At 33.6% G+C, this 136,742-nt stretch overlaps 20 protein-coding genes, 2 long non-coding RNA genes and 6 other non-coding genes across 46 annotated transcripts in view; 15 read left to right on the top strand and 13 right to left on the bottom strand.

Annotated features, from left to right (window-relative positions):
• Positions 1-274, top strand: part of LOC107008162 — a 6,969-nt gene extending 6,695 nt beyond the window's left edge. The window contains exon 6 of the long non-coding RNA XR_003579251.1: positions 1-274. This exon is cut by the window's left edge and continues 75 nt beyond it. This is a non-coding gene — a long non-coding RNA (uncharacterized LOC107008162).
• Positions 275-2,788: 2,514 nt separating this feature from the next.
• LOC107008161 (GATA transcription factor 26-like) lies at positions 2,789-5,332 on the bottom strand. Its single transcript, XM_027913944.1, has 4 exons — positions 5,299-5,332; positions 4,678-4,977; positions 3,320-3,698; positions 2,789-2,906 (listed from the first exon to the last, which is right to left on the bottom strand). Exons 1-4 carry the CDS (start codon positions 5,330-5,332, stop codon positions 2,789-2,791), a joined length of 831 nt encoding a protein of 276 aa, XP_027769745.1.
• A 9,802-nt stretch (positions 5,333-15,134) lies between these two features.
• LOC107008488 (sterol 3-beta-glucosyltransferase UGT80B1) lies at positions 15,135-22,989 on the top strand. Of its 4 annotated transcripts, none has more exons than XM_027918223.1 (15): positions 15,135-15,665; positions 16,019-16,077; positions 16,311-16,395; positions 16,449-16,610; positions 16,862-16,932; positions 17,315-17,396; positions 17,725-17,826; positions 18,193-18,248; positions 18,665-18,699; positions 19,242-19,458; positions 20,475-20,690; positions 21,176-21,235; positions 21,402-21,441; positions 22,228-22,449; positions 22,737-22,989. In XM_027918223.1, exons 4-15 carry the CDS (start codon positions 16,476-16,478, stop codon positions 22,794-22,796), a joined length of 1,296 nt encoding a protein of 431 aa, XP_027774024.1. In that variant the 5' UTR covers positions 15,135-15,665; positions 16,019-16,077; positions 16,311-16,395; positions 16,449-16,475; the 3' UTR covers positions 22,797-22,989. The 4 variants fall into 4 exon arrangements, with proteins under 4 accessions (XP_027774024.1, XP_015063034.1, XP_015063033.1 ...); XM_015207547.2 differs by having other exon boundaries at positions 15,137-15,665; positions 16,006-16,077; positions 16,471-16,610; XM_015207549.2 differs by having other exon boundaries at positions 15,498-15,665; positions 16,471-16,610.
• Positions 22,990-24,848: 1,859 nt separating this feature from the next.
• On the top strand, positions 24,849-27,472 carry LOC107012377 (basic blue protein-like). Its single transcript, XM_015212218.2, has 2 exons — positions 24,849-25,105; positions 27,150-27,472. The coding sequence occupies exons 1-2, from the start codon at positions 24,943-24,945 to the stop codon at positions 27,347-27,349; spliced, it is 363 nt and encodes a 120-aa protein (XP_015067704.1). The 5' UTR covers positions 24,849-24,942; the 3' UTR covers positions 27,350-27,472.
• A 1,234-nt stretch (positions 27,473-28,706) lies between these two features.
• Positions 28,707-29,283, bottom strand: LOC107032125 (basic blue protein-like). The gene is made up of 2 exons (XM_015233706.2): positions 29,047-29,283; positions 28,707-28,954 (listed from the first exon to the last, which is right to left on the bottom strand). Exons 1-2 carry the CDS (start codon positions 29,216-29,218, stop codon positions 28,758-28,760), a joined length of 369 nt encoding a protein of 122 aa, XP_015089192.1. The 5' UTR covers positions 29,219-29,283; the 3' UTR covers positions 28,707-28,757.
• A 1,999-nt stretch (positions 29,284-31,282) lies between these two features.
• LOC107031002 (basic blue protein-like) lies at positions 31,283-31,950 on the bottom strand. The gene is made up of 2 exons (XM_015232201.2): positions 31,715-31,950; positions 31,283-31,603 (listed from the first exon to the last, which is right to left on the bottom strand). Exons 1-2 carry the CDS (start codon positions 31,884-31,886, stop codon positions 31,407-31,409), a joined length of 369 nt encoding a protein of 122 aa, XP_015087687.1. The 5' UTR covers positions 31,887-31,950; the 3' UTR covers positions 31,283-31,406.
• A 4,668-nt stretch (positions 31,951-36,618) lies between these two features.
• On the top strand, positions 36,619-37,575 carry LOC107032221 (60S acidic ribosomal protein P1-like). Of its 2 annotated transcripts, none has more exons than XM_015233838.2 (4): positions 36,619-36,729; positions 36,837-36,925; positions 37,017-37,232; positions 37,335-37,575. In XM_015233838.2, the coding sequence occupies exons 2-4, from the start codon at positions 36,857-36,859 to the stop codon at positions 37,386-37,388; spliced, it is 339 nt and encodes a 112-aa protein (XP_015089324.1). In that variant the 5' UTR covers positions 36,619-36,729; positions 36,837-36,856; the 3' UTR covers positions 37,389-37,575. The 2 variants fall into 2 exon arrangements, with proteins under 2 accessions (XP_015089324.1, XP_027774016.1); XM_027918215.1 differs by having other exon boundaries at positions 36,624-36,729; positions 36,831-36,925.
• A 1,436-nt stretch (positions 37,576-39,011) lies between these two features.
• LOC107029300 lies at positions 39,012-40,277 on the bottom strand. Its single transcript, XR_003579159.1, has 2 exons — positions 39,979-40,277; positions 39,012-39,346 (listed from the first exon to the last, which is right to left on the bottom strand). It is a non-coding gene; the product is annotated as an uncharacterized LOC107029300 (long non-coding RNA).
• Positions 40,278-41,636: 1,359 nt separating this feature from the next.
• Positions 41,637-41,708, top strand: TRNAE-UUC. The gene has a single exon. It is a non-coding gene; the product is annotated as a tRNA-Glu (tRNA).
• A 454-nt stretch (positions 41,709-42,162) lies between these two features.
• On the top strand, positions 42,163-42,234 carry TRNAE-UUC. The gene has a single exon. It is a non-coding gene; the product is annotated as a tRNA-Glu (tRNA).
• A 1,252-nt stretch (positions 42,235-43,486) lies between these two features.
• On the top strand, positions 43,487-43,558 carry TRNAE-UUC. Its single transcript has one exon. It is a non-coding gene; the product is annotated as a tRNA-Glu (tRNA).
• Positions 43,559-43,833: 275 nt separating this feature from the next.
• On the top strand, positions 43,834-43,905 carry TRNAK-UUU. Its single transcript has one exon. It is a non-coding gene; the product is annotated as a tRNA-Lys (tRNA).
• Positions 43,906-44,137: 232 nt separating this feature from the next.
• LOC107009340 lies at positions 44,138-51,578 on the bottom strand. 3 transcript variants are annotated; one of them, XM_027918209.1, is made up of 7 exons: positions 51,435-51,575; positions 50,883-51,023; positions 48,896-49,355; positions 46,510-46,820; positions 46,373-46,429; positions 44,897-45,312; positions 44,138-44,563 (listed from the first exon to the last, which is right to left on the bottom strand). In XM_027918209.1, exons 3-7 carry the CDS (start codon positions 49,291-49,293, stop codon positions 44,321-44,323), a joined length of 1,425 nt encoding a protein of 474 aa, XP_027774010.1. In that variant the 5' UTR covers positions 49,294-49,355; positions 50,883-51,023; positions 51,435-51,575; the 3' UTR covers positions 44,138-44,320. The 3 variants fall into 3 exon arrangements, with proteins under 3 accessions (XP_027774010.1, XP_027774013.1, XP_015064179.1); XM_027918212.1 differs by having other exon boundaries at positions 50,910-51,023; XM_015208693.2 differs by lacking the exon at positions 50,883-51,023 and having other exon boundaries at positions 51,435-51,578.
• A 1,511-nt stretch (positions 51,579-53,089) lies between these two features.
• On the bottom strand, positions 53,090-63,680 carry LOC107008728 (protein REVERSION-TO-ETHYLENE SENSITIVITY1-like). Of its 4 annotated transcripts, XM_015207891.2 has the most exons (6): positions 63,368-63,680; positions 63,215-63,266; positions 61,509-61,562; positions 60,705-60,763; positions 54,016-54,367; positions 53,090-53,842 (listed from the first exon to the last, which is right to left on the bottom strand). In XM_015207891.2, the coding sequence occupies exons 5-6, from the start codon at positions 54,322-54,324 to the stop codon at positions 53,420-53,422; spliced, it is 732 nt and encodes a 243-aa protein (XP_015063377.1). In that variant the 5' UTR covers positions 54,325-54,367; positions 60,705-60,763; positions 61,509-61,562; positions 63,215-63,266; positions 63,368-63,680; the 3' UTR covers positions 53,090-53,419. The 4 variants fall into 4 exon arrangements, with proteins under 4 accessions (XP_015063377.1, XP_015063371.1, XP_015063393.1 ...); XM_015207885.2 differs by lacking the exon at positions 60,705-60,763; XM_015207907.2 differs by lacking the exon at positions 61,509-61,562.
• A 1,830-nt stretch (positions 63,681-65,510) lies between these two features.
• TRNAE-UUC lies at positions 65,511-65,582 on the top strand. Its single transcript has one exon. It is a non-coding gene; the product is annotated as a tRNA-Glu (tRNA).
• Positions 65,583-66,028: 446 nt separating this feature from the next.
• Positions 66,029-69,819, top strand: LOC107023427 (probable plastid-lipid-associated protein 4, chloroplastic). Of its 5 annotated transcripts, none has more exons than XM_015224231.2 (6): positions 66,029-66,435; positions 66,964-67,077; positions 68,029-68,127; positions 68,882-68,956; positions 69,207-69,274; positions 69,353-69,819. In XM_015224231.2, the coding sequence occupies exons 1-6, from the start codon at positions 66,124-66,126 to the stop codon at positions 69,414-69,416; spliced, it is 732 nt and encodes a 243-aa protein (XP_015079717.1). In that variant the 5' UTR covers positions 66,029-66,123; the 3' UTR covers positions 69,417-69,819. The 5 variants fall into 5 exon arrangements, 4 of the variants coding, with proteins under 4 accessions (XP_015079717.1, XP_015079643.1, XP_027773997.1 ...); XM_015224157.2 differs by having other exon boundaries at positions 69,344-69,819; XM_027918196.1 differs by lacking the exon at positions 69,353-69,819 and adding an exon at positions 68,241-68,366 and having other exon boundaries at positions 68,013-68,127; positions 69,207-69,272.
• A 1,327-nt stretch (positions 69,820-71,146) lies between these two features.
• On the top strand, positions 71,147-75,187 carry LOC107008394 (patatin-like phospholipase domain-containing protein 2). 2 transcript variants are annotated; one of them, XM_015207412.2, is made up of 7 exons: positions 71,149-71,985; positions 72,385-72,528; positions 73,036-73,108; positions 73,220-73,325; positions 73,406-73,502; positions 74,498-74,593; positions 74,687-75,187. In XM_015207412.2, exons 1-7 carry the CDS (start codon positions 71,362-71,364, stop codon positions 74,843-74,845), a joined length of 1,299 nt encoding a protein of 432 aa, XP_015062898.1. In that variant the 5' UTR covers positions 71,149-71,361; the 3' UTR covers positions 74,846-75,187. The 2 variants fall into 2 exon arrangements, with proteins under 2 accessions (XP_027773988.1, XP_015062898.1); XM_027918187.1 differs by lacking the exons at positions 74,498-74,593; positions 74,687-75,187 and adding an exon at positions 74,206-74,488 and having other exon boundaries at positions 71,147-71,985.
• Positions 75,188-75,261: 74 nt separating this feature from the next.
• Positions 75,262-75,334, bottom strand: TRNAA-AGC. The gene has a single exon. It is a non-coding gene; the product is annotated as a tRNA-Ala (tRNA).
• A 2,392-nt stretch (positions 75,335-77,726) lies between these two features.
• On the top strand, positions 77,727-92,179 carry LOC107007555. 2 transcript variants are annotated; one of them, XM_027918178.1, is made up of 11 exons: positions 77,727-78,069; positions 79,147-79,369; positions 81,423-81,570; positions 82,302-82,409; positions 84,208-84,365; positions 85,217-85,382; positions 85,636-85,772; positions 87,057-87,744; positions 89,266-89,378; positions 90,145-90,400; positions 91,647-92,179. In XM_027918178.1, exons 1-11 carry the CDS (start codon positions 77,865-77,867, stop codon positions 91,932-91,934), a joined length of 2,490 nt encoding a protein of 829 aa, XP_027773979.1. In that variant the 5' UTR covers positions 77,727-77,864; the 3' UTR covers positions 91,935-92,179. The 2 variants fall into 2 exon arrangements, with proteins under 2 accessions (XP_027773979.1, XP_015061715.1); XM_015206229.2 differs by having other exon boundaries at positions 77,865-78,069; positions 84,202-84,365.
• Positions 92,180-92,554: 375 nt separating this feature from the next.
• Positions 92,555-94,010, bottom strand: LOC107007565 (pathogenesis-related protein 5-like). Its single transcript, XM_015206242.2, has 3 exons — positions 93,755-94,010; positions 92,960-93,620; positions 92,555-92,780 (listed from the first exon to the last, which is right to left on the bottom strand). Exons 1-3 carry the CDS (start codon positions 93,813-93,815, stop codon positions 92,636-92,638), a joined length of 867 nt encoding a protein of 288 aa, XP_015061728.1. The 5' UTR covers positions 93,816-94,010; the 3' UTR covers positions 92,555-92,635.
• A 169-nt stretch (positions 94,011-94,179) lies between these two features.
• On the bottom strand, positions 94,180-95,473 carry LOC107007572 (elongation of fatty acids protein 3-like). The gene has a single exon (XM_015206250.2). It carries the CDS (start codon positions 95,254-95,256, stop codon positions 94,450-94,452), a length of 807 nt encoding a protein of 268 aa, XP_015061736.1. The 5' UTR covers positions 95,257-95,473; the 3' UTR covers positions 94,180-94,449.
• Positions 95,474-95,959: 486 nt separating this feature from the next.
• Positions 95,960-101,727, bottom strand: LOC107006268 (protein RETICULATA-RELATED 1, chloroplastic-like). Of its 2 annotated transcripts, XR_003579136.1 has the most exons (9): positions 101,241-101,727; positions 100,197-100,361; positions 100,010-100,102; positions 99,806-99,921; positions 98,013-98,111; positions 97,536-97,841; positions 97,246-97,410; positions 96,282-96,832; positions 95,973-96,157 (listed from the first exon to the last, which is right to left on the bottom strand). XR_003579136.1 is itself a non-coding variant. In XM_015204870.2 (8 exons), exons 1-8 carry the CDS (start codon positions 101,586-101,588, stop codon positions 96,550-96,552), a joined length of 1,575 nt encoding a protein of 524 aa, XP_015060356.1. In that variant the 5' UTR covers positions 101,589-101,727; the 3' UTR covers positions 95,960-96,549. The 2 variants fall into 2 exon arrangements, 1 of the variants encoding a protein (XP_015060356.1); XM_015204870.2 differs by having other exon boundaries at positions 95,960-96,832.
• A 717-nt stretch (positions 101,728-102,444) lies between these two features.
• LOC107029258 (probable E3 ubiquitin-protein ligase RHC1A) lies at positions 102,445-104,269 on the top strand. Of its 3 annotated transcripts, none has more exons than XR_001457965.2 (3): positions 102,445-103,488; positions 103,609-103,801; positions 103,991-104,268. XR_001457965.2 is itself a non-coding variant. In XM_015230642.2 (2 exons), the coding sequence occupies exons 1-2, from the start codon at positions 102,627-102,629 to the stop codon at positions 103,641-103,643; spliced, it is 897 nt and encodes a 298-aa protein (XP_015086128.1). In that variant the 5' UTR covers positions 102,445-102,626; the 3' UTR covers positions 103,644-104,269. The 3 variants fall into 3 exon arrangements, 1 of the variants encoding a protein (XP_015086128.1); XR_001457961.2 differs by having other exon boundaries at positions 103,952-104,268; XM_015230642.2 differs by having other exon boundaries at positions 103,609-104,269.
• A 149-nt stretch (positions 104,270-104,418) lies between these two features.
• On the top strand, positions 104,419-108,864 carry LOC107009202 (RHOMBOID-like protein 10, chloroplastic). The gene is made up of 9 exons (XM_015208495.2): positions 104,419-104,709; positions 105,475-105,728; positions 106,122-106,176; positions 106,265-106,345; positions 106,426-106,522; positions 106,612-106,679; positions 107,100-107,198; positions 107,519-107,560; positions 108,321-108,864. Exons 1-9 carry the CDS (start codon positions 104,557-104,559, stop codon positions 108,465-108,467), a joined length of 996 nt encoding a protein of 331 aa, XP_015063981.1. The 5' UTR covers positions 104,419-104,556; the 3' UTR covers positions 108,468-108,864.
• A 187-nt stretch (positions 108,865-109,051) lies between these two features.
• Positions 109,052-114,791, bottom strand: LOC107026202. Its single transcript, XM_015227196.2, has 5 exons — positions 114,216-114,791; positions 112,804-112,913; positions 112,345-112,713; positions 110,098-110,701; positions 109,052-109,616 (listed from the first exon to the last, which is right to left on the bottom strand). The coding sequence occupies exons 1-5, from the start codon at positions 114,454-114,456 to the stop codon at positions 109,528-109,530; spliced, it is 1,413 nt and encodes a 470-aa protein (XP_015082682.1). The 5' UTR covers positions 114,457-114,791; the 3' UTR covers positions 109,052-109,527.
• Positions 114,792-121,539: 6,748 nt separating this feature from the next.
• LOC107012137 (F-box protein At1g10780) lies at positions 121,540-124,605 on the top strand. The gene is made up of 4 exons (XM_015211884.2): positions 121,540-121,632; positions 122,903-123,639; positions 123,720-124,000; positions 124,097-124,605. Exons 2-4 carry the CDS (start codon positions 122,907-122,909, stop codon positions 124,331-124,333), a joined length of 1,251 nt encoding a protein of 416 aa, XP_015067370.1. The 5' UTR covers positions 121,540-121,632; positions 122,903-122,906; the 3' UTR covers positions 124,334-124,605.
• A 1,110-nt stretch (positions 124,606-125,715) lies between these two features.
• Positions 125,716-129,970, bottom strand: LOC107027537 (transmembrane emp24 domain-containing protein p24delta4-like). Its single transcript, XM_015228696.2, has 4 exons — positions 129,685-129,970; positions 127,591-127,806; positions 126,150-126,226; positions 125,716-126,066 (listed from the first exon to the last, which is right to left on the bottom strand). The coding sequence occupies exons 1-4, from the start codon at positions 129,886-129,888 to the stop codon at positions 125,922-125,924; spliced, it is 642 nt and encodes a 213-aa protein (XP_015084182.1). The 5' UTR covers positions 129,889-129,970; the 3' UTR covers positions 125,716-125,921.
• A 2,642-nt stretch (positions 129,971-132,612) lies between these two features.
• LOC107028942 (putative elongation of fatty acids protein DDB_G0272012) lies at positions 132,613-133,776 on the bottom strand. The gene has a single exon (XM_015230193.2). It carries the CDS (start codon positions 133,700-133,702, stop codon positions 132,866-132,868), a length of 837 nt encoding a protein of 278 aa, XP_015085679.1. The 5' UTR covers positions 133,703-133,776; the 3' UTR covers positions 132,613-132,865.
• Positions 133,777-136,742: the final 2,966 nt, after the last annotated feature.

Below are 136,742 nucleotides of genomic sequence, written 5' to 3'. Positions count from 1 at the left end.
GAAATATAACCTCTTAATTACAATTTTTGTTTGATGGAGGGATAAGTTACCCAAGAGATTAAGAGGAAAAGGGACAGAAGTAAATGTGTTATTTGCAACAGATGCAAAGAAAGGAAACATAGATTCAGTTACTTGACGAAAAAGAAAAGAGCAATGAAGTGGAACAAACAAAAACATGGAGGAGTTACGGATAAACTGTTGGATCTTTCCTTATGATTGTAGTCTTTGTTGACATAATGGTAAGGTTACTAAAATAGATTAGCAGGTACCGGTGCATTGATTTGTCCTCATATTCTCTTAACTTTGAAATTCTTTTAACAGTTCCTTTCTAGCACTAATTTTAAGTCTCTATGTTAGCATTATTTTTGGCTGTGAGGGTTATCTGATTACTATTTTCTTTTATCAGGTTGAACAAGCATGGTTTCCATTACTCATCGTGATACTTGCAATCATACTAAAACTTGTCATGTCATTAAGTTGTACATACTTTGGATAATATTGCACTTTGAATGTATATGTTAAGACAATACAACTAAAATATTGGAATCAAAGGTGTAGAAAATATATTAAGCTAAAGAGAACATCTTTTGACATTTCAAGAAATAATTAATTCGTAGATACGAGTAGTGATGAAAAGACAATGGTAGATTTCTTATGATGATAATTTATAATTGTAACATGCATTTTTTGATGATAAGTTGGTTTAAGCTAGTCTTTATTGCATTGAGTTGTAGCACTTAAATGATGACTGAATGTGATGAAATGGGACAAAGTGAATTTGATATCACATGGAGGAATGTTGTCTCAATTGAGAGAAATATTGAAAAGAACATTATTGAATTATTGTTGTGTCTACATCATTATACGTAGACCCTATTATAGACACTAGAATACATTTTTTTATCAAGTAGGATACTATTTTACTATTCTTATTTCTATTTGTATTCCTATTCCTATTCTAAATTGGATTGTATAAATCTATTCATATTCTATTGGGATTGTATAAATTCATGTTCTAACACTCCCCCTCAAGCTAATGCGTACAATTCATGTACCAAGCTTCTTACAAATGTAGTTAATACGGGGATCAATGAAGGGCTTGGTGAGATTATTGCAAGTTGATCAATCAACTTCACAAAATTGACATTCAATCTCAATGTCGCATCTTCTCATTAAATATTGGATTTGATGTGATGCCAGTATTGGCAGACAATTTCAATGTGCTTAATCTTCTCATGAAATACTGAATATGATGTATAATGTCGATAAAACACGGTGTGATAAAATTACAATGTTGTACTTTTCAAACCAAACTTACAAAGATTGTTTCAGACCGTAGAGTGACATAATCGACATATAAGGTTACTAAACTCCCCTCAGCTACAAAGTGCTCAAAGTCTAGTATAAAGTTTATAAATTATGCTCGAATCAATAGATACGTCGATATTAAATGAGAAAGTCACTGAAAAATTGGTCGGAACATGCTCCTAAGCCGGTATATTAGATTTGATGGCTAGAAGTGGTCACAATATAACAAATAATATTATATGGGTAGGATTGGAATGGTAGCACGACCCAACTAGAAAATAGAAGGTCAGATTGATAGCACATCCCTATTGAAGAAGAGAAATATAATATGAGTAGGGTCGGAATGATGGCACAACCCTACACAAATCAGATTTGAGGAGTCATCGAAAAGACAAATAGAACTACTCATATCAAATTTGAGGAGTCACCAAAAAAACATGGTGCTATGCAACTTAAATATAAAAAGTAGTTCGGAAAAATCTACGGTTCTACATAAAGTACATATGAAAAGTATTCTGGAGAGATGCATAGTGCTACACAAATCAAATATGCAAAAAAAGGTAGTCACCAGCAGAATGGCACGGTGCTACACAAATTAAATATGAAAAAGTTGTCACCGGAAAGATGACATGGTGTACACAAAATAGATATGGAAAGTAGTCACCGAAATGATGATGCGGTGTTAAACAAAATGAATATGAAAAAGTAGTCAACGAAAAGATAGCACGGTGCTACACACTACACAAATACAAATGGATATGGGGTTGACACAAAACAATCATTGGAAATTGACGCAGGATGACTTGTCTGACTGAGTTTTCTTTCTTTGAATATGGGATTATGCATATATCATTGATTTCACTTTTGTTAACATAAACTTATTCCTATTCTAATTGGATTGTATAAACCTATCATGTTCTAAAAGATCTGCAGTCTTTTATTCTTGTGCTCCTAATATTTTGTCGGGTGAGGATTTTAGAAAAATTCTAGCTATTATGTTGCTTTAAATAAATAAAAGTGCACTTGCTTTGTCAATTTAAGTTTTAGATGAGTTCTTTAATATGGTATTAGAGCGGACAAAGATTCAATATTTGAGTATTACTGTCACCCGTAATTAAAATTATTCCATGTGCTTGGGAGCCCACATATAGGGGGTTGAACCCCTTTGACATTTCTTCATCTGAAAATAATTCTTGTTTTGAGAACACAGAGCCATTGCTCTAGGATTGTTTAATAATGGCTCTCTAGCTTCTCTTTAGTGTAGCTATTATTGGAAAGTGTAATGTCTTATCGACTTGTCCTAGTAACTTAAAAGGAGATCGAAAAGACTTTTTAGTAGACTTTTCAACTTTTTGTGGCTGAGCATACCTTATGCAGAGGCTGATATGCCTATTTCTTCAATAATAAGATGTTCATCTCCATATACAGAAGAAAATTCAATAGCAGCAGCATTTTTTAGAACAATTTATTGACATACCCTTTATGTAGTATCCATATGCTGTGGAGCGAGTCCATTATCACATGCATCTGATTTTCCATCCTTATTTCCAGTAGCTTCATTTTGCATAGCCACAAGATCTAGTACATTGTTGTTTCTCCTGAAACACAATGCAGACATTACAGTTGCAATGCCAAGCATATGTATGTCAAATGGCCTTTGTGATGTTACAATTTTAGTCTACCGTGTAGTCCACACCAACTGATAAACTTGTAGGCAAGAATGCATTATAAACTTCGGATTTGACATATTAAATGCATCCAAAAAGCAGAATAGACATGTCTAAAAATTCCATCCATAAAGCGGAAGAAACTATGAATATCCAGAACAAGATAGACTAGATAGTCTCGAACTCCCAGACTGTTGCGCGTGTCTGTTGGGGAAATCCGTAAAGTTGGTAAGCCCAAATTTTTTTTAGCCAACATTGCACTAGCTTGACAATAGGAGCTGGCTTCACATACCAGCTTAAATGTTATGCATGCATCTAAAAATTCACTTATAGATGGATTTTACTTAGAAACATCCATTGAGCAAGAGACAGTATCTTCTGCCATTGCTGATTGAGGCGTCGAGTGTTCTATAGTAGTAGTTGGTGATACTAGCAGCGTAGGTTCATGACCAATCTCATTAGGAGGAACTGCCATTGCTGATAGAGGCGTCGAGCGTTCTGTAGTAGTAGTTGGTGATACTAGTAGCATAGCTCCAAGACCAATCTCATTAGGAGGAATATATTTGTTCCTTGCATAAATTAGAGTAACAGGTTCATCTTCGTCAGATATTATTTCAAAGTCTGGTCCCTGGAGATAGTTATCAAGTGTTCTCTGGATTTGAGCAGGTGACAAAATGCCATGTCTAAGCTTTGATATCTTTCTTCTTGGGAGAGGATCTTTGTCTGCTTCTCCAAAAAGATGGTGAACATTAGTTCACATAAAACAATAAGGTACTAATACAATTGATATTATCTTCTTCTTTTTTGTGTGTAGGAGTGGGGGGTAAGCTGTTGCAAAAATTTGTATGGTTAAATATATTAGTTTTCCACTTTTTTATAACCCTTACACTTAAGAAAGGATGTGATTCATGACACGACCTAGATACTATCTTACAAATCCTTGTTGCTCCTAGATATGAACTCCAAGATAAACCTTTAGAGGTCCCTTCAGGGCTTCTAAACTCCTCTCCGGTGGTAAACTGGAATACGATACTCCTTAGCAAAGACAGGAAGGGGAGGCTGGGAAATTGAAATTTGAGATTGCAAAATGGAAGTCTTCTGAAGAAGTCATTGTGGAGGTACATTGAGGAGGGAAATGCTTTCAGGAAAGAGGTGATTAAAGCCTAGTATGGTGAGCTAACCCCATGGTGTACACAGAGCACAGTTGAACCTTACGGGGTGTGGGAGTATGGAGAACAATCACAAGTTTGTGGTCACAAATGAAGGCAGACTTTTAATCAAAGTGGGAAATGACAGAAACAAGATCCTGGAAGGATTTCTGGATAGAACAATTTCCTCTTAGGAATCTCTTTCAAATTTATGAGATGCTAATGTAGTTGCCTGTTGGGCCAGAAGTCAGAACAGGGATGGGATATAGCCTTCGGAAGGCTTGTAAATGATTGGGAGGTGGAATGGGTTGTAGAGTTACTAGGGAAGATAGGTGGAATAAGTATGAATTCAGTAAGCAGTGTCTACAGAATAGGTCTCCAGCTGATGGCTGGGACCCAAAACATCTCTGAAACTATTTCTGGAATGGGGACATTCCTAGAATAGTGATATGCCTCACTTGGCTTGTGATAAAGAGGGCATGTTCAACACAGGTAGTACTACAGAAGAAGGGCATACAATGTTATTCATGTATATATAAGTGAAATTTTCTTACCATTTGTTTCTTCCATTTGTATGGATTTGTCTGGGGATGATCCTGCTGAACCTAAGCTTGATATTTTAATCATTTCCTCTTCGAGACAAGCTGAAGAGCCATCCTGTCCAGAAACCTCTTCACCAACTTCCAGCTTTTGGTCATCACGAGATAACAGATGCGGCTTCATCTCAGAAGGTAAGTCTGTGCTTCCATGTTTGGGAACATAGTCATCTAGTGTCTCTTTAGTTCGCCATCTTAATCCACATGCATTGCAGAGCACTGGTTTTTCAGTTGGCCCAGGTCTCCATAGGGGGGTTTCTGTTTGAGTTCACAATTAATTAGCGTTCAAATGGGACAAAATATTAATAAAAACTTACAGGTAATTATCTCAGAAACTAAAGCACAATGAAGAATGTACTGCGCGAGAACATAAGCATCACGAAACTAGAGTACGTGTAGTGGGGAATATCTTTGGCAAAACATGAGGAAATATCTTTCATTGAAACATGTATAGACTTTTAGGATGTGTCAACTGCTTTTACACACATTTTCATCACCATTTCATGGCACCATACAACATAGTTGAACGAGCTTGATGGTGGAAAGTTTGAAAAGGATTTACTTGTTGTGTTAAGGAACCATGCAAAATAGTTAACCTCTTGGCAGACTGCATTTATTTGTATGATGTTTAAGGAGGAACACTATCAACTAAATATCAACGAAATCTTCATGCCCTCTTGTTTTCTCCCTTTCTCTGTTTTTTTGTTGCACTGCCACCACCGGTCAGCAAGAATCAGTGACCCTATACTGATGACCGATGACCGGCAGACCAGAGGAGTATATCGGAGCTCGCTGGATTTAGGAAAATCAGTGTATTGTACTTTTTATCCCCATCAACTCCTAGGTATGATCCACCGCACCTTTTATGTATTACCCTGTCTTATCTAGACCTGATTTTTCCTTGAGAGATTGTTCAGACCCTTGTTGTTGCTTTATTGTTAAATTGATTTCCTTAAATCTGATATTGTGTTCGTGACTTATTATTGTGCCCTTGTGAATATTACTACATTTTCTTGGTTCCTACTTTGCACTGTATCTTTGCTGTTGCCTTTTTTTATTTTTTTCTTCATTGTGTTGTGTGACTGCCACTTTTGGATTCATGGTTTTTGACGTTACAGGTTGCCCCATTTGATTATTCTATAACTGGCATTAGTGGCTTCAAAAGGTTTCATGGTAGTTTAAAGGCATGTCAATGATTTGGGGTGAGGGCAGGTGTGGTAAGGGTACCAAGGGAACTCCTAGGTTGTGATTTAGGGATATTGTCGAGGAAGTCAATAGAGTTGGTGATTATAAGCAAGAGAAGGAGGATCAAAATACCTTGTGTTTAGGAAACCTAATGGGTAGGCACTAAGACTAGGGATATAGGAGGGTTCAACTTAAGGTACTCAGGAAGTTTGAGGAGTAGAAATGGAATAGGTATTATAGTCTATGTTGTTCAAATTTTTCAAAAATTTCAGTAGGTGCATGTCGGATACTCCAAAAGTAGTGCATTTTGGAGAATTCGACATGGTTACGGCAACAATTTCAGAGAGTCCAAGCAACATAGATTTCAGGGGAAGATCCTAATGTATCCTATAAATGAAGTCACTGACATGACTGGTTAGCTGTTATGCATGATGGAGAATTTGGCAGTCTGCCAACAATTTACTTGGGATTACCTCTGGGGGCTAAATCTAAATCTATAGAAATATGGGATAGAGTGATAAAGAAGTGTGAAAAGAAGCTAGCCAGGTGGAAAACTCAATACCTTTCCTTAGAGGAAGACCAACTCTCATTAATTCAGTCCTTGATGCTTTACCAACTTATATGATGCCTTTATTTCCCATCCCACCAGGGGTTATCAAAAGGTTGGACAACATTAGGAGAGAGTTTTTGTTGCTGGTAAACAAAGAAAAGAAAGGGTACCACCTGGTAAAATAGAAATCTGTGACTAAGAAGAATGGGGGCTTGGGATAACGAATTTTGAATTTCAACACAAAGCTCTAATAATGGAGTGGTTATGGAGATATGCCAATGACAGACAGTTGTAGTGGAGCAGGGTCATTGATGCCAAATATGAAGCGGAAGATAGCAGGGTCTAAGATGTGCATCTATGCCAGGGATTGGGGACCAAATCTACAATCTATCCAAGATAACCTTAGTTCCTGTTAGACTAAGGGGCGCTGTTTTGAAAATCAATTAGCATTTGGCTCGAGAGGTGAGAAAATTCAAGTTTCCTATGTTTTATGTTTAACAGATTGGCTATTTAGGGAAATTTGGTTATTTACTGTTTCAGACATGTGAGTCTTCAATGTTTATTTTCTTAACATAGGCACATAAATTCTAAGCATCAATGAATCAATTATCCTGTAAAGCACGAGATTATTGATAAACATAAAAGGTGGGATGCGTGTGGTTAATAGAACTTACGCTCGATGCCACAATGGCAACATGGCCCTTGTTTACCCATAGAATCTGGTTCTGACTGATTCCAGTTCAGATCAGGTTGAATGTAAATGCTGCTAACGTTAGAGTTGGATCTGCTCTCAAAACCTAAAAATGTCTGACTGAGGCGACGGATAAAATATATAGACAAATAAGAAATTAGTAGACTACAGCTAGTCATTTATTTATGGAAATAAGATTAATCATGATAGAGGGTCATTAACTTGGATCTATTCTGTTTTCCCTTTTGTAACAGCTCAACAATATTTATTACCGTAATTTTCAATTATTGACAATAGAACTCCAATGAGAGAAGTCTTATTTAAAAAAATGGGGGTGGGGATTTGGGGGTGACTGCTGGATTTGGTGAACCATCATATTTTGGCCTTTAGTCTAGTGGTCAAGGGTTGTTAAGCAACGAATCTTAAGGCAAGGGAGCGTTAAATATTTTCAATATGATAATTGAAATATCTACGAGTGAGCAAATAAGATGGTAACCAAATAACCAAGTGAAAAGAAAATTAGTCGCCAAAAACTTCCCAAGTGACTGTTTGAACACACCTTAGTGAGCTTCCAAATCGTGAATTTTCTCAAGCTTTTTCTTGGCACTTTTATCGTCAATTTTAGAGGTCCTTATCTCAACTGTTAGTCGTGAAGACTCGACTGGCAATATTTTGTAAGATGATATTGACTCATCTAAACAATAATTTATTGTACTTGAAATGCAGATAATCTATTACGGTCTTTGCAACCATTTTATTGTTTAATGGACTGAATTAAGGATGTTCCATTTTTCAGGCCAGTCCCTGCTACTGAGATGCAGCAGCGGCACTTATTTTTTCTCGCTCACTATGCTTGCGTATTCATTCGTCGCCATTTACAGAATTTTGTGTATCTAACCAGATGGATTTTTTTTTATTTTATTCTTACTGACTTCCACTTCACAAGCACTATCATGCCTCACTTCAAGCTAGTTGGGGGAACTCTATGAATCTCTATTATCTTGCTTCACTTAAGCTCATAATGCTTCATTTATCTTTATGATAATTGCTCTCGGATTATTTAATAATGGCTCTCTAGAATCTCTTTTAGTGTAGCTATAATCCTGAGGCTGATATACCTATTTCTTCAATAATAAGATGTTCATCTCCATATACAGATGAAAATTCAATAGCAAAAGCATTTTTAGAACAGTTTATTGACATACACCTGATGTAGTATTCATATGATGTGGAGTGAGTCTATTTTCACATGCATTTGCTTTTCCATCCTCATTTCCAGTGTTTTCATTTTGCATAGCCACATGATCCAGTACTTTGTTGTTTCTCCTGAAACAAGTACAATGCAAGACATTACAGTTGTAATGTCAAGCATATGTAAGTCAAATTGCCTTTGTGATGTTACAATTTTAGTCTACCGTTGAGTCCACACAGAAGGACAAACTTGTAGGTAAGCAAGCATGATAGACTTCGGAATTGACATACTAAATGCATCCAAAAAGCAGAATTGACGTGTCTAAAAATTCAATCCATTAAAATGGAAGAAATTATAAATATCCAGAACAAGACAAACTAGATGGTCTCAAAACACCTAGACTGTTGGGGAAATCTGTAAAGTTGGAACAGCCCAATTGTTTTTAGCCCACGTTGCACTAGCTAGACAATAAGAGCTGGCTTCACATACCAGCTTGAATGTTATGCATGCATCTAAAAATTCACTTGTAGATGAATTTTTTTAGAAATATCCATTGAGCAAGAGACAGTATCTTCTGCCACCACTGATTAAGGTGTCAAGCGTTCTGTAGTAGTAGTTGGTGATACTAGCAGCATAGCTCCAAGACCAATCTCATTAGGAGGAATGTATTTGTTCCTTGCATAAATTCGAGTAACAGGTTCATCTCCATCAGATATTATTTCAAAATCTGGTGCCTGGAGATTGTTATCAAGTATCCTCTGGAGTCTTTGAGCAGGTGACAAAATGCGTTGTCTAAGCTTTGATCTCTTTCTTCTTGGGACACTGTCAGGATCCAAGTGAGGATCTTTGTCTGCTTCTCCAAAAAGATGATGAACGTTAGTGCACATAAAACAATAAGGTACTAATAAAATAGATCTTTTTTTTTGTGTGGGAGACTTTGTATGGTTAAATATATTAGTTTTCCACTCTATTATAACCCTTAAGCTTAAGAAAGGATTTGATTCAGGACACGACCTAGATACTATCTTACAAATCCTTATCACTCCGAGACATGGACTTCAAGATAAACCTTTAGAGGTCCCTTCAGGCTACTAAACTCCTCTCCGGTGGTAAACTGGAAGACTACTCCTTGACAAAGACCGGGGGGCTGGGAATTTGAAATTTGAGATTGCAAAATGAAAGTCTGAAGAAGTCGTTGTGGAGGTACATTGAGGAGAGAAATGGTTTCTGTAAAGAGGTGATTAAACCCGAGTATGGTGAGCTAACCCCATGGTGTACAGAGAACACAGTTGAACACCTTAAGGGGTGTGGGAGTATGAAGAACAATCAGAAGTTTGTGGTCTTAAATGAAGGCAGACTTTTATATCAAAGTGGGGAAATGACAGTAAAACAAGATTTTGGAAGGATTTCTAGATAGAACAATTCCCTCTAAAGAATCTCTTCCAAATTTGTGTGAATCCTGATGCTAACTAGGTTAGGTGCATGTTGGGCCAGAACAGGGATGGGATTTAGCCTTCAGAAGACTTGTAAATGGTTGGGAGGTGGAAAGGGCTTCAGAGTTACTAGGGAAAATAGGTGGAATGTGTATGGATACAATTTCCAGACAAGATGCTGTGAAAGCATTAATAAAAGTGGTCTTTATTCAGTTAGCAGTGTCTACAGAAGAGGTCTCCAGCTGATGGCTGGGGATCCAAAACGTCTCTTGGAACTATTTCTGGAATGGGGACATTCCTACAGAAGTGAAATGTCTCACTTGGCTAGTGATAAAGAGGCATCTTTAACACAGGAATTACTACAAAAGGAGGACAGAAAGCTTGTCCCTAGGTGCTTTTTATGCAATTTGACAAGAGAAACTGACAGCTACCTATTCTTGCATTGTAATTTACTAAGCAAACCTGGAATTTGTTTCTCAGCATCTCTAGTCTGAAATGCACAATGCCAGAACATACTTCAGAGTTGTTAAAAATCTGGGTTAAGAGAAGAGGCAGCAAGAGTCAAAAGAGATGGTGGAGTTAAGTCCATCATGTATATATATAAGTGAAATTTTTTTACCATTTGTTTCTTCCATTTGCATGCATTTGTCTGGGGATGATCCTGCTGAACCTTAGCTTGATATGTGAATCATTTCCTCTTCAAGACAAGCTGAAGAGCCATCCTGTCCAGAAACCTCTTCGCCAACTTCCTGCTTTTGGTCATCACGAGCTAAGAGATGCGGCTTCATCTCAGAAGGTAACTGATGGCTCTGTCTTTTTTGCTTGCATGTTTGGGAAGATAGTCATCTCGTGTTCCCCTAGTTCGCCATCTTATTCCACATGCATTGCAGAGCACTGGTTTTGCAGTTGGCCCAGGTTTCCATAGAGGCGGGTTTCTGGTTAAGTTCACAATTAATTAGCATTTAAATGGGACAAAATATGAATAAAATCTTACAGGCAACTTATCTCAGAAACTAAAGCACAATGATCATTGACAATTAAGATTTTCTGTAAAAGGTTTAGAATGTACTGCATGAGAACAACAGCTTCACGGAACTGAGTACTTGTAGCGGGGAATATCTTTGGCAAAACAAGAGAAAATATCTTTCTGTGAAACATATATAGACTTTTAGGTTGTGTCAACTGTTTTTTTACACTCGTTTTCATCACCATTTTATGGCACTATACAACATAGTTGAACGAGCTTGATGTTGGAAAGATTGAAAAGGATTTGCTTGTTGTGTTAAGGAACCATGCAAAATAGTTAACCTCTTGTCAGACTGCATTTATTTGCATGATATTTTAAGGAGGAACGCTATAATCTAATCTGGCAGTGGTTAACTGTATAATATTCGACAAGGACTATCTTTTTCTCTAGCGCTCAATAGTAAAATAATTCCCCCACCCCACCCACCAAGCAGTTCTCCCACTACACTCCTCCACTGCAAGCTACTGGCCTCTCACCACCAGTGGCGAGCAGGTACAAAATCCCCCTGCCCTCTTTCTTTCTCCCTTTCTCTGTTTTTTTTTACTGCACTGCCACCACGGTCAGCAAGAATCTAGCAACCCCATCCTGACCGACGACCGACAGACCAAAGGAGCATATCGGAGCTCGCTGGGTTTCGGAAAATCAGTCCATAGTTTTTTTTATCCCCATCAACTCCTAGGTATGATATATTTTCCTGTCTTATATAGACCTGATATTTCCCTGAGAAATTGTTCAGACCCTTATTGTTGCTTGATTGTTAACTGATTTCCTTAAATCGGATATTGTGTTTGTGAATTTATTATTGTGCCCTTGTGAATATTACTACATCTTTTTTGTTCCTACTTTGAACTGGTATCTTTGCTATAGTTCATTGCTTTCATTTTCTTCATTGTATTGTGTAACTGCCACTTTTGGATCTAGGGTTTTTGACGTTACGGGGTGCCCCACTTGATTATTCTATAACTGGCATTAGTGGCTTCAAAAGGTTTGATGGTAGTTAAAAGTCACGTCAGTGATATGGGGTGAGGGAAGGGTGGTAAGGGTACCAAGGGAACTCCTAGGTTGAAGTTCTGTCTTGGAACATAGGGACATTGACGAGGAAGTCGATAAAGTTGGTGATTATTCTTTAGAGAAGGAGGATCAATATACCTTGTGTTTAGAACACCTAATGTGTAGGAACTAAAACTAGGGATATAGGACGGTTCAAGTTAAGGTAATCAGGAAGTTTGAGGAGTAGGAATGGAGTAGGTATCATAGTCTATGTTGCTCAGATTTTTCAAAAATGTCAAGAGGTGCATGTCAGATACTCCAAAATTAGAACATTTTGGAGAATTCGACACTGATGCGGCAACAATTTCAGAGAGTTCAGAGAGTCCAAGAAACATAGATTTCAGAGGAAGATCCTAATGTATCCTATAAATGAAGTCACCAACATGAACTGGTTAGCTGTTATACATGATGGAGAATTTGGCAGTCTGCCAACAATTTACTTGGGACTACCTCTGGGGGCTAAATCTAAATCTATAGAAATATGGGATAGAGTGGAAAACTCAATACCGTTCCTTAGAAGAAGACCGACTCTCATTAATTCAGTCCTTGATGCTTTTTTACCAACTTATATGATGCCTTTATTTCGCATCCCACCAGGGGTTATCAAAAGGTCGGACAACATTAGGAGAGAGTTTTTGTTGCTGGGAAACAAAGAAAAGAAAGGGTACCACCTAGTAAAATAGAAACCTGTGATGACTGCTAAGAAGAATGGGAGATTGGGACAAAGAATCTGGAATTTCAAAGCAAAGGTCTAAGAATGGAGTGGTTATGGAGATATGCCAATGACAGACAGATGTTGTGGAGCAGGGTCATTGGTGCCAAATATGAAGCGGAAGACAGCAGGGTCTAAAATGTGCATCTATGCCAGGGATTGGCAATCTTTTTATTGTTTAATGGACTCCGTTATGGATGTTTCCTTTTCCAGATCAGTCCCTGCTACTGAGATGCAGCAGCAGCGCTTATTTTTTCTATCTTACTATGCTTTCGCATTTATCTGTCCCCATTGATAGAAATTTGTGTATCTAAGCAGATGGATTTTTCTTTGTCATTCTTGCTGACTTCCAATTAACAACCACTATCACGCCTCACTTCAAAATATATGAAATATCACTGGCTCTGTGTACTCTGTTATCTACTTCTGTGTGATGCCAAAAATGTGTTTTGAGCTGTGAAGAGGAGAGGAATGCTGATTTTAGTTGTGTGCATATTCTTTTTGTATCCATCTAGTTGCATGAGGCATTAGTGTTTTTTTTCGTTTCAATACTCTTGCATAATTGAATATTGAATTTAGTTATAAATTTCACTGCTCTAAGCGGAAATGTGTGTAACACATGGTGCCTAAGAGACTTTATTTTTGTAGTTCTAAATGATTTAGCAATGCTAAGCCTTTAATCTAAAAACTATGAAGCATTATATCAAAGAATCTCAGTGGGTGTTTCTTATCAGCAGCAATGAGTTTGCTCTTGTTTCCCTAGTATGTTATTGGGTAAATCCTATCTAAAGATGATCATTTTATATGCTTGGCTCATCTTAATTTTTCTTAGTCTTCCAGCTCTGTGACTGATGAGGTGTCTCCTTGCCAGATCTCTCATTATAACTTCCTATCCAACATGACTTGGAAATGTTTGAACATACTAAGATAAGATTGTGTTTGATAAATTGATACTAGTAATTATGGCATTTCCCTTTTTTGCTGGTTTACTCGAATGTGAAGTAGGTACAGTATAGTCCTTTGCCCCGAGTACATGGATGTATAAGTTCTAACAGTCAATGATGTCTCAGTATGTTGCTTTTCACTGTTCCCATCTCTTGTAAAAATCAATCTTGATTCAATCAGCTTAATCTAGTGGAAACATTATTTATTGCACTTGTGAGTTGTGATGTTCAGGTCATATGTCAAACTTGTTCAAAGTAGTGCATTATTGATGTGCTGTTTTTAAGGTTTTCACACACTCACACATCATGTTTTCAAGGCTACTGGAGTATGTTTGATGCTTATTAATGACTAAATGGTGAGCTTCTTTGTCTGTCGGCAGCTGCAGGTTCAACACAGATGTTCTGGCTATGCCTCTGCCTCTGCCTCTGCCTCTTTGTGATGATATAACTTGCTAGGTTCTCAGAAATCTAATGGTCAACCTGAAAAACAAAGTGATCATATGAGCTAGTTGGGTTATGTTACGGTTTGTTTGACCCATTTTCAACTCATTTGCCGTCACTACTATTATGTTACGGGGAAGATCTTACATATTCTTTGTTTAATCTTTATATAGAGATGTATTTAGTTTTTATGTCCGTGATAAAATCATCTTACATAAGCAAATTAATGATCAATACATGATGGTATATTGATTCTTGAAAGAAACATAAAGTACATTGAGTATTGGTCACTAAAACAAGACAAGCAGGGCATTCTTGTTGTCAGCACAAATATCAAGTAACTTTGTTCACCAAAATTAAGCATATGTGATTATATCGTGTGATCTTATCAAGACAATTTAGTATGTACTTGCTTTGTTTCAACAATGGTAAATTGACCAAATAGTAGCTTATAATCTTCAATTGGTTGATTTTAACAAATAAGGTAATAGTTTTTTAATGGTCTACTGTCCAACTCTAAAATAAAAGTCTTGCTTCTGAATATCTTATATATCTTTATATTGTTGGTGATGTGATTCTTTTTAATTATTCACCATCAAAAAGTTAATGCTTTATTAAATCAAAATTGCACGGTAGTAATGTAAAATAGAAAGTTGTCTAAATATTGTTGTTGAAAATTCCATAAATTTATTAATATACTTTTTCCCCAAAATTATCCTTGTCTAATAAAATATTAAACAATGTTTTATAAAATAACTCATTTCATTAATATTAATAGTTGACTTTTTTTAATGAGCAAATCTTTTTAAAAATTCACTTAAAATGGACCCGGGGGGATATTTTCTGAATATTAGATTAAATAGATTTTGAGTACCATTTTATCATTTTTAGGATAGAATAAAAGGAATTTAGTCAAAATCTTTAAATATCACCTAAAATGGACTACTGAGAAGCAATATGTAAATGCTAAATTAAATAGTTTCTAAGTATATGAGGGGTTGATTTCGTTTTTAGGATAGAATAAAAGAAATTAATATTAAATAGAAGGAATTTGGAAGAATGACTTCTCTGTGTCGATCAATATCAAGAATATTTTTAATTGTTTTCATTAAATATTGAGATATTTTAAACTAAATGCACATTTAAATATTATGATATTATACCAAATAATTTGTACTAAATAAGATTATTTATTTTTCAGCATGTAAATATACAAAATATTATTTTATTTAGAATTAATAAATATAAAAATTATATGACAGTTAAAGATGATGATAGCTAGCAATTGATTGTAGCCTTATAGGTGTCGATTGGGATTATGTTAGGAGTACGGTGATGATGGATGGTCTAGTATAATGGTGATTTGTTGTAATAGGTTTCTAAAAAAATACTCAAACGCTAATTATTACTTTAAAATGCTGTTGGAATTTATTGGTAAAACATAATAAATTTTTTCCTGGATTTAAAAAATTTAACCAAATGGAAAAAAATAATTAATATTATTTTAATTTGAGGGGTAACTATTTTAGAATTTTGTAGCAAAAAAATGCACATTCTGGAAAAAAAAAAATCTGATGTATCCTTGACTTTCAGAAAAATGACAAAATAGGTGAAAATTGTTAAGAAGAAGTGGTAAAGTGAAGGAAGTGAGGAAGATGAGGAGCAAACCAGCCGCTATTTTCATGGCTTTCGGTACTAAAGGCGATATCTACCCTCTTGCCGTAACCCTCTTCCTCCTCCTCTTCTTTTTTTTTTTTTTTGTGTGTAAATGTAATGCCATCACATTGACATTGAATTGTTATTGCAACTAATTGAAAATTTATCTATTACATTTATCTGTGTGTCAATATTGAAGTAGTTTCTATTTGTGGATTTTGTGCTGTACTGGTTTCTGAGGCTCAAAGCTTTTGGGTTATCTTTCTTGTGCTGAATTTCATTACAGGCCTTGTATATTCCCTTCACAATATACAAGGGAAATGTTGTATGAATCATTAATTACCTATATAGAAGGGTTTTTTTTTCACTTGTGCCATATATTTTAATGAGTGACTTGATGAATAGGCCATTGCTGCAGCGTTTGCTTGTGATCAAGAGCAGTATCAAGTGTTTTTTATCACTCATTCAGCTCATGAGGTTAGCAAAAGCAGAACAAGTTGACATGTTATTGTGTTGTTTGTGTTTATATGAAGTGATCTAGTTTGATTTCAGCAAACCCTGGAAAGAAACCCAGATAATTTAGCCTTTAGGCTGGATTACGCAGCCAAATTTTTTTCTCTTTGAGCATAAATATGTGACATTTCAGAAAGTTGACACTGAATGCTTCAGAGTTTTTTTTTCTTTCTTTTATTTACTTCTGTTCCTGACAGAACTTGATGGTGCACTTGAGAGCAAATAAAGTTATGTATATACCAGTTTCATCGCCACCTGTTGTTTCCCCTCTTGAACATTATGGTATGTCACTTAATACAACTTCGTTATATTTGTTCTTATCTCAATATCATCAGTCAAGTACTGCATGTTGATCAGGTAAGATGGAGTTATCTTTTTCTGCCCACAAAAGGGAAATTATCCAGAAACATAGGTATGAGTGTACTTCGATTATTGAGGATATCCTTGGAGATAGCTCAGTGGAAGGCGATGTTATTGCTATTAATTTCTTCGCTCTGGTAAATTCTCTGGCATTTCATTGTTCTAGATCCCTTTTAATTTTTGTTTTTGTAAAGGAAATTTCCTTTCATCAAGATGAGCTTGGCGAGTCTATCTCCTTCGAAGGGTAGAGAGTTTGGGGGAGGAGGATGTGGAGAGAAGGAATGAGGGGGTGAATTGCTTTCAATTATATGTATGGGAAGTAAAGTCATTGTCAATTATAGTAAAGTCACAACGCTTTATTTTTTTCACCCTATAACTTGAGTTCCAGGAAGGTTGGAGTCTTGCTGAGCTTTTTCAGGTCCGTTGCATTGTGGTTGCTCCTTATGTTGTTCCCTATAGGTAGCAAGAGAAACTTTCTTATTTTCCTTCTTTTGATAACAATCTTATTGTCTTTACCTCTGTCTTTACAAGTTACAGCAATTTATGGCTCCTTTTTTTTAATTGGTACGCCATTGATTTGATTCATATGGCAATGAACTTGATGAACATTTCTCCATGAACTTCTTGTTCTGGACACACGCTTGCTTGCTTCCTGTTTAAGTGTATGGAGGCCAAGCATTTAAACTCATGAATCCCTTATGTGTAAAATATGCTCATCTGTTCATTCTGAAGCATCTTGGGCATTTGAAATTACTCTAGTATCTGGATACTTAGGTTGGATAATAATGCAGAACCTTCACTGCTTGTTTGTCTGACTTTTAGCTCTCCTCATGCAATGTAGTGCTCCATCATCATTTGAGCGGCAATTTAGGAAAGAGCATCCAGGTTTATATAACCATCTCCAGGAAGCTCCCACGGACAAGGTACTTGACGAATTCTGTAGCCACTTGGTATATTATTCACTGACTTTCATGTGGAAATTCAGTTCCATTTTTCATTTAAAATGTACAGTGAGTTAATGGATGGACTTATGGCTGTGATTCTAGTAAAATCTTCATCCACATTTCATATTTTGTGCCTGTGGTATAAGCTTCTTCAGTACAAATACGAGCTGATTGATCGTCAATTTTGTTTCAACCCTGTTAGGTTGTTAATGTTATATGAGTCCTTCCTCTGCATTTTAGTCTTATTTGATTTGACTAAAAACAGCATCACAGCAATTGCATGAGTTGAGGCTTTTGCTGATGGTAGGTTGGCTGGAAAGATGTCATCCATTGGATGTGGCCACTTTTCACTGAGGAGTGGGGATCGTGGAGAAGTCTCGACCTGAATCTGAGTGCCCTTCCTTTTACGGTGTGTTCTTTACTCCAGCCAATGACAATTTTTCCTAAATTTTCCTTTCTAATCAGAGCGTTGAAATTTGAGGCTGGAATTCACTCAGTTTAGATATTCGTCTTTAAGGGGCAAGCCAATCACTGAACCACACGGATCTATTTTTTAGCTTTATGATGCAACGACCAGGCTTTTTGATAACAAAAAACTTTGTAGAACTTATATATTGCTAAATCAAAACCAGTAACCAATTCAGAACCGAACCCGTTAACTGAATTGTTTGGGTCACTAGTGTTTTGGTTAAAGGTGAGTAGTGCTCCCTCTCCTATTGAGTCTCTGTTAATTTTGCTGCTTCCTTGTATTTACTGGTCTCTCATTTGGACGCAGGACCCTGTAACTGGACTTCCAACATTTCATGAGAGGCTTCCGTCTCCTCTACTATTGTAAGATAATTGTACCTGCTAAAAAGTATCTATAGAACTATGGAACACTATAAAGTTCTAGAAGATAATAGTAGGATAAATCTTAAAGGTGTAGAAAAGAATAAATTTGGCCCTTACTAGCTTTTCAATATCTCTATAAAAAGTGCTTTCAGATTGTGTCTTCCCGGTCATCTTGAGTATTCTATAGAAAGCTTACCTGAGATTTGGTGTTCCATTAGCCATGTTGCCTTCTAAACGAAGGAGCAAGGAAAAATTGTTAAAGATGTATTTTCACAGTATTTCCAAATGGAATAATTCAATATTTTATCTTTGGCCTATAGGTTATTGGCATCTTAATATATATGTTTCCATGTGTCTATTTATTGTAACAGGATAATTGTTTTTGCACTCTCTGACATATTGTGACTTGCTCACAGGTATGGATTTAGCAAAGAAGTTGTTGAATACCCTGGTATGGATTATGATGAAATGTCTATAGACATTTGTTCTTAGTTTCATGTGAAAATTTTCCTGACACGAGAATAAAATGCAAAAAAAATTAATATAGTATATATCTCTCCATTTTGGTGATCTTTGACCTTTTGTAACATGACACTTTGATTCTGTATAACTGCATGATTACAATGGAGAATTGCAACAATGGTGTTATAAGGAATCAAGTTGATGCTTCTGAGAATATATGTCTGCCTTTTTTGTTCTTTGGAGTTGTAAAGTACATATCAGTTGAAAGCCACTTTGCTTTTCGACTTTAGGGTAAATTCAGCTATATTACACATTCAGCTACTCTATTCACTTTAAGGCTACAAGCTTTCCGGACTTTGGCTATGTAAGATAACCTAACTATGGTCTTTGTAAAATCGTGAGAAGAAAAAAAAGTTGAGCCGCCTGCTTTAGATGGTTTTGTCAATGCCAAAAGTTATTATTGACGAAGTTGTATTAATAAAGCTATTATACCGTTGTTATTAAACTGATCACTGGAACCCTATATATTAGGTTATTGGCCATCAAAAGTGCATGTTTGTGGCTTTTGGTTTCCTCCCAAGGAATGGCAGTTTTCTTGCATTGACTGTGCAGAAATCTCTGCATCGGTTTCTCCAGGGAGTTCAAATAAGCAAAACAAATTGTGTTCTATCCACCTCAGCTTGCAGTTTTTCATTGAATTTCCTGCTGCAGAGCTGCCTGTTTTCATAGGTCTGAGTTCAATTGGAAGGTAAAATCCCATTTTGACTTTTATTTTCATGCAAAGCTCTGTTCTTCTCTCAGTATATAAGTTTTGAGGGACTAATGAGAACTCTTTTCCTGTCTTGAAGTTAGTTTGGTGCTAACTGCTTATGTTCATTTCAAATGTCCTTTCTGTTTCCTCTTAAATAGTACAAAATAATTCTAGCATTATATCCAATTTGGATATAAGAGGTTTATTTTGGTTCTCATTGTTAGTTTTGAGTTTGATTTTTTTAATTGTCCCATCATCTTCTATGTCTTTTTGAAGATTAATAATCACAGGCTGATTTTTTTTTTCCTGATAAGGTAAATCAATTTTATTAAAAGAGGTGTAGGCCTAAAAATTAGAAAACCGACAATATATGATGGTTTTCTACAAAAGATACCCAATAATCTTTACGAAAGGAGAACTCGTGGATGCATCAAAAGAAAATATGGGACAAGTGACTACTCCTTAACTTTACAAGATTCATCCCTACACCCTCAAAAACTCTTCTTTCTCTCCACAGGACCCACATCAATGCTAGTGGGGCAACAATCCAAGCCCTGCTTCTTCTCCTGCAGTTTCAGCTAAACATAAGATCTTTTACACTGCCTGGACAAAACCATGACACAATTTCCCACCATACCTCGAAGCAACCCGGCAGTGAGGAAGGAGGTGATCTGCATTTTCCCATAGCCATAGATGTTTGAATGTTTTGCTTAAAAAACCATAATTTTGTTTAGGCTTTCTACTTTTTGGTATACCTCTTGTAAATTATGTTTTTCCCCATAACATTAATAAAAATAATTACTTCCATAAACAAAATTGCAAAATCAATATAATGTTGTCTCTAATTTTTTGCAACTTGATTCGTAATATTTTAATTTCATTCCTTAATTTTATGTTTTTAACATGTATGCTTTCTGCAGGACGAATTTAGTTGAATTTTGCTTAATTACTCTCTGTGCTATCATTAAATATATACCTTCTTATCATGAACTTGTCTCTGATTGGCTCTGCAGCATGGGTTTCTTGAGGAACCCACATGCATTCCTTCGGGTGCTTAGAACTGCATTAGACATATCAGATAGCAGATTTATTTTATTCTCAGCTGGCTATGAACCTTTAGAAGCAGTAATTGAGTCTTATGCCAAGGAAGCATCCTCTTGTCCGGAACAAACACAACGGAGTAATGGAGGAGTTTCTTTTTTTGGAGGCCGGCTCTTTTGTTTCTCTGGGTATGTTCATATACTGGACCCACTTGGATCCTTAACAATTATAATAGAGGGAGTATTAGGCCTACTGTTATGCTTTGGACTATGTTTTTGCACTAAAAGATGCACAAAGGACCATAATGTTTCATTTTTTAATAACAAACGGTTGTAGGTTATTGCAATACTGGAGCCTGTTTGGATTGGCTTATTTCAAGTGTTTTTAAGCCAAAATAGCTTTAAAGCATTTTTTCAGTGTTTGGGTAAATTTTTTAAAAAAAGTGCCTATAAGCACTTGATTTTAAGCGAAAATGATAAAAATAAGCCAAAAGTCGTAATTTAGGATTTCTAACTTATATATGACGATAGGCTAACAAGCCAAAAAGCCAATCCGAACAGGCTCTTAATGTTTAATCTCCATGCTAAGGATTCAAACTAACAGTGTGGTAGCTATAACTAGAAACATCCTAACAATTATTCTGGTGACTGAGATTTGGTTATTTTTCTCCAAGTTCCGTCCCATACAATTGGTTGTTTCCAAGGTGTGCTGCTGCAATTCATCATGGTGGAAGGTTGGATGTGTTCCACTTTCCTTTTTCCATTTTCTCTTTACTGTTTCCTACCTCCACTTGTTCTCTGTCTCTCTATCCTCACTCTGAGTGAGGAGTTATGCTAACCATTATGCACTTTTTCTTGTTATTAATGTGTTTGCTTTCCTTTGGCTCTCAATATCCCCAGTGGATCCACCGCTGCTGCTTTACTGGCTGGTGTTCCTCAGGTTTGTTTCATCGTTGGGTTTCTGCAACTTATGGCAATCTCTGCAGCCTGTCTGAAATTACAGAAATTGCAAATGTGAAAGCAATTTATTGTCTATAAAACTTGGTATATCTAGGAAGAATCTTGATTCCTTTTTTCTTTTATAAGGTTTCAGATCTGTGGAATCTTCATTTGACTATCATCTTATTCATAATTCAGTAGTAAGTCATTCTTGCTGGAGTGGAAATATGAGAAAGGTCAATTCAGAGAAGTTAATGTAGCGCTTCTGATCTGCGGTTGACTGTCTTTAGGAATAAGATTTTCACCTAGCACATGAGATTGCATATTGTTTTTTAGCAAAACTATCATATGTTGTTTAAATAGATTCATTTGTCAGTTTAAAGTTTAAAGAACTTATGGTATAGAGAAGTTAAATTATTGAATATTGGAATGAGACGGATCATAATGAAGTGAAATGAATAGTGAAAATTCATATAGCAACCTGAATTAGTTGGGGATGAAGGCGTAGTTGTTGTTTGTTGTAATATATTGATTAAACTGCGAAAGGAAGCTTAGAAAGATTGTCTAAGGTAAAATTCGGTACCATCATGTATATGGGCTCACTTAACCTATAATTGCAGTAAAAATTGGATGGATATTTTGATAGACTGTCAAAAGGTCATGGAATGTTTCGATTGATGTGGTGAAATACAGTTGATGTTTGACGTTAAGATTTTAGTTAGTAAAGGTAAAAGATCAGAAATTGGTGCGACTTCTCCTACATGATGTCTGCTTTACATAATGACAGGTGATATGTCCGTTTATGCTGGATCAATTTTACTGGGCGGAGAGGATGTATTGGCTCGGTGTTGCCCCTGAGCCATTGAAAAGAGAACACTTGGTGCCCGATAAAGATGAGGATTTCTACATCAAGAAAGCTGCAAACATGCTTGTGAGGGCCCTGGACTATTCGCAGTCTTCTGAAGTCAAAACCCGTGCTTTGCAGATCTCTAATAAATTATCTACTGAGGTAAGATCAAATTCCTGATGACGAATAAACACAAGGTCCTTCTATATTCCTACATCGTAATGGCTTGCAATGCTGCTGATGCCTGTCAACACTTGCAAATAGATGTGATCTATTATAACTTCATTTTGCATATGTATAAGTGATGTGAGTTGAAAGTAATGAATTCAGCCAAACTCGCTCTATATCTACCTGTGGCTACTGCTATTACTAATACTGTTATAAAGCACATTTTATAGGCAGTGTCAGTTTAATAGTGAGATTGCTGATATCTTTTGGAAAATGTTCAGGATGGAGTGTCGGAAGCAGTTCATCTCATTAAGGAAGAGCTTAGAAGAAGTTGTCGATGATACATATACTTGTTCTCATCTTTTCTTGTCCTTATGGGTAGAGGATAATATTAGTACTGGATTATTTTTGTTCCTTTGAAACAAATTTAACGGCATTTCATCTGGGTTTTCTCTTTTCTTTCAATTATTTGCAAACGCCCTTTTGCTTGGATAATTGAACTTCAGTATCATATTGATCTGCAATTTTTTGCTTGATTGGGTTAAATGTTTTTCTAATTAACACATCCTATGTTTCAAGTAAAGTTTCTCAATGACAGATTCCTTATAAAAGAAAAAAAGAAGGTTAAGAGCCTTGCGCTCTACCAACTGAGCTAGACGGGCTATGTTGTGGGACCTATTGTAAGCAATGATTAAGACAGTAAAACATAAAAATGAGTATCATACTAGAGCTTTTAACAAATGAAAGCTCCTAGTTTAAGAACACTGTGTTTTGTTTTCTAGACATGGTAAAAAAAAAATTGGATCCTTCATTGTTAATTAAAGGTGTTAGGTTCAAATCTTTGATGATGAAAAAATTTGTTGGGAGTATCGCCCCTAGAAATGAGCACGAATATGAATTTAGTCGAACTTCAATATAAATATCGAATATTATTAAGTGAAAACGAGAAAAAGATGATAGAAATGATCTCCTTCTAGTTCTAAATTTATGTATTGAGGGTTTTCGCCAAACTAATTAGAGTCAAATTAATGTGGAGGAAAAATGGAGTAGAAAAAACAAGTTTATCTAAAAATCAAATGTTGGGTTGGTTGGCTCAAATAAAGTGTGAAAAAAGCAGTTCAACTTTCTGAAAAGGTCAAAGAGTGTAGATTTAACTGACACAATAATGATCCATAGGTTACTTGAATTCAATTCATCTCTTGAACCAGTAATTTTTTGTTTTGTTTTTTCGGTTTGGTATTCAGTATTCACATTAAAGTCACTTTTTAATAAAGAAAACTTTGTATCTAGAGGGACTTGAATTCGAAAACTTTTGATTAAAAATGAAGAAATATTTATCACTACATCACAATCCTTATTGGCGAATCAAATAGTTTACGTATCTCCTCTCTTTTATTCTCTTTATCATATATTGTTCGATATTTAGATTGAGATTCAATTAAACCATTAAGTTTCACTTTGAAGCAAAACATTCTTCACTAAAAATAATTTTATTTTCGTAGCTCAAATCAAGAATATCTTACTAAAGTCAAAAGAGATAATATACTTATCCTCACAATATCTAGTTAAGCATTTAAAAATATGATAAAAAAATCATTCACAAGTGATCTATCAAATAAAGTAGGAGCAAAATAATGGTAACTTGACATTTCTTTTTCTAAATTTTCCCTCCTACTCCCACTTTCTCTAGTAGCTAAATCCACTGAGACATAAAAAGTACATAAAATTAAAATACTCCTGCAAATCTGCAAAAAAATTTGACTTTTTTTACTAATTTTAACTATTTAATTGCCCCTCTTTCTGGACAAATAATGTTAAACATACAATCTTTAAAATAGTGGGTTGGTAATCAGCATTGAAAATTGAATGCCCTACTTTCAATGATATACGTAGATTGTCTCTCCACTAATTCATCTCTTGCTTTCTTATTTTTTTTAACTTATTGTGTATATAAAATATTTATAATAAAATTTACATATTTAAAAATTAAACGAAACGGAGTACAAGTCAAATGGAAATCAAAGGAGTTATCAATTAATGTTTTATTACGAGAAAGATAATGTAAATATCTGTTAACGTCAATGGTATATCAAAAAATCCCAGATAATTACTGAGTATGCGAGTTCCATCGAACTTAATAAATGTGTAATTATTAAGATTAGAACTCAATTATTAAGACTATAAAATTCGAAACTCATAAAAAATTAGAATTCAAACTTGGTCTTTATATCACAATCCGCTTTTAATCTTATTTTCTGGAGAGTGGAATATTGTGGACCTACACTACATACTGCGTGACCCAAAAACAGTAAATTAAAGAATCGAAGGACCTACACTACATACACCATCATAATTTTCTCTATAAAATGTAAGCTGTAACTAATATATATATATGTATCCACACTACTCATAATTAGTTATTTATTTTTACTATATAGAGTTGTCAATTTTAATTAAAATAATTTGGTCAGGGAAGAAGCAGTGCAAATGGAAATGAACATGAAAATGGTGTTTGTGTTATGTATTGTGGTGCTCATTCAAGCTGAGATAGCTCATGCTGCTGTGTACAACGTTGGAGGTTCTGGTGGCTGGACTTTTAACACTGTTGGTTGGCCTAAGGGAAAACGCTTTAGGGCTGGTGATATCCTTAGTAAGTATCATCGTCTTTACTTCGTGAGTTAACTTTTGTATGGATTCCTTACTCGTATTTATTATAACAAAAATAATTTTTAGCGATAATAAGTAGACACATTAATGAAGAGAGCTAAAGTCTTTGTCAGCACTAGTTAAGTGTTATTAGATCGTGTGTCGCTAAAATTTTTTAGGGAATATATATAAAGAGTGTTAATTGTCACTAAAAATACATATTTAGCGGCAATTGCTAATTATTGTCGCTTAATCTCATTTTTTTATGTAGTGATTGAAAAAAATTACTAAATATATCAATTGGGTCATGTAAAATACTCCCCTTTTTACTTGTCCACTTTTCATTTTATAGTTGTCTCTAATTACTTGTCTATTTTGACAAATCAAGAAAGGATAAATTTTTTTTATCTATTATACCCTCAATTAAATGACTAATTACTTTGAAAAAATGTAAAACTTTTCATCCACTTCATATTAATAGGGATAAAATAGTAAACTCACTACGTTATTAATTATTTTCTTAATAAATATGTTAATTCAAAAGTGAATAAGTAAAAAAGGACAAAAAAAGTAATAGACTAGTAAATTCAAATTTATTTTAGTCGTTAATGTTACTAATTATTTTGTTCGCGCTCCAAATATTCATTAAAATGTTAAATGTTCCACAAAATGTAATACTCCTCCCCCCACCAAAATAAATGCTTTGTTTTCTTCTTTTAATGTCCCATAATGTTGACTGGTTATTAATTTTGTCATCCTAAAACATTTCAAAAGAACAACTCTCTCCGTTCGGAATTATTTGTCATATTACATTTATTAAAAGTTAGTTTAATTAATTTTTAAAGGTACATTGTATCATATTAATTCAATATTTTAAACAAAAAAATTAAATATTCTAAAATTATATGAAAAATATTATAAGTTACAAATTTTTTGCATATTAATATGATGAAAATATACATCTTAAAATATTAGTCAAAATTTTATAATTTTAACTCTAAAAATAGAAACCATGACAAATAATACCGGACAAAGAGAGTACTGCCAAAATTTATGTTTCATGGAACCAGTTTTACTATTTTGTGTGATTTTGACCCTCTTGACTCTTGAGGGTAACTCAAACAGAAGTATTCCATTTGTCCATTTTTTAAAATAGTTATCTAATAATATTTGCCTAATTTAAAAAATTAAGAGATTTTCATATTTCATCTTTAATATTAAATATTATTTAACATTTATTAAAATATTAAATTTAATAATTTACCTAATTTAAAAAATTAAGAGATTTTCATATTTCATCTTTAATATCAAATATTATTTAACATTTATTAAAATATTAAATCTAATATATTTAAAGAATAATATAATAACATTTGACTGTTGCTCTTGTTATTTATTGTTTCCAACTTTCGTTGGATAGAGGAATCATATTTTTTTTTTCTTTTGCACCAACAAATTAAAATGAGTTACCGACAATATATAAATTTAATTCAAAGGTACTCCGTCCCTAATTACTTGTCTATTTTTAAAGTGATACACCTATTAGGAAAATAATTACTGACATAGTGAGTTTATCATTTTAATTCAATTAATTATTAAGTAGATGAATTAAAAATTTAAGATTTTCAAGAATTTATATTTTTTTTCAAAATAATAATTGAGGGTATAATTGATAAAAGAAATTGTCCTTTCTAAATTCGTCGAATAGACATATAAAATTCGAAATAACTAAAAAAAAATAACAAAGTAATTAGAGACAAATGTTCAACTACCACTTTTAAACCTAAAAATTTAACTTTCCCACTTGTGGTTATAATGACAATGATTTTAAATGTTATATTGCGGTTAATGATAATTACACCTACCAATATGTGGTCCATTTGAGAGAAATGTTTTATGATTACATGTAAAGCATTTATGTTCCAACCAATTTTGATTTTGTTTGTCACCCACAATCATGACACTGCAAAAAAACAGTACTACTATAGTATAAATATATTATCTCCTTTTAAAAATATCGTTAAAAAATTCTGAATACGCTACGGCAGCATTCAACTACCCTAGTGGTGCGCACAATGTGGTGGCGGTGAATAAAGCTGGTTATAAAAGTTGCAGCACACCAAGAGGTGCAAAAGTGTACAACAGAGGGGGTGACAAAGTAAAGCTAGTAAAGGGACAGAACTATTTCATCTGCAATTTTCCTGGTCATTGTGGGTCTGGAATGAAGATTTCTGTCTTTGCTATGTGAAAAATTACCAAATCAATTATCCTACAAACTTTCTATCATGTGTCACCTATGTTGGTGTACTAGTACTACTACCATATAATATATGACAAATAATGGATTAATATGAACTTTTTGCTACTTCTACATTGGATTGTTTATGTCTTTGTACGCATACACAAAGTTATTTGATATTTGTACTGACAGACAGAAGGTAATAGGTACTTCAATATTTACCTGACTAGGGACGCTGTTATTAAGAAAATATTTGAAAAAACCTATCGGAAACTTTAAGTTAAGCGGATGATTTACAGTACTTTTGGCCAAATGCCTCAAATTGTTCAACATTAATTCCACATTATATATACATATATCTAATTAATAATTTCATATCAGAGTTCAAGTTAAATAAAGTTAATATTCATGCGAATTTATATCTAATTTTGATTTCATATATCCATGATACATGTATATGAATGCGTGCCGTCAAATTGTGATCTTCAAGCCCATTGAGGAATATAGAACTGGGCCTAAAGAATAACTAGAAAATGGCCCATTGGTCCTAGAAGAAGGAAAGTCAAGAATATGGTAGTAATTGGGCTAGAGCAATTAACCGGAAATATACCTAACATGAGTTGTGGACCACAACTTAGTGGTGTAGCGGTAGGTCCTTAATCAGATGTCTCGGATCTGTGCACTCGAATGGAGAAAATTCTATCAGGGGCGCCACCACCAAATGGGTCTTGCAGAGAGAGTGATTCAAATTTAATCGGAGCTCCAATGTGGACTCCAGACACTACTTTTTCTTTTTTAGTCCTTCGAAAAAATTATGATATTATTTATATTTGGTAAATAATTTATTTCTAAACTTTTCATCTATTCTTAATGAGATGATTTATAAGTCCATAAAATCATTAAATTCTATTTGACCATAAATTTCAAAGGTCTTTTTTTTTTTCTTAATAAAATTTGTGTTTATAAGAGTTAAATTTTATGAAGTTCTAGCTAATACTACTATAAAAGGTGGTAACTTAGAAGCATTCATCTAAGTTCTAAGTCTGTACAATTAACACCTTTAAAAATTCCAAAAACCTTTGAATTAGACAAATTCCCATTTAGAGAAGTATAAATAAATAGCATGGAAATTAGAAGGATGTGCTATTTTCCTAGTAATATTCATGATGTTGTTTGCCATCAAAATAAGTAATGCATCAACAACTTATTATGTTGGAGATAGTAATGGTGTTAGCAATTGGCCTAATGGCAAGAATTTCAAAGTTGCTTGGTATGAAATTATTAGTATATCACTAGTAGACAAGTAAACACATCTATGTGGACGAAAGAAATAAAACATTATATTATATAGTTTTTAGTACTCCAAAGTTATAATTATCGACTTGAATGAAAATAAAGACTATAGAATTGGAGTAAGTTAATTGGCGGTAACAGCAGCCTTAACACCATTAGCACAATGTTGTCCGATAGTACAAATGAAATATGATGTTCCTTTTGTAAGAGTTATCTTATCATCTCCGGAAGAAAAAACTTGTCCACCAGCACCATTACAAGAGTTAAACCCTGCTTGGTCCACCTTCACCACATTGTGCGCTCCGGCTGGATACTTAAACTCTGTATTTTTATTAACATAAAAAAAATACATACACGTCAAGCACGGTTTTTCATCATTATTTGAATAGTAAATTTTACCAATAAAATCTTACCGATAACATCGCCAGTCTTGAAAGTCTTGCCATTAGGCCAACCATTCAATTGGAAACCCCATCCATTAGCATCACCAGCAAGAAATGTATCTGCTTTTGAAATGTTGGTTTGAAGGAAGATGCAAAGCATCATAGCAAAGGCAACAATTGTGACTTTGTTTACTCCATACATCTTTAATTTGAGAATTAATATATTTTATGAAACTATAGATAGATGCAATAAGGGGTTAGAATGAAGGCTCTTAGTGTTGTTGTGAGTGACAATTGAGTAAGAATGTAGGACTTTATATAGGGGACTTTACACATACAAAATCATAATATTGAAACCTTTTATAGTAACAAAGTTAAAAAAAATGTCCATTTTTTAGTGTCTTACTAACATTTAACAAAATGGTAAAATAAAAGGAAAAAAGAATTGAGTGAGTTTCCAAATATGCAAAAATGATGAGATGAGATGATAAGAAAAAAGATAAATGCAATTATTTTGAGTATTGAAGGGAGGAAGAATTCACATTATATATAGTTAAAATTCCTAATATGTATAGTCCATTTTGGTTCGATACATTTACAACTTCAATTTCTATCAATAACCAATTAATCCCCTTTTTTGTCCCAAAAAGTTGTTGACGTTTATTTAATTACTATATTTTGAGATTCATATCACGTGGACAATTTCTTATTTGTTTAATCGATTATTATGTTCCGAAAGTTGAATATCATGATTCAATCACTTATTAGAATCAATCACTTGTACGTTTTAGTGAATATTAGTCTAGAAACTCACAAATAGACTCGAGGAGGATATAATTTACACCTCAACTTTGAGACGATTTGGTGAGATTTTGAATTGAATTTCATATTGAACTTCGAGATCGAAGATATAACCTCATAAACGCCATTTGATAAACATAAGTAGTACTCATTTGTATGTCACTTATTTATCATATGTCAAATACAATATTGATGCACATGATATACATAGAATATATACTAAATATATGGATGATATACATATTTGTAGTCTTAGCAAAATATGACTTCAATTTTTTATTTTTATTTTATATCAAAACTAGTTTGAAAAAGTTGTAAATGCACCCAAACTTTATCGAGTAAAACTCAATTATGATACCATTGTGTCTTGGCTGCATCGAGTGCATTTAAAAATGAAAAAGAAAATTATTATTAATTAAGTTACGGAATTGTTTGAAAGTATCTACCAAAAAATAATAATAATGGTTGTGGTAGAATGATAAGTACTTCTTCATTTTTTCTAATTTTAAGTTTAAGAGTATCAATTTAAAATTTGAGTTCACATTAATTAAATAATTTTAATTATGGTTAAATGATTAAAAGAAATTGACAATACATTAAACATTTACTGATTTAACATAAGTACCGAATAAAATTAACTTCATTAAATTGATTTTTGAAAAAAAAATGATTTAGAAATTAGCACCTAATTTTATGAATTTGAATGTGAATATGCTGGACAAATTCTTTATAAAATGACAAAAAACATTATGTGTCATGTATATTGATCACATCTTATTCTCTTTTTTTCTGTCAAAATACTCATGAGCTATTAAATTATGAATTCTTTGGAACATTATCAATATTTTTCTCTATTTCTTTATGTAATTTTTCCTTTAGTAATATAATCTTATTCTTTTCTTCTTTTTTGAAAATTATATCAATCTTTTTTCTTTTATTCTTTACCGTTCTATATACCAAAAAGTTAATATTAAGATCCACAAAATGTATGAAGTGGAAGAGAATAAGATTTCTCATATACATAATTTTTATTAGTTATTGTTTGTTTATAAATGTCTTTTATCTGTGAAGCACTTGTCAATTTATTTTACTAAGCCATTATAAGAGAAAAAGAAAGACACCTTGATACATAAAATATTTATGTTAGAAAAATTTAAAAAGAATCGCATAGAGATATAAAGTTTATATAACTCTTAACCTAGAAGAAATTTAATTTGGTCATACTTTTCAAAAAAAATTGTAAATCTTGAAGTCTAATTTTTAATTAGTTATATATCTTCAAGTTATATACACAAGTGAATTGTATACTCCAAAGATATACAATATACAAGTGTCTGTGTAATTTTTCTAGTGAATAACTTAAATGATCATACATTAAACACATCATATCCGTTCATTAATGTTATGACGAAAGAAAGACAAAGTGCCAAAATAATTAGCTAATTTTATTTTTCACTAAAAGTACTCCACAAGCAAAACCCATGCATACATTTCATGAAATAAAATATTTTATATCATTGATATTCGAAATCATAATTATAAATGTGAAATAAAATCATTACATTTCGATACATATAGTTTGAAACAAATTAATTAGCTGTAATAGCAGCCTTGACACCTTCAGAACAATGTGGTCCGATAGTACAAATAAAATACGATGTCCCCTTTTCAAGTGGTATTTTGTCATCTCCTGAATTGTAAACTTGTCCCCCACTAGTCTTGCAAGAGTCATATTCTTCCTGGCTCACTTTTACCACATTGTGCTCATCAACTTTATATTTAAATTCTGAAAAGAAAAAAAAAAGTATAAATATAGTCAAAAAAATAAAATTAAATAGTGAAAATGACATGAATAGATAATTTTTTTTTAACCAAGATTTTATTAATATATTATTACCAATAACATCACCAACGTTGAAAGTTTTGCCGTTAGGCCAACCATTCATATTAAAACCCCAACCTTTACCATCACCAGCAGGATATGTAGCTGCATTTGAGATGTTGAATTGAAGTAAAATGCACAACATCATAACAATGACAATAATTGTGGCTTTGCTTACTCCAAACATGTTGAAAAATGGATGTATTAATTAGATATATGCAAAAAGGATTAGAATGAAAGATGTTCTTGATATTGGTGTGCTAATTGAGTAAGAATATAGGTCATTATATAGGTATTTTTTTCAACTCAATATTTATTGGATTTGAAATATTTTACTTGTTATTGATGTTACTTTTATCTGTAATTAAATATAATTTCCTCATAAGAGATTTTAGTGTAACAAATTTAAAAGGTTTTTATTTCTATGTTGACTCAATAAAATTTTACAAAAGCAAAAAAAGGGGAAATTTTATAGAGCTTCTAGAAATGCAAAGTGAATAATATTGTTGTTGGTTAAAAAAAAGATTGTTGTGCAATATATTATAAGAAGAAAAATTGATATGTTTCTCACAGATGCAAAGTGAGAAGAATAATTTGCTATTATTCTAAAGTAAATGTAAATTCTTAACTAATATATTAAAATTTTATACATTTTCAACTGACTTTAATTTAGAGTTATTCATTGTTGGGTGGATGATTAAATTTTAGTGTTAAGTACAAAAATTTATTATATTTGGGGCTACTTACATTTATTTTATTTCGAAATTTTTTTAATGATTAAGTCTTGAACTTGTTATTGCTCTCAGAAACATACCATGATTATTCGGTACGTTGCAAATGCTACACTACATGATGAGAGAATGTACGTAAAATTGCTTACCCGAGGCGACAACCGACACCAATGGAAAATAATTATCTAAATCAATTCATCAAGTCTATTACTTAATTGTTCGAGAGAATTGTTTGAAACTTTTTTTTCATACTTACCCTTCGTTTGAAAAGGTTGTTAACTACTTTACATTTTCTAATTGAATAGTTCTAGAATAATCAAAAGAGTAATAATAAAAATAGTTTTTAATTTATGTCCTTAAATAATTTTTTTAAGGGTGTGCCAAATCTCAGTACTTCATGATAGACTAGAGAAAATCACACTAGACATATGTATATGTATATATCTGGAGCGATTCACATATATCTGGGATATTAAATATATGGACAGTGGCGCGAGATGGAGAGGAGTGAGGAAGTCGAACGAGATTTGCTATGTATGATGTATCCCAACTACATATATATCAATCTATTTAGATACAATGTATCTATAACAAATTTACACATAAATTTGACCCATGTATCTGAAAACATGTTTTTAACAAAAAAAAAAGTATTTTTAAACATGTATCTAGACGTATCTTGAGACACTAAAATCTAATAAGATACATAATATTGCAAATCATAGTGTATCTAAATAGTTAGTTCCTAAACTAATGAGATTTATCTAAATTTCCTTTGCAAATTTGGTCCCCAAAATTATGCTAATGCGGTGTTTCTCCACTTTATAATTTTAATTTATAAGAGTATCAATTTAAAATTTGAGTTCACAAAAAATTATAATTATGATTAAATGATTAAAAAAATTGATAAATATCAGATATTTACTAATTTAACACAAGCACCGTTAAAATCAACTTCATTAAATTAATTTTTGAAAAAAAAAAGATTTAGAACTTAATTTCATGAATTTGAATATGATATATGGTGGACACATTCTTTATCAAAAATGACAAAAAATATTATGTGTCACGTATATTAATCACATCTTCTTCTCTTTTTTTTTTCCCGATAAAATACTTATGAGTTATTAAATTATAAATTCTTTAGAGTGCCATCAATATTTCTCTCATTTCTTTATGAAATTTTCCCTTCAGTAATATAATCTCAATCCTTTCTTTTTTTTTCGAAAAAATAAAAATAAAGATAAATTATAACAATAATAATAGTCATAAGTACCGAATAAAATAAACTTCATTGATTTGATTTTTGAAAAAAAAGGATTTAGAACTTAATTTTATGAATTTGAATGTGATATATACTGGACAGATTCTTTATCAAAAATGACAAAAAATATTATGTGTCACGTATATTAATCATATTGTTTTGACAAAATACTTATGAGTTATTAAATTATAAATTCTTTGGAACACTATCAATATTTCTCTCATTTTTTATAAAATTTTCCCTTTGGTAATATAATCTCAATCTTTTCTTCTTCTTTTTTTTGAAAAAATAAAATTAAATATAATATATATATATATATATATATATAAATATTATGCTAATGGTGTCAATATTGTTGGTCATACTAATTAAAAAAATGTAAATTTTAGAGTCTTGTTTTCTGCCAGTTGTATATCTTCAAGTCAAGTTATACACATCTTAATCATCAACACCAAAGATATGCCATATACAAGTGTTGTGTAATTTTTTCGAGTGAATAACTAAACGATCATATATTAAAGAATCACATTCATTCATCAGTATTAAATAAAGTGCCAAAATAATTACTCTAATTTTATCTTAATTCAAAGTACTCCACAAGCAAAACTCATGTATGCTTATCATGAAATAAAATATATTATATCATCAATATTCGAAATCATAACAGTAAATGTGAAATAAAATCATTATGTTTCGATACATATAATTTGAAATAAATTAATTAGCTGTAACAACAGCTTTGACACCATAAGAACAATGTTCTCTGAAAGTACAAATAAAATACGATATCCCCGTTTTTGTCATCTCCTGATTTAAAAACTTGTCCTCCACTAGTTTGGCAAGAGTCATATTGTTGCAGGCTCACTTTTACCACATTGTGCACACTAGCTGAATATTTAAATTCTGTAAAAAAAAAAAAAGAGTAAAACTTGATGTGCTAATTGAGTAAGAATATAGGCCATTATATAATTATTTTTTCAAACATTTACACTCACTATTTATTGAATTTGGAAAATCTTATTTATTATTGTTATTGTTATTTTTATTTGTAATTAATTATAATTTCCACATATTATAATATGTATTTTAGTGTAACAAACTTAAAAGCTCTTTATTAATATGTTGACTCAAATTTTTTTTAATAGTAAAAATGGGGGAATTTAATAGAGCTTCTACAAATGCAAAGTGTATAATATTGTTGTTGGTGAAAAAAATAATAGTAATAATATTGTTGTGGAATATACTATAAAAGAAAAGAATTGTTTTTCTCAGATGCAAAGTGAGAAGAATAATTTGCTATTATTATAAAGTAAATGTAAATTCTTAACGAATATATTGAAATTTAATACATTTGAAACTTCTTCTTTTTTAATTTAGAGTTAATCATTACTGTGTTGAATATTAAATTTTAGTGTAAAGTAAAAAAATCGCATATATTTTGGGGCTAGGTTATATTCTATTTCTGACTTTTTTCCAATTATAAAAATCTCAGACTTGTCATTGCTCTTGATACATTCCTTGGTTGTTCGATACATTATAAATGATACACTACTTAATAGGAGGGATGTATTTTTAGAGGGGATAAGAATGTATTTGAGAGGAGATTTTTGTAATTTTTAAAATGATAGAAAATTTTAGAGATTATGATATCTTAAGTTGTGTGTTTATTAAACTTTTCCTAAATTCGATAACTTACGAAAATCCCACCAGTTTGAGCAAATTACTAAGATACATGCTAGTTACATATCTTCTAAGATTTTGATACATCTAGATACATCGAGTTACACGTATTTGAGATACATGTGAATCACACTTAATACACTATATACATGTATATGGTGTAGTTTGCATGCATCTGAGGTACATAAGCAAATCTCGATCATTTTTCTAATATATCGCTCGGATATATGATATCCCATGGGAATAACACTATATGCATGTATATATTGTGTATTTTATGTGATTCACATGTATATCACATACATAGATAATCTTACTCACCGCACTGTCATCTCGATCGCCCACCATTTTTTATATATGGCTCGTGTATTTGATGTTCTATATACATGTGAATCAAGTATCTACCTTGAAATATGATATGAGATTATTAAATAGTGAAATAATATGTAAGTATTTCAAACTATAAGGAGAATTAGTTAATATGGTAGGAATATATGTATAATTAGGTAGTTTCTTCTATAATTTTAATAAAAATTGATTTGAGTCGAGTCTTGACCCGTTTTATAAACCATTATCCAATTTGTTTCTATCTAACCCATATTGATCAAAACAAATTTGAATTGAATTGGATATTAACACATTTGTTGTCTTGAATATTTGTGCAATTAAGTAGTTTATTTTATAAAAGTTAATAAAATTTGAGTCGGATTGAGTCTTGACCCTTTTTATAAACCATTATTCACCTGTTTCCACCCATGTTGATCCAAATAAATTTGAATTGAATTAGATATTGACACATTTGTTGTCTTGAATATTTGTGTAATTAATAATTTTTTTTATAGAACTTAATAAATTTGAGTCGGGTTGAATCTTGATCCGTTTTATAACCCATCATCCACCCAACCCGTGATCCAAACAAATTTGAATTGAATTGAATTTCGGTCCATTTATTGTCTTAATCAATTATGACTCACCAAAATTTAACCCAACTCGTCCAATTATCACCCCTAGATCACTCCTTCGTGTGTTCCAAATTTTCTTTTACACGAACTTTTCTATTTAATAAATAATATAATAACTCTATATTCATAATTTATTTTTTTTTACAAGTGAAAAAATAAATAAATTCTGTTTCAATAATCTCATTTATTAGGAAATATATGAAGTAATCTGACAGGGCTAATAGGCCCAATGTTTATTGGGCTTCATTTTTCAATATTGGGCCCCCAAAACCCTGCTAACGATGTGTTTCTCCACTTTATAAACCTCTCATCATCTCAAATCTCAAAACCCTAGCAGCAACAGCTCTGTAACAGCAGCCGAAGAAGCAGACCGCCATTTTCTTATCCTCTAAGGTACAAACCCTAATCAATTCATCTGCAGTATGACAATTTCATCTATATATGAAATAGGCATTTTCTAAGTCTTAGTTTCAATTTTGGTGAAAAAATTGTGGGAACAGGTAATTCGATTGAGTAGAAAATGTCGCTCGGAGAAATTGCTAGTACCTACGCTTGTTTGATCCTTCACGACGATGACATCGCCATCACCGTTAGTTTCTCTGCCTGATAAGTTTTTATACGGATCTGTTTTTTTATCGTTTTGTGAAGTATTCATTATGGTTTGTTTTGATTGTTAATAGGCAGAGAAGATTTCTGCTATTGTAAAAGCAGCAAATGTCTCAGTGGAGCCTTACTGGCCTCTCTTGTTCGCCAAGCTTGCCGAGAAGAAAAACATCTCAGATCTCATCATGAATGTTGGTGCCGGCGGTGGTGGTGTCGCTGCCGTTGCTGCCCCCGTCGGTGGTGCCGCCGCTGGTGGTGGTGCAGCAGCTGCCCCTGCTGCTGAAGAGAAGAAGGTAATGAACTGTTTCATCTTTTTTTTTTTCAAATTCGTTTAACCACAAGTTGCGCATATTAATAACTAACTGAGTGTTATTGTTTGTTGTATGTATGTACAGGAGGAGCCAAAGGAAGAAAGTGATGATGATATGGGATTCAGTTTGTTCGATTAGAAAGCTACCGTTAGTATGATCTGTTCTTTCGTTTCCAGAAAATATTGGTTAAAATTTTAGTTTTGATGTTTGAGATATTTGGAAAGTGTAAGAGTTAACATTTAATCATGATTTTGTTCTAGTTTTTTGCCGTAGTTTGAGCCATTTTTGTCAGTTCAATCAAATGTTTGTCCCTCTATTGTTACAATTTAATCGTCTGTTTCGTTATATCGTTGGTGATCTTTTACTTGTTAGGTTTTGCTTTAACAAGCATAAGAATACTCTTATTTGATATTAAAGATAGTAGAAAGTTGCTGTTGATAGTTAATTAAACATACCTATCTATTTTGGAGACTCTGTCTTGACAGTTTGGGATGTAAGGCTATGCCACTGTAGTTTTGACTTTGAGATGCAGTTTAACTGCCTTAGCCTACTGCCTGAATGGAAGTTGATTTGGAATTGTCTTCCATATTTACATGATATGCATTTGAACTGAGGTTTTCTCTATGCTTGAAAATATGTTCAGTAGATATCAGTAACAAGTGAGTAGGATCAGTTGTTTTAGGGAGTAGTCATTTGCGGCTATGGAGTTCTTTGGTGGCAATCTACGGGCAGTTTGAATATAATTGATCTGTCCTTAGATTTATGTAAGTTAGATGCTAGCCTTTTGATATCTATTTGTCCTTGAGCCTTGCCACTCCATTGTCCTTCCTTTGTTCATTTTAGTATTTATCAAATTGGTGAAACTTGGTTTTATCTATTTCCAAGCAAATGACCTATTTTAGCCAAGAACCCGCTTCAGCATGATATGATGTAATCATAGTGTTCACTATTTGATTTTAAATTCTTTATGAAATGGTTTTTGTTGGTTATTTTTTGTGAAATGTCTTTTGAAGAGATTGTCCTATTGAAACAGATATGAAATTTGTTTAGCGGAATTATATTTTTGCAGTCAAGTCTTCATCTTAAATACAAATGATGTATTAGTACAAAGCCACCAACTGTGAATTTGAGTCTGTTGAAGGTGTTCGTCTTTCATTTGGTGAAAAATCCTTCAAGCCACTGTTCCATGCTTGTGATTTAAGTGGTATTTGTGAGTAGTTGATGACTGTGGTATGTCCATTCAATAATACCTCTTTAACTATACATGCTAACCTCATTTCTCCCCCTACTACCTAGAAATCTTTGCCAGAATTTAGGACTTGTAATATTTAAGTTGTGGTAATGGCTATCTATCTCAATCCAAAAAATGCTCTAAACATTTTTTATGTGATGAAGAATCCACAAGTCACTGTCCCATGCTTGTGATTGAAACGATGTTTGTGAGTAGATTATATAGACCATGGTATGTCCATTCGCTATCTCTTTTAACTATATTTACTACCACCTCATTTCTCCCTCTATTACCTAAAAATCTATGCTTCAATGTAGAAGTACTATTATTATCAATGGTAAGGTTGGTAATGGCTTCGAGCAACTATCTGAGTTGTCACTTGAGTTAAACGAATACACCTTCCAGAGAAGGTCATTTGAATACTTATTAGCCTTGAAGCCATGATCGGCTCTTCCCATTTTCTACCTAATGCAAGACAAGTTCAAAATCATTAAACCTTCTGAAGACGTTTGTTAACAAAAGAAACATCATAAGCAGCGAAGGCGACACCTTTGATAAATAACATGTCTGATGTATGTAACATCAACTTAATAACGTATTATCCCCATGGACTTTAAACTTAAAGTGGATCTCCTCCTAGTTGACATTTGATGGTGATTATAGATTACATACAACAAAAAATCCAGTATAATACCACGGTAAGGTAGACCCTATCACTACCTTGTGACGAGAGGAAAATTGTTTCGGATAGGCCGGACTCAAAGAAAACTTGACTTGCCACTAGTCCACTATCGCCAGGCAACAGTTTCTCAATTTCAGGAAAATAATAATTTGCTTCATCCAACATCCAGTCCCCAGCCAGTTGCTAATTTCAAATCAAATAATGTAATCATTAAAACTAATCCAACAAGATGTATTAAACATCCAATAACAAAAGGTACCTCTAATTGTTTGAAAAATACTCATTACTGTGTAGAATAACATAAAGACTATCATCTTCTATATTATATTTTAAAAACTAAAAAACTGTTCAGTGCAACAGAATTTCGAAGGGATTGAATTGACAATTCCGTGGTCATCCAAAAGCTGTGTCTTCTCAATGATCTCATCACCAATAAAATGGATCTTGGCTTTGGTTGATCATTGTTTTATTAGTCGTCCTTGGGTTCGTCCATTACAAAACAAAATCATCGATTCAATATCATTCCATATTTATAAAAAAATTGAGATAATCAAACTATAGGCCTCTTTATCCATATAAGAAATACAAGTGGTATTATTTCCGTGCTTTTAATGAATTAGTAATGGAAATTTCATCCTAAGAACAACCAGTAGAGACAACCACAGAATGAGATTCATGACCATTGCACATGAATTTCATTCACAATAATAGCGATAACACCCAATAGATACACATAAACAACAATAACAACAATATAGTCAAGTGTAATTCACAAGTGAGGTCCGGAGAAGAACTAGAGTGTAAATAGATCTTACCCCTACATATTTCATCTGTTGGAGGTAGAGATGGAGGTTGTTTCCATACGCGCACAAAGTACGTAATCTTAGAGGTTTTGTGAAAGAGAGAGAGCTGCAGAGCTAGTTTGGCACTTTGGCCCCCTCCTCAGTCCTCAGCAAGCTGGGAGGTGGACAGAATGCCAAAATGGCTCTACACTGATACTCCTAAGAAACTCTTTTACTACACCATTCATCTTCCAGAAGATGCAAATATATATATAAGAGAGGGCTTTTTGATTTCTATATATAAATAAATGTAGTCTTTTTTTTTAGTCTTTAGGGGCGGATGTAGTGTACTAGTATATATTGTGGTTCATTTTAACCTAGCTTACACACAACTTTTTACTGGACATATTATTGTTGTTTTACGTTGAATTTACGCATGTAAAATTCGAATCTCGAATCCGCGTCTATATAATCTGACTTTGACTTTTTGAAAGTCTTTTTTGTTGAAAAAAAATGTAAAGAAATGGGGAAAGTGGGTGCATGAGCGTGCATGGTGGTTGTACGACTTAGTGGAAGGTAAAAGGGAAAGTTCACAAGTAAAAACAATGTTGCTTTTTTCCTTCTTCTTTACCTCATTCCCACGTTAAATCTTCTAATTTTGCTTCACTACTCTTGTACTTTATGTACAAAATATTACCCTTAATCTTCTTTTTGTAAAGTGAAGCATGCAGAGTTATAAATTTATAATGTAAGATGATATTCTTTCGTCTAACATTTCTATACTTAGTAATAATTTAACTTTTAAAATATTCATTTTTATATTTAATGAGATAATTTTTAAACTATACAAATGTCTATAACTTATTTTAGATCAAATCAAATTGATAGTCCATGGACCTGCATGATGATGATGATTCTGATAGCTGTAAGTATATGATTTGGTTTTTTGACTTTTGCAACAACAAAAAGGTGAGTGCAAATGGGGCTAGCTGCCACTGTCTCCCATTTACTAGGTATTCACCATTGTCAACTCACATCAATTCAACCCTTTTTCACATTTCAATCTCTCGTTTCGAATATTTTTTGTCGAAAAATTAACATAATTATATATACATACTGAATTAATTAATTTGTATATTTTAACTTTTTTAATAAAATTTTTTATTATATATTGTTAGCAAGAGAGAACTTTTTAAATGATAATTGGAGACAAAAGGAGGGATGAAAATAATGGTTTTATATGTTATCACATGATACCATTTTGGGTATTACTTTCACATTTAAATTAATTAATTCTACTTTCACATGATTGTTGTGTCACATATTTTCATCTGTCAATTTATATAATATATATAATACTTCTTATGCCAAAATATATATGGATAATTAAGAAAAAAAAGGTCATCTCGATCTAGTTTATATTTATATTCATGATAAATCTTGATAAAATGTAAATTATAATATGTATATATATGTATGATAAAAGTTGGAAAATTTTTGTAGAGTGAATTTTGACTAACATGAATATGAGTGATCCATTCTATTCTTGAATTCACATTCAATTTTTTAAAGCATTTACACTCACTGCATTCTAAAGTTATTGTCTTAAAATTTTTTGCTACATTACTTGTATGTCTTTTTGCAATCGATTTATGTCTAATTAAATTTAAGAGAAGAAATGAACACAAGCATCCGTTATCGTCCAGCGGTTAGGATATCTGGCTTTCACCCAGGAGACCCGGGTTCGATTCCCGGTAACGGAAATTTTTTTAATTGTTTTATAACGTATCATTTTTTTTTTTTGGAAAATTACATATAATGGCAAACTAATATATCAAATTAATGTTATAACCAAACTTTGATTTCACTGTGTCATGTAGCAAACTGTTTGTCAGCTCTCTCTCTCAAACTCTCGCTCGCTTCCTTTCGCTTTTATACAAATACAAATGTATGAAATGCGTTTGTATTTGTATAAAACGAGAAAAAATTGTATATACATATTTTCGTTTCCCTCTCCCAGATCTCGCTCGCCACCCTCGCTTCTATCGCTAATACAAACAGAAACGAAATGTATAAATTATGTATAATATTGGGAAAAGGATATTATATATTTAACCATTAGAATACATTGTGTTAGTTTGAAATGGACATATATTTTGCCATAATTAAATATCTGTTTTTGATTATAAATTTTAAGAGAAAAATTAATAACAAGCATCCGTTATCGTCCAGCGGTTAGGATATCTGGCTTTCACCCAGGAGACCCGGGTTCGATTCCCGGTAACGGAAATTTTCTTTTATTTACTCAGCTCTGTTGTTCAATAAATACATATTTAATTTTTTTTTTCTTTTTGGATAAATTAGCAAATAGAACCATCAAAGATGTCCTTGCAATATTTGTGTGATTTTTTATCATAGCTAAAGTAAATGCACTTTATTTATAATCAGGGCGGCTCAAGCGTATTAGTGACCTAAAGCAAAAATTCACTGCCCGAGGCCTCTGAAAGAAGGCGTTCTTTTGCATTGCACTTCTTCATGACGAACGGGACCTTAAACTTAAACTATTAATAACACTTACATAATTGGTTTCTTCTAGTTTTCATCTGATAATATATCTATTCTTATTTTAAATTATTTCTCATGAGATATAATACTCTAAATATGTCGAATTTCTTCTAATAATCCCTTCATTTTTCATGAATTGTTTATTTTTTTTTACAAATGGTATTCAAGACACGTGTCTTTTTTTTAAACACTGTCAAGCCACCTCTGTTTATCACTTTTCAGGAAAAACTATATAAATGAGCGAAAAACTCAGTATAATTACATCTTCATATTTCAATTTAATGTAATTTATTCTCTCAAAAAATAATAATTTACAACCCCATATACCCTCAAGGTTAATAATTTTCGTTTAACTGATATAAAATCAATATCATATATACAACTAATGAACAAAGTTGATATCTATACAGTAGCCTGTGCTAACACGATCCAATATATATTACATTATCTCAAACTGAAACCTCATATATAAGTTGAATTCTAACCAACAAGCCATCAAGCTGTTTGCACAAACAAATAAAAGATGTATCATGAACCAGCAAAACTACTGCTTATATTTAAGAGGAAAATAAATTGACATCTTCCTATATGGATCGGATCCTCCTCATGCCAAAATAAAATTAATAAGAATGAAAGTTTATCTCAAATGTTAATAAATCTTTAATAAATAAAAAGTGCTTGTCAAATATATGTTATTGAAATAAAAATATAACATTTTGATAAAAATAAATTTTGAATAAAATAAGATCGAAATTCCATTGAATATTCACATACAATCTTTTGAAGCTAAAAAAAAAAGGATAACCTGATGTACTAAATCTTCGCTAAGTATAAGATCGGACCACCATAACAAAATAAAACTTGTACGGTCCAACTTTCTAGAATACATTATATCAGTTGAAAATGGAGATATATTTTACCATAAAGTATTCATATTTCATTATTTTAAATTTGAGAGAAGAACTGAATACAAGCATCCGTTATCGTCCAGCGGTTAGGATATCTGGCTTTCACCCAGGAGACCCGGGTTCGATTCCCGGTAACGGAAATTTTCTTAATCGTTTTATAATGAATCAGTTTTTTTTTTAAAAAAAAAATTTACATATAATGGCAAACTAATAAATCAAAATTAAATGTTATAACCAAACTTTGATTTCACAGTGTCATGTTGCAAACTGTTTATCAATATCTCTCTCAAACTCTCGCTCGCTTTCTTTCGCTTTTATACAAATACATTATATTAGTTTGAAATGGACATGTATCTTGCCATAATTAAATATGTGTATTTATCATGATGTTTAAGAGAAAAATTGATAACGGGCATCCGTTATCGTCCAGCGGTTAGGATATCTGGCTTTTACCCAGGAGACCCGGGTTCGATTCCCGGTAACGGAATTTTTTAATGATATTTTTCTGATTATTAGGGCTGCGATAACCGAAAATTTGAGACAATCTATTGTAAATATAATTTTTTAATTTATTATTGGATTATCGACTAATCCATTTAAAATATTTTAAACTGTCAAAAATTAATAACCCGATAATTAAAAAAATCAAAACCATTACTAATAAATCAATAACATTTTTTAATCATCAGTTTCGATTCGATTTTGATTCTGACCGCAAATAATCCGAAGAAATAAGCAAATGAAGATGTTACTGTATGAAAGTAAACTAACTGCACTCAATCATGCTATTTGTCGACTAGAATATATACTCAATAAAATAAACGTACCATATTGACATGATTGAAATTGAGTAAATACAAGTTGTTTTGAGTTCCAAAAGAGAAGGAGAGTTGAGATGAAGATCAGTAATTCCGACCACCTCTCCGTCGAGCCTTCTTCTTCTTGTTCTTAGGAGCAGAAAGCTGGGAAATAGAGCGTATTTTCGGAGCTGGTTGATCATCGACTGGATCAGGATCTGGAACACTAGCTGGGATGGTCTCGTTTTTTAAAACCCGATGATTTTCTGCAGACTGGATCTTGAATTCCTCAAAGTTACTCATCTCTTCCTTCATTTTTTCATTGTAGATTAGAACGCCATCTTCAGACTACACATGGTTGAATCATCAGCAGTTCAATAGAAATGATCATCATAGTATCCATATGAAGAATATTCATGATCTAAAATACAAGCTTTCTTATTCATCCCTCACTTTATGAGCGAACAAAAGATTTAACCAGAAATCGATGGGTCAACTAACTTAAAGCCAGAAATAACAATGACACACAGAAAGAGTAAAATGCAAGCTTAATGAAAACAAATAAAAGCACATCCCCCATTTACCTACCTATTTTGAAAATCACGATTTTCTTTTTTGAAGGGTTAATGATAAATGATGAGTCATAGGTGCCTACATAGTGAGTTATATTGAAGTACTCACATTGGTGTTTGTACCCATAAGTAAGGAACAATCTGTGCTTTCAATCACATCAGGGACGTTCACTGCCTGTCCATGTCTTGCAGCTGCATTGTCAGGAGGCATAACCATATTATACTCAGATATCAACTGTGATACAACATCATGTGATCCCGCTGGCATTTTGCCCCGATTGTCTTGAAGAAGGGCAGAACTTCGAGCAGAGCTGCCCAAAACATTACATGGTAGAAGCGAATTCAAGTCACCTGTGCTGGAGAACATCCCATTCTCACTTGTTACCTTGTCAAGTCTAGTTTTAAGCTGGATAACTTGTGACTGAAGAACCCCAATTTTGTGGAGTATTTTTTCCAGGGAAGCATCACCATCAGCAGGATGTTGGTGCAAGTCATCATCAGCATTGATCTTGTCAGAGCAGATGGCTACAGAATTAAGAAGTGAAATGATTTGATTCTTCGAACAATTAGAAGAAAGAACAGAAGAACTAAGCACACGCAAAAGGTGTGCTTAAATATAATATTCAATGATCATACTATTTAAATTTTATTTTGTGGAAAGATATTAGTTATGTTGTTATTGTATTTTTTAAAGTTAATACTTTATAATTTTCAATTCAATGTGATCAAATGTTGAAGAAATAACTAGTCTTCCTTCAAAAGTAGTGCTTTTTTGGAGGAACCGACACGGGTGCAGCAACATTTTTGGAGAGTCCAGAAACTTAGGTCTTAATCATTTAGTGTTTAAATTATCATTGTTCCCACCAATTACTAACAGTCGCTATCACCTGGCCTATCACCTTCATGTTATAATTACATCCACTACCACCTCAACGTCAAAATCAGCCACTACTACCTCACCGTCACAATCAGCCACTACCACCATTAAGGTCAATTTCTACTACAAACCATCTTCACCATCACAACTAGCACTGTTTCCAACTATCACCACCAGTCTTAACCAACCAGTCTGATGAAACCTAACTGACAGTGCAGTCTCGAGCCACCACCTAACCGCTCACACCAAGCAATCTTCTACCTTTCAATGAAAGTACTAATTATTCTAACTGATCAATGGAAGTAGAATAGGACTTGTGGCATATTGACAGAATGAGAGGTCACCAGCAATAGGCAATTAGGGATCAACTTCACTAACAAATCTCAGGTACACAGAAAAGGAAAAGTTCTAACTGAACTGGAAAACTTCAATCTTTAACATCTCCCTGCAACATTAAAGAAACTTGTACTCAAGAAATAATTGTAAATTCTTAACCAAACAGCAGCTGTGTTGCACAAGAAGTCGTAATTCCATATAGCTTCCAAACATAGCCTATGTTGTGTGTGCAAATAGCCATTAATAGAAGACTTGAATAGGAACAACATATGCATTGCTACCATTTTAATGTTATCAAATTATTTTTCCACCAAGAAGCAACAAAGAACCACAACAACTGCAACTGAAATTAAGAAAAGGATGCATTCGAACCTATAATGTCCAACTCGTTATCCAGAAAAGAACCATCAGCACTTGAATTTCTTTTTTCTGCATGTCATAAATACAAATTCATGATTTGGAAATGAAAATGTGAAACTAGGCTAAAGGACAATGAGGGGAAATATTACCAAAGAAAGAGAACAAGGGATGATGAGACATATAAGCTGCTATATCCAATGTATCTTCAGTTCTTCTTCTCTTCTTTCTCTTCACAACATTATCTCTTAAACTATTACAAGAGAATGGAAGTGACTTTGAACCTAAATCTTCCAATGGAACACTTCCAATTTGAAGCTTCATCTGGTGGTTCTCATCCCGCATTTGTTTCTCATACTTCCGACTTTGAGACTGAAGCAGATGAAGTTTCAATTCAATCAACTTGCATCGCTGCCTAATAGGTTGAATAAAGTCTCTCCAATGAGGTGTCACCTTTTTCCTCCTAAAGGAAAGAAAAAAAGAAACATGTTAAGATTTTTCATATATATTTTTTACTCTAGAAAGGGCACAAAACACCACAAGGGACTACACTATCCCCCTAAGCCCATGTTGAACCTGACACTAAGTCACATAAGTCAAGGATGATATCATTAGCCTGTTATGTCTGTGAACAAGAAATTCAAGTTACTTAACAGCAAGTTCATGGTCAGACTAGGTTGAACAACTACCCTAGGGGGTAGCCTGACGGTTGAAGATCAGAATAACGACCTTAGGAACCTGGTTCAAACCCAGAAGCAGCGACACAGTATGAATTCTTTCTATATGCTCAAACCTTGGTGGCTCAGTTAGCCAACACCTATACTGAACGGCAAAATACCAAGTGAATTAGTCAAGGCGCGCACAAGCTTGCCCGACCACCACCATTATCCAAAAAAAAAAACACCTTAGTTGAACCTAAATCATGCATAGATATTTCTACCTATACTGAATGGTAAAATACCAAGAGAATTAGTTGAGGCGAGCACGATTGTCCAATAAAGGAAAACACCTTAGTTGAACAACTAAACCATGCAATAGATATTTCTTCATAGCAAACCAATCCTTCAATGTAACATGAAAATTGACTTCAATAGATTAAATCAATCCCTGCAAATTCACTTTCAGAAGGCAGTTGAATGACTGGGAGGTCATGAGAGTTGCTGATTTTTTCAACACCGTGGACACCTTCACTTGACTGTAGATGGGAGGATGAACTATGATGGACAGGAGATGATCGAGGAGTGTTCAAAGTCAGCAAAGCTAATAAGTTGATAGATCAAGCAAATCATCAGGGTACAAGATGGCCTTGGAAGCAAATATGGAATTGTAGAATACCTCACAAAGTATCACGCTTTGTCTGGTTAAAAGCTAAGGAAGCGGGCGGTCGTTACATAGGACAATGTCATGAAGAGGGGGATAACCTTGTGCTCTAGGTGCTTCCTATGTGGTGAAACATCAGAGACTGTCAACCATCTATTTTTACTTGCAATTATACCCAACATTTATGGGGAATATCTCTGATCCTCAAAGGACTTTCCTGGACCAAGCCAAGGAAGGTGGCTGAGGCCTTAATGAGTTGGGAGGAAGAAGGGGTACATGCTAAGGACAAAGGTAAATGGAGAATTATCCCTAGTGCTATATGGTGGGTTATCTGAAAAGAGAGTAATTCAAGATGTTATACTGAACAATGTGCAGAAAGTTAAACTTAACTGCATTCTAAGTTTTTTTGGTGTATTTCGTTATACTCAAATGAAACTATCTCTATCATTGAAGTTCTAGACTCTATTTAGTTATAGAGAAGTGAGATTAGTAAACTTGTATATAAGATTTCAATATAACCAGTGTATTGTTTTGAGATATACTACAAGGTTACCTAGTTCGAAAGAAGAAATGTCCAGAAAGACAGCTCGAGTTCTGCAATCAGTTTCATTTTCTGATGAATAAGCGAGGAACTATAACGATTATTCGCATATGAAGCATCACAATTCAGAGGGAGAAACTGTGAATCACTTGCTACTACATTGCAATTTTGCGTGGCAAATTTGGTGCATGTTTCTCAATCTTTATGGGGTCTATTGGGACATACCAGCAAATGTTAAACAACTTCTGAGCTGTTGGCAGAGGTAAGGAACAAGTAAGAAGAAGAAGATCTGTAAGGTCATTACTCTGCATTATATGTAGAATCTGGCTAGAGAGGAACGAACATAAGATGCTTTAGGAGAATGAGGAGAATGTTCTATTGCAAAACATACATGTATCCAAAATTTTAAAAAAAGAATTGGTGCAATGCAGATTTTTCTGCTGATAACGGCATAATGCTGGAGTTCTTGAAATCTTTACAGCTTTGAAGTATTCATATCCAGCAAATCTTTTTGTACTTTGTCTCAGTACCAGCTTGGTACTGAACCTTTATACATAAAATTTACCTTTATTCATCACAAATATGAAGCATATAAGTCAAAGCATCAGAAACCAAACTGCAGACTACAGGAAAAAAGGGCTATGCAATAAATAAAATCTAGGAGAAGGAATACATACGTCATCCTAAATATGTCACCAAATCCACTAAATGCCAGTTCTGATGTAGCATCACCGCTGTATTCTGATGTACACTCGATATCATTCATAGTTGTGCAATACTCTGAATCAGAAAAAATACTCCCAAAAGAACTTGAACTTTCTGTCAACTCCTCTTTATCTGATTGCACCAGCACATTATCAGCAGGATCTGTACATTCTATTATATCAATATCATCGTCCTCAATGCCATGGGGTTCCTCCTTTACTTGTTCAGCCAAGGAGGTATGGTCTTCATAGTTGCTAGCACAATTTACATGACTAGCTTCAAGTTCTTTAGAATCACTTCCATTCTGCTTCTTTGCCGAAGGCTCTACAATCATGTCTATATTTTGCTTGTTCTCTAATTCACATCGCATTTTGCAGTATCTTACAATTCAAACCATTCTCAGCACATCGAGAGAAAATATGTGCAAACAACCTGCCATGGAAAAGGGGAATTGCTAATAAGAAACTCCAAGACAAAATACATAAGATTTACTTTCTTTTGCAAGTCCATCCCTTTTTGCAGGGTTGATCCTTTATTATTTCCGAAAATAAATTATAAAGACATCCTTTATTGTTTCAAAAATATAATAAAGTAAAAAGAAAATATTTGCTTTATACATTCCCAAAACTGAAAGTACCAACAATTGCTTCAGATTTTCAGATGGCATTCACTGTAACACGTTATCAATAAGTTAAAATGCAGTTTCAAGCACCAAGTAATGCTAGTTTTTTGAAACTGAAAGTAGTGCTAGTTCAAGTTCATCTGTTGAGGGATTAGAAATTGGTTTCCTTATATGATCATGAACAATCCTCACTTCATGAGCGTTAAATCAGGCCCAACGTTAATTTTCTTATCACAACATTAGAGCAAAAAGAGGTCATAGATTCTAGTCTTGACACTAATCATTATCGAAAAGAAAACTCCACATACTCTGCTCATGAAAAAATTCAAATCCATACATGAGGGGCATGTTGAATGCACCATTAAATAAATAATAGTGTGCTCTCTCTAGCTTAAACTTTTAGATGAAATGTTCACACACTTCTCCTCATATAGTCTTGACATCCTCACCTCATATAGTCTTGACATCCTCATCTCATGTATTAGTTTCTGAGGTTGAATTACGCTAGGTGCATCTCCTTTATTAATCCAAAATGCTAAACTTTCAACCATTCAATGTGTCATTAAAATCTAAAAAGTTACCCTTCACCATATATATCATCTTAGCTTTCAAGTTTCAACTGGTAAATTTTTGTTGTACTTTCTTGTTCCTATTCTGCAGTTAACTCTGCTATTATAGCCGTTTTTCTGCAATCCCTTATCCAAATTGAAATCTATCTAGAACTTATGTAAGAACGGGAATTTGCAGCAGTTTGTTGCATACTCCTTAGCATGAAACTATAAACAGTACTCGTAATAATTAAAGAATATACATATGAATAAAATGAACAGATACTTTGAAAAAAATAAATAGAAAATTAAGTGGTCCATATCCTCCTCTCTCTCTCTATCTTCTCACAAGCACACATTATCAACACACCATTTATCACAGAGATCCTAGATGATTAACAAAAGTCTACTCCAAATGATATGAATTATGATACTAACGAAACAGACACACAGAAAACAAAAGGATGATCAACAAGATCAAACTAAGCTAAATCAGTCATTGAAGGAAATAAAATGTTTAGCAAGAATTAGCTGTGCATCGTGGGAAATAATTTTTAAATGGGTTTGCTATAGCTTCAATCATAGTGAACTTCCAATTAAACAAGAATATCTAAAATGAGTGAAAAGGAACAGAGAAGAAAAAAGAAATAGCTTTTCTCTAGAATCAAGATTCAAGGCATCAAAAAATAAAAAAATGAAGTACTCAAGGTACAAATGAAGTTGGAATGAAACCATTAGAGGTAAGATTTCCACAATAAATAAAAAGCCATGTACAATTTTCCTATCTACCTAAGTCATGGTGGGCAGAATTTGTACCAACACTAGTGGAAGGACGCAAATATCTGGCAGAGCTATCTAGTACTACCAGCACCTTTCACCTTTGTCCTGCTGAGAACATTTCACCGAGAAGACGGTAGGCCCAGCCACCACCTTAGTTATTTTTTAAAAAAATCGTTATAATCAAACAAAAACTGAGAGATTCAAGAGTGCCCAGTACAATTTCTGACTAAATAGCACCAAACCCAAGCATTCCCAGAAAATCAAAACTTTTTCAAGAAAATAAAATCAGAACTTTTCAAGAAAATCGGAAATTTTCAAGAAAAACAGAAATTTCAAGAAAACCAGAGCTGCTCTAGTGTTAAATTGTAAATTCCATACAGACCTTAGAATTCTCCTAACAGACAACAGAAGAACTTACAAAAACAACAACAAAACAGTGGTCTTTGAAAAACTCCCCAATTCAAGATATGATCATTTATTGCAAGAAAGTAAATCAAAGTGCCGAAACGTCAAGACCCATCTCTAAAATTCAATCAAAAAGTGAAGAAAAAGTAATCTTACAGAAATACAAGAACTTCCAATTCTCAAGAAACAGTCCGATTCAAAAGTTCTGAACAGACTAATTCTCCGTCGAGTGGCCTGGCCTGGCAGGGTGGGGGTGGGGGTGGGGTATATACTTGGGGAAGAAGCAGAAAGAGAAAACGGATTCCTTCCGCATAGGAAACAGTTTTACTTCATTTTTTTTTATTTTCATTTATAATATAAACATTATAAAAATATTATTTTGCTGATTTTTGGAAAAAACTTTTATTTAATTGAGTGGTAAATATATGCTAGTACTAATTTTAATTTTTATGGGATGTCTGCATGCGTTAAAGGTAATATAATAATTAATACTAAGAGTTTTTCCTTTTTTATCACCCGATCAATTTTCGTACACTTAAATTAATTTTAAATTAATATATTTTCCTCTAAGAAAAATCAGCATAAATATCAAAAAAATAAAATTGGTTTACTCAATTTAATATTTAATATATTTATATAAAAAATATTAATTTTGAAAGTGATAGTATTAATTTAAAAGGAAAAAAAATCGCATTTTTTTCATTCAATGAAAGAGAATGTTGCATTCTGCTTGGAAAAATTAACTTGACTATACCATGGTTGAGGACTTTGAGTTTAGCGATGGCAACGGGGCGGTGTTGGGCGGGTTGAACTTAACCCACGAGTGAGTAATTTTTTGCCTTTAACAACTTCTTTTCATTTTCAATTTACCCCATCCTACCCACATAGATCAGTCCCGTAATTTTTTAAAATATCTTCTTTTTTCTAGTTTAATTTTAATACTAAAATAAAATTCATAGAAATAAATTTGATAGATATTGAATTAAAATTTTATTTTTAGAGGTCAATTGTGAAACACGTAAGAAATTATATTATTTTTTGTTGAATCATTTTCATGTACTGTCTTGAATATTTTAATAGTTTTAAAAAATTATCTTAATAAATAATGTTCTATAACTCTTATAATAAATTTGAACCCACATAAAACCATCTATACCTATAATCAGCCCCGCATTAGTATAAGTAGGGGTGGCTCGACAGTGTTAAAAAAAAGACACGTGTCTTAGGCCCCCAAATTTAAGGGGCCTCATTTTTAATAATAATATGTTATAAGTTATTATTTTTTAACAACTATTGCATACTATTTGTAGAAAAAGTAAAAAATGAAGGAATTATTGAAGAAATTTGACATATTTGAAGTACTATATCTCATGAAAAATAATTTAAATTAAGATTTTGTTATATTATTAATTGAAAACTAGAAGAAATCAGTTATATAAAGTTATTGACGATTCAAGTTTAAAGCCCCGTTTAATATTTGTTTTAGGCCTCTAATATGCTTGAGCCGCTCCTGAATATAAGAAAACCTGCTTCCACCCGCCCCGCCCAACCTTAAATACACCCCCACCCTATTGTCATCACCTGCTTCTACCTGCCCAGAACAACCTTAAACTCACCCCGCCCCATTGTCATCCCTAGTTGAGAGGCGCTTGTGGATTACTTAGAGACTAACCATTCAAGTACTTTCTTTTACCACACAATTTTCCAAGAGAACTTGTCAAAACTATAACAATATTCTTTGTTGTAAAAACTGCATAAATGGACAGGAACAGAAGTGCTAAAAAAGAAACATCACATTACAACACTGGACATTAACTAAACATAGTACTCTATGTTTTAACATTGCATTACAACACTGGACATTAACTAATATAATATGTTTTAACATTGCATTACACCACTGGACATTTACTAATATAATATGTTTTCACATTACATTACAACACAGGACATTAACTAAAATAATATGTTTTGACATTACATTACAACACAGGACATTAACTAATATAATATGTTTTCACAGGACATTACAACAGAAAATAAGTAGAGTTCTCTCACAAGAAGAGACTTTATTCAGGAAAGAACACTTTTGAGTGTCTTTCTCAAACACCTAAAAAGACTAGAACCAACAGCACAAGGTTCTAATCGTCATCCTCAATCTTGCAACAGTAACAGATCATGACATACCATCCAAAAGTCCCAAGAACAAAGGAGAGCAGACCAATTGGAAACATCCATCCAATCATTAAATAGCCGAAGCAAAGCATCCCAATGAAAGGCAGAAATGATCGTAACATTGACCAGCGACTGACCCACTTTCCCTCAAACATTATAAGAGCTCCAACGTTAATCATGTTCCAGCGCATTGATCCTCTAAATGATAGCAGGTTCAGGCAATCAGCAGCGAATGAGTGGCCGTTGCAACTGAAAACTTTGAAGTTTCTGTTCTCAAAGGTGCGCCTAAACAACTGAACAGCATCATCCCAACTTACTGCTGTCCCAAATACAACATGTTCATAACCCTTACGGCATGTGTGTCCACCAAAGTTGCGAGCAAAACAGCACTGTTTAAGCATAGCAAAGTTGATAAAGAGAGTTACCAAAAATCGTTTGTAATTTTTTATGAGTCATTGAAGAGATTCTACTGTAAGCACACCATTGAACTTTTCTCGCTACTTTCTCTTTATGGGGATGGGGTGGGATTTTGGAATGGATAAAAGCAGTCATGGGCACATACCTGCTGTCTGTCTACCTGATAGTATTTGGCTACAGTTCCATAGAAGAGCTGACCAACATGAATCATGCTATCTCCAGAAAAATCCACAATGGTACCATCCTCCCTGCATATGCCAACATGTCCAACAAAAGGTGCAAGCCAAGAAATCACAGGGAGAGGAGTCCAAACAAGGCAACAAGGGAACTTTTGAGTGCTTGGATCAATTTCATCCAGTGGCCATAAGTCCTGCAGAATTCCTCGCAAAGCATTATCCCTTTCACCCCCATTACTAGGATTACCATCCATCTGAGGATATCTTCTTGGCAGCATATAGCAAGGTACAGTTTCGTCGTTCCTAGAAGAATGAGATTCCCTGTTGAATAGGAAAAGGGATATCATCTCGTTACACCCTCTAGTCAAAAACTAAAGCTATATTCTTAAACTCAAGGTAAGCCTGGCCAGAAGTCACTATAAACAGTGGAGTCTCAGCCGTTCCAACTAAGGAATGATGATTCAGATTACAGTCCTAATCTAAATGCTGAAGTGTACCAAAGTAAAATTAAGAATTACTCAACACAAAAGAATAAACAATATCAACATTTGCTACTTAGCAGCTCCTACTTAGGAGAAAAGCCACTCAGATATTTGACAAGTCATCTCAGATATCATATCTGATCAATCATTCTTTGAGATAAATTTGGCAGAACAGCAATTAAAAATCACATTATTCAGAGAGCTTCTATATATATATATATATACTTTATTCTGTATTTCAACACTTTTTAAGTGCAATATACAAATATCCCTAGATTTCAAATATAAAAAGAATTCATTTGACCACAATGCTTCACAATAAGATATCAGGAGACACATAAAGAATAGTCATTGGAACACCGAAGAGGTAGCCACATCTAAGAATTCTTAGACTGATGTCAAGAACGATTGCTATAGGATTAATGTACCTCTGAAAATCTTACCATAATTGCAACCGAGCCAAGACAAACTATAAGCTACTTGAGCTCAGCTTAGTCCAGCTCAACTCAACTGACTTTCAAGACTAGTAGACTCAATATTCATAAACATGTTCCACTGGATGCATTACAAATTACAGCATATGAACTAGAACATCATTTTATGTCAATTTGACCCTTTAGTTTAACATATATGGATGAATTATTCTTTTGGCCCCTTATAGATGCAGGATATAAAATATGCACTGCTACCTATAAGTTTTCCCTTTCACTCTATCGGATGATAGGACCCTTATTTCTCCTTTTTTATTTCCGAATAAACATTGCTGCAGCAAACAACTTTCACCCACCTATATCCTATCAGTTCCAACCCTTAATCATGCAATCTGTAATTCATACTCATCTGCTACCGAGCAAAAACACTGCAAATCAAGAAAAAAATCCCACCAGCATTTTGTAACACTATGAAAGTAACGTCAGGCTGTAGCTTGATATTCCCAGTTGGTAGTCGATATTATCACCAAATCAGCTAAAAAAGCAAGATTTCATAGGCCAATTACACTCATGCATCAATGATGCATCTGATAAGACTTGGAATTATAGCAATTAAAACTCCGGCACTGTTGCAAGTTCCTTTACCCATTTTATGTCACATCACAATGAAAAACATTAATTTATGCACTAGAAGTTGATGCACAAATTCTTACTCTACTGATAGGAACTTGAGCTGAGAACCTATCAATGAACAGAAAGGTTTTTGAGCTTAGAGTTTTTATTTTCAATTAAATAATAGTAGTAATTTATAAGGAAAAAAACAATAATTAGTATGTCAAGTGAAAGTAACCTCTCTAGTAAAGAAAGTACTATATAAAATTAGGTTGCACATCAGGTTTTGAATTAATTCAAGAAACACCAATACCAACACCCAAAAGAGGAAGAAAAAGAATCAAGATGCTTTTACAATAGGTATAGTTCTACTCAGAAGATAAAATGAATTGTATACTTCTGTTTTACTTTTGGTGGAAAGAGAAATTTATAAATGACTCAAACTCTATTTTAGAAGTTTTAAAATCCTTGTAAGAAGACTCAAGGATACACTGTGTTTGCTTTTTGAATTGTGTATGACACCTACAACTGCCTTTGTGCAGATGATATTTATAGCAGTAGTCACCTTTATGGGGAAAATAAGGAGAAAAAGAAGAGGCCTAAGCCTTTAAACTTCAGGCTAGGTAGTGGTAACTCATACAGTGTGCTTATTCAAAAATGACGCAACCAAGCAGAATAAACATTTCACTCACTTGGCTTGATTCCAGTGATACTATCTACAGTGAAAAGAGATTATGGAAAAAAGAAGAATAAATGTGAATGAAATCTATAAAATAAGGTGCAATTATAGCACTTTGACACGTTCATTAGGTTGTCACGTATCAACTAAGTTACTCGGACTCTTCTCTTTCGGTGCCACACCCCTGTCGACATGGCATGGATGTGGATGTGGATGTGGGTGTGGGTGTGAGTGTAGGATCCGCGCAGAATTTGGTCAACCAATTTTGAGTACTTTGACCAAAATCGACAAAGAAATTCGAGATAAATACAATAATCTCCATAATCAAAACAAAAGCTAAGGTGAAATAGAATAAAATATAATAGCTTGTATATAAAAATTTCTATGTTAGTTCATTTCCTTCTCTCCTAGGATTATCAATTTTCTTCTCAGAATACTTTGTAAGTTCTCCATTTTCCACATAATGTCTCAGAGTCATAGTTTAGACATATAACTCTATTGTTAGATATTTGAATCACTTTTTAGCCAAATCCCAATCATGAAGGATCCAATCTCTAGATACTCACCTTGTAACACATATAGGACACGCACACTCAAGTCCTAGCAACTTAGCCTATCGTTGCCCATGTTTAACTTCCTAGTACAAGCTTAGAGTGGTGAAACTACTTGTGCCTGAAATCTAATATGGACAAATTAGCATTAACGAATAATGCCTTAACTAATGGTATTTCTTAAGAGCTAGATGTTTTAATCCTTTGTTTTTTTTTGAAATTGATGTCTTAATCCTTTGCATATAGGGAAAAAAACTTTAAGAGCTCCATTGATGATCACAGATAGGGGAATTACGTCAAGATAAGTTTCATGGAGAGACAGACCGTACAAGATTCGGAAAAGTCAAAGTTGAGGAGTTCAAATAGAAAATATATGACATCTCAATAAGAAGGGAAGGAATGGGTATGAAATGGAGGGTGTCAAGAGAAAATTATTCAATGAGATCATACTATATAGGCTATAAGGATGGAGTATGGTTCTTTTGGGTTATAGTTTACGTTGTTTTTGAAGTCCATTTCTACTATAAAATTGGACAAGAGTTCCTTCGCATCCAGCTTCTCGCAAATATTCAAAAAATAATAATTTCAAGTAATATAGAATAGTAAATCCTAAAATATACTACCTCCGTCCACTTATAATTGTCATAGTTTTTTTTTTTAAGTCAAACTATAAGAACTTTGACTAACATTTTACAATGTATTTTTCATCATATGATATACAAAAAATTGTAATTTATAGTACGTTTCGTATAGTTTTTGAAAATCTAAAGTTTCTGTTGAATTAAAATGATCTAATTTAACTCGAAATTAGTCAAATTGACTTTCAAAGGGACACATGACAAATAAAAGTGGATGGATAAAGTATATGATTATAAGAACGTATTAAGTAATATGTTGACATGAGGCTCTTCGAGATTCATTCTCTCTGATACTCCCTTCATTTCAGTTTATTCGCCTTACTTTCCTTTTTAGTCTGTTTTAGAAAAAGTGTCTTTTTCCTTTTTCTTTTTGGTTTTTGAAAACGTACTCTCCAAAAATGTTGCCACACCCGTCTAATTCTTTAAAAATGCGCTATTTTGGGTTCCACTCCACCATGTTCTATGTCATGGCACACATATTAAGATTATTTTCAAAATAGGTTCTACTTCACTATGTTTGGTTTTACCAAAAAAACCTAGCCATTTTAGGTAAATTTGTTTTAATAGGATAGTACAAGATATTCTCTTCCGCAAAATGGTAAATTTGTTTTAATAGAGATTAATACAGAAACAACGATGGTTGATTATTTAGGAAAATACATAAGACAAGGAATCTCACGAACATATATGATTAGGAATAAGATAAGATCTAGGAGTTTCAAAAAAAAGTTTATGACACCTCAATAGGAGAACAAAATAGAAAGGTGGATATGAACGGTGCCCAGGGAGAATATAGGGGGGTTGTCATGGTGTTCACCTAAACTTCCTCGACAAAAATTACATTGTATACATAAGGTAATTTTTTATGCATATATATAGATTTTGAATTCCCTAAACACAAGACTAGAGGTTGACTCAGTGGTTTAGGGGGTTCAAAATTCACCTTGAGGTTCTAAGTTCAAACTCCATGCACTACATTTTATTTTCTGAACCCCGTTAGTGAAAATCTTGGATTCACCAGTAAGGGAGCCTATGGAAAGTCATTCGCTTAAAACAATAGCACTTGGTGCAGAAGAATGCAGAGTACCAAGATGGCTAATGGAAGTAGCTTTCTTTCGTTGTTGATAATATTGGGGTGAAATGGTAATGGCAACTAAAATAAGGAAATCTGAAAATTGTTATGAGTTGGTATGATCATGAGAAAGTACGGAGAAGATACTAAGCACACCTTATTGCATTTAAGGGTGGCCGTTCGGTATTCGATTCCCTTCTCCAAAGTTTGGTTTCAGTAGACGTTAATTGGATAATCAGTAATTGAAAAAAAAAATCAATTATTACAGTATATCAAACTTTGGTACAGTAATTTGGTAATTACGTATTGAAGGAAAAGATGATTTTACAAGATTTGTTTAGATCAATAGCCAAATTTCTCAAACTTGGGTTCTTGGTGAATTTGGTTAGATCAATAAGCTAATATTCTTAGTGAATATTTACGACGAGGACATGACAATTGTTGCCACAAACAAAAAGAGACAAGTTCTTTGGGGATAGGAGTTGGTTATTCAATTTAATATTTCCAAAGTCTGATTTCGGTAAGTTAATGCAGGTAGAAGTAGATACCAAATACCGAACTTTGAAAATTCGGTCTGATACAGTAAATCAAACTTCGGTAATTCAATTTATTGTGATTTAGGCCAACCCCTAATTGCATTGCAGTCTCAATCACAATCATGGAACCTTGTTTTGATGATGAGAGCAAGACAAACATAGCTCTACATCCACAACCGGGTTCATATGGTTGGTTCGTGTTGTACAAAAAAATGTCTACAAATTTTAGTTAAAGATCTTGTAAGAAATATAGGTAAACATGAAAGGAGAACATCTTTTTGGATTTCAGCAATAAGATTTTTGTTTTTGTTTTTATCAAGTAAAAATATTTAATCAATAAATGGACCAAAGCAAAGAGTATCCATATACGAGAAGTATACCAAAAGAGTAGTAAGCCTACAAAAGATATGGTCCTCTATCAAAGACACCCAATCTTATATACAATATACGACTTCATGGGGGCACCAAAAGAAAAGAAGAAATAGAAGGCTACTCATCAACGGAACAAAACTTGTCTCTACTCCTTCAAAAGCTCTTTTGTTTTTTTCTCTCCAAATATCCCACAAGATAGCTAGTGGAGCAATAGTCCATGCCATGCACCTTCTCCCATAATTATAGTTGATCATTAGCTCTTATACAACTCTTGGAATCACCTATGAGATACCAAACCAATTGAATACTTCGCACCATAACTCGAAGCTAGACTACAATAAAGAAGGGGATGATCCACACCTTTACCCGTCTCCTTGAACATGAAGCACCAACTAACACAAACAACCTTCCACTTCTTACGATTCAGAAAAAGAAATGGTACGAATAAAATATACCCATTTGTAAAATGATCAATCTCTCTTTACAATAAATAAATTGATGGTGGCTAATTATTTTTTAAGGGCTAATACTGTTAAGTTTATGAGGGGCAACTAGAATAAGGAGTTCCTCTATAAAGTATATGATACCACAACAAGAAGGGAAACAATAAACAAGATAATATTGAAGAGTTAAGGGGAGTCATTGTAGGAGTGGCAAACAAGCAGGTCGAATCGAATATAAGTCGATCGAGAAAGAGTTATATAAAAATGGGAAAAATACTTGATTCGACTCGACTCATATTTTAAATGGGTAAAAACGAATTACCCAATGGATAATATGGGTATCCATGTTTACCCATATTATTATAAGGATCATCTTAAAAGCTTCAAAAGCAAGATCTCGACATTGAGCCTTCCTTTTTTTCCTTTTGGTTGATAAGAGTGTCCTTTTAGATTAATTGGATTAAAAGAAATAGAAAATTGTTTAAGATCGTAAGAATGATTTGAAAAAGTTATAACTTGTTTCTCTTAAGGTACAGTATAAGTGTAAGAATTCCCTCTTTATTAGATAGTTGAATTAACTTTTTATTATTAATCAAATCCTTCACCTGATCAAAAAAAAGGTCAAGTGGACTTGATAGAAGAAAATGTTTGAGCCATACCCCCAATTCAAACATCTAATGTATTTGTGTGTCATTAATGAAATACTTACATTTCTCATAGATATAGATATAATTACTTCATTAAGTAGTAACCTAAACTACATCTCTAATAAAGGAAAGCCATAACGAGTATGAAATGCACCCCTATAAAAAAATATATATATCTTAAATTCCTGTACTTACTTTTGTCAGATCTGAGTAGGAAAAAACTTATAGGCAAAGATCCATCTGCTTTGGTAATTCTGAAGGCAAGAAGAAGAAATATGAAGATGAAACCCATTACATTAATTATGACCAGAGTCCGAGTTATACAAAATGGTTCTGTAAAGATTCAATTATTAACATATTTTCTTTACTGAATTACTTTTTTTTCTTTAGAAATGATTTTTCTTTCTTACTGAATCATAAAGTTCACATAACTTTAACATCTGTTGGCAAATTATATATCAAGTCATTCAAAAGCCCTTTTAAGTAAAAATCACAAAGAAAGAGAAAAACCCTTTTGAGCTGGTACCTCTCCCTAGCTCATGTAGTTAACAGCAGAGCTGCGGGAATCCATTCATGCAAATGTCAATGAAGAACAATTAAAAGAACTAGCAAGAGGGAAAAGGGGGCTAATAAAGGCATTATCACCAGTGACTTCCACAAAATTAGATTCTAATGACAGACTGACAGAAACAGAAAGTTGGAACACTTCTTCTGAAAGATCTAAGATACTAAAGGAGTATAACTGATTGATATTGTTTTATAGGCTAATCGACAATTAGTTCAAGCTATTGTTCAAAGTCTTTCATTAATTTTGAGCAATGATTTGACATTTCAAACTTGGATGCTAACCAAATTCAAGAAAATGAGCACACTCCTACCTAAGGTAGCCAAGGACAAAGAGTATTCGAGATGGATTTCAGGATCTAAATTCCAGGGTAAAAATGTAGATACAATTGCAATAACATAAGGGACAAAAGAAAGTAAAGAACAATCATCAACCTTATCGTGTCTTCTTGGCAAACCAAAATACAATCTTGAGAATTCCAAAGTTACCTACGTACAGAAAAACCAACACCCAGTTAACAAAACAAAAACAAAGATCAAATTGATTCAATGCAAGTGCATTGGGTAATGTAAATCAATTTTAGAAAATAGGGGAAAGATGAAAAAACCCTGGAAATTACAGAGAATAACAAGCAAAAAACACAGTGAAGAGACACAATCATCAACTTAGATATCAACGAAGCGTTACAGTTATGACTTATGAGTAAGGGGAAATCCCAACTGAGAAACACTAGAAAACAAGAGTAAGTACAGGTCACATTTTGTTGTCCACTTGACACTTGTCCCTTTTTTCTGTTTCTCTTTTATGTTCACTTCTGTCTTTTAGTTTACCAGTAACAAGACAACCAGAAAGTGGAGAGATGTGTGAACTGAACTGATATACGGATCAATTTTTGTCCATTTATATATGCCCCACAGTGGAGGCTTGACTAAGAATTCTAGTCACAATGGACTAAGATTTGGACCAGGCCAAACAGACTATTTTGGTTGGGTTTATACACCACTTTGTAATCATACAGCATAGTAAATTTGAAAACTTAGAATGTCTGATATACTTTTTTTTATCAGAAAGATATATATAATTGTTTAATTAAGTATAAGTGTATAATCTCTCTCACCAATTCTTCACCTCTAAAAGGAAGTCATAACGAGTATAAAGGCATCCTAGCCAAGATCATCTACCCCTATCTTCAAGCACTTCTACTTAATTACTTCTTTCAGTTTCCAAGTAGGAAAAAATTGATAGGTGAAGCTGTAAAGACCAGTCTGCTTTAACATTCCTGAAGGCAACATGAAAGATGAAGATGAACCCCATAAAATGCAATTTATGTCCACAATTACATTATGATCCATAGCAAATTTCAACGGGAATGGTTCTTTAAAACAGAATGACTAATAAGATCCTTTTACTGCATTAGTAAGTAATTTGATCTCTTTTTCTCTCTACAGTTACATTACTTCAACATCTGGTCGCAAATTAAATATCAATCACATATTATGCAAAATCCCTTCTCAGTATAGGACACAAAGAAACGATAAAAGCACTTTTGGGAAAGGACTTCCTGGAAAAAGATCTCCCTAGCTCATGTAGTTACCAGAATAGCTGCATAAATCCCTTCAGGCCAATGTCACATAAGAACAAGAAAATAACTAACAAGGGAAAGGAGGGGCAATCAAACACATCATCATCACTAAACTAGAAATTCCGATTCTAACGAGAGACTGCCAGGAAGAAAAGGCCATCATATCTTCTCAAACATATAATATATTTAATTACACAACATGTGGACATTGTATTAAAGACTAATTTACAATTAGCAGAAGCTATTTCCCAAGTTTTCCATTAATTGTTAGCAATGATTGGCCTCGACAAACTTGATCACTTTGACCCAATTCAAGAAAAAGTTCACTCCCACATCCTATAAAAGTCTAGTCACCTCTTCACTGGCACACCCTAACACCTCCTCTTCACATATCCGAACCATCTCAACCCGATAGTCCCCTAGAACTTCGTTCTTAATCATATTTATAGTTATACCCACAGATCCTTATGGCTTTGCAGAACTAAATTTCCAGAAAATCAAAAACAAATTGCAAGTAAATTAGCAGTAACATAAGTAGCAAAAAAAACTAGTAGCAACCTTAATGTGTCTTCTCAGCAATCAAATCCGCAATCTTCATAATTCCAGTCATCTACGTACAGAAAAAACAACACCCATTTTAACAAATTTAACAAAAACAATGATTAAATGAAAAAATTCAAGTACATTGAGTAATCAAGAAAGGGAACTCACAGAGTACGACGAGGTCAAGAAACTGATACATTTCGTAACTTAGATATGAGTGAAGCGGTTACATTTCGTAAGATCAGACAAAAGTAGAGAAAGCTGGTAGAAAACAAGAGTAAATGCCGGGACAGCTTGATTTTTGTCCCTTTTTTCTTTCAGTTTCTCTATTACGTCTTCTTCTTCTTTTGCTTACCAAAGAAGAAGACAACCGAATGGTAGAGAGAAGGATGAATACGCCATTGACATTTACATACGTCATGCGGTGGAGCATTCATGATTCCTCAAGCTCTTCTTCCCGTTCTTCTTTATCGGTTTCTCATCTGAGTCTTGGGGTTTCATTGCATTTAAATTGGAATAGGGCAAAAAAAAAATATGAGAAAATTATAAAAATGGTCCCTTATGTTTGAGGGAACACTCAAAATAGTCCCTTAAGTATAGATGTTATAATTTTGATCCTTTAAATTTGTCTTAATTTAACAAAAATGGTCTTTTTATGTTTGAGGGTAGACTAAATAGGTTTCAATCTTTTAAGATTGTCAAAAGTTAAAATTTTCAATTTTCAAATAAAATGTTTCTAATTTGATTTGACAAGAACTGTGTAAAAAGATTGATTATAAATATCAAAAAAAAAAATTCATTAAATCCTGATATATATAACATAAAACTATATTAATTTCTAAAATGATATTAGAAAGGAATAACACATGGAAAAGTTGCATACAATTAGCCTCTTTCAAGTATACATTTTATAGTTTTGATCCTTTGACATTCTCATAATTTTTTTATAAATGATATTTTGTGTTTGAAGGTAGATTAAAAATATTCTGTTAAGCATGTACTTTAAGGTTGAAATCCTTTAAGATCGCTAAAAGTTTAACATTTTTAGTCCACCAAATTATTTAGCAAACTATTTCTATTAGATTTGACAAGAAATTCTGCAGTAAAAGATTAATTATAAATATATATTTAAAAAAAAAATCTCATTAAATTCTGAAATATGCAACAAAAAAATTATACTAGACAATAACATTAAAAGATATTAAGAAAAAATTACCACACACTACACCTTAAAAAATTGCATCAAAACTTTAGAAATAACATGGACTACAAAAATTAGCGTTGTTAAAAACAAGTGAAAATTGGCGATAAAACCAAGGACAATGTCAAAAAGACAATGATATTTTTTTTTTAAAAAATAATCTTTATAAAAACTTATGGACTTTCATCATTTATTTTTCAAAAAAAAAAGGTTCAAATTTTTATTTTTTTAAATGACTTTCTTTTAAGGAAAATTGACAAATATTCATCGGTTAAGTTTGCACAAAATGCATGAAAATATGATTATTTTTTTCGAACAACTTTCACATATAGCAAATACAAATTTTATAAATATGAGAAGAATTTCTCTTCCACCGACCTTTATAAGAGTTTGGGAGTGTCGTGAAATAGATACTAGACGTTCAATCTTGCAACAACTACTTGCTTGGCATTAGCCCTTACTTGATTTCAAACTTCAATCAATCCTTACGTACTTTGAATCAATCGATCAATTAAAGGGTTAATCTCTTTTATTTAGAACGATAGCTAAAAGAAATTCATCGTTGTATCTTGAACAAAAAAAGACATCATAAAATCAGGGCCAATTGGACAAGCTAAACCTTGAAAACCAAATTGTATGCTCACCACTATCCAACACACCCATACTCCTACCTTCACTCCCACCTCACATAATATATGTCTAAATTATGTATAAATATTTTAGAATAATATTTTTTACTCGCATACTAAAAATAAAAAATAAAAAAGAAACATACTTATTTCCTGAAACTTAACTAAAAATTTCCAAAACAAGCCTTATTTGATAATATAAAAATAAAGCATTAAACAATCGGATAAAACGAATAAAGTAACTTCAAGTTAAATTCACCTTATTGGTTGATTATCTAAACTTTCACCTTACCTTTGAGAGTTGAAATTGCTCCGTCATAATCCCCTCCCTCATTTTCCATTTTTTCAAAATAATCCCATCAAGAAAACATTCAAAAAGAAGAAGTTAAGTTACATTAACTTGATTTCACATGGCCAAAATAAAGAGATGCCGCAGGATAAGACTATTAATAATTTAAAGATTGCAATTTGTCAACAAGCATCCGTTATCGTCCAGCGGTTAGGATATCTGGCTTTCACCCAGGAGACCCGGGTTCGATTCCCGGTAACGGAATTTTTTTATTGTTTTTTTTTAAGTTTTCTTCTTATTAAACAATTCTATTAAGTTCTTAGGAATTAGGAATATAAATGTTTCTGAAAATACATAATAGAACAAATCTTCATTGTTTTTTTTTGTTAAAAACAATAAAAAAATGAGTGAAATGTATTACTTTTAGGGGTGGGCATAAATACTTTTTAAGTTTGATATTATTGTTATTTTTTGAAAAGTTTGATTATTCGATTCAATGTTTGGTGTAAGAGTCTAAAAACTTTGATGCATCAAAGAATTAAACTTTTATTAAAAATACTGAATTAAAATAAACCGTTAAAAGTTAAACTAAACTCGAATTAGTTTAACTTGATATACAATTTTTTTTTTAAAGTGAACACCGAATTACCGAACAAACTCTAATAATTAAGCATATAAATATATGGGATATTGGTAAAATGTGGCGCGAAGCTAAGGAAGACGTGTGAAAATATGTTTATCCACGCCAGGACAAAACTGTGTGTACCAAAATTGAACTAATACTATTTCAAAATTTTAACCAACAATGGCTACTCTTTGTATGTCTTCATCTTCTCCGGTTAAACTTCACCCAATCTCCCCCTTTATTAATTCTTCTTTCCCAGCAAATCCAAAACTACTACTTTCTTTTCCAAGAAGGAGATCATTTTTCCATCATTTTACGGCCGTCAATTATGTACCGGAATCTTTGAAATTGAGGGCAAGGGTCTCCTTATTTCCGTTTTTGTTTACCAAAAGTGAAGACACTGAGAGCCTTAAGCAGGAGCTTCTCGAAGCCATAGCCCCACTTGATCGCGGTGCTGAGGCCACTCCTGAAGATCAAAAGCTTATTGATCAGGTGGGTCATGCTCCTTGTTTAATATATTCTTTTGTTTTGAATTATTTGTGGGTATTGTAGTTTATGATTGTTATTTTGGACTTAATTGGAGTACTAAAGTAAATAATAATTGTTGGCCGTTGGGCGTAGATCGCATAACAATAAGGGCATATATAATTACATAAACTTGGTTCCAGCTGGCAAGAAAGCAATTCAATTTTGAGAGTGCACGTCTAGACACCTTAATTTGATCTCAACTGACAACTAAACATTCTGATTTGTTCCCGTGGTGTCTGGTGACGTGAAATATAAATTTTGGAGGTGTCCAGATTATCATTTTAATAAGTAGGATTGTTCAACCGACATAATGGAGACGAGTTGGGGTGTCTAGATATGCATACTCAAAGTTGGAGTTTTTACTTGCCAGGTAAGATTAAGTTCAATGTTGGAGTGTTTACTTGCCAGGTAAGGTTAAGTTTGAGAGAAGCCCTTTTGGGCTTTGGCTCCTATTTTGCTGCTTGGTGCATTACTAGCCTGATGTGTATGCAGATTGCAAGCAAACTTGAGGTAGCTAATAAAGTGAAGGAGCCCCTGAAGTCAAGCTTATTGAATGGAAAGTGGGAGCTTTTGTATACTACATCTCAATCAATTCTACAAACCAAGGTCTGGTGTAGTTTGAATTTATCTTTCTTATGCACATTTTCAGAAGCTAAAGATGCTCCTGCTCATTTATCATCTGTTCTTATCTCTAGGGAACAGATAAATTCAATTACGAAGACTGTTGGTTTTAGAATCATATAAGTAGTAAAAGTAGAAGTCTAGGGTGTACATAGACAGGGAAAGTACATAGGTAGTCAATCACTTCCACCCTTTGTTCTTTTGGCATAATTTAACTCCATGATCGCTTCCATGCTTCAAATATCAAGCATAAATAAGTTATGTTTTCTATTTGCAGTGATGTCTCAGAGTCTGCCTTTAATATTTTTTTCTTATTCTTTTGAGAGTGTTGGATGATTGATTCCTTTTCTCTTTTCCTTCTGTTTTGTGAATGTTGGTTTTAGATCACAAGTTTCATTTTGTTTTCTCAATTCGAAACATCAACAATATGCTAAGATGCATTCTAAAGTGACATATGACAACAAACTTCTAAAAGGGGAAAAAAAGAAGGCAGCAACTTAGGTAGAGTAAAGGAAATTGAATCGGGTCACCATGTGGGTCAAACCCGATCCATATTACTAAAGAAATAATATGTAGTTATTATATATTTAATTTATTAATTAATAAAAGAGAAGAGACACAACTATTTGAAAATTTGTGTCCCTTTAGAATTATAAGAGGATTTCAAAACATAAAAAGTTTCATTGAAGATTCTTGTGAATATTTCTTCTTAGAAAGGGAACAAACTTCTGTAACAAGTATATAATTATAGACTGTAACTATTTTGGTGTAGTTTGTGTTTCATGAACATGTGATTGCAATATTAGACTAGTGCAACGAATTCAATGATCCTCCAAACTGTGTGTTTGATTAGATTCTTCATTGAGCTAGTGCCTTTTAATGTGCTTCATTTCTAACTGTTGTGACAAGGTTCTTGTTAGTTTATTATTGTCGCAGAGGCCCAAATTCTTGAGAGCCAATGGAAAAATTTACCAGGCTATCAATGCAGATACATTGAGGGCTCAGAATATAGAAACATGGCCATTTTTCAATCAGGTCCCTTTTTGAATTCATAGAGAAACATCAAAGGATCTTCAGTCTTTCAATCTTTTTCTGTGAAATATTGTCAATTTAATCTGTAACTTGTAAATATTTACATGTTTCTCCAGCTATTGTATTATTAAGGCTCAGAAATCTAGTCAAGTTAGATTTATTTGCAATTCAAGGACTAAATCTTTTAGCAGGAGTACTTGTGCTGCACCTCAGGGTGCTTCATACACACGCACGTTCATCTGGTAACTTGATTTTCTGGTCTGTGATTTATATTGGATGCCTCTTTAGTTTTATCACCTTCATGAGTAGATGCAGCCTTCGAATTTCAAATAAGGTAGTTTTCAAAACTATTGTAAACAAATTCTGCTCACACACACACACATTCTTTATGTCATGAAATATTTCCATAAAATAAACCACACAGAAAAAGAAAAAGATTGTTTTTTATCTCAGTAATTATTATGTGATTTAGTTAATAAGCTGCTGGAGCTGCTTTCTTGAATGGAAGTTTGCTGTGAAAAACACAAAACTGATGCTTTATTTTAGTTGGGACAGATAGAATAGGCTGTCTTTTGCGCCTTTGAAAATAGATAAAACTCTATAATTATCATGATGAGATTCTCATTGTCCTGGATTCCAAGAGAAAAACTCGATATATGTTTAAGAAAGGGTCATCCACTGCCAGTTACTATAAAAGAAAATATTTCCTTTTGATTTTTGCAATAAAGTTGAAGTCAGTTTTCTAACATATCTGCAGGCCACTGCCAATTTAGTTCCTCTTAATGCACGGAGAGTTGCTGTAAAATTTGACTCTTTCAAGATAGCAAGTCTGGTAAGTAACCTTCATTTTGGCAAGGAAATTTAATCAGCCTGCATTCTATTGTATTTATTAAACAACAAGATGTTTCCTCTTACGTTGTTATCAAATATCAACAGGCGACACTTACTGCACATTGCTACTCTCTTTACCTATCTCTTTGTCTATTGCTTGCTTCAAGAAAATTGACAAAAAATTACGTAATAAAATTTGTAAAGCTTTGCTTGTTAACTTATCTTGGATCAATCTTTCTTCTGGCTCGTAGATACCTATAAAGAACCGCGGAAGTGGTCGTGGTGAACTTGAAATCACATACCTGGATGAAGAACTAAGGTAAAGGAAAATAACCAACTGTTTTCAATTGTGTCACATACCTTTTTCATGCAACATCATTTGTTACAGGATATCAAGGGGCAACCAAGGAAACCTGTTTATTCTAAAAATGGTGGATCCATCATATAGAGTCCCTCTTTAAGCATGGCTCATGTGGATAGTTATTGTCTCAACTCTCAAGCATCGCTCTTAGAATCATTTCAGTTGGACTTCAGTGTTGGAACTAGTTCTCATGACGCGTACAAGCTTGATCAGATTTCCGATCAACAACAATAAAGATATGCTTCATGGTAAAGCTAAACAACATAGTCCAACTTGCTTCACATTTTACTGTGGTGCTATGATTGACCATTGTAATAGCAAATAAACTCGTTGCTTGTAGTTTGATCAAGGAACTACATTTCTTATGCATAATAATAACTAAGTGAATTGGTTTTCAAGTTCAGCTTATGGATAACTTTAGAACTCTGAGAAATAATCTACTAAGGTTGTAACAAGGACTATATGTCAAGACATAATTTCAAATTGTTTTAAGGTGATCAAAAGGATTCGACTATTATAGAACATACATCCGAGAAAGAATGATTAATTTGTATGTTGACCAATTCAAGCTGAGAAATTCAATTCTTCAAACTCAAGATACAACTTTTGTTATTTCCGATGGAATTATTGTCAGTGAAAATCTTACAAGATAACAAAAAATACAAGATCACAATTGAAAATAAAAGTAAAGAAATAAATTTCTTTAGGCTGAGATGCAGATATGTCGCTTTCTTTACGGAGATTCAAGCCCACTATAACAAATGTTTTCACCGGTCCAGCAGCTTTGACTTGTCCCCTCCGGTATGCAACATCCTAATCACAAAATATAACTCAACAACTTTGGACAAGAGTTGAGTTCAAAGTTCCATAAAAAGAACATCTCGTGTGTGTTATGTGTGTACAAACCAAATGAAGACCACCATTGTTTATACTATAAGAATTCTTTCTAGCAATGTATAAGAAGATAATGGGGTGATAAATAAAAAAATAATGGTCTTAAAAGTTACATATGCTACAAGGTATAATGGAGGAATAAAAAATAAAATTTTAATATGGAGGAGTATGTAGTCGACCATAGTGATTGCAAATGGGCGGGTTGGGTCAAATGTGGGCGAGTTGAAAATGGGTAATTATTCAATCCGCCCATATTTAATATGGATAAAAATGAGGTTGAGAAATAAATGAGTAAAATACTAATTTACCCATATTTCATGAAGAAATAGTCTTTACTTATTAATTCAATATGAAGAAAATATTTTAGTCTTTTTTTAGATGAAATCTATTGAAAATGCTTAAATAAAACTAAATGAAGCATTTTTAATAGATTTCATCTGAAATCTCATTCCTCTAATGATATCTATTAAGCCTATGACAAAATTATGACACTTTTAATAATAAACAAATATTAAAATGCTCAAAAACCAATAATTATCAAGCGAGTATGTTGACATTATATTGATTTCAAGTACTTAGAGTAATAATATGATCTAAATACATCCAAATTAGTAGAAATGCACATATCCACCATAAAAATAAATAAAAATATCATCATTATTACTTTATACTATTAGGTACTCTATCTGTTTACTTTTATTGGTTATGTTATTTTTTTCAAAAGTTAATTTGATTAATTTTTAAAGTTAGATTACATTATTGATATTTTAAACGAGAAATTTAAATATCGAAAAATTATAAAAAATATATTATATATTGCAATTTTTATATATTAATATGATAAAATATATATAATAAAATATTAGTTAATATATTTATATTTTTAACTTTAAAAAATGAAAAGCATGATAACTTCGGAGATTAGTAATAGTAGCAGTAATTGTTAAACAAGACAAGAAAAAGAATATCTTGGTTGAAACTCAACAAATCATCGTCTCCAAACTCAACAATGGAGCAAAGAACAAAATCCAAATAGTTCGTTTTGCACGACAAAATCAACAGAGTTTCATGTAACAATTTTACAGAGCAAAAGCAAAATCACTATACAAAAACAGAGCATATACGTATGGACGAAAGAAATACAAATACATATGAAACATATTACCCATCAAAAATCATCTTCTTCTTCTTCTTCTCAACCTAACAAATCAATGGCTGCTTCACTATCTTCCCTTTTCCTCTCAAACCCTCGTCCTTTTCGCCCTCCTATAAACCCTAAATCTAATCCCCATCTCGTTTTTCCACTTCGTACCCTCAATTTCTCCGCTAAACCTAACCCACCCCCTCCGAACTCCAATGCAAAACAACCACCCACCATCAGAGAACCGACGTTGCCTACTCCGCCAGTGGGGGATGAGAAGAAGTCGTTTGCGGTGGCGACCGGCGAGCTTTTCCTTGGGATTGCTTCACGAGTTTTAAGGCGTGGAAGTAGTTTAGTTAATGGGTGGAATGAGGAGCCGGCTGGTGTGACTATGTTCAAGGATGATGAAGAGAGTGAGTCTTACTTTTTGAAAAGGAGGAAGGAAGGGATAGCGTCGGTGGTTGAGGACCCTGTTCAGCCGGAGGTTGTGTGGGAGCAGACGGAGAAGGATTTGGAAGCTGAGAAGAGCTTGAAAACGGTGACTAGCCCTGGGTTTAGCTTCTCTGCTGCTGGGCTTTTGTTCCCCTATCATCTTGGGGTTGCTAAGCTTCTCATTGAGAAGGGCTATATCAAGGTTTGACATACTCTTCATTTACTTGAGACTGCTATGCTCTTTATTTTAACTTGGTTCATCTACTTCTTTGAGAATTTAAGGTTGCTACAGACCGACCTTCTGTAGTTTTATTGAGATTTTCCCCTGATTATTCAAGCATCTTGATTTGCTAACAAGCTTATTGTGGGAGAGTATTACAACTAGTTTGGATGGTTATTACCTATTATATTATGTAGTTAGTATAAATACAATCCGTTAAATCCATCATTATGTAACGACGAAAAGTTCCACTTTGTGTAAAGATCAATTAAACCACTTGCCTACTGGTGAGAGGGAGGGTCTTGGTTAAATGTTCTCTTTTTGGTTACAAAAGGATTACAAAGATGTCTTTTCACAGTCGACATATTTCTTCTTTCCCAGGAGACAACACCACTAGCTGGTTCGTCTGCTGGTGCAATTGTCTGTGCAGTGGTTGCTTCTGGTGCCAGTATGCAAGAGGCTCTAGATGCTACTAAAATATTAGCTCAAGATTGTCGGCTCAAAGGGACAGCATTTCGCCTTGGGGTAAGTGTCATAACATAATTTCTTAATCGTGCAAGCTATAAAAATCATGCCCATTCATAATTATGTTTACAATTGATAGGATTGATCTCAGTCAAATTCTATGAAACAGATTTAATCTACAAATCATAGTACAACAACGACAACATACCAAGTGTATTCCCACAAGCAGTGCAGCTATAAATAATAGTTTTTTGTAGAAATAGAATAGATCAATTGAAACTTTTTAATGTGTTTGGCTCAATCAAAGTGTATGAATTGGGTATATAAGAGTAAAAAACTTAGAAGTGACAAGTGTGTAGCATTTTAATCATGACTTGATTTGTCCACTTAAAATTGCAATCTCTTATATGGAGACAGATTGCAGATTTTCTATCTCACTGAAAATACCTTATGTGGGTAAATGCTTTATTTGTCATTGGGATTTTCTAGAGTATTGTTATTGAAGACTAATATTTAGCTTTTTTGGTATTTCAATGTTAAAGCATCTAAAATGTCATTCTGTACCAGGCTGTTCTTAGAGAAGTTCTAGAGAAATTTCTTCCAGATGATGCTCATATTAGATGCAATGGAAGAGTTCGTGGTAAGTGTAGATGAACTTTGTTCATCCTAGCTGATATTTGAAGCTCTTCCGAAATATAATATGGTTTCTCACTTTCTCTGAGTTGAAAATAATGTAATCATTTCATCCCAGTTGCTGTAACACAGATACTTTGGAGGCCCAGAGGCTTATTGGTTGATCAGTTTGATTCAAAGGAAGATCTTATCAATGCTGTCTTTACTTCTTCGTTTATCCCAGGGTACACTTTCCTTCTGGCTTTATTAGCTTCTCTTTTAGCTCAAGCTTTAATCTAAACCTTCAAAGTATCATGAATCACAGATATCTTGCTCCGAGACCAGCCACGTTTTTCAGGAATAGACTGTGTATTGATGGGGGGCTGACACTGTTTATGCCGCCGACATCTGGTGCTCAGACGGTAATTTGTTAAGAAATTAGTCAAGTAGTCTGCTGTCATTTGTGGATGCTAGTTGTAGGTTGAATTTGCTATTGTGTGTCCTGTGCTTTGAAATAATTTGAAGAGGAAAGCATTTTATAGTCACTTTGCAATTCTAAGAAAAATGCTGCCTCCTGACTTTGACGAGAAGTTCTTAAAAAAAAAGAAGAGAGGAAGGCGGGGCTCCGAAAACCCTTGTCTGTTCACCTGACTTCACTCTATATTGTAGACAGTAACACTTACTCAATCCAACAAGATACTCATATGATCCATACATTTATGTATTGACTCAACTCAACCCATCAAGTCATCTGATAAGAGCTGTCAACTGAGGCCTTGTGTGCGGCTCTGGAATTAGTTCGGAGTTGCTAATATACACATTATGATCTACTTCAAATTAGTAGTCTTTCATGTTTAATAAGTTACCTGAAATCAGAATGCATTTTCCCTGTCCTCGTGCTCTTCTAATGTAGCCTAAGACTACTAGCAGCAAATTTGCAAATCTCCCTTGGTTGTTCATTACAACATTTCTTAAGATTCTCTGCATGTTTGATATGTAACCTACTTGTCTTTAGTCTTCTGCACGAACTTCATTTCCTTCTTGTTTTTTCCTTTCACTGTCTGTGCCGATACTGTATTTTCCCAGTTTCATCCTGTTGCTTTTCCTCCCTGTTACATTTTCCAGTATCGTGATTTCTTTTTGAAATGGTGGTATTGGGGCCAACTTTTGCAAACATCAACTATTCCACTGGTACTTGCTAGTTGCTACCTCATACAGGCACATGTACCAAGTAACCATACCTCCAAGGTTTAGGCATGGCCCATTTCAATCAGGAAGGTACAACAAACCTTGGGTGCTAACAATTTAAGTTTTTTAGTTGCTAGTTCTACAGTAGAAACATCGGTGAGTTGTCAGGATATTGATTTCTGTTCATATGATTCCTTGGGTTAGTTGATAACTGATTGGTTGTATCCAGGTGCGCATTTGTGCATTTCCAGCCAGTCGTTTGGGATTGCAAGGAATTGGGATAAGTCCTGACTGCAACCCTGATAATAGGGCCACTCCTCGCCAGGTACTTGAACATCCTCCAGTAAATTGCCAGATTTTTCTAATGATAGACCAATAACAAGTTGTATCTCCTCTTTTTTTCGGCCATAATATGCAGCTTCTCAATTGGGCACTTGAGCCTGCAGAAGATGATATTCTTGATAAGCTCTTTGAACAAGGTTATGCGGATGCAGCTGTTTGGGCCCAGGAGAACCCAGTTGAGGACTTAATGCGAGATGATGACAGTTCTTCCCGAGGCATCAGTCTTGTACAATAGCTTTATCATAACATAAGGACTGATTTAGTTTAAGAGTGTATGAGATCAAGATGATACAGGGTACACACTTCAACAATGATGGAGCTGTTGCCTTAACAAGGAGCTGGTACTACTGAGGAAGAACGAAGAGGGTCCGAAACTGGTGGTAGGTTAGCAGCAAGTTTTGTATATAATAATGCAAAGATGTAAATTGTAAAGGAGTCACAGAAAAACAATAAAGAGCACAGGATTTTGGATATGGAGTATTATTGGGGTTCTATTTTGAAGTGAATATTGTTGTAAAATAGTACTACATATTTGTGATAATAATTCTGTAATATCAGCAAGATTTTTACATCATAAGCTCTTAGTTCATAAACATAATAATTCTGTCCCTATTTTCTGCATTAAAAAACAAGAAAAAAAAGTGACCCAGTTGGAGATGCGGGGTATCGATCCCCATACCTCTCGCATGCTAAGCGAGCGCTCTACCATCTGAGCTACATCCCCGTATGCGTCATGTTTAGTTCCAAATAAGTTAGCGTTATTTAATCTATTACTTTAAAAAAGAAACATTTCTATATTTAATACTAAACATTTAATTTTAAAATTCTTAATTAAATAATTTATAATCATACAAATATTTATTATTCATTTATAATCACAAATTTTTTTAAAAAAATTCTTTCTTTTTAAATTTCATGTTTGATAAAAATTCTTGGTAAAAAGGTTTGAAATATATTCTATTTTTGATCGAAATTATTATAACAATACCGAACTTTGGAAAGGGTCTTTACCCCTGCACTATCTAATAGTGTATTTTAAAAGTCTATATATATATATATATATATCCATGTGGATCATAAATATTGCATCATTATAAATAGTAATGTGTCCAAGTGGACATATATATTTTTAAAATACACTATTAAATAATACAGAAATAAAAGTTCATCCATAAAATTTATTCGCTAAAAATTAAAATATTTTTTAAATCCTTTTTTCAATCTTCATATAAATTGATAAGAAAATGAGTTTTTTAACAATCAATGAATGGAAGTGCTTTACGTCTTAAATTCTAATTCTATTTTCTAATAAAAGTTAATACTCAAACAATGATGTGTGCTAAAGATTGGCTCAAAGTGCAATTGAGACCAAAACATTCAAAAAGGTGGAAAGTGAAAGTACCAAATGAGAACAAAGAAAATTTGATTAAATAACACATCACATGTGAGCTGTATTTTTTTTTAGTTCATATTCAGTCACATACCAATATCAAACTTGGCATTTTTTTCCCCCACCAAACTTGGCATTAAATAGCTCAATTTATTCATCACCAACAAAGGTTATAAATAGCTAAGTAAGAGAAATATCTTTTCCTAAATTATAATTATTTACTGAAAAATTAGTCATTTTGATTAACAGTAAAATTAGTATGAAGAGGTTAAACATAAGTGAGTTAAGGTTAATTAAGTTTATTTTTATTTGCCTATAATATCATGTGCCAATATAGGAATACAATCTACTGGAAGGGAAAGAAAAAAATAAGGGTGGAGAAGCCTATGCTAGCTTTTGGTCATAGATTTCAAAATATTCTTGGCAAATATTATTTGCGTGAAATTTCACCTTATGTTTGACCATAGTATATATGGAAGCATATTTCATTTTTTTTAGAAAAATATGATTTATACCCATAAGTTTTAAAAACTGTAACAACTAACTATAAGTTCGTATTACAAGTCAATTGGATCTTCGTTGCAACAAATAACAAGTAGTATCCATGACACAGAGAAATGTGATAGTTTGGCGTGAGTGAAACAAGTATCATTACATACGTCGTGAAGTAGACAAAGCACATGACTTTGTTACCCTGAGCCGATTGTTCATTATTTTCATCAATAACTATATCATCACTTTCATATTCACCGAATATTTCATCTCTATTTTGGTGTTCACGTACAAAAACTTGTGTAATACAACACAAATAATTACTATAGGGGATGTTTTTGTAAAAGATAAAAGTTTGGCGTAAAATTTTAATTTTTAAAAGATCCCAAATAATGAAATTTAACCCAAATACTAGAAAAAACTAATATTTGAAAATTTGAGATATTTATCAAAAATATTTGTCAAATAATAACAAATTATATGAACAAACGCTATTTATCAAAAATTTAGGAAAAGAAGATAAAAAAATAATATTTCCTTATTGGGATTTCCTGACGTATTATATTCTCCTAGGAGCTTTTTTATAGCTCACAAAAATTAAATCAACACCTCAATATAAAATAATTGCATATTTAATATTGAAAAACTATTTTATATGTTATTCTCTAATGCTTCATTTAAAGTTTATTGCGACTCAAGATTGACTATTGATCTCTGGAGAGTCATTATGAAGGCGTCCAGTTGTAAGACGGTCTTTTTCAAACTCTGGGGGAAGCTCTTATGATATATATGTATGATTGTGTAACAATTTTACATAAGCTAGTGCTGAGGCGTATTACTACATACCTAGAGCAACTCCTTCCCATTGTATTCCATATCATGGAAAACATTCTTGCGGTTATGATTTTACTCAGTGTTACGGTTCAATACATTCTTTTTAATAAAGCTCACTTTTTTCTTGATACACATATTTACTCTTAAAAATTTTCAAATTTAAAAACATACTGTATGTTACATACTCCGATTAGCAATTAGTATCATTGTAAAGTATCGTTTATATAATTATTGTCCATTTAAGAAAGCTTTATAACGACTTCTTTTTGAGTAACAGAAATATCTATGAGATTATAGGCAATATTGGAAGTTAAGGGACCAAATTTGAATTTCCGGAACTTGAAGTGTTGGAAGAAGTTATAAATAAGTGTAAACTATCTGTAAAATGCATTATTAATTATTTCGACATCAGATCCTCCTAAAACTAAAATTAGAAAGAAAAACAACCAAACATTTACCGTCTTCTCCAAAAACAGAGAAAAAAAAAAATCAAAATTCATCGTAGAAAGATGAAAATTGTTGTTGAAAGTTGAAAAAGATGCACAGCAAAGTTGTTGTAGGAGTAGAATTAGTTAGTTCTTCATCAGGTTTTTGTGGAGTCAATCACCGTCTTCATCATCCATTCTTGTTCAAGACTCTTTGCTGCACCAACAATTCATCTTCTTCTTCTTCGTCGTCGGAGCATAAGTTCAGATTTAATCTTGGGGGTGATAGGAAGTGGAAGTTCAAAGATATTGATGCCAGTGAGTTCATTATTACCCTTTTCTTCAATTTCTTTATTCTTGGTCTTTTCTTGAATTTCTTTAAGTAAAAAAAGAAATTACAATGATTCAAGATTTCAAGATTCGTTTAGTTAGGTCCAACTTCTTGAGTTTAGTTTGGTTTGGGACTTCCTATGTTTACTTAAGAGTAAGTGGGAGATTCCGAAAACCTATAAAACAGAGCTTTAATATACCCTTTCTTTCAATTTCTTTATTATTGCTCTTTCCATGTACTATAGGGTTTCATGATTTTAAGATTACCATGCATGATTCAAGATTTCAAGATTCGTTTAGTTAGGTCCAATTCTTAAGTTTAGTTTGGTTTGGGACTTCCTATGTTACTTAAGAGTGAGTAGGAGATTCGGAAATCCTATAAAATAGAGCTTTAATTTTCCATATGATATTATAATAAACCAACGATTCAATTTATCCATAATAGACTTCAAGAAATAAGATTCAAGATTCAAGACGAGGTGGTGTATAATGAATTGTATCGTTCTTGGTAGTGATGGCCTATCCAGTATATGAAATAAATACATATACTATATAAATTTGCACCTAAGTCTTTTTGAAACTGAATTTGCACCTAAGTCTTACTCATACCCAAGTGCCGAATTAGTTAAAACAATCCAGGAAATCGCTTAGACTTCTTTCAGGAGTTTGAAATTGAAAAAGGAGATAGAATGAGCTTCTGTATGCAATATAATAATGTCAGAACTACAAGTGCAATGCATGATGAAGAAAGGAAGGGGAGGATGAAGAGGTATAGTTAGATTTTCAAGGCTAAGGATATTGGAGCATATTGTGATCACTGAAGGCTGTGCCCCCCATTTTTTTTCAAGGTAGTGGGAGTTTACCGGTGGATTGGTGGTAACAAAGTCTCCCAATCCCACTTCTTCAATGTAGCAAAACAAGAGCTTCTTACTAAATCATAGCATCAATTAGTTTATGGATGATGAATATTCTCCAAAACATTTGTAAAGCTGAAGTCAGTCACACTTTTAAGCCTGGTCCCACTTGTCTGAGAATACTTTAAGAGTATATTGTGGTTCCTTACAGGTACAGTGCAAGAATCAGTAAATCACTGGCTGTCAAAGACACACAACTTTTGGAATGAAGTCACTTCACCACTGGTAAAAACTGTAAATGATAAAAGAACCAGTTTTCATGATGATACGCAAGATACGGAGGAAGTATTCATGGCTGAACAGACTGTTGATAGCCAAACACCGAATGGCGATCTTTCTGTAGCTGCCATTCTTTCGATTGAGCAATTTAGCAGGTAAGTACATTTTATGGTCTCATATAATTGGAACCACTTATTTCTGTATCAAACTGCTTAATTTTATGTGTCTATCAACCTGCTGTAAATTTTTGTTGGGTTCCTGTATGTTGTGATGAATATCCTGCCAAAAGGGCAACCCCCAGTAGATTTAAGGTAATTTAGGACATCTTCTCATATCAAGAAGTCCGCCTCTTTATGTCTGCTGAACATGTTGTAGAAAGGTTGGAAAAGTTGGGTGTGTAAAGGGTTTTCTGTGTTGAAAAGGTGTGTCACAGGGATTTCGCCTCAAGGTCGGGTAAATTATGTATTCGGACTAGTTTTTGATAAGTCAGGTTCATGATAATTCTCCTGCATTTCAATTTAGGTGAACCATTGATTGGACATGAAATTCAAAATGTTCATTTGACTTGTATATAACAAAAGTGGTAGTTGGTATTAAGGCAACACATGCAATGTTTGTTTAACAGAGAAATCATCATATTAAAGTTTGATTGATTAGTTAAGTGTCCTTAAAGAAGTGCTTAAATTCTTGAAATTTGTGATAGTTTCTAAAAGAGTTAGACATTTATTTCTACGTGGTACTTTAGCAGCTGATATGGGGAGTATGCTCTTCCTGTTTTGGACTAGCCTGGGTCTTGCCTAATAGTATCATGAAGCATATGAAGTCTGGTATTATTCGTGGATAGTTGGAAAATCCATCCAAAAGAAACTTGGTTAATGGTGTGCCTTGCTTCTATTTTTTTGGTGCATATGGAATGAAAGAAATTATAGATGTTTGGATGGGATCTGAACTCCTACTCCTGTACTTAAAAAAGTTAAGTGCTTATTGAACTTATTTTGTTGGCTCAATTAGGCCCCTGTATCTAGCTGTGATTAGTATAGACTAGCTTTTGCATATGAGCAGACAATATATCTTTTTCATGTAATCTTTTGTTTGCATCTTCTTGATTTATTTAATGAAATTATCCCTGCTTCATCCCAAAAAATGCGATGGAGGGGGAAAAATAATGTTTACCTCTCATCATGTGGCACATTTAAGCACATCCCAAACTTGGGCATCTTATAGAACTACTAGTTAGGAGTGCAAAACTTCTTGATGAGGAAATTTTCGAAGTCTTATCCTAATCACAATTTTTGGTTTGGTCATTATCCTAAGTAGAGATCCAAATACCCCAGTCTATACATACAAAACTATGATGATAAAAAGAGTTGTAAAGGAATAAGAGAGACTTAAAATCATGGAATGTGGAGGGTGGCTGTGTACTCTCTTGAAATTCATACATAGTTAACTAATAAGAGAACAAAACAGATGTAGAGGATTCACATAGGCAATACTGACTAGTTGAGATAAGGGTTTGTTCAGTGTTGGTACATTTATATTTGGTTTGGTGCCGGTCAGGAGTTTGTTTAGTTTGACTAGAGATTAATATTCTGTTTAGGGATGAGTTATTTTCAGAGAACCTTTAGTTTTAGAAACCCTTTTTACTTTTATGACTGAGAAATCTATCTGAGGCCAATCGTTTAGGACCAAACACAACCTTGGGAACTTGGGGATAATGGGCTCACTCGTTTCAGGTTTTGGAAGACCCTTAATTGTTGTCCTAAAATAAACTTAGTGGTATTAGAATGAAATGTGCCTGAAATGACACGCCGGTGGATAAGAGAATTCATGAATCTGACTAGCTAGGGTGGATTGAAAGTAGTTGTTATTGCTATTGTATTGAGGGTAGAAATGTTGTGTGGATAGTTTAATTGGTTTAAAGAAGAAGTCTTATAAACTTAAAATAGTTGATCATGATATTGTGAAACATGTGTTTTAATATTCTTGGAGTTAGGCGATGAAAAAGTCTGACATTTTTTGCACATCCTTGTCCTTACAGCCTCTGCTCCATTTAGGTAGTTCTTCTTGCAATTGGGTGTTAAAATTGTGGACGTGAGCTTACCAATGTTTCTATGTGCAGTTAACTTCAATGCTCAACAAACCAATGATGAGTAAATATATGTTGTTGAAATTGAAATGTCTTGTATATGACATATGATAGATGTGCAGGATGAACGGATTGACTGGGCAGAAAATGCAGAAGATATTCAAAGCACTTGTTCCTGAATCTGTTCATAGTGATGCTCGCAATTTGGTTGAATACTGCTGCTTTAGGTTTCTGTCAAAGGATACTTCTGTCCTTCATCCTTGCCTGAAGGTTTGCTGGCTTACCTATGTGTTTCCTTTCTAGTCTTTCATCAGTTTTTTTTCTTAAGACCATAACGTGTATTCTTTTCCTTTATGAAACTGAAGTTCTTTTTGGAGAGTCTTATGTTCTGCTTGCTTCTCTATCCCACACCCTCCAATCCTATTATGGAGAGCCCAATTTTCCATTTATTAGCTTCTGAGTATCAGAAAGAGTTTCTTGTATTATTGAGCCCTATTCCTCAAGTGGTCTCTGCTTGTTGATGATCTACAGAAGACAAACCCCAGCTGAAGAATAGAACATGTAACTCTTAGATGAGTTGAAGTACCTTGTGAGTTGTGATCCAGTTAAACTGTTTTATTCTACTTTTGGTTTCAATTTATAGAAGTGAACTCAATATCTTTTTGATAGTTTTTTTTCTTTCAATATCTAGCTTGATAGTGTCTTTTATGATGAAGAACGAAATTTTGCTATTCCGTCGATTCAGCACAATCTGAAAGTTGCAGTTGGATCAGTAAATATTGGTTTAAACTTTTTAGATTATGGAAGAAAAGAAGTAAAACACTGATAGCATCTTGAAATCTCTCCTAGGTCCTGTAGGAATAGGAAGGTTCCAGTTAGTTTTTCTTTCCATGCTTGAAATCTCTCTTTAATTATTAACTCAATATTTTCAGATAGGGATGAGTTGTAAAAGATAAGATTTATCTCTACTCACTCATTAATATATTTAGATGTGATTTCAGGAACCTGCATTCCAGAGACTGGTTTTCGTAACTATGCTTGCGTGGGAGCAACCATACAGGAGCAGAGGAGACTCCCGAGTTAAATTTGCAGAGAAGCATTCTCTCCAGGTTCTTTTTTAGCTCTATAGATCTCGTAATAAATGATATTGCATATGACATGGGCCACTTTAAGGGTAGGTTATTGTCTTTAGGCTGTTAGTGTCAAGCTGTTAATCTAACTGTAGATGCATTTCCAAAGACAGCTGATGGATAATTAAGATGCAATCACTCACAATTTTGTGGCATCTTATATCACTCTTCTGATGATCTGCCAAAGAAGAAAACTTTCTGGTGATTTATATGCGCTAGAACTAATAAGGTCAATTGGTATCATCTTTTCAACCTCTAATCATTGTGCCTCTGCCAAGAATCGGCATATATTCTGTCTTTTCTTTCTCTTTTTTGCCTTTTTTTTTCCAGTTTGTACTTGTGGTGTTGAAGGAGGGTAGGTTATTCTTTATATGCCAACCTTCTCTATTCCTTTCAATGGTTTGTTCAGTCTAAGTTGCTCGGACTCAGGTGCGGCTGTCCGATACGGGTGCGTATCTAGAGGTCGGATCCTTCATGATCTAATTTTTAAGATTCGGGGTTATGAATCCATGTATGGATATGGGTGCAGGGAATCGCCTAAATGTAATTAAAATATCTAAAATAGAGTTATAAAACCTTAATTATGAGATATTATATGGAGAACTTGAGGAGAATCTTGGAAGGAGATTAAAGTAAAATGAGTGACACAGAAATTTCTATATAAAAGGTATTCCATTTTTTTAGTTTCACTTTAGCTTTTGTATTGATTATAGAAATCATTAAAACTGTCCAACTTTCTCATCGATTTTGGTCAAAGTACCCAAAATCGGTTGACCAAATTGGACACGGATCCCACACCGACACCACACCCATGTCGTGTTGACACGGGTGCGGCACTAAAAGGGAAGACTTCGGGCAACTTAGATTTCAGTAAAGATGCCTATTATATTTAATCAATTAAGCTGAGGTTTGCTGGTGATGCTCCCTGGGTTTCTAACTTGGATTTGATAGATTGGGACACTGTCAACAATATGTTTTTTTGAGCAGGATAGATGGATAAAAGGTCTTTTTTTTCCCTTTGTGCAGTCAGATCAAACTGAATTGTTGAAGTTCTAACAAACTTCCCACTAAACAGAGTATAATTTTTGGAGGCTGCTTATCGTTTTCCTAGAACAATCTCAAACATTTAAACTTACGACTGAAACACTGAATAGTTTATCGGTGAATGTGCTGTAAAACGGCGGATGATAAAATGCCTTTGCTGTGATAATAGTGCATTTTAGGGGTGAATAAACTGGAAATGCTTCACACAGTATTAAATATGGAAGTGAAGATGTAGTTGCTAGATTCACTTCTATCTCGTCACTTTTTGGGCTGGTGTAAGGACCTTGCATTATGTACAGTCTAGTTCTTTCTAAACTTTTGTATCGTTAGATATATAGGGTGGACGCCCTTAGGTGGCAATATCAATAACAATTATATATATGTAACTATAAAATTTACAAAAGAAATTGCTGAGAGTGAAGAAGATTTAGGGAAGGAGAGGCTGGAGGTGGATGCTGTGAGGAGCAAAATACTTTTGTTCTCAGTCATAGCAGACCTCACTTTTGTTTCCCATGTTTACTAATTTGCTTGCATGACTATCAAAATAAAAAGTTCTCCCTAATCTGCTAGGATATTAATATTTGCAAGCTTGGAAAAGTGGTTTCTCCATTATTCATATGTTATATTTGTTCTTAACTATGTGTTTCATGATTGTACTTCATTGAGTAGTTCTTACTATGAACACAAATAGTTGAGTCAAACCTAAATGTATCTGTTTCTGCTGAAGCTAAAGAGGAGACTAGTAGGAGAAGAGGCTTTTGTTCGTATTGCTCCTGCTGTTGCTGGTATAGCTGATTGGACAACAGCACACAACCTTTTCAAAGCTCTTGCTGGTAATGATCGAGGCATCGCATTTTCCTCATGGTCCACATACATATGTGAACTTCTCAAGTAAGCATCCTCTCTTTTGAGTACAGAAGTTTCTTCTTGTATGTTCTGTACATGTCATTGCACAATTCAAATTTATGGTCAATTATCAGCTCACATACACAAAACATCATAATTGATAAAGAATATGTAGTTTACTAATTTGTCAAATCCAATGTCGTAGTAGGATTTCCTGACAATGCATACTCCTATTGGCTTTTGCTTTCTGAAATTTAAATTGTTACAATCCCATAAGAATTTGTTGTACTACCGAGAAATATTTCTTCTTTTTTTTTTTTAAATAAAATATTAAATCCATGTAAAAGAATATGCTAGAAAATTATTCCACTTGACTATGAGAAGTGAGTTGTGTTTTTGCTTTCTTTGAGCTGAGGGTTTTTCTGGAACAGCCTCTCTACCTTACAAGGTAAGAGTAAGGTCTGCGTACGCTTTACACTCCCCAGACCCACTTGTGGGACTATATTGGATATGTAGCTGTTGACTATGAGAAGTAAACTTTATCACATAGAACTGAATAGGGAAAGTATTTAGCATTCACACGAATACAAAGCTTCTGAATATTTCTTTCATTTTCTTAACACTCTAGTTGTTTTTGTATGATGATGACATCAGTTGAACTTAAATGGAGATATATGGTCCTCACTCGACTTGTTTGGGGCTGAGGCATAGTAGTTCTTGTTGTCTTAACATTCTAGTTGCTTGGGTTTATTAGTATTTAGAGTAGTTCTATCCTTTTCAGTAATTGGGGGAAATTTTACTATCAATTTTGATTTCTATTTATGATGAGAACTCTTAACTAAGCCTGAAATCTGGAAGTCACGATAATTTTTCTGATATTTCTTTTCTTATTTTAGAGTGCATGAAGGAAGGAAGTCGTACCAGTTTCAAGATCTCTCCCAGCTCCATAACGAGAGAATCTTGTGCATTGCTTCTGGTGGAAAACGCCCTGTTCTTAAATGGGAGAATAATATGGCATGGCCAGGAAAACTTATTTTGACTGATAGGGCCCTTTACTTTGAGGTACTCCTTAATAATTATATACGTCCAATGAACCGTGTGAAGGTCTCATGAGATGTCCTAACCATCACTGTTGATAGAAATGTCTTTCTTGTCTTGCAATTTCATCATTCTTGAATGTAAACGGTAGTTGGTAATTCCTTTTAAGGTGTGAAAATTGAGGCAAATGGATGATGATAATTTGTTTGAGTTGGCTAGCTGAACAGTTTGCACATTACATACGGTATAGTGTATACTCAATTCTTGTGTCTTGCAGGGAGTTGGTTTGACGGGGAAAAGAAAAATATCAAGATTGGATCTTACAGGAGAAGGTTCACACATAAAGAGAACAAGAGTTGGGCCTCTGGGCTTTGACTTTTTAGATTCTGCTGTATCTGTCACTTCAGGGCCTCAGTGAGTAAGCTTCTCCAACCAATCCCATGTGGACTATTTCCTTTCGGTTTTACAATGGAAAGAACTTTTGTTGGCATCTCCCAAGCCTTAAGTAGAGCCTCAAATTAGGCCCACAACTTCATGAAAGTACATACATTTAATAGCCACCTGTCAATTGTTTTAGGTTCTTAAAAATCACAGATATACGAAGTTCCATCCTTTGAACAAATAGCTTTCCAAAAGTTACTGCTCACTTTTGCACTTCTTTCTGTTTTATCACATCTAGTATAGACCATTGTCATTATCTGGTAGAGACAAAAAAAGGGATTGCCTGTGTCAACCATTTTTTTTAATGAAGAAATTCTATATGATAGGCATCAAGAAGGTGCAATAAGTACAAAACGGGAAGGAGAAATCCAAAATCCAACAAGTTAATAGGGCAATCTACAGGGGCAAAATTCTGCCAACTAAATAACCATAAAAAGAGATCTAGCTTTAGAAGTGTGGCAAGGAGTTGCATCTGCCTGTTTTATCATTTGATATGTTGTATATAGCCATAATAAACAAAAATGTCTTGTTAAGCAACTAAACAAATTATAAGAAAACTAGGAAACTAAAATATGGTAAGAGTTGGCCGGTTAGGCTAACCATCGTTCGGCCCATTTTGCCCCAACCCGTTTCAGCCAAAGTAACATTTGTGGGGGTTAATTATCCACCCATTTGACACCCCTAATCCTAACTTCAAGTTTTACATATCCATTTCAGCCAATCTTAAAAGGAAGTATGGTAACTAATCACCAAAGTTATCATATGACTAACTAGTAATTTGCACCCGATCTGAGTCGTTATATCTCTCGATTTATCTTATTAGGTACTTTGTCAAATTCAATTTGGCCATGTGTATAGAAATCTTCCAAGTTTCTTCATCATCCCAATTAATAGGCAAATTTCATGCTTTCATTGGAGTCTACATTTTGCATGTTAGACGTGTTGATCCAAAAATCGTTTGTCCTTTCTCATGTTTGTAGTTGACTATGCAGGTCCTCTGACTGGAAGTGAAGTTTCATAAAATTTCTGTTCTATTCGTTTATTTTGCTTCTGTAGCTTTTTTTAGATGTCAAGTTCTCTCTGCAAAATCCTTTTGGAGAGCAAGTTATCATTTAATTTATGTGCTTTTATTTGATTTTTCTTGTGTTACATTTTTTTGATTAAGAATGGGATATATGAAATATCCAGCTTTTTAATTTTAGCTGATAAAAAATTCGTGTTGTTTTATTATGTTCTAATTTGTTGTACTCATATCAGGTCGGATACATGGGTATTAGAATTTGTCGACTTTGGAGGAGAAATGAGACGGGATGTGTGGTATGCATGTATCAGTGAAGTAATTGCTTTATACAAGTTCATACGAGAATTTGGTCCCGAGGAAGGTGATCCATCCGTATACAATGTCTATGGTTCCCAGAAAGGGAAGGCACGAGCAATTTCATATGCCACCAATGCTGTTAAGAGACTTCAGGCTCTTCAATATGCTCGAAAGCTCTTGGAGGAGCCAACTAAATTGGTTCAGTTCTCATATTTGTACAATGCACCTTATGGTGACGTCGTTTTACAAACTCTAGCAGTTAATTGTTGGGGTGGACCATTGATTGCAAAAATAACTGATCAAGATTATCAATCAGGGGGATCACCTGGATCCACAAATGATACAACAGAAAGTAGTAGTTATGTGTTTGACATAGATGGAAGTGTGTACCTGCAGAAGTGGATGAAGTCTCCATCATGGGCTTCTAGTGCTTCACTTGCTTTCTGGAAGAACCCCCGATCGAAACGGGGAATAGTTTTCAGTAAAAATCTTGTTGTCGCTGATATAAATTTGATGGAAAAAGCAGCATTGATATGTAGAGATAAATATCAAGTAGTAGAGAAAACGCAAGCCACAATTGACGCAGCAATGATTGAAGGGATACCTAGTAACATTGACCTTTTTAAGGTTATCTTGTCCCTTTCCTTTTCTGCTGTTTCTGTCTGCAATTTTTTCTGATTTTTGGATTAATTAATTGGCATTTATGCATCCCCTAACTCCAGAATAATTTAACATTTTTTTGTAAAAATGGATCATGCGTTTAAATATTTAAATTCTCGGTTGTAGTTAGGGCAATAAGCATGTTATATTTCTTAAAGATATGTTATTCTGATAGGACTTGCACTAATATTAGAAATTTTTGAAAAAATAGAAATACAAAGAAATTTAACTAATGTGTGATGGGAACTTTTAATATTCTTCAATGTAAGTTCAGACTTGGTTTAGAATATGCTACTTTGTTGCCCAGAGTTTAGTGTTGAAAGGAATTTCATTCTTTGTGATCCATCTAAGTCCTTATTTTGCTTATTGTCCTGTAAAGGTACCTGCAATAAGCATCAAGAATCTTTTAAGTATAAACATGCCTTGCAGTACTTGTTTTTTTTTTTTTGTATAAAAATCATCAGTTGTTGCTTAGGATAACTTTACACTTTTGCTATTTATTTTTGTGCAAGATAGACAGAAATGTTGATACTATCTTGTGATCGGCAAAATTATAGAAGCCTCACCATACCTAAAGGCATGACCTAGCTGTCGATGGAGTTAGAACAAAGACCGACGGGGGTCAGGGTTCAAATTTCGTAGAGAGAAAAGAAGTTGGGTACTTTCCATTGTTTAAGTCTTGGTGGACAGAGTTACCCTACCTGTATTATGGGAAGATACAATTAGCCAGTAAAATAATGAAGGTGCTATTGTTACTGTTTCATGGACGATGTGCTTATGGCTATGGCTTAAAATCAGGCAGCTTTTCTTCTTTCTTTTCCTTAGAACTGAAATTTCAAGGAATTTCTTCACTTGGATTAAGTGTTAGTCTGTTAGACCATGGCGATACAAAATCTAGCCAGGTTTTACTTTTCCCTTCAAGAAGAAAAGAGGGTAAAAGTTCAACCATAATTTGGAAAAGGAAAAAGACCAACCACGATTCGCTTAAAAGAAAAGAAAACAACCTTAAGAGCTTGTTCTATGAATTGAAAGGTATAAATCAATGGTCTTAAATTGTGGATATTTTGAGCCTCAACCAGCCTAGATGAATTTGACTCTCTCATAATTGGCTTATGGCCTGGGAGGCGGTACTGTTTGTTAATACTTGACTATAAGACTACTATTGGAACATTTTTCTCTTAAAATAGGAATAATTATCATTACTACAGTCATCTGTCATTTTACATAGTGACGATGTGGAAGAAAACTGGACCAGAGCTTATGTGAAAGGGATGTGGCACTGTATTCTTTATCTATTGAGAATATTAGAACTACTAATGATATTGTTTTTTCTTTTCTTTCTTGAAAGAAGTTGGCTAGAACATCTTGTTATGTTCTCTGGGTTTACAATTTCAGCCTTGTTGTATGTTGTCTGTGTTTTTCTAATTCTAGAAGTTTATTCTTTTATCAGTAATATTGAATTTTAATTTTCTTCCCCTTTATTGGCAGGAACTTGTGTTTCCTTTAACAGTTGTGGTAAAAAACTTTGAGAAACTTAGGCATTGGGAGGATCCCCTATTAACTGCCTCTTCTCTTGCACTCGTATATACGATTATATTCAGGTAGAGTGCATTGGTATTGGCCATCAGTATCTGGTTTGCCTGTACACCTAAATGTTTACTGAGCATTTTGTAGAATACGTATATGACCTCTCAAGTCCAAATGAATATATTTGTCTCTGGAGAAAACTTCTTGTGAATGAAAATTTCATTAATGATCTTCATGATTTTTGTCAATTCTGGAACCATATGAACTTGCGATCTCCTGGGCTTGTTGCTATCTTGCAGGCAACTTTTATGTTAGATTTATGCTAATTAAAGGGACTGTTTAAGTTACCATTCTAAATGTCCCAAATGATTTTAACAGTTTTGTCATCTAAAAACCAGCTTCTGAAAACCATGTACATATACAATTTTGAAGATTGAAGAGTTCCTTTTGCAGGTTGCGGAGGTTCATGAATGCTACATTGTGTTGTACTCTTAAATTTTTGCCCATCCGTGTGCATTTGGAATAATATTACATTGTATAAGTTTCAAATAGTGTGTTGTTTTAGAGGATTATGTACAATGTTCAAGAACCTAACTAAACTGTTTATATTTATGATATCTTCACTTACCATTTCAAAATAAAAAGAAGGATAATGTACAATGTCCTGTGAGTGTGGCACATGAATATATATACATGATAGGAATGGATCATGGTAATTTGGTGCTGACTCTTTAATTAGTTACTTTTGTTTTTGAGCATGCTCCGGAAGTTATTCTTTGTGTGGTTAGTTATCTGTCTTAATTACATTGAGTTTCTTGACACTTGGTATTCTGGGATCAGGAATATGCTATCTTATATATTACCAGCAACGTTGATGGGCTTGGCTGCTGGTATGTTATTACTTAAGGGGCTCAAGGAACAAGGCCGCCTTGGAAGATATTTTGGAAAAGTAACCATACGTGATCAACCACCATCAAATACTCTACAGAAAATTATTGCAGTTAAAGAGGCTTTGCGTGAAGTTGAGAAGTATATGCAGAGCTTGAATGTGTCGCTGCTCAAGATTCGAGCAATTATTCTTGCTGGTCAACCTCAGGTACCTCCAATCTAACCTAGATTACAACGAAAACAGGTCTCTATCTCTTTCAGTGGCCAAAGGAAGATCTGAACAATATTGCCACTGAGATGTGTGCTACCAACATGCATGCTAAGAATAGCTTAGGAGTGTGAAACTTCTTAATAGCCCCAGCAAGAGTACATGTCTTTAATTATTTGATTCATGATAGCTACTTCGAAAAGATATTAGAACAAGTTAAGTAGATAAATTAGTTGTTGAGGTGTTCACTTAACCGTTACCTAACAAAACAAAAATCTTTGACTCTTTTCTGTGTATTTAGAAGACTAATTAGTGTATACTTGAACTCTTAAAGTTTCTTTTTGCTTTAAAACCATTTCATTCTTGATGGGCATTAGTGAAAATACAGGCTGTGCCTTTGTCCAGCTCCACACATCTTCACAAGAACCTTCCTCATCCCGAACCACTTGCTGCTCTATCCCTAGCGCTGACTACTCACAACTCTAATCACTCTAATTCAATGCCGATAATTCTCTCGCCACATCCCCCCTCCTTACCCTCATTTTTGACTATAAAGAGAAGCTATTAAGTTATGAACCCAAAATATAAACTTCTTCTGAAAACAAAAAAGAAGGATCTGTCATTATACATTTATTTTTATCTTAAATATTTGACTATAAATGCAAGTAAGAAAGAATTGAATGTTTGAACTTGGTATATGAGGGACCAAAATTGAGACTTTGCTCTATAATTTAAATTGAATCTTTTTTCATGAGGGACCAAAAGTTACCTCCTTTTATATAAGGAGAGTTGATATGATGTGTTGCCTTTTCCACTATAGTAGCACTAGACTTGGGCCTTATCTCCTTAGAAACTTCTTTGGGTCAAATTCCTGCTCCCTTACCCTGGTTTCGAACTTCATCACAATGGAGATCATGAACACTCAAAAAGTCCCTGAGCCCCTAACGTGAACCACATCTAACAATTAGTAATAGCTCTTTTTAAAATTTTCTGTTATGTTGGATCTCTTTTAATTGTTTAGGGGCTCAGTTGTGCATGTCTTGAGTTTGATGAGATTATGTCCAAATCATTTCTCTCTCTGTGTATGGTATGGTCTAATTTGAGCAATTATTTTAGGGGCTCAATTAATTCTTAATGCTTACTCTACTTTTCATGCTTGCACCTCAGAGTTGTAGTGTTAATTTTTGTCTAAACACTCCATATCTGTTTTTTACTTAATTGAGTTAATTTTCATAATCTCCGTCAGATTACTATGGAAGTCGCTCTGGCTCTACTATTTGGTGCAACCATTCTCTTAATTGTTCCATTCAAGTACATAGCTGCTTTCCTGATTTCTGATGCATTCACCCGAGAACTCGCGTTTCGAAGGCAAATGGTTTTGAGATTCATGAGCTTTCTTAAGGAGCGATGGGAAACAGTGCCTGCCACCCCAGTTGTTGTACTACCATTCGAGGAAGATGAGTCCGATGCACCAAACCAAAGAAAGTTGTCCAGCAATGACGTAGTAAAACCAGAGAAACAGTTAAAGCAGTAGGTTATTGTAAGTCTTCTTTTAGGTAACTTTCTTTTCTTTTTTCCTTTTTTCTTTATAGTAGGTGGTTACAGCTGGTGTAACGGTTCTAAGATTGAAGCAGAAACTGTTTTTTGCCCTTAAAAACAGTATCATTTGGGTGGGATTTCGTAGTTTAGCCTCCTTGGAACATGCATGATAAAAATGTGATTGATTTTATATGATAAATATTATATATCCGTCTAATAGTTTCTCTTGGGGGGTTTTAATCCATGCATGATATCAAGAAAAATAGATAAAAATTCCTGACTGCTATTTAGTGTTGGCAATAGGTATCTTCTGCTAAGGAGGAAGAGCATAAGAGTGTCTTGTTTTCGTCAATGGCCCTTTTAAGATTCGTTGGCTGAAGATGGCCTTTTTAGAAGCCACTTCTTTCCTGTAATCTCAGTACCTCTTCCTTTTTCTTTGTGGTGGTGGTGGGGGTGTAGGGAGTTGCTGGAATTTTATCACCTTCAAAGCATAAAAGAACAATATTCCAGATATACAGTTTTGCTCTGAGAATTTGAAGCTTATGCACTGTGTAAATGGCCAAATTTTGATGTTTTCACACTAGTGAACAAAATTTCAAAAGACAAGGAAATGCAATCAAAATCCTATATGAATGAGAAAAGTAAATGTAGTTGCCAACAGGTTCTCAAAAAGATGAGAATCTGTACAATATTCTGTCAAAACATCAATCCTCCAAGACTTATCACTGTTGTCAATCCAACCATCAGTATATCTCTTGTTTTAAAGAGTGAATTCAATCCATATGCTCCATTACAAGTCACATTCTTGCCATGATTTGTGCACTGTGTCTGGTTCTGGTTCCTGTTATCCAACACATAGAATCTTAAATCAGCAAAAGGACATCCAAGTGTGTAAAATACTTGATGATTTCTTCGTTTTATCCAAGGTTTGTTGGACAGAGTTATCCTATACTTGTGCTGGTGGAATTAGTCTGAGTGCAAGCTAAAATTGAGCAATTGAGAAGGATTAGAGTTGTTTACCTTGAAGAACAAAATGACACAAGATAGTCAGTAGAAGAGCAAGTGATGATACTAGTTGGATCATCAAAGGCAAAGCTATAAGCCACAGGGCATGCTGTTTTGAAAATGCTTGAATAGTTTGTAGGCAAACATGAAATTGGACTACTAAATGTACCCCTACAGCAATATTCATCGGTGTCGAAGACGTTACATGCGCTCCGGCAGGCGATCGTCTTGCCGTCCGACTTGAGAGCTAGCTCAGAAGGGCAATTTGGTCTGAGATCACTGTCACAGCCTACAGAACTGCAGTTTCCTTTGCCATTTACAGGTTTTACTACTATAGGCAAGTTGAACCCATCCACAAGGCTAACATCGTAAAAATCAGTATCCCCAAGGGTAAATTCGGCAATTGAAGCTGGAGGTTGACCCGGTTCACGACATTTTAAGCCGGTCCCACACCTACCGGTCTGGCACGTACCGTTGCCATTCTTGTCAAAGTCACACCCGGTTCGACCCCATATACGGCCACTCCACCCAGCCGGAGCGGTAAAGACGGCAGACTGCCCTTGTTTCAGCTCATAACCATCTCCACTGAAATTGTTCTTAGGTGTAATTCCAGGCCATACAGTCTCTACACAGTAGTTTATAATGGTAATATTCGTACATTCGGACCATTTTACCCCTGTCACACTAAATTGTGTTACTATCCGGAAAAAAAATCAAAATCATGAGAGAAAATAAATAGGAAAAACTACATAACCACACCTACTTCATTAGAAAGCAAGCGAAAGAAGGAGAGTATATTGTGTTACTTACCTAAGGCAATAGCAAACAAGAGAAACCAAACATTGGTAAATGAAGTAAAGTGAGAAGCCATGAATACGCAACACTAGTAATTCTGAGTTTGTGAGTTAAAGAAGAAGTGAAAGACAAGTGAATATATATATGTATATCAAGTTAGAGAAGAATACGTGCAGAAGAGAGTCATGAACATTTAGAGGAATAAGGCTTCCTTTCTTCTTCCTTAAATCAAACGATTCCTTACCTCCGACCATTTTTTTTCCTACTTAAGTGTTCCTTACAATTGTCTCTTAGTACTATTTATATGCTTTTATATCCAACATTACTAATATAATAAATAAAAGTGTGTGTATGAATCGTGATGGCTAAATTTTCTTTATTTATACAATGTATTACGAGGGAAGCTGAATGAATACCCATTAAAAATATAATAAATAAAGTGTTAGACAAAAAGGTGAATTTTGCTCAATCTATTTCCATTCATTCAACAAAATAATGATGTTACAAGCAAATTCAACTACTCTGAAATGAGTAATAGCTGATACTAGTTTGCGATCCTTCGATCTTTGATTCGAGTTTTGAGGATAAAGAAATGTTTGGTAAGAAGCATTTTTTCTCTTTTAATTAGAAGCTATGTTGTATGTATCGAATGATACGTCAAATTGACCCGCTCCTTTTCAGCAATAACGGAAGCTTAGTGCACAGGCAAATCACGACAGCTTAACATCTTTCCTCTTCTTTGCATAATTTTTGGAATGAAAATCAAGGAAGAGTGCCAAAAGGGAAGCATTGAAAACAGCATTGAAGCACCATCCATGGATCCCGGAGCAACCCGACCCGGTAAAGTGATAATACAGCATCAAACCCGAAATCAGGAAACTGAAAACGAATTGTACAATTTGACAATTCGTTACCAATCTCTTCCACCATGGACGAAATCCCAAGGTACACAGGAAGTAGTAAGCGTACATTAGCACATGAACCGAAGCATTGGTAACAAGCGCCACCGGAAACAGAGTCTGGGAGGAAGAAAGCCACATATAACACATTACAACCACCACCGCGTGGTGGTACACATGGAGGAACGACAGCCGTCTAGATCTAGACCCGCTGAGAATTATCAAAAGGGTATCTAGAAATTCAACCATCTTGGAGAAATAGAAGATGTAAGCCCAGAAGAATACGGGTCCACGTGGGGGAGTGTGATTAGCCGGGAAGCAAATGACCCAAGTCCAATCATTATGGGGCATTTGGTGTAAGGCGGAGAGGGAGCATCCGACGGCCATGATTAGTGAGAGAAGGAAGAGGAAGAGGTTGTGGACGGCGGAGATGAAGCGGAGGGAGGCAGGGGAGAGTGTAGGGAGAAGAGGGAAATAGTGGAAAGAGAAAGTGAGCGCGAGGTAAGTGAGGACAGTGAGAGCTAGGAAAAGAAGTGAAGAACCGAATGTGGAGTTTTGATTCCATTCGAAATTGGTGATGATTGGATGATTGACGAGCCAGTATTCAAGAGTTTCCATTTCTGAATCCGTACGCCGGCGGCGACAATGGAGGTTTTATCTTTATCTGTTTGAGATGATAAAGAATGGTCCATTAGGAAAATTGACTTGGCATCTATACAAACACGTCATCCCTTCGGATACATGTTTTTTATTATTTGCTCACTTTTACTATTGCATTACTTTTCAATAGTACTCCCTCACCATCACAATTTTACTCATTAACGAAATAATTATTGATATTAATATTTTTATCAAACTATCTCATTAAAATGGTGTCTTCAAAACAAAATATACAATATTGAGGTTAAATCATGAAAAGAATTTTAATTTTTTTTTTAGTATTTTAAAGGTGACGAATAAAAATAAAATTTATTTTAGAAAAAAATGACAAATAAAAGTGAATCGAAGAAGTAATAAATAAGTAAAAGTGACAATATTATTCATTTGACTTTAAGATCAATATTTCTATCTTATATAAACTTTTTACTTAAATTATGATAAATAAATAAATTAAAGTTTCAGAAAGAGGTTAATTGGATTGCTATCTCTTTTTATAAAATACACTAGGTACTCAATATATGAGTAAAGTTAATGTATAATTTATACTCCTTACGCTAGATATGTTGTCATTGAACTCAGAATAGTTATACTAAAAAGAGAAAAGGAAACAGAAGGCTCACATTCATTGGTGGAAAAAAAATGAAGGCTGTTTATTTGAATATTAAACAGAATAATAACCAATAAATACCAACTTCTTGGCAAAACATGCAAACCAGTTGCACACTTTTATGAACATAGATAGATAGAGTTACCAATTCACTCCTGCTGTGGAAATTGTACATGGTTGGAATAGGAAAAGCATAAACAGAAAATGACCTAAGTTCTTATCCCCTAGATCAATACTCAGGCAAGTTGATCCCTGCTCAACAATAAAAGAAAACATGATCCTCATAGAATGCCAAAGAAAAACAGTTAAAAGATAAAGAGTAGCCATGAAACTATAAGCATATGAAGATAACAAGATTGATCAGCAATGTACCTACCACCTAGCCACTGCAAACTTCAAATTTTAGATCTTTGTACTCATTTTTACTAAAATTCAGCAAGGAATGAGGAGGAAAACCGGGAAGCAGCTTCTGCAGCATCCAAAGTAAAATCACCTCCTCATGTAGTGGATCCAATGATCATGATTCAAACCTGCATCTCAGCTTTCTTTACTTGCCAATTGGTGCTTTACACCAAAACTCCTCATCCAAGGCTTGGGTTTGGAAAAATTGAGCAGTAAACAGTACTATTATCAACTACTTAGGCTCAGCTTGCTACCTTTTTCCTGACTATTCTTTTTCTTCGAGCCTTAGGAGCTGATGTTTCACCCTCAGTCGTTGAGCCACTCTGACCTTGTTTGATACCCAAAAGCCCAAGCCCAGAAACAATGGAATTCTTGGATATGAACCATTTTGAAGATGACTGCTCAACCCCTCCTTCAGTAGGCCTACTGTATGCCTTCAAGACATCATCTGAATGAGCCAGTGGATCCACCTCCACACCAAGCCAAGCTAATCTTGATGTCTCTCCTACTTGAACATTCAACGCTCTGCATACAATGAAATATTAGAGAACTGGAAAAGATCAAATCAATAAACACCAGTATGATTACTAGATCAATGATATTCAATAATAATACCCAACCTCCAATCAAAGAAATTGCATATAATTTCACCTAATCTTGGGATACAGGTGGTAAAATTCTTCTATAAAGATAAAAAGTGTTCTTACAGACCCACAAAAAAATATGAAAACCTGTGCAGTCATTAAGTACTGAAGCCGAAGAATTCAAAAGATACTATAGACCTGACAGAAGAGCGAGTAATAACAGAAATAGGAAAACATAACCAACTTTTACTGATTGTAGAAAAAGAGGAAAGGGAAATTGAAACCAAAAAAAGAAAAACTAATTTGCCCGAGTAAACTACTGTGCAGCTAAGCATCTACTATGCAGCTAAATACCTCATGGCAGTGCTGAAGACGAGAGCCACCCCAATGACATCAAAGTAGTTAAAAACAGCTCTGTCAAATCCATTCAACAGCTGATAACGCAGGTTTGCATATACACCAAGGAAGGCCCCATAACCAAGTGCATTACTACTCACAGATGGGATAGACACTGATAACCTAGTGAATGATCAACAGAAGCCATCAGCAATGGACATACCTTACATTTCCCTTGCATGAAAAATTAGATCCATCCAAAAGGCCAACTGTATAAATAAATGGTCAATAAGCCAAAAAATGCTGACCTTCCCTCCTTTTTATTGGCAAGAAGATTTGAAAGAGCACCCTGCACAGCTCCTGCACTGAGGCCAATCATACACAACTCTGCAGCCTTATACAAAAAGGAATGAATTCTCTTCTGCAAGTCAAATTCTCTTAAAGGGTAACTCTTCTCAAAGATATTGTTCGGCAGCTTCTGTAAAGTGTTCTGCAAATCGAAGCGGAAAGTATTCCCATAGGATTGACAAGGAGCAAGCGTCCAAAAAACAGCAGCATTGCAAGCCGTTGCAGTTAGGACGTTAAGAAGAGCAAGATCCCACTCCTGCTTAATCCTAGATGAAAGTAAAATAGAACATGTGCATTAAGTCAATCCTCTTATATTGTGTTTTATCAACAATTAACATTTATGAACAGAGTAAGGATGCCCAAAGTGTGGAAGAAAGCCAACCCCACCCCACCCCACCCCCAAAAAATAACATTAAAAAAATAAATAAAGAACATACCTTTCTTTACGGTTTTTTACCTCCCACCACACTGAGCAACCAATTGTAAGTGCCTGATCCAGAAGCAGCTTGCTCAAAAAAGCTGGATCTGCTATCTTCCTGTCACAGAGAGACAATCCAGAAAATTTTAGGCAACTGGCGATGTCACTTCAATATGCAGTAAAAACCTGAATACTTAAATACATTATTTAGACAGCAAACAATTGACAACAAAAATTTGAAAAGCTTAGATGACATAGACTTAGGTGTCAAACTGCCCCATGGATTTACAAAGCTTTCAACTTTGAGGCTGATATAGCCAGAGCAACTTCCATCCTGCAGAGTTTTATATCTTATATGTTCTGCTGGTGCGATTTGATCTTCATGGAAAATCGGCGCTGTCAATTTCCTTCAAGTTTTTGAAGGATACAACAAGAGACTGCTGCTCCTTCTCGCAGCAGATCAACCCCAAAAATTAAAAGTAATTGATCAATCCTGCCAACTCATCTCATATCAAAATAGAAAACCCATAACATAACCACATTTTGGCCGCAGAAGTATGGAAAAAGAAATTTCCTTTTTCAGCTTTGATTCTTAGTTGTTATTGCAGTGTAGCTGTTTCAATAAATGTTTGGGCCTAATGAGTAATAAGTAATAACTGCTCTGTTTCACTAAAAATTCCCAGTCTTGGTAGATGAGTGCTCATACTAAGGCTTTAAATATGTGAATGATTGACAAGCCAGTATAGCAGAGTAGAGAGTTCCTATTTTTGCCACCGAACACTGGCAACAATGGAGATGATGGAGCAGCTGAGACTGAGGTTACCTTGTCTATTTTGAAAATTGATATAATAATAACGAGATAATGTTATAGAGGTGAGGGTATAGATGTCTATTAGTATTATACGAAAACTTGGAAATCTGACTCTTGTTCCTTTTGGGGTAAGTGATGTGAGGAATCTAGGGACACATCATCCCTTCAAACAAATGGTTACATTTTCCTTTTCCTTTTTGCCAATTATGGTACCCAATGAAATTACAAACAATCGAATTCAACCACCAACCAATTTTTCCAGTCTTCTTTCTCGTTTTCAATTTTTGTTCTATTTATCAACGGTAAAAATATTTATACAAGCTTTCAACTTTGTGGAAAGCTATAGCTGGAGCAACTTACATTCTGTAGAGTTCTATATTTTATAGGGTTTGGTGGTGTGATTTGAATTCATGGAAAATTGGCACTATCAATATCCTACAGTTTTTGAAAGATAAAACAAGACTGTTCCTACTTCTGCAGAAGATCAAAACCAAAAACTAAAAAGTGATGATTAACGCTGCCAACTCATCTCATTTCAAAATAGAAATCCCATAATAACACCAATCTTGGCTGCAGAAGTATAGAAAAAGAAATTCCTTTTTTCAGCTTTGCTTTCTTAGTTATTATTGCGGTGAGCTGTTTTGATGGAATGTGTGGGGCTAATGAGTAAAAACAGCTCTGTTTCACTAAAAAAAAATACTTTCGTGATCTTGAACAAGCCTAGGAAGATGAGTGCTCAAAAATGTCTGTGAAGCTAACACAATAATGATTTAAAGTAGTGACTGCAACACTAAGAACCGTAATTGAAGATGCAAGATACAAAAAGAGGATCTTAATTTTTTACTTTATAAAAACAACAGGAAATTAATTTAACAGACAGAATAACTACTCTGCACAGCAAATGATATTTCCGTCACGACGCTACATATTATATATCAGGCAGATTTTGTCCAAAATATTTTCCTTGTGAGGAGTTTAGAGTTCTGTAAGTGCTACATTACCTGCCATTGAACGCCCTACATAATCCTTCAGGAAGTAACCGAGAAATAAATCTAGCCACGGTAGGCCTAGCATTGTAGGCAAGAAAGTTCACCAATTGAGCAGAACTGACTAATCCCTGGATGAAAAGGCAGAAACTAAAGTTAGACATCGAAATAACCCGACCAAACGAGACAAGTTTGAGACAACTGCATAGCGCAATTTACCATTTCATAGGCTTGCCGAAGTCCAGGTGGCAAATCCAGCATTGTCTTCTGCCACTCATTCAGCACGGCGTCAACAAATTTTCGATCAAACAACTGGGCAACATGGAAAAATTGTGAGTAACATGACACTGTTTGAACAAATCCAGAATTAAGCAGAAGCAATTTTCCACTTGCAGAGGCCTCTTACTTCCTGCAGTAGCATTCGTCTCCTAAAGAGCCCACCTTCATCTCCTTCATCACCATCATCGAAATCATCAAAGTAATCGTCATCATCACCATCATCATCACCTCCATCACCACCGCCATGATTTAGATTTTTCCCCATATTTCCACCTCCTCCGCCAGTTGAAAGCTGTGATGTGGTTAAATTATAAGCAAATTTGCTTGACGAAGTGTTTACTAAATAGTCACACAAGCCACAAGGTTATCAATCTTAAGATCTTGAGAGAGACGGAGAGAATACATAGTTGGACTAGAATCTGAATATCTTATATAGTAGCAGAAGCACCATTTCACATCATATATGCCGAATTAAAAAGTGCATTCGACTTTTTTTCCCAACTTTTCCTTCATTGAAAAGGAAAGATGCTAAAAAGGGAATAAATGGCAACAAGATACCTTTGTAAAGGCACATACACACATCTCAAATCTAATAAGCCACTTCAGCATCATGAATTCTCGGACACATATTGTCATTTTAGTGATACCAGACGCAGTTTGACACTTTGCATCTAAGTGTTTGAGGTTTGTCAGAGTTGGCCAGACCTTTGTCAATCGATTGTAAATAGCAACTGGAATCGCCTTACTGGTACAAAATAACCTTCTTCTTGCTCCAAGAATAAAGAAAATGACAAATGAGGAGCCTGAGAACACGCAAGCAATTCCTAAAACTCTATACCAGTCAATCAACTACGTCTCATAACCCAAGCTAGTTGGGGAATCTCAAAAACCCTGGAACTCCCTATATTTTCAAACACTCGTATTTTTTTAGATTAACTTCAACTTCAAAAGAAGTTCACTGCCTCTTAACTTCAAGTCTTATTTCTTAGAAAGAGCCTTCTCAACTACCATTCGCAATCAGCAAGAACTAGGATCAAATGTTTGAGTATTAGCATAAATACACCACAAGGAGATAATTCTCAAGAAAGATGAGAGTTTTCCAGTCAACTACCTGGGAAGCTATGGAAGAAAACGCTTCGATTTCCTAGAATAAAGGAAAAGAAAAACTAACCTCAGGAGTAGAGCTGGTCTGCTGCTTCGATGACAAATCAAGCTTCCCTTTTTCCAAAGTAACCGAACCAAGCGCACCATATTTTCCTCCCTTCATCACTGGCGCAAACATGACCGTAGAAGATGACGAAGACGTCGGATGATCAAGCGCAGGTGACCCTTGAAAGCAACGTTCCAAACCAGAAACTGGGTCTCCATCGACTGCCGGCGACGATGTAGCCTTGATTTTACAAACTTTATAGACTCTAATTTGGCTACAGAGCAAAGGGGGAAACAAGGGTTTTGAGTAAGGAATGATTTGGGTATTGATAGGCTTGATTTGTGCTGTTTGGAATACTGGCAGAGACATTCTTGATTTTTCTTTTCTTGGGGTGTTTTGGATAGAAAGAATGAAACTTTATGGATAAATTTTCATGGGAGAAAATGAAAAATGGGAGTAGAGATTGCAGAAGTTGAAGAAAAAAGAAGGAAAGGTTGAGAGAGGAGTTAAGGTTTTGAAGAAGATGAAGGAGAAATAGGTAAAAACAAACCCAATCCAGAGCTGCCACTTGCTTTTTCCTCTAAACCCCCTAACTCAAAAATGATCTACTAAAATCACTTGTTAAGTCTATCGGTCACAGTCATTAATTAAATTATTTATTACGTAAGATGGATAATATTCACATATATCAGCCAACTTTTAAAAAGAAAAGACTCTTCTACGTCATCTGTTAAAAGTTTAATTCATCTATATCATTTTAGTTAACGAAAAATTGCATGAGTATGCCTCTTTTTAAATGAAAACGACATAAATGAGCTAAACTTTTAACGGGTGATATAGATGAGCAATTTATGTTTGTCTTACTTTTAATCCGATTTTTTTAATAAAAAATAGATTGATAATTTTTAAATTAAGTAATTTTGGTGAGAACGTATTTACAACTCAACCTGAGAAAATTAGGCTCTCAAGAAACTCTATGTAAAAGTAAAAAAGAAAACTTAGCTATATTACGAATGTATACCATGTAAATGAATATTAAATAAAGTTAGATATCTTAATTCATCAATCTCCGTAAATCTCGCGCACTATATTAGGTCTTATACAACATATGATGTTAACTAAATCTAAAGCTTTACAATGATTTTTCATACAAGAATCTTGAAAAACAACTAAAAAATTCATGTATTAAAATTAAAAACACAATTTACTGTTGCCAATACGTTTGTCTTAACTCTTTATGCCTAACTTTTGGCTGGAGAAGTCATGAAGTATTAAGGAAACTGCAGAGAAAAAGAATCTCTCCATGAAAAGCATTTCTTCTTGAAACCATCTATAAAAAGCCTTTGCATTTCTGTCTTTGTTACATCTAATTAGCTATCCTTCTTTTCTTAATTCACATAAAAGAACATGCCAACGATCCCTCGCGCTCGAGTTATTGTCAATGGAGTCCAGAGAATGAGGACATACCATTACTATTGGTGTAGACATTGTCAAAGATCCATAAGGACAACTTCAGCCAATCCATTTGAAATTTTATGTCCTCATTGTTATGGTCAAGTTTTCTATGAACTTGATGTGACAAGGCCTAGGCTTGTACTTTCTAATGTTACAAGGCTACAACCACAGCCTTCATCAAATTCTCGCCTTCTTGATGCTTTGGCACTCATGGTTGATCCACCAATTAGGCAACTAAACAACGATATTGGTGATGAAAATCATCGTAGGAGTACTAGACAACGTGCTCGTGTCATTCTCCAATTTATTGGCCCTGATGATCAACCTATTAGGCCTGTCTCTCCTGATGAGAACGCGCTTAGTTTTCCATCCCTTCAAGAATTGATTGATAATGACAGGCCTGGGCCACCTCCAACGCCATCTTCAGCAATCGATGCATTGCCAAGAATTGTCCTGACACCAAACCTGTTGGAAAATGACTCTGTTTGTCCTGTTTGCAAGGATGAGTTTGAAGTTGGGATACAAGTTATAGAGTTACCTTGCAAGCATTTTTATCATTCTGAATGCATTGTTCCATGGCTTAGACTCCATAATACTTGTCCCGTTTGTCGGTATCAACTGCAAGGATTCTCAAACAATGAGGATCAAACTGGTTACAATTCATATGAACAACAAGAAGAAGAGGAGAACATACAGAATCCTCTCATTTGGGGTTGGACTCAGCTTACCTCTCTTTGGCCTTTTAGTTTGATGTCAAGTTTGAGAGACAGATACTTTAACACTTTTGAGACTACAACTTCTGCTTTTCCTAGAGGTAACATATTCCGAGTTTAACTTGTATACACTGACATGTGACGTAAGTCGAGCTATCTGCTATACACACTTATAAGATATTGCTAATACTTTATTTTGTTTTTTTTTAAATTTTGGGCAGGGAGAGCTTGGTGGAATCCTTGGATTTTCTCTTGATAATGGTTCCTTATTTCATCTAATAACAGTACAAAGTAGTTTGTTTTTATCATTCTTTGCTTCAATTGGAACTAAACAGGTATGTTGATAAAACTATACATCTTTCTGAATTCGATGGATGGAAATTATCTGAGAATGGGATCAAAAAGATTTATAAGGTATGCGTCCATCTATCCTTCCTTCTTTGTCAAAAAAATAAATAAATGAATTGAAGTTATATACACTGACTAGAAACTCACAAGAACGTGTTACTTCATATATATTTTGATTATTAAATATGAAATTGACCCTTTACTAATGGCTTATAGATTTCAAGGGTACTATCAAAGTGATGGAATTATTTTCAGGCACAAATATGCATAGAAGAATTGGAGAGAAAAAGAAGCCCCACTATTTCCATGTTCAATGTGACTTTATGGACCAAAATTTCTATTTGTCTTTCATGGTCAAAATTATATGGCAATCAACAACCTCAAACTCAAAAATTAGTATTTTTTTTTTTAGAATGATGATGATACCACTAACAAACAAATTCATTTGTTGTGGTAGGTGAAGGAATGATTGTTTATCTCACTCTTATATTTAGTTTCATATATAAAATTATACTGAATATAAATTAATATAAATTACAATCTATATATATAATATATTTTATGTATTTATTATGTTAGGTACGTTTTTAATTATTCACTTTATTGTTATCATATATACGTAGAAAAATGTATTTTATATATTCGATATTTTCTCCAATTTCAAATTTCCTCCCCAAACTCCTAACCCCAAAATAAAACTATATCGGGTGCATCTGCAATTTATGAGAAACTACGAGGGGCGTTAGAGCAATTAATACCGATTTGGCAGTCGTTAAAATATCGGGTATATGGTTCGGGTTTAGAATATTTGTCGGAGCCAAATGGAAATGGCGGGTTGGGCATCCCTTCCCTCCAATCCCAAATTTCATCAGACAGTATCCATATGGGGTCCCACAACCACCCACATCATCACCAACGCCGCCGCTCTCCGCCTCGGCGACGCCCTCCACCGTCGTCTTCAATCCTCTATCAAGGTACCTTCTTGATCTTGATGTTTTTATATTTGAATTAACTCTTGAGTTCTCGAATGTTGTGTGCAAATTGATCCAAGCAGGAAAAAAAGGAAGAGAACAGTGAGAAACACAAATAACTTGTGCAACAATTTACCTCTAGAATATACTTTCTTGATTTCTTTAGTAGGTTAGGTAGGAATCCTGACTGTTCACAATCTAATTTTGTGAGTGCATAGCATTATTAGACTTCTGGGTTCATACTATAACTCACCTTTCAGACTTTTTTTTATTTTTTTGCAATTTTGAAGCAATGGCACTGTTCACACGGTTACTGAGGCTGATTCCTGTATCCTGATATAAATTTGTTTTGATGTAATTGAAATTGAGAATATTTGGCCTGTGTCATGTTTGCTAACATGCTGATGTATTGCTTATCAGAATCTTGGAAAAGAGTGACAGGAATTCATTAGCAATACTTTGATCTGTTACAGTCAATAACAATTAGTTGGGGTTGGCTGTATAAATCCTCTATATCCAGTTGATGATTCATTATAATTTGATTGTCTGTCAACTATGACAAACCCTCATCTTTAATGCGGGTCCAAGAAAATGACCTGAAGATTAAGGGTTTTGAAGAGAGTCCTCTGGATGTTGAATGGACTGGTCACCTTGTCCCGTTGCAGATAGGCAGATTTGCTTTGATGTGCTATATGTCTCCTTATAATAGGAGTATCATGAAATTCTGGAAATGATAAGATCTTAACTGCCATTTTGCTTGCTCCGCAGCATATCTTTTGTCATGTTCATGGCCCTATATTGAAGGATGCATGTCATAAATGGACCCTTCATGTCACTGGATTCAACATCCTTCAGTGGTCACAGGATGTCTTCTCTGCCGAAGACATGAGCTTATTATTCTTCAGCGCTGATGAAAGTAGAAGGAAATTTAGAAAGATTCAGAATTCATACTCAAAGTCATCAAGATCATTCTTTTCCAGTGAAAGGAAATGGACCAACATATTCCTTGCACTTAACATATTGTAAGTTTTGCATTCTTAACCAAAACGATGTGAATATTATGATTTTTTTATCTTTTTCTTAAAATGATTTTTTAGTTTTGGTTTAATGTTTATTAAAGTCGGTACCTCCCAAGGAAAATCTCGACTTTGGATCCCAAATTGACGGGGTAGTGTGAGCTTATCATGTGGTTATGTAATCTTTGAATAGGAACCCGTTTTCTGAAAGATCCAGGCTTTTGTACTTATAATCTTTTAACCTTTACCCTCTCCGAATGAAGGAAAAACCCTCTTGCAAATGTCAGAAAAAAATAAAAGCAGAAAAGGAACCTTTCAAGTTATGATGTTGATTGGTATAATGGACTAAGAGCTATTGTTACAAAGAGAAATTAACATTTTCTATGTAAATCACTGCAGGATATATATTGCACAAGTCGCAACAGAAGGCAAGCTTTTATTTTGGGGAGCTAAGGTTAGACTGGATTAAATATGTAAATAGCTGACTTATCATTTTCCATATTAACAGTGTGCTTTGTGTGGTTGATGGATATGCTTTGCAGATTAACAGTCTTATTGACAAAGGGCAACTATGGAGGCTGATTACTTCGTCATTCTTGCATACAAACATAGTGCATCTCATGGTCTGACTTCACTTCATGTTTTCCTGGATTCCTAAATCCATCCCTTATAAAGGTTTTGAAGCAGATGTGGCTTCTTTCAGGTTAATTGTTATTCCTTGAATTCAGTTGGGCCTGGTGTTGAAAAAGTTAGTGGCCCTAAAAGATATGTTGCTCTGTACTTGACGTCTGCAATTGCAAGTAATGACACATCACCACAATGACATTTTTATTTCAATGAAACTTCCTATTATACAGTGATTCTAATTGTATCCTATGAAAGAGATCAGGTTCAGCTATGAGTTACTGGCTTAGTAAGGCACCTGCAGTCGGTGCCTCAGGAGCAATTTTTGGATTAGTAAGTGATGCTATTCTTTTGCACTTTTACTGGACTTGCTAATTGGTGTATGCAACTTGGGTTATCATTTCATGCTATTTCATGATTTTCTGCTCCTTATGTCATCCAACTACTTGATATCTAATTCTTTTCACTTCTGTAGACCCATTATGTATGTACTACTTAGCCACAGACTTTATTAGTGTTACTGGGAAAATGAACTTGCCTTTGGGTTGTATGTAGTTCACGAGAAAGTAGACTTTTAAGATTCAATTATCATTGTACATATATTTTCTTTGATGTTGTGTTTCTGGCCAATACAAGGAATTTATTTAAGTATGCATCTTTCTGAACAGTTGTTGAGGAAATTAAAGAATTAGACTTCTTTTTCATTTATCAGGTTAAGAAATACTGATCTCCACGTTTTTGTGTCATTACCAGGTTGGATCTTTTGCAGTATTCGTTTTGAGGCATAGGGGCATGGTCAAAGGCACCGAGGGGGATCTTCGATACATAGCAAATGTGATTGTTCTAAATTTGGTAAAACACTTCATTCCCTACCTAGCTCAATGCACTTCTGTTGGCATTCGCCAAGCGAGTAATTGGGGCATATCTTATGATTAAGCTTATTCTTCAAATTTATAGGTTCTTGTGATCTTTCATAGGGTGAAGATGCTATTAGTGGTTTAAGGAATGAAAATTAATCATAAAAACTGCACATATTTGTGCTCAGTACCTGAGAACCATGATACTTACACCTCTATTGATTCATAAGTATCAAGTTTGATCTCTTTTCGTATTTTTTATTTTTCGAATTTCAGTCCTAATTCATCTAGTGCTGGCAACCATTTTCCTTGCAGGCAATTGGACTAATGACCAAAGGGATCGACAACTGGGGACATGTAAGTAATATCTGACTTTGCCATCATGTTCTTGATCTGGATGTATTCCCACCAAAGCGCTTGCTTTTTATCACATAACTATTTATGTGCCTGCTTTTTAATTTGTAACGACAATTAATGGCATAACGAGCTTCTGCTATGTGCATCTTTTCCTCTTTCTGTTGCTGTTTTTAACCTCTGGTGAGAGAAAAGAAAAATAAATCAAGATCATTGCCTGTAATTTTCCACTTTATCCAATTACTAAGCCATATTTAAGAGCTTTGTTTTCGAGAATGCAAAGTCTCTGTGGTGTCTCATGTTCCGACAAAGATTTGTTCATCTCGTAACAGGTGCCTTCCGCTTGTTGTACATTCTGTGAGTTTTAAATTATTATTTTTTTATATCGAGAAATCTGTCTAGAGCCAATTTAGGACCAACCTCAACCTTCTCTGAGGTTTTACCAAATTTGTATGCAGAAAAAGGAAGTAGTATGGGAAGATAAATCATTCCTCTTCTGATTACATCTTTTCTCTTTTGTTTCTGATACTGTGGTGCCCAGACTGGCTTGTCAGTACCTCAACTGATCATGTCCTTGTCTTCTTCTTTGTACTTCCTCCTCGAACTCTTCTTTTTGTTTTGCTATTGTTTTTTATGCGCTTTCACTTTGTTTTAAATGCAGCATATGTGTTTAATAGATACATACAAGTCAAACAATTCTTTACATTGGCATATGTTTGAATGGTTGTCTGATTTTCCAACTCTGCTCTCATTAACATTTCAGCTCGGAGGTTTAATGGGAGGAGCTGCAACATCATGGCTTCTTGGCCCAGCATGGGAGATTCAGTCCATCTCCAGTGAAGGAAGACGAGTATTTGCTGACACAGCACCAATTTTTTCTCTCATTCCAACTAAAAGGGACAAGTCATAATCCCTACTATTTAACTGCTAGTGTGCTGGCTGACATGAGCACCTGCAGTTCTACTGATTTTGCCAATACATATGCAAGTGTGGCATCTATATATTAATCAATACACTTGTGGTTTATTAATGATCCTGTTCCCAAGTCTGCTGTACATAGTTTGCCTTTCTTTGTACATGGAATATGTGACCATAGAACATGTAAAGAGCAAATTAGAGGTCAGGCATCTATTTACCATTAGCTGCTTCTGGTGCTGTAGCGTTTTCAGACGGATGTTAAAGAGGTTCTTAGGTGGTGCCTTTGGTGTGTACACTTTTATGTACGTCTGGCCCTTTGTAGAATAATCCAGTTGATAAATGTGCTTTAAACAATTTATAATTCAAAATCCAGTATCCGTTCTTATTCATAGTTATTAAATAAATAGAGTTCTTGAAATCTGTTATGCATTACGAATATGAATTAAGATAGAAGGCTATTGGAGCACTGCCTTGCTTATCTTTTCCCATAATTATGTTTTTCAACCTGCTTTAAAATGTTTTTTTCTAAAAACTAACAATTTTTACCTCACAAAGTAGAGGAATGGCCCTCAGAGATCCCAAAAAACAAAGACCCGTTAGCATCAAGTGCCAAAAGGCTGATGTTTTATCTGATTAAAAGCTTAGCACATAAAAAGCAGCTGAGTACAGTTTTGAGTAAGAATATACAATATGGTAAAATATTAGCTCTTTTGCATTATTTTCAAGATGAACCAACATATCTTACGACTGGTATCTCCTTGAAAACCTGCAGATGAGCATGTAGTTGTTTTCTAGAGTAGTCATTCCCTTCGGGAAGAAAACATCTTTGTAACTGTCTTCATGTGATGTCAAACAGAGTCCTGCCACCTTTTGGCTTTGACCTGTGATTTCTTCTGTTCATATAGTGTGGTTAACGTGACTTGCCATGGTAACCACAAACTAACTGGCAAATGATGCTATAATTCCTAGTCAAATAAAGTTGTTTGTTGCTAAGTATACTTCTCTCTTCTTCTTTGAAGATGTTAAAATCTTGTCAAACCAGAACACGACAGTCACCACGTCCAACCAAGGATTTGAAATACTGCCAATCCAAATAACCAGAACAAGCAGAGCTCCTTGTAAGAAATGCCAGGTGCAAGAGCTGCAAGAAAGAAAACGAAACAAACAGCTACTGAGCAGCACAAAAATATCATAAATTCCTACTAGACTAATCACAAGTTCCACCGGTACATGGTTTCCATGAAAGAGCTTCCTACTTCTTCACATAAATTCATCCTAGACTAATCACAAGGTCCACCGGTACATGGTTTCCATGAAAGAGCTTCCTACTTCTTCACATAAATTCATCCTAGACTAATCACAAGGTCCACCGGTACATGGTTTCCATGAAAGAGTTTCCTACTTCTTCACTTTATTTCTTGTGACCTCCAAAGCAGAATATGCTGTAGCTAAAGAAAGATCCTAAAGAAACAATCTAAAGTCGCCAATTTCCATAGGTTCTTTATCCATTACAAGCAAATGATAGATCCTACCCACTAGGTAATAACATGTCAAAATGATAACGGAGAATGAATTATTGAGATAACACAAATATAAAGACCACGTGATGAGGAGAAACTTACATGATGATGAAGATGAGATTGAGGAAGACATTTGTGGAGAAGGACCAGGAGAAAGATTCACCCTGGGACTTAGTTTTGGAGGATAAGTAGGTGCATGTGATGATGGGCTTGCTGCAACTCCAGAACTACTTGAAGGTGGACCAGAGCTTGTCACAGGAGAAGGTGGATCAGCTATAGGAGATGGAGAGCTGCTAGGTTCTTCTCCATGAGCTGGACCACAATGATGTCTAGCATGTGACTGTAATCTACGACAGTTGGACAAGGGAGCTGGAGATGGAGATGGAGATGAAGAAACAGAAGGTGATGGAGAAGGTGATGGCCACAAAGGTTCATTTGGAGCAGGAGCTGGAGCAGGAGTTGGAGCAGGCGAGGCAGCATGGACAGTACGGTTTAGAAAGGAAGATAAACTTACTTGCTTCACTTTACCAAAAACAGAGTTATCAAGGCCAAGATTTGATTTAGGAACAGATCCCATAATTATTTGAGCCAATTGTTTTAACCTCTGAGGTTGCAGACTCCCAATATCTGAATATACTGAAGCTTCAACTACAACTGGGGGATCTTTAGTGGAGCCAACTTTATTTGATATCTGTAAGAAAACACTCTGAAGAAAAAGGGAGAAAAATAAGTCAGATCTGACAGTTAAAAATGTACAATGGTAAACAGCATGAACAAAAGCAGACAGCAATGCCTGCACCCACTTTAATATTTCCCATACAGGGGAAGGAGAAAAAATAAGACAGGGAAAGGCAGCAAACAGAAATTATTGATGCAACAAACATGAAAAATTATCAACTTGCCCATAGGGGTCACATAACTTTGACATCACATCACTAGAGGGTGGCAGATAATTATTGTTTAACTATGAATTATATATCACTATGGCATGAGTAGCAATAGGTACTTCCATACGGTTTTTATCCACGTCCAAATGTCTATAAAATATTAAGCAAATCTTTGTCACGATCACCACCTACTTTTCCATCTCATACAGCGATATTGAACTGCTTGTGACAGCCTCAACATAGGAACAACATGTTTAAGACCTTGCAACTGATCACTCAAATTTCTGACAGGGAAATCCAATTAAAACCAGATACACTAAGATTTGTGAGGCATATATCCAACAAAGCTTTGTTACTTGACAACCAACGATCTCTTTATTCACAATTTAAGCAAGAAACTTCCAACACAGGCATTGTGTATCATTATGTTCCTTTTAGAATCTTTTTTGACAAAGGTAATATTAACATCAATTAGGAATTGTAATTTAAATAACAAAAATTGCTAAAAGAATTTAATGAAGGAATATAACTCCTTATCTTTGGAACGACTTATCTATACTTGAGTAGGGAATTTATAATGTGAAAAGGTGAATCGTCAAAGAGAAAGAAGAAAATAAAGGAGTATACATTGGAAAAGAGTATCCACTCAGCTATTAAAACGTCGAAGAAAAATATGACATCTAGAAGAAAACTTAAAGAAACTCATTCTAAAATATAAAGAGAGAGTGCGTTAAAAACACACTAAAGCTTTCACATCTAATAACTTTCATAATCGAACTACAGAGAGTTGCCATTACCCTGAACTACAATGTTCCCCTATTCAAAAGATCATGGAGTGCCAAGAGGCATGAAGAGAAACTTCACTCTCTTGGTGACGTGTGACAGCTACTATTAGTCTATAAACAGTTGCTGTGTGGCATTTTTCCTTTATTTTGTATTTATCTTTCTTCTCTTCTTATTAAGTTTTTGTAGTACAAGGGGTAATAGCAACACACCATAGTGTAAGTGTGTTGCAAACCTTGAATAGTTCACGGGGAAACTTCCCTTGGAAATAAATTTAAAAGTCAACAGCAAGTGAGCCATAGACCAAATGAAAAATCATAAAACAACACTGCACTGCACATGCTTCTTATAGTTTGTTTCTCATAAAAATGAACCACAGAATAGAACTGCTTTGTTCAGTTGAGATCGATAGCACAACAGTAAAGAAAGGATCAAGATCGAGGTGACTCCTAAGCCATGAAAAAGTACTAAGCTAGACCAAAGGGGATGCATAGGTAGACAAAAGTATGGTCGAAAAGCTCAACATAAATGTGGGTGCACTCTTTGCCAAGATTCCAAAAGCAGACCAATCTAAAGTATGCACAAAGTCTTAATTAAGAAACATCCAAAATCTAACCGTTCCCACTCATCCAGAAATGTCAACTCAAAAACAAAAAAAGATTTAGATATTATCATATACCTCACTCTGACTGAGACGTAAGCCAGATATCAGTTGTTCCTTCAGCTCGATAAAATTTTCCCTTATTTCATCAATAGAGCTGTGGAGAGTAAAATTGAAGAGGACATCAGGTAGGTCCCAAAAGGGTAGGTGCTCGGGCATCAAAGTGATTCCACCAGGACACTTCAAAACCTCAAATGAAGATGGTTGTCCAAATATTGAGGAAGTTAATGTCAAATTGGTATCTCGAAGATACAGTTCCAATAAAGCAGACTTCAGCAGACTTAAGTACACTGGAGTACTAGAAGAATCAACTGGATCCGGAAGAAAACCAAATATTACGTTAGTCTGGTTAGCCACACCTGCTGCATGCACAGATAGGACAGAAACCTGCAAATTCCATTGTCAAGCTGAATTGCAATCAACTGAAAAGAGACAGCATTGATAAACTATGATTTCAATATAAGGTAGGTTGCAAACCTTCATGTTAGGGATAGCAACCTCATCCAAAATATCATACTCCAGTCTTGCAATGTGGGGAACAATGTCTGAAACTGGCTTCTCCAATCTGAAGTATGCTTGAGTAGTGGCTGAAAAACACAGCAACACCAAGATGTAAGGATGAGTTTAGAAACCAAAGGCGATAAATAAATGAACGGGAAATCAATCTCCACAGCTGACAATATCTGAATGGTCACCAATATTAGGAGATTATCCACATCAATGATCAAACAGTCACATCACACATACATTTTAAGGACATTGTCTTCATCAGGTAAATTTAAAGGAAAAAACAGCACCATAAAAGATTGAACACTGACATTCAACGTAATGCCTAGATCACTATAATAAACAGAGACATGAGCAAAGGAGAAGAAGGCTTCCACTTCCACTGAAAATTCCACCAGCCAAGGAAAGCACAAAAGTAATCTAGTGCTTGTTATTGACTACTCAGGGTGCCAAAATTCTGCAGAAAGTAATAAGTTTGTGAAGCAAGATCTACAACAGAACTTCCTGCCTATAACCAAACAGATCATGAGAAGCATCCCAGAGAAAGAAAAAAAACATCTTGTATTTTATGCTGCCAGAAAGAAAGAAATCAGGATCTCCATTTACTAAAGCTACACAATATAGGGACCAAACTATTAGTATGTCCATCTCCTTACACCCTAATTCCATTGAAAATGCATCCCTTCATAAGCATCACCAAAAATCCTAAGAACAAACCCCGCTCAAGAGCAAGAACGAAGAACTTAAACTGCATGTGAGCCGTCACAAGCATCACTCATACTTGATACAATTAAGCCTGACAACATTAGAATTTTTTGAAGCAGCAAACCAGCAATAATATTGAGAAACAAACACAATGAGCCTACAAGTATAAGCATAGTAAAACAAGAAAACATCCTTCTACTCAAACAGTGCAACCATAAACTGCAGTCCTATGATGCTCGGACACTTCAAAAATGTCGACAGGTGCGTGTCGGGATCCTTCAAAAATAGTGTATTTTGAAGGATCCAACACGTGTGCGGAAAGAGTCCAAGCAACTTAGCTACAGTCAACCACTCAACTAACGCTTAATCCAAAACTAACTGGGATCAACTATATGAATCCTTGGGCTGCTTCAGAGATGTCCGGAAATTCTCAACCATTTCAATACTGGGCATCTAATTGGTAACATTAGGGCATAGCAAAATGGGGAATCACCAGACCAATACATTTTTTCCCTGTTTATGCAAAACAAGAACAAACCCAGATAAACCCATAATCCTAATTCACCCACAAACCCTAATTGCACAGCAAATTTAAAAAAAAAATCCAAAACCCTAATAAGACATCGGTAAAGGAGGAGACGAAAGTCTAAATAAGTCAAAAGCATAATGAAACTGACCGGCATGCTTGATCGCCTCTTTAGCGTCAAACCCAGATAACTTAGAACGATGTGGAAGGATCCAGAAGACAGCAGAGAGAAAAAGGGCAATACTCAGTAGCAAAACGGCGATACACTTGAAACTAAATTGTAAGCCGATTCTTGAAAAACCCATCGAACATCTCTGACAGAAAGCTGTAGAACCAACTCCATCGCCGTTCTGGTTCTGCACTGGCAGTCTCTGTCCTTGCAATTTCCCCATGCCCAGAGCATCTGTAATCCGTGTTTCTCTCTCTATATAGGACTTCCACTACACCCTTTTTTCCCCCTCTCTCTCTAGGAAATAAAAATCGGATTGACAACTGGGTTTACTCAAAGCCAAGTGTTTATGGTGAACTGTGAACATATATGTTTAATACAAAAAAAAAAACAGTAGAATGCCATTACAGTTGAAGTCCACTAAGCTAAAAAAAGCTTGAAAGATGAATTATTATATTGGATTTAGAATATATAAAGGGAATGATTCGGCAAAACGAAGCGTTGGGTAGAAGCAAAGGTGAAAGAGAAAGGAAACAGAGAGAAAGTGACGATGCCAGTGAATGGAGGGGGATTATTCATTAAAACAACAAATATTACTGCTTTGTTTCGAATTTTATGATAATAAATTAAAGATACGTACAATTATATTTGCTAATTACGTAGGTTGTTAGAGACCTCGAAATTTACTTGGATGAAAATAGTTGGGATTAATAATACTTTAAATAAGCATAATAGAGTGAGCTAATTAAAAGACGGGTTAATAAATTTAAAAAAGAAAAATAAATATTTGAAAGAAATTCAATAAGTTAAAAAGACTAATGATATGATCGTCGGAGGTAATATAAACTTAGCTAATAATAATTTCACTATTTTGTCTTTCCAATTAAGTGTTAAGTTCGAGCAAAACTTTTAATATTTGTGGAATTTTAAATTAGTGACTCATTAGTCTACGTAGAAATTTAATAGATTAATTAATTAATGATTTGAACTTTCACTTTATTGACGAGAGTTTGATTTTTTACGTGATAATCTTGTTCCCGTTTTCTTAATTTGAGAAAGAAGAAAAAAAGTCTACCTACTTGAAACAATCTTATTCATTAAATTTTATATAAAAGGAAAATATAGTTTATTTCTTGCATTTTTGTATGATGCTAATATTGTGGTTTACCCTTTATTCTCTAACATATCTTCTTCTTTCTTTCTTTTTGACAATGTTTCACTTTATTTTATTTTATATTTTGTATGTGTGATTTTTAATAATTTTATTTATTTCTCTTTTTTAGAGTTACTCAAGATGGTCATCGAATTATTATGATTTGCTTAATGGAATGCAAAAAAGGGTTAGCCATTTGCATTTATAAACTTGGAACTTGATGATTACTTTGAGTAATTTTATGATTATATTTTATGGCACTCATAGACAATGAAATAATCAAATTCTGATTGGTCAATCATTAATTCATCATATTGCTTTAATGACAATATTTGATAATTTTGTTTTATCAAGTTAATAGGAGTAGTTGAAAAGGTTATTTGTTCAATATAAGTCAATATATACATGTATAATGCACTTTATAGTTAAAGTCACTGATTATAGAAATAAGTTAAATTAGTTAGAGAACGTTTCATCATAATATTATTTTTTTCATCTGTGGCACTTTTCGAATTTTGAAATTTAAAGGAATCTAATTTTGATCATAAGTTTTTTTAAAAAATTTTAAACATTTTAAATTATCAATTGTTGTAACTTATTTAAAATTTTTTTAAAGATTTCATGCGTAAATTTTCGGTCAAAGTTAAATTGTTTGACTCTCTAAAAATGAAAAATGTCACATAAATTAAGACAGGGGGAGTATTATCAATTTTTTAGAATTGAATTGGTACAATTTAGTTTATTATGCATATTTTTTATCATTTTTAGAATTGAATTAGTATAATTTAGTTTATTATGCACATTTATTATATTTTTTTAGAATTGAATTAGTATAATTTAGTTTATTATGCATATTTATTATATTTTTTTAGAATTGAGAATTAGTATAATTTAGTTTATTATGCATATTGGGCGGAGCCTTGACTTTAGGTTAGGCTGGTCTCATCATTCACGCGATCAGTTACACACTATTTTTTATTGTTATCGATTATTATTTTTGTCATAAAAATATACTTAAGTTAAACTATATATAGTTGCTTATTTTTAATTACAGATATTTAGAAATCAAACATAAGTTAGTTCTAATGTACCACTGCTATCTAAACGATTATTAATCAACGTTGAGTTGTAGACTAACCTATACCTTTTTTTTAAAATCCAAGTTGGGTTCAATTGATATATCTTTTGAATTGTATAAATATAAAGTATTAATTCTAGTTTACATGTCAGTTGTCACAATGAGAGAAACAACAAATTTATATAAGGGGTTATATATATATATTTTTTATTTTTTTTGAATTTGTCTCTAATCGTTTATATATTCGAACACAAGAAAAATGAAACACTACTAATAAGATGACTAAAGTTTGTTTATGTGTTTGTGTCTCATAAACAGGGGGCGAACCCACAACACATATTGACTCCTCTTAAAAATAAGTTAAAGATTTAATTTTTTAGTTACGGGATTATATAAAAACTTCATAAGGGTGTGTGTTCAATACACATCACACCTAGAAGAATAAATCAAATTGACGCAAACTTGATGTTTCGTTATCAACACTTGAGTTTGACTAATTATACTTGCATCACATAAGACTTATTTAATAGAAAAAAAATGTTTTATCAACGACCTTCTATATAATCGACAATTATAAAGGAATCTTATTTATCTCATCACAACTCTTGTAGTTTGATAATCAACTTGATTACGTTTAACCAATAGTGCTCCTTAGAAGATTTAATTAATAATTCAAATTTGTGTATAGAATCCTAACAATTTTTTATAAAATTGTTAGGAGTACCTATGCACGTTTATTTATTTTATTTTTTAAAAAATAAAAAATACACATGAAAAAAAGGATATTCCATGGACTTGTTTGGTTAGATGTTGGTTCACCAAAAGAATAAGGTATCATTTGATGATATATAGAAATTAAAAAAGATATGCTCAAACTAAAATGTGTTTGGTTAATATATTATAAAAATAATTAGCCAGTTACATTTGGTTATTAGGTCCAACTTCTAAGCAAATATATTTATTTGAATATAAAGATGAAATAAACAAAACTGCTCATTAAATAATCAGGTTAGATGTAATTTAACTATGTACACACACAGTTACTCTGTATAACATAATAATATAAGCATGCAATTTGCCAGATTTTAAAATTTTTGGTAGGTAACAAATGTTTTTTAACTTTTCTTATGTTTGATTGGTTTTATATATATATATACTAATAAACTTCTTTACAATAAAATATCAAATTCTGCAAACAAATATTAACTCATCAAACTCTTAAAATGGAAGATCTCGAATTTAATTTTAGTCATGTAAATCATTAAAATAAGAGCCCTAAAATAAAGTTATGAAATAAACATAGAAATAAATTATTAACTGAAACCAATACATAAACTCGAGTATTAAAAATGTTAAAGGAGATCATATTGTTTAAAAAATAATAATCTATTTTAAAACAAGTAGGACCAAGCACTACAACAATTTTGAAAGTAGTACTATTTATATTAAAAGGGAAAATACACAAGTATTCTTTCAACCTATGTTCGAAATTTTAGAAACACACTTATACTATATTAAAGTCTTATTACCATCTGAACTTATTTTATAAGTAATTTTTTATTCAGCCTACGTGGCACTAGTTTGGAAAAAAAAATCAATCAGCATTGGGATCACAAGATAACGTCACGTAAGCCGAAAAAAACAGAAAATTATTAATAAAATAAGTCCAGGGGATAATAAGACCTTAGTAAAGTATAAATGTGCCTCTGAGATTTCGACATAGATTGAAGGACTACTTGTGCACTATTCCTCCGTTAAAACTTCATTACTATAGATAGTTTAATAAATAAATATTTTACAATATAACAAATGGTACGTTGTACCAAATAAAATGAGGTAGAACTTATTTTGATTAACATATTATATTATTTTTTTATTATTATTTTCACATTTGATGTTTTTTTAGGGATGGTAGGGGTGACTTATTCAAAACTTGATAAAAGTAGAAACTGCTATTAGTTGTATTGCATCTTAAAAATGTATAAACTGACTAATATAGAATCTATTTATTAAAGTTTAATTTTAGGTCATAAAATTAATTGGGCATCTCTCAACTAACAGAAGATAATGCAATTTTTTTTTTTGAAAACATATGTTTATTTGGAATAACAAACCTTGAAAGTGATAAATAATTTTTGTATAGAAAGAAAAATTACAATAAATTGATGACTTCATAAACATAAAATTACATTAAGGAAAGTGGTTTGAAATTACCAAAAATCCTCAAGATTATTCAATATATTGTGCTAACTTAAATGTTTAAATTAATGATACATAAAAGTGGTTGAGCTAATAAGATTAACCCAAATGTTTATATACGTACAACAACAGATTCTATAATTTACTTATAAAAAGAACATATTATATATATTTTCACTATAAGATGAATCAGAGTAGAATATATTATAAAAAAAATTTCATAGTTTTTGTTTAGTTGATGGTAAAAATAGTGAATAATATTTTCATAACCTAAGCAAGCTGCTACTGAATGTGAACAAAGTCAAGGAGATGGAATCAACTCAATAGAATCGTCTAAAATCAACTTTAAAGTATGATTTAAATCTAAAGTGCATTCTTGTATTATATAATTAAACAAAATTGTATTATATAATTGAACAAAAAAACTTGCAAGATTCATCCTTATGTTTATCTTTGTTCAAAAAACTCACGCCACCAACAAAAAAAATGTGTCATATCGAATGAATATACGTACACATGGTTAAGCTAATCAATTTGGGCAATTTTTCTAATTTTTAGAAATTGAGGATTTAAATTATATTCAAACAAAATATATTTAAATTCTAAATATTTTTTGTATAAAGTAAGTCCCAATACAACTCCAACTAAAATTTTCAAATAAAGTAATTATTTTTTTATTTTCATAACTAAGCGCCTACATAATTTCCCTAAATTTTCAGCATTTTTGCGCATTTTATAAAATGTGAATTAGATTGTATCTAACGTACATACCGATTAACGAGTATTTTATTTAAAAAATATTTAAATAGTTTGACGTAATATTTTTAAATATATTTTTTTTCTAACCAACAGAACCCACTATATGTAAATATATATTTCAAGACCATATATTATTGCAAGTTATTTTACTTGATGATGCAAAAAAACATACTATATCAATTAACAATTCACACAATTTAAATTCTGAGGATGAAAGATTCATTTCCTACTCATATCCTAAGTCTTTTTAGGTAACTTTAATCTTCTCCGCGTAGCTAAGACATGATCAAATTAAAATGAAATAAAATTATTGATTCAATCAATTTCTTAACAAAAATAGATTGGATGACTTGCTATTTTTTAGGTGGTATAACCGTATAAAAATGTTTTTTGCTCACTTAGATAATATAAGGATGTACATTAGATTTGAGAGATAAATTTAGCCAAAAACTTCAAACTATAAAGTCTAAGACAGTGTTTGGCCCCGAGTTTTAGAATATTTTTTATAAATAATATTTGGGCCAATTTTTTGGTGAAATTACACCATGTTTTTGACCCCAAGTTTTTTCAAGAATACCTCGGTACTTCAAAAAATATGATAAGTTCTAAAAGCTATTGAAATACCCATAACTTTGTATAATTATTTTATAATGAATATGTCCCATTAAAAATAACCTTGTAACATGATTGATAACAATCAACAATAACAAAATAATAATATATGCAAGACTATACATTAATCGCATACTCAAATTTGTCATTGTTAAATTATAATTATAATCCACCAAACACAATTGTTCTTTTTTCTCAATTTTGTCACTAAAATTAAAACTCAAATTTTTTCGAAGGAGGTAATTATAAATACAGTTAGAATTAATAAATAATGATTTTTTTTTATAAAATATAAAAGTTTGGGGTAATTCTTAATTTTTTAAAATTTCCAAATATTAGAACTACTTGTATTTTCTAGTACTTGGAAACTCGAAAGGAAATTTGGGATACTTGACAAATATATTTCGACCCAATACCATTTTCCAAGTATTCTTGGGGTCAAACGGATCTTAAGCTAGCTTAGACCATGAATTCTATATTACATTTCAAAAATCCATCTTTTATTATATGTTTGACCAGATATTTCTCAATTAATACCTTAAACAAATTCTTAATATATATTTTTGACCAAAGATTTTGAATCATAGTATGAAAATCTGTGTTGAATTATTTTTTCAGATTTCAAAGGGATTTTTAGAGAAATTACATTGTTACTCCTAAAAATTCATTTTTATTCCAAACACTACTACAAGTTTTAAAAATCACAAATTCTAAACTCTAATTTTTAAATTTCAAATTTTCAACTTCGAAATCTATATCTTTAAGCCAAACAAAAGAAAAAGTTGTTCTAGATTTATGGAAATAAATCTATAAATAAAAAAAAGTGATATTAAATTACCCAAAACCCTCAAGAGTTTGCGCATTTATTTAAGAATATAAGTAAATGATGAGTACGAACACGCAACTCAAACTAGTGAGATCAATCCAATTATATCCATGCACGAACATACGCATAAACGTAAAACAATTAAAAAAATTTAATTTACCCTAAAATGTACAATGCCAATTTTTCCAAATGAAATACACAGACAACTCAAACTAGTGAAATCAATCCAAATATTCATGCACGATTAGTATAAGACCCTTGAAATCAAATTCACTATTATTTTTTTTCTAGTATGTATATAAAAATAAATGTGAATAAAAATATGGACGAACAATACTCCAAGGCATGACATAATTTAAGTTTAAATTTTTCAAATTGGAAATTTTTTTTGGAGAAAAAGACAAATATTTCAGAAATAAAGGGAACAATATTCACACATGGTATAAAATTTAGGACTTAGGGTAAAATAAAAAAAAATGAAGTCAACTTAAGGCGCTATTCGAATAAATTTCATTCAAAAAAAGGCTCATAAACGGTCCAAAAATTCAAAAACGAAGCGGGTCATTTTGGGTTTTTTTTTTTGCATGCATGAAAAAATAACACAATTTTTTTGAATTTTGAAAACAGCTCCACAGCGCTCATATATACCCGCGCCCTCACCATTTTTTCACTTCCCTTTATCTCTCTATATCTCTTTCTCTCTCTAAAATAAGCTTGAATCTGAGCATCTTCTACATCGATGAAGGGATAGAGCTCGGCTGGATTCTTCATCGTAAGCTTTCTTTTTTCTCGATTCTATGGTTTATCGATTGGGTTTTATCAATGTGGTTGTTTGAAGATTTAATCTTTTTTTTTTTGGTTTCATGAACATACATTTCGTTGTTGGTGTTTGTTAATCTGATGAAATTCATGTTAATTGTTTGTTGTCGATGGATTTATTTACATGGGTCGTTGTTGATTTCTGCTCTGAATAAGCTTAAATCTGAGTATCTTCTTTGTTGCTGAAAGTCGAAAAATTGACTGAATCCTTCATCCTAAGCTTCTGTTTAACTGATTCTATAGTTAATGGATTTAGATTGTTAATGGGGTTGTTCAAAGATTTAATCTTTTTTGTTTCATGAACATACATTTCGTTTTTGGTGTTTGTTAATCTGATGTAATTCATGTTAATTGTTTGTTATAGATGGATATATTTTCATGGGTCGTTGTTAATTTCTGCTCTGAATAGGCTTAAATCTGAGCATCTTCTTTGTGGCTGAAAGCCGGAAACTTGACTGAATCCTTCATAGCAAGCTTCTGTTTAATTGATTCAATGGTTTATCGATTTGAACTGTCAATGTGGCTGTTCAAAGATTTAATCTGTTTTATTTCATGAACATACATTTCGTTTTTGGTGTTTGTTAATCTTTACATGGGTCAATCGTTAATTTCTGCTCCTGATTTTGTGTGCTACCCTAACCCCCAGCTGGCCTTAAAAGATTTAAATTTTGGGCAGTTGATGTAGGTTCATATCTGTTTTAATTTATAGATGAGATTTATATGATTATATCAAATCTGCATCTAAGGCTGAATAATGTATGCATTGGTTTAATTAAAATTCTGAAAAAAAATTCTTGCCAAAGTTTGAATCCGTAGATGTAAGTTTATAATCATAGATTCGTTTTACCATATGCCATTTCAGTTAATCCGTGTAGTCTGTAGATCTTTGTTCTGGCTTAGCCATTACGGATTTAACTAAAAATGACAACTTTTTACCATATGTACTTTTTCTTTAGTGGGATGAATTGAATGAATCCCACATCTAGTGAAAGCCGAGAACCTAGCTTCCTTATATGACTTGAGGAAACTTTTCTTTTTTGCTAGCTTTTAGAGTGTGAGTTAGTCTCATGATTTAATTTGAATGAAAATATTTCTTTTTCATGTTTAAGATTATTACCAATTTTAAACCTTGTGTAATCAAGGTGCTTAAAATTTTGATGTTGCCTTTTTTTCTTTTGTTGTGATTTGTAACTGATCATAACCTGTTTGATATCTCTACCCAGAAAAATGGACTTTTTGCCAGATGCCATTGTCACGTGCATCTTAGTCTATGTAACGAACGCAAAAGATGTGGCTTCTGCTTCTTGTGTATCAAAGAGATGGAAGGAGTCAATTCCTTATCTGAACAAGCTTGTCTTCCCTCGTAACATTTTTGATGATGTTAAGAGGTTCTCTCCTGATGAAATTATTGAGCAAATGGTTTCATCAATTAATAAACTGGAAGAACTTGTTGTATACTGTCCTTTTAGTGGTTCTTGCCTAGCGTCATGGCTTTCAATGGCAGGACATTCTCTACAGAAGCTTGAACTAAAGATGGATGACAACCTTATTGATTTGAATTCTTGCTCCAGGAAGTTGGATAGTATCGGAGCAGCAACGAATTTGGAGTCATTGAAACTTTGGGGTGTGAATATGACTCGTGGCCCAAAATGGCACACTTTCCATAAGCTTAAAAATCTTGAAATAGTTGGTGCAGTAACAGATGACTCTAACCTCCATGCTGCATTAGGGGCTTGCCCCAATTTGAGTAACCTGTTGCTCCTTGGTTGTGAAGGAGCGACAGATGTCTTTATTGAGCTTCCTCATCTGGAGAAATGCAAACTTGATTTCAATGGCTTAGGTAATTGCTCCCTTACTGTCAATTCTCGAAATCTTCAACATTTGGAAGTGCAAGGCTTTAGTGGGATCAGAGTCCTTGAGACTCAATTTCTCAGAGACCTTATCATTGCTAATACTGCAGGTACTGAAAATTCCATTTTTAAATACTATTTTAGTCCTCTACTTTCAAACAGTATCACAATCAACCAACTTTTATTGTAGGACGGGTTAGTGCTCTTGATTTTGGAAAGCTTGTGGCACTTGAGTCATTGGAGATGAGAGGAGTTCAATGGTGTTGGCATGCTATACACTATATGCTTCAATTGGCAAGTGAAGTCAAGCATCTCCTCATGAAGGTGGAATTCACTGGGGATTTTGATGCTCTTCAGCCATTTCCTGAGATTGATATTGTTGATTTCTTTAACAGTCATCCCAAGCTAACAAAATTTGAAATCCATGGTGCCATGTTTGCTGCTCTTTGCCAGAGAAACAGTTTGAGAAATGTGAGTCTTTAGTTTCTCCTTGCTCAAAGGTTCCTCATGGTGCACTTAATGTTTGTTTAGCTAGTTCATGACATTTGAAATCTTGGATGTTTGCAGGTTGACTCCAGATTTATGATCCCTTGCCTTGAGGAGGTTGTAGTCACCGTGAGGTCGCCACTGAATGCTGAACAAAAGATGAGTACTCTAGAGTCTCTAATCAACTATGGAAAGAAACTGAGGAAGATGAGAATAAGAATTCTTCAGATGAAGAGCAGCCATAGCAGTACAGATGATTTTTTTGAGGATATTTGCAAATTCACTCACAGTCATCGCAGGATTGTTTCAATTGAATAGAAAAGAGTAGCCCAGTGCACAAGGCATCCCGCGTTAGCAGGGTCCTCGGAAGGGCCGCACCCCATTTTTTCGATTGAATAACGATTGGATATTTCCTTGTTCTCTTTAATTTTAATAGGAACATACTTGGACCATTCACGTCATAGTTCCTAGACATTTTTACTTTGATTTATGTACCTTTGAATTTTATAGCTAGACTTGGAGCTCAGATGTTTTAAACTCATGAGTACTTTGAGGAAATCATAAATGAATTTCTTTGGTTTTAGATGAAATGTTTGCTTTTTTTTTTGGAAATTGAGATATGCTTAATTTTCTATTTTTGCTATATCATTGCGAAAGCTTCTATATCAGTACAAAGAGAAAGAGTTTACTATGGTCACTGTAGTGTCCGCAGTTTGTGGAACTAATATGTGGAGTGTTATTTTTATGATGATAATGTAGTATGGAATAAAAATATATGTACGAGTAATGAGTTTGTAATTACTTGATTTAGAACACTCAAATTAATAAAAATACAATCAAATTATAAAGCATTAACAAATTAATCCAAACACAAAATACTTTACAAATCCTCTTTGTACTAGATAATATAACTATATAGGTGGAATTGGTTATTATTACATGAAGAGATAAGCGAATATGTACCCACCATATAAATTCTTTACATTGTCAATATATATTAAGTTAAATTAATGTATCATAATAATAATAATAATATATCGATAGCCTAAAGAATTTATATGGCCTAGCAAATATATTATTTAAAGGTTGGATTTTAACTATTTGATCTTGTTTGAAATGTTTTTTTTTTTTGCCAATTGATTAATGATGAAATTGCTTGTATTTTTATTTTACTTTTTGAATATTTCTGCATCTATAAAGTGTCAGTATGACATACATATAAATGAGAAATTTCTTGAAAAGGAAAAATCATATATTTCTATCATATGAATATATGTAAATCAAAGTCGAACAATATAATTACCAATTTATCGCCAATATTAAATTTAAGGATGCTGAATATCAAGTAAATTAAATATGATAACACTATCATTTTTTTAAAACCAAAAAATTTAATAACATACCATACCGTACCATATCCACCCCTACCAATAGCTACTGTTATCGATCAATTTCAACCATAAAGGGACAACTAAGGGAATTATCATGAATGAGCTCTCGGTCAAAAAAGTGTACAAAATTTAAAATTAAACGGATTTAACATTAACATTATGGATTCAAGAATAATACATTTTGTTGGATTTTAGTAAATTTTTACTCACATAACTAATATAGACATACACACACTTCGTGTAGAAAATTATGAGTTCAGATGAACCTGTAATCAAAAGTCGACAGAGAATCTAAACTAGAGGAAAAAGTAGAGAGAATTCTGCTGCTTAAATAAGCAAGACTGCTTCAGAAAATGTACAAGTAGTCAACAACAATGTCCACTGAAATGATGAAGTGAAGAACAAATCTAAGGCATGAAACCTTTGCCTTCAATATCTGATACAGTTAAAGCTAGATCCACTAAAATCACATAAAAAGTGCCAAATGATGCTAGTCCTAAGATTTTATCTGCTATCTAAATTAGCTTCTTCTTTTGGAAATATCGCTTCAGATACAAAATTTGTAAAACTGCTGCCATGACGCAGACTCCCAAGGATGCAAGACTAAAGCTAGCCACCCGCGTATTAGTTATTTCACTAACTGCCCGCATCTCTGCTTCTCTGAAAGGACAAAAAGAAGATGGTAACAAGAGCAAGTAAGTAAACCAAAAGCAATGCATCTATAAATATATTTTAAAAAGTACCTGGTCTTTAAGTATATCAAATTTTCATGAATGGCCTCCACAGCTCCCTCAAGCTTTCTCAGCTCAAGTTCAATACCCTACTAGTGGCAGAAATTTGAGTAAAATTTCTACAGTTTCCGGAAAAGATCTATTAATCTACTTATCAGGGAAAGAATAGCCAAAGTATGATACTTTACTGATGTATCAATTGTACAGAAGGAGATAACACTACATAACCGAAGCTTAAACAAGTTACAATACAAGCTTTTGTCAGAATTTTGTATTGCTAAACTAAACTGTCCTGATCTTGGATGAATCATTGAGTTCAACTTCCATCATGGCATGAAGCTTCCACAAAGCCTTTTTCCTGAATGATTTATAAGGTGACAATTCTGGCTTTCACAATCAAAACATGATTAATGCTAAAGCTTGATAGTTAACTCCTTGAACATCCTAGGTCACAAAGTCCATGGGGCCAGCCCTCCACCCTCACAAGAAGGAGAACATTCATTTGTCCAACCACTTACCAACTCCAGAAACAATAAGCAAAGACACACAAAGGAATTAATGAACTCAAACCTCCACATAAAGTCATGAATTAACCTTATATGCTCAGGACCACCATCCATAAATGGTTCATAAACAAAGGGTCTTCTACCAACTAAGGCAAAGTGTTCAAACGCACATAGAGGGCAGTTCGGTAAACAAAGCTCCCGCTTTATGCAGGGTCCAGAAAGGATCACACCACACTGGGATCGTGGTAAAGGATAAACAAACAAACAACATAATTTCTCTTGGCAGTTAAATTGACTGTGAGGGTATAAATCAGATTACTTATTCCCTGATGACGATCTTACTCAAAGTAAGAATCATCCTCGTACACCCTCTGCCAATTTCATACGACGATATATGATTGGACACAGTATTTATGGATCTTTGACTTATGTACTAAATTAGTGAATAGTTATAATGGAGAAAATATTAAATTTAAACAGAATGTTTGATTGAGAAATATCACATAAAATAGTTCAAATTTAGATTGTTAAATGGAATTTACGTTCTTTAAATTTGTATGATATGATATTAAATGAAATTGTGTCAACCAATTATGATGTACCAAAATTTAGATGCCATATAGAATAGGCCAATTCTTTTTTTCTTCAAACTATGGACAATAAGAGATTTTACTATTGACACTCTCTCCGTAGCTCTCCATGATTTCAAATCCAAGTGACATCAATATCATTGACTTCTCTCATTAAAGAACTCTAGATTCATTTATACCATCATTAAACTATGGCCTTATTGACTCAGTAGTGAAACATGCTTCAAATTTATAGCTTTTAGTCCTCTTTTGTCCCTTGAGGGTCTGTACTTTCTTCAAACTAGCACGCTTTGGTTTCAGACAATTATGTTACGAACGAAGATCAAAATCTGAAAGGACAACAAAATCAGGCCCCACCTCTATCTTCTCCTTTCTGGCAACTGAATCCCAATCCTTGGCAGCAATTCCGGTTTTCCAGTCAAGGCCAACATTTAAGCTCTTACCTCCTGGATTATGACCATCTTCAACCCAAAAACAAGCTAGATAGTTGCCAGCCTCAGTTGTTGTGAAGGCAAACTGACCATGTGTCGTGTTCTCTTTGTGATGAAGGGTGTTCCCAAATGGTGAGGTGACCTGCACAAGTAATACCATGCTATAAGATTCACTACAATAGCAGAAATGGCGAAACATGAAAATCAGAGACAACATTTCCCATAAAATTTATACAGATGTTCTAGCCAACAAAAGGACGATAAACTTTTATATCGAGAAAACACTAGCAATACCACTTTAAGTTTAAAACACCTCCTAATGTGTGTGTGAGAGAGATACAGTCATTCACGGCACAAGCCCATATGATTTAATACTTGTTATCGATTAATCGAGCAATCAGGTATATACAAACATAATACAGTACCCAGCTTATGAGTTGAATTTGATGCTTTGAATCATTGGACCTGTCTAGACTTTAGTAGAACAATAAACAAGAAGGTGAAGCAGTAGAGAAACATAAACAACTAAACTAAGAATACTTTAATCTTAAAGCGTTTAATCTGTTCTATGCAATCAAAGACAATGTTGGGACAAAAATTATTTGAATACAACCATCTATTTACTTAGTTATGGGAGAGCAGGGTAGTTTAAGGTGTGACTATTGAAATATTTGCAGGCTTGGCAAGGAATCTCTCCCATAATGCTAACTTACAAATACATTTTCCTCCACTTTCTCCATGCAAATATACCTCCTTACAACTCCTCGTACTACACGGTAACCCAATAAAAACACTGCATGAACGTGACACAAGGTGACAAGAAATGAAGATTTACGTAGTGGTTTTATTTTATCATTTGCCAAAAGCCTGAATACTTAATCTGCCTACAGTATGGCTTTGAAAATCTGCACCTTGCCATCAGATAACTTAGGAGACTCAACTTTGACAAGCAGGATTTCTATTCTATGAACTAGAAAAAGGAGAGTACTGTTATTTTATCAATAAAGATGATAACTTTTTAAAATTCTTTTGAAGGAACAAAGAACATATCAGCCTCAGATAAGTAAAATCACCACATCATATACTAACTAATCACACTTCTATCAATAAGCAAGCAATTTTATTTGTGAATTTCACCTAAAATGATTAATGTAACGGATTTAAAGAGCTTTCTGTACATTAGGGAGAATTGGGATACTTCCGTATTTTCTAATTTCTAATAGTCTACTTTATAGATAGGTCTATGTTAAATGTAACAAGATTCAAATTGTAACTGTATCAAATATTACATGGTCAAGTTGAGACGAGTTTATACAGTTCACTCTCAACAACTAATTAGATGTCACTTATGCTAACTTTCCATACTTGTATCCAACCACACAGCAAGCTCGAGCAGGTTAAGCAAGGAGGCTGCAGACATGTTCTGTGAAATGTAGGAACCTGGTTAAGGAAATGTTGCAAAAAACTGGTGTGTGTGAGTGGGGTGGGGGGGAGTTTGTAAATTCAGGGAGTGACAGTCCTTTTTGTAAATTTGGAACCCATGATGCCAATTGACAGGTCAAATCTTTAAGATTGATGTAGAATGTAGAGCCTAAGTTGATATTATCATGTGACCAACAAAAGCACAAGGCTACAATTAAAAGTACATCACACTGAATCATATGATGATGCAGAAGCAAGGGCAGAACCAAAATCAATTTCAGGGGCATAGCCAAAGCCAAATACAAGTGTCTGATTCACCTGGACACCAAGTTCCTTGATATGGAGCCTATCTAATAGCTATTGCAATGTAAACAAAGAAGCTCATGCCTAACTAACTACCCTTTTAAGCAGATCAAATCACAGATTGATTTACATAAAGATACGCCAGCAAACTATCAATTCCCTAATCTTAAAGTAATACTAATTAAAACCCAGGTTGGAATTCCATCTACAAATTTGGTCCCCGGTGGTTGTTCAATGTTCATGGGGGCTGCTAGCTAACTAATAGAGAGTAGAGCGAGCATATAGAATGGGATACCTTGACGGAAAGTGTGGGGCTGGGATGGGTATGATCATCGGGAAGGGCATAGTAATCAGCCAAAACGACGACGTTGTTGTGAAGTTCTTCAGAAACACACTTGGTTCCAATGGAGGGAACAGTCAACCATATAGCTTGTCCCTTATGCAATAAACAGAGTAGCATCAAGCATATCCATCTGCTCATGCTCATGTCACCCATCATTCCCTTTTACTTGAAGAATTTTGACTGACAGAGCTTTGGGATCTTCAATTGTGGAGAAGGAGATCGATCTTCTCCTATTGAATGTATTAATTATTACGGTATCTGAACATAATTAGCCCATTGGATCCATGGGCCTCTTTTCGTTGTAACCATTTTACAAACATCTTAAAATTATCGAAAAATTGTATATAATAGTAACCTAAAATAAATGGAGTAGCTAGAGTTTGATTTAATTATGCTACATAGCAAACGTTTGTAAAAAATTATCAAGCGCCTTTCTCCCAAATATCTCGCTCACAACTCTTTTCCAATCTCTCGCTCGCTTCCTTACTTATTATACAAACACAAGTGTATAAAAATTGTTTCTAATTGTATAAAGCAGAGAAAATTGTATAAATACAATATATTTTTGTTCCGCTCTCTCCCCTCTTCCAGGTATCGCTCGCCACTCTCCCAAATCTCGCTTGCCACCCTCGTCTTTCTCACTTATACAAACAGAAGTGAAATGTATAAATTGCGTTTCTGTTTGTATAAAGCGTGAGAAAATTGTATATACACATGCAAGTACATATATTTTCGTTTGATACACTTATAATTATACAATAAAAATACTCCCCTGCCCAGTTTCTTTTGCCTTTCTCTCTTTCTCGTTTTATACAATTTTCAAATTGTATCTAATTTCTCTCTTTCTCGTTTTATACAATTCGATTTAATTGTATATTCCTTGTCAATTCTCTTTTGTCTTTCTCTCTTTCTCATTTTATACAAATTCAAATTGTATATAATCATTCTACACACTTATAATAATACAATTTGTTTTATACACTTCGTTTTTATACAGTTCTCTGCCCAAGTGTCTTTCTCTTTCTTGTTTTATACAATTTGCTTCAACTGTATATATATAGCGAATTATACAGTTTTTATGTTTGCTATGGAGCGCAATTATGCAAACTTTGCTATAGCATACACATATGAATATTTTATTTGCTATATGTGAAAGTTGCCCTAAAATAATTATACTCGTTATGTGATAATTAGTTCGTGTGTCACCTTATTATAATTCAAAATAATTTAATTTTAAATTTTTTATTTTTTGCCACTTAGTGGCCGTATGGTTACTGATTAGAGCTATGCAAGTATTAGTTATGCAAGTTTAGTTATGTTGGACTTAATTATGCAGATATTAGCTATGTGAATATTAGTTATGTAAATATTATTTAGTTACATAGACATTATAATACATGAATTATTAACTATTGAATATTAAACTTATTGCAAATTATTAATATATATTATTGCTAATAAAATGTGAAACATATTGAATAATATATAATGCTAATATACCTAATACAAATTTCTACCAAACATAGTAAAGCTATGTAGTTTGTAGGACTACAAAAATACAACCAAACATGATATAATTTATACTACTTTTATTTCTATTATAAAACTTCTACCAAACATAATAAAATTACTATAACTTTTTATACACGAATAAGACATCTCAAACGACCCCTTAAAGTAGGTGTTTACTGTACCATATGCGTGCTGCCAACATAACTATGAAGAAGAAATTAGCTATCGTTTTTAATAAATTTTCAAAACAAAAATTAAAAATTTGATTTTGGGTACAAAGTTTCAATATGCGTTTAAAAATTTGATTTTGGGTACAAAGTTTTAATATGCGTTTGGGCATAGCTTTTTGGAAATAAATTTATACCGAACAAATGTCATTCATCTAAGTGTACTTGAGGAAAATGAAGAAAAAATATAATAAAGGGAATCACATTCAATTATAAGGCTTACAAAAACTATTGAGCACATATGAATTCGTAATAAATAATTCTTCATATGTTTTATATTAATTGTTACTTTTTATTTTGCATGATATTTAAGAAATCATAAATAAGAAAATTTTTGTTAAGTCATTTCTAAAAAAAATATAAATTTTTTATAAACAAATGTAAACACTTCAAAAAGAATTAATTGCAAGAATAATATAAAAAATAGGGATAATGCTCCGTACCCCCTCAACCTATGCCTGAAATCTCAGAAACACACTTATACTATACTAAGGTCCTATTACCCCCTGAACTTATATTATTAATTATTTTTTACCCCTTTTCGACCTACGTGGCACTATCTTGTAGGTCCAACGATGATTGACTTTTTTTAAAAAAATTAGTGCCACGTAGGCTGAGAAGGGGTAGAAAATTACTTATAAAATAAGTTCAGGGGATAATAGGACCTTAGTATAGTATAAGTGTGTCTCTGAAATTTCGGACATATGTTGAGGGGGTACTTGTGCATTTTTTCTAAAAATTAATTAATTAATATCTTTTTAATCTAGTAAGACAAGTAAATGAGATAATTATTTTTTATTTAATTGATGATCAAGTAATATGAGATTGCAGGAATATAATAGATTCACCAGAGACTGTCCAATTACAACAACCTTCTTAAATTTTATTCCCAATACAACCACCCTTTTTACATGTAGGTATATATTTATGAAAAATTCACTAAGGGAAAAAGACAGGTATATTCAAATTGTTATAAATCGTATACAAATATCTCTCTTTATATTTTTGGGATATTGATGTTTTTGTCGTATATTTTTGGCTCTAATGGAAGACTAAATAGAGACACGTGACACAAATTTATTTGTCGATCCGATATTTAATAGATGACAGATCTGTGAATAAGATTATGACATTTGTATACTTGTTAGTATAAAGGTATATATATGCTCTAGTTTTTAGACGGCAGGGGCACCAATGTCCGAAAAATATGACGGAGAATATTTGCATACATTTATGATAATTCGAAAATATATTTTTCCGTTTTTCCTTTCACTAATTAACTTCCAAGCCCTATAGAAGTACTAAAACAATACAAATAGGCACTGATTAATTTATAATCAACCACAGTGATATATAGCTCATAAGTCACAACATATATGTATACTTATGTCTTTTCATGGTTTCTTGGTGTTACTCTTGGCATAGGTCTTGAAGTGAAAGTTGAGAAAAAGTACTAAAAGTGAAACATTAAAACTAAAAGTGTAGAACCAAACACCAATTCCAGAGCACCCAAACTCAGTTGTGAAGTGATAATACATCAGTGCCCCAAAACACATAATGCAAAACATGAACTGACCAATTTGTACATTAGTCACCAATTTCTTCCACTTTGGCCTTTTCCCAATAGCAGACAAGAAATAATAAGCATACATTAGTACATGAACAGAAGCATTAGTGATCACCCCAACATGCCACATGGACTGGCCAATTGCAACATCGAAATAACAAACGAGTGGCACCAATGCATGGTGGTACACGTGGAGGAACGAGAGACGTCGAGATCTCGAGCTACTTAGTATGATCAAAAGGGTGTCTAAAAATTCAAGAATCTTGGAAAGATAAAATACGTAGCACCAAAAGAAAATGGGTCCACGAAGAATGACATTTTCGTAATTTAACCTATTATAACAAATGATCCAATTCCAATCATGGACGTTGGCGGCCATCTCGTGGATGATTGAGACGCCACATCCAACGACCATGATAAGCGAGAGGATACAAAGGATGAGGCTGTGAGTGGCAGTGATACAACGGAGGGTGGTGGTGGAAACGATGGGAAGGAGTGATGGAAAACGGAGAGATAATAGAGTGAAAGACAAATAAATTAAGATCGATATTATGGGAAATAACAAAGTAGCACCAAAAGTTTGTCCATGCTTAAATTCAAATTGATTGACTATTGGGTGGCCAACTAGCCAATAGTGGATTATATTGGTGGCAAGATTTTTCATTATTTTTTTATGAGATGATGAATACTATATGGTATAATATATGGAGAAGGAATATATACATACATATATATAAAGGTGTTGGAAGAAGGAAAGCCCGTGGGTGTTCATTTAAAACAGGCTTAAGTCATAGACGGTCTCTTAAAGTTGTTCGTATAATTCACTTAAACATTTTAACTAGGACTTATACCTATTGAACATCTGAACTATTCTGAATTTGAACCATTTAAACACGTTGTGTACATGTGGCAAAAAAGTGCGATTCACGCCTTATTGAGCGTGTGAATCATTTAATCAACACATTTTCAAACTTTTTTTCTCATTATTTTTTTAAAAAAAATAACAATCTTTTCAAATCCTCTCTTTCAAAATTGCACCACCCCTGCTGCTTCTATTTCTTCGTAACAATCCACCATTAACATTTTTTACAAATTTACTTCTTCTAGGTTTATACTTAAATTTGCTAAGAATTCCAAGGCAATAAGAAATCCAAACATCACTTTATTCCTTACATTCCAAGCCTTAATATGTTGTTTTATTATATTTTTATTTTGTTAATAGTAATTTTCAATAGGAGCAGATGAACCCCAACGTTATCATACACAAGGACACCTCTTTATTTTTTTCTTCTTGTCATTGTTCTAATTTTTCAGATTTAAAATTATATCTTTACATCTTTTTTCCCGGAAAAAATGGATACCACCATCCATATTTTTTTGCTGGAAAAAACGAAGGCTACCATCCACATCTCCTTACCAGAAAAGATGGAGACCGCATACACCACCCCTTCTTCTTCCACAACAAAGTAGAAACAAAATTAACAAGGAAGAACATATTTTTTGTAAAAAAATAACAACATCAATTTCAAATAGGAACAGAAAGACGGGATAAAGAGAAACAAAAATGAAAATTTTATAGTTAATATATGTTAAAATCTTCACTTTTTTTTTTTAAATGAACAACAACAATGGTGGACAAGGGATATCTTTAAGCGAAAGAGAAGAAGGGGGAGGTTTGGGGTGGGTGGGGGTGAGGTGGATTTTTCATCTTTTTTTTCCTGGTTGAAACTCTTTTATTTTTTAGATTTAGATTTTTTTGTATTTTAATTTCATTTATTTAAGATAATTAAATTAAAATGCCACATGTCCTAGTTTAATTTGTTATTTTGCCACATCAACTGCATGTGTGTTGCACGCACTTCATTTTTTAAATAGATGTCAAAAAAATGTTTGATAGGTATTTATTTTTGGGAAAAGGGTCTGATATACCCCTCAACTTTGTCATTTGGAGCTGATATACCCCTCGTTATAAAAGTGGCTCATATATGCCCTTACCGTTATACAAACGGCTCACATATACCCCTGCCGTTACAAAATGGCTCACATATACCCTTCATTTAACGGAAGTTAAAAAATTAGTTTTAAATTTATATTTATTACTTCTAATTTTTTTTTAAAAATTATTTAGGGGTATACATGATTTTTCTATCAAAGTTCAAGGTATATTTTATTTTTTTTCATACATAAATTATTTTTTGACTTCTTTTATTATAATTATTTGAATTTCTTATTCTTATTTTGTTTTTTCTTTCATTCCTTAGTTTAAAGAATAAAAAATTAAAATATTTTTTGTGTGTGTATTGTAATTTAATTTCGTATTCGAAGAAAAAATTTGGTCATCTACAATAAGTTTTACAAGAATATTAGTGAAACATAAATAAATTTGATTATCAAAATAATAATTATAAATTAGTCATTTAAACAAAAAAAAGTCAAAAAAAATATGTTTGACGAGGATTAAATTTACTCATATGAGATTATATTTTTTAGAAAAAAATAATAAAAATTTAGATTAAAATTATTATTTTTTTCATTTCCGTTAGAGGAAAAGGGTATATGTGAGCCATTTGTTTACAAGTAGGGGTATATATGAGCCACTTTCATAACAAGGGGTATATCAGCTCTAAATGACAAAGTTGAGGGGTATATCAGACCCTTTTCCCTTTATTTTTTAAGGTTGAAATGTCTAATAGAAAAATGGATATGTTGACGTGTCTAATTAAAATATGTGAACAGCTTTAAGGGACCGTAGATGACTTAAACTTTTAAAACAAGATAAATATAGAAATAGACCACTTTATGTTTTGCTTCAATGTGTTACTCCAATTATGTTACGTTTTACACATGGAGAATAATTGGCGCCAAACCTTGTTTATTGTTGCTCAATCAAATTAAAATTGTCTAATTATATTGTACCATTACTAATTATACTCCAATGATTCAAGTTGATTAACTTTATTGGGAATCCTTAATTTAAACCACTATCTAAAGTAGGTGTTAACTGCACACCATATGTGATTAAAGTTTAATTGGATAAAGATCCGCTTAAATATAATTAGGTCAAGTATTGTTTAATGACCTTATATATTATGTGTACTATAGAGAAAAGACATAAAGTGACATCTGAAGTTGTTTTGAATTTTCGAATAGACACTTTAATTATGAGAGTGTCCTATTACCCCACAAAATTTTTAAATACATTTGTAAATAGACCATTTTGCCTAATTTTTCATCAATCTCAGATTTTGAATATATGTGTGATGCACACTCTCTATTTAATTAATTGTTTTAATTTAATATATTAATAAAATACGGGCGTAATCCCACCTGAATCAATTTTTAGTGAACTCATCGGGATTGTAGTTTTTTTATTCCCCTCACCTGCACAAGGGAGTGTGAAGCTACAACAAGAACAAAAAGAGGAAGAATTGGAGAAGATGATGTATTTAAAGTATAAATAACTAAATAATAAAGAAAAAATTGACACGTAGTGTTTTTTAATTCGTTTTTGGAAGTAAAAATTTTCTATTCACGCGCTTCATTTGCGTGAAAACAAACATAAGGAGAAAAAGGATCACAATAGTCTATTTACAAAGGTAGTTAAAAGTTTTGTGGGGTAATAAGACACTCACATAGTTAAAATATCTTTTTAAAAATTTGAGACAACTTCATGTGTCACTTTATGAGTATCAAATAAATTATAT

This window comes from Solanum pennellii, chromosome 1 (assembly GCF_001406875.1).
Source record: "Solanum pennellii chromosome 1, SPENNV200".
NCBI classification, from domain to species: domain Eukaryota; kingdom Viridiplantae; phylum Streptophyta; class Magnoliopsida; order Solanales; family Solanaceae; genus Solanum; species Solanum pennellii.
Note: the sequence above shows the minus strand (reverse complement) of the source record. Positions and strands in the feature narration are given on the sequence as shown.

Excerpts from the sequence above, each read along its gene's own strand:
- LOC107008161 (XM_027913944.1), bottom strand. The coding sequence starts at position 5,332 with ATGCAGTCTGCCAAGAGGTTAACTATTTTGCATG. Across the intron at positions 4,978-5,298 it reads GAGGTTAACTATTTTGCATG|AAACCCCCCTATGGAGACCT; the intron begins GTTCCTTAACAC and ends GAACTCAAACAG. Across the intron at positions 2,907-3,319 it reads TGCTCAATGGATGTTTCTAA|GAGAAACAACAATGTACTAG; the intron begins GTAAAATCCATC and ends ATTGTGTTTCAG.
- LOC107008488 (XM_015207547.2), top strand. The coding sequence starts at position 15,600 with ATGAGGAGCAAACCAGCCGCTATTTTCATGGCTTTCGGTACTAAAGGC. Across the intron at positions 17,397-17,724 it reads AGGAAGCTCCCACGGACAAG|GTTGGCTGGAAAGATGTCAT; the intron begins GTACTTGACGAA and ends TGCTGATGGTAG. Across the intron at positions 18,249-18,664 it reads CTTCCGTCTCCTCTACTATT|GTATGGATTTAGCAAAGAAG; the intron begins GTAAGATAATTG and ends ACTTGCTCACAG.
- LOC107012377 (XM_015212218.2), top strand. The coding sequence starts at position 24,943 with ATGGAAATGAACATGAAAATGGTGTTTGTGTTATGTATTGTGGTGCTC. Across the intron at positions 25,106-27,149 it reads TAGGGCTGGTGATATCCTTA|CATTCAACTACCCTAGTGGT; the intron begins GTAAGTATCATC and ends ACGCTACGGCAG.
- LOC107032125 (XM_015233706.2), bottom strand. The coding sequence starts at position 29,218 with ATGTATGGAGTAAACAAAGTCACAATTGTTGCCTTTGCTATGATGCTT. Across the intron at positions 28,955-29,046 it reads CAAGACTGGCGATGTTATCG|AGTTTAAGTATCCAGCCGGA; the intron begins GTAAGATTTTAT and ends ATAAAAATACAG.
- LOC107031002 (XM_015232201.2), bottom strand. The coding sequence starts at position 31,886 with ATGTTTGGAGTAAGCAAAGCCACAATTATTGTCATTGTTATGATGTTG. Across the intron at positions 31,604-31,714 it reads CAACGTTGGTGATGTTATTG|AATTTAAATATAAAGTTGAT; the intron begins GTAATAATATAT and ends TTTTCTTTTCAG.
- LOC107032221 (XM_015233838.2), top strand. The coding sequence starts at position 36,857 with ATGTCGCTCGGAGAAATTGCTAGTACCTACGCTTGTTTGATCCTTCAC. Across the intron at positions 36,926-37,016 it reads ACGATGACATCGCCATCACC|GCAGAGAAGATTTCTGCTAT; the intron begins GTTAGTTTCTCT and ends GATTGTTAATAG. Across the intron at positions 37,233-37,334 it reads CTGCTGCTGAAGAGAAGAAG|GAGGAGCCAAAGGAAGAAAG; the intron begins GTAATGAACTGT and ends ATGTATGTACAG.
- LOC107009340 (XM_015208693.2), bottom strand. The coding sequence starts at position 49,293 with ATGCGATGTGAATTAGAGAACAAGCAAAATATAGACATGATTGTAGAG. Across the intron at positions 46,430-46,509 it reads TCCCTTGTTCTCTTTCTTTG|AAAAAAGAAATTCAAGTGCT; the intron begins GTAATATTTCCC and ends TATGACATGCAG. Across the intron at positions 44,564-44,896 it reads TTATGGGTACAAACACCAAT|TCTGAAGATGGCGTTCTAAT; the intron begins GTGAGTACTTCA and ends AACCATGTGTAG.
- LOC107008728 (XM_015207891.2), bottom strand. The coding sequence starts at position 54,324 with ATGCTGCCAAGAAGATATCCTCAGATGGATGGTAATCCTAGTAATGGG. Across the intron at positions 53,843-54,015 it reads ATCAGGTAGACAGACAGCAG|TGCTGTTTTGCTCGCAACTT; the intron begins GTATGTGCCCAT and ends ATGCTTAAACAG.
- LOC107023427 (XM_015224157.2), top strand. The coding sequence starts at position 66,124 with ATGGCTACTCTTTGTATGTCTTCATCTTCTCCGGTTAAACTTCACCCA. Across the intron at positions 67,078-68,028 it reads AATCAATTCTACAAACCAAG|AGGCCCAAATTCTTGAGAGC; the intron begins GTCTGGTGTAGT and ends TTATTGTCGCAG. Across the intron at positions 68,957-69,206 it reads CTTTCAAGATAGCAAGTCTG|ATACCTATAAAGAACCGCGG; the intron begins GTAAGTAACCTT and ends TCTGGCTCGTAG.
- LOC107008394 (XM_015207412.2), top strand. The coding sequence starts at position 71,362 with ATGAAACATATTACCCATCAAAAATCATCTTCTTCTTCTTCTTCTCAA. Across the intron at positions 71,986-72,384 it reads TTGAGAAGGGCTATATCAAG|GAGACAACACCACTAGCTGG; the intron begins GTTTGACATACT and ends CTTCTTTCCCAG. Across the intron at positions 72,529-73,035 it reads GGACAGCATTTCGCCTTGGG|GCTGTTCTTAGAGAAGTTCT; the intron begins GTAAGTGTCATA and ends ATTCTGTACCAG.
- LOC107007555 (XM_015206229.2), top strand. The coding sequence starts at position 77,865 with ATGCACAGCAAAGTTGTTGTAGGAGTAGAATTAGTTAGTTCTTCATCA. Across the intron at positions 82,410-84,201 it reads CAGAGAAGCATTCTCTCCAG|CTAAAGAGGAGACTAGTAGG; the intron begins GTTCTTTTTTAG and ends TTTCTGCTGAAG. Across the intron at positions 84,366-85,216 it reads TACATATGTGAACTTCTCAA|AGTGCATGAAGGAAGGAAGT; the intron begins GTAAGCATCCTC and ends TTCTTATTTTAG.
- LOC107007565 (XM_015206242.2), bottom strand. The coding sequence starts at position 93,815 with ATGGCTTCTCACTTTACTTCATTTACCAATGTTTGGTTTCTCTTGTTT. Across the intron at positions 93,621-93,754 it reads CTTGTTTGCTATTGCCTTAG|GGGTAAAATGGTCCGAATGT; the intron begins GTAAGTAACACA and ends TTAGTGTGACAG. Across the intron at positions 92,781-92,959 it reads GTGTCATTTTGTTCTTCAAG|GAACCAGAACCAGACACAGT; the intron begins GTAAACAACTCT and ends GTTGGATAACAG.
- LOC107007572 (XM_015206250.2), bottom strand. The coding sequence starts at position 95,256 with ATGGAAACTCTTGAATACTGGCTCGTCAATCATCCAATCATCACCAAT.
- LOC107006268 (XM_015204870.2), bottom strand. The coding sequence starts at position 101,588 with ATGTCTCTGCCAGTATTCCAAACAGCACAAATCAAGCCTATCAATACC. Across the intron at positions 100,103-100,196 it reads GACGAATGCTACTGCAGGAA|TTGTTTGATCGAAAATTTGT; the intron begins GTAAGAGGCCTC and ends CATGTTGCCCAG. Across the intron at positions 97,411-97,535 it reads GCCAATAAAAAGGAGGGAAG|GTTATCAGTGTCTATCCCAT; the intron begins GTCAGCATTTTT and ends ATCATTCACTAG.
- LOC107029258 (XM_015230642.2), top strand. The coding sequence starts at position 102,627 with ATGCCAACGATCCCTCGCGCTCGAGTTATTGTCAATGGAGTCCAGAGA. Across the intron at positions 103,489-103,608 it reads AACTTCTGCTTTTCCTAGAG|GGAGAGCTTGGTGGAATCCT; the intron begins GTAACATATTCC and ends AATTTTGGGCAG.
- LOC107009202 (XM_015208495.2), top strand. The coding sequence starts at position 104,557 with ATGGAAATGGCGGGTTGGGCATCCCTTCCCTCCAATCCCAAATTTCAT. Across the intron at positions 104,710-105,474 it reads GTCTTCAATCCTCTATCAAG|CATATCTTTTGTCATGTTCA; the intron begins GTACCTTCTTGA and ends CTTGCTCCGCAG. Across the intron at positions 106,680-107,099 it reads CAGGAGCAATTTTTGGATTA|GTTGGATCTTTTGCAGTATT; the intron begins GTAAGTGATGCT and ends TGTCATTACCAG.
- LOC107026202 (XM_015227196.2), bottom strand. The coding sequence starts at position 114,456 with ATGGGGAAATTGCAAGGACAGAGACTGCCAGTGCAGAACCAGAACGGC. Across the intron at positions 112,714-112,803 it reads TTGCTATCCCTAACATGAAG|GTTTCTGTCCTATCTGTGCA; the intron begins GTTTGCAACCTA and ends TGGAATTTGCAG. Across the intron at positions 109,617-110,097 it reads AATCTCATCTTCATCATCAT|CTCTTGCACCTGGCATTTCT; the intron begins GTAAGTTTCTCC and ends TCTTTCTTGCAG.
- LOC107012137 (XM_015211884.2), top strand. The coding sequence starts at position 122,907 with ATGGACTTTTTGCCAGATGCCATTGTCACGTGCATCTTAGTCTATGTA. Across the intron at positions 123,640-123,719 it reads TATCATTGCTAATACTGCAG|GACGGGTTAGTGCTCTTGAT; the intron begins GTACTGAAAATT and ends CTTTTATTGTAG. Across the intron at positions 124,001-124,096 it reads AGAGAAACAGTTTGAGAAAT|GTTGACTCCAGATTTATGAT; the intron begins GTGAGTCTTTAG and ends GGATGTTTGCAG.
- LOC107027537 (XM_015228696.2), bottom strand. The coding sequence starts at position 129,888 with ATGATGGGTGACATGAGCATGAGCAGATGGATATGCTTGATGCTACTC. Across the intron at positions 127,807-129,684 it reads GCCCCACACTTTCCGTCAAG|GTCACCTCACCATTTGGGAA; the intron begins GTATCCCATTCT and ends TTACTTGTGCAG. Across the intron at positions 126,227-127,590 it reads CCAGAAAGGAGAAGATAGAG|GGTATTGAACTTGAGCTGAG; the intron begins GTGGGGCCTGAT and ends TGCCACTAGTAG.
- LOC107028942 (XM_015230193.2), bottom strand. The coding sequence starts at position 133,702 with ATGAAAAATCTTGCCACCAATATAATCCACTATTGGCTAGTTGGCCAC.